A 129,899-nucleotide genomic window follows, 5' to 3' on the forward strand; every position below is an offset into this window, starting at 1 on the left:
CTCTCTCTCTCTCTCACATGCTGAATTCTAAAGAGGCTGACTATCGACCGGCCCGAGGTCTCAATTCTTCTTTCTCTCTGTCTCTCTCTCTCTTCCCCCATCTCGCTTATCTTATCTCTGCCTGTGCCCGTTGTATCTCTTTTGCTCTTCCTCTATGTTCCTATTGTATCCTCTCTCGCGCGCTTTTATTTCTTGCTCATTTTTTTTTTGTGATGAATAGGCGTGATGCAGAATGCGTGTGAGAGACGAGAGAGAGAGCGCGGGTGACACAGATAAAGAAAGAGAGCATTCCCCACTCGTACGTCTTTCATCCTAATCCATGGTCTCTGTCCAAGACAGGGCCCCCTTTTCACGCGTCTACCCTAAAGCCTCTTATATGTGACCCCTCTGTCTCTCCCCCAGGGCTCTCTCCCACGGCCAGGAAAAAAAAATACACTCATATTCATCACAATGTCACACACACACACACACGTTTTTTATAGCTCATTATGACGATGAACAAACTAAAAGGCCGAATTAACCACTTTCAACTTGCCGTCCTGTATATAATATGTCATTATACAGTAGGCGGAAAATCTTCAAAAATAGCCGATCTACAATGCGTCGTGTTGCGACCTTGCAACTCGGCTGTTTTGGGGGAAAGTTTTGAGAGCATGAGTGGTTAATGCAACCTGGCAAAGACTGAAAAATCTAAGAACATAGTTCAAAATGTGCATGCAGTGTGGTTGGTTGTGCACATGGCTGAATGATTGCCTCTCTGTGCGCGTGCGTGCGTGCGTGCGTGCGTGTGTGTGTGTGTGCGCATAAATGTGTGGGGTACGTATGTGTGCGCGCATGCGGAATAAATAGAATATTCACAATTATCAAGCAACTGTCGCAATGCATTTGCCCCACATTGCCACATTGCAGAATATGTGCGAGTTGAGGCTTTGCAGGACCGACACGGACCCTCGCTATAGGACGACTCGTGTTTAGCCCCGGAGGTGAAGGCAAATTTACCGCAAGGCTGACTAACACAGCTGCTGGGAGAGCATGTCTCTTGTTAAGAGAACTGACCCCAATAAAGACGGACGGTTGGCAGTCAGTTACGTAAGATCATCTGACTGTGCGGATGATCCCGAGGCAGTGTGGACACGTGTGTGTGTGTGTATGTGTGTGTGCGCGTCTGTGTGCGCGTGCGTGTGCGCGCTTGTATTAATATACTTGTGAGGGCCAAATGTCCCTAAGAGTATAGTACAATGTGAGAAATAGACATAGTGAGGACAATGTTCCTCGTCCTTTACAAGAGAAACGTTTTTTGTAATGGTTAAATTAGATTTTTAAGTGTTAACAATTAATTAGCTAGAGATTCAGGTTGAGGTTTATAGGCATTTAGAGGTTAGGGTTGGAGTTATGCCAGATTCATACCTATAGTTGCGCTCCGGTGTGGCACATTGAAAATAGCAGTCGTACACGCTTGTGAGCTTGTAGATCTGCCATTTTCAGTGTTCGTGCAACTAAGTATAACTCAGGCTTTAGGGTTATAGTGCAGTGGTTCTCAAACGTTTTCGTGTCAAGGACCCCCAAAACGATATGTATTTTGGCCGAGAGAGGACCCCCAACTGAAAATGTTTTGTGGCAGCAGGGACCCCCAGAAGCAAAGACTTGTGTTAAAAATGTTCGCTTTATTATAAAATAATTCAAAGATTTGCTAAATGTTCCACGATTTTTCAAAAATAGCCAAAGTATAACATTTTACATGTTTTGCTGAGGACCCCCTGGTACCCCACCAAGGACCCCACTTTGAGAACCAATGTTATAGAGGGTTAAAAATGCCCCCCCGCCCCCCCCAAAAAAAAGAGGCAAATTAAATGGAATTCATAACATTTCTGTTCAAATATGTTGTTGTCCTCATAAGTATAGCAACACAAGCCTTTCTCTGTGTGTGTGTGTGTGTGTGTGTGTGTGTGTGTGTGTGTGTGTGTGTGTGTGTGTGTGTGTGTGTGTGTGTGTGTGTGTGCGTGCGCATATATGGGGTATATATGGGGACGGCGGGGGGGGGGGGGGTGGCATGTGTGGGTATGCAGGCGAGTGGAGTGTGCATGAGTGCATGTATGTTCATGCATGCACGCTGTGCATCCCTTCTGCACATTGTGTGGCTCTCTTCTTCCAATTATGGCTGCACGACATGCTGCTACAGTGTTTTAGAAGGTCCCGCTATGAAGCCATAGTGTTGTGGTTCCACTATAACATGTGCTATGTAGCTAAAACCAAGCAAGGGCATTTGCTTTGAATAGGAGAGGCATAATGGTCGAAACAACATTATTCTTATTATAGTCAGATTTATAGAGAGAGAAAACCACACTTCCTATAGAATTACTGTAATCCCCCCTCAGAAGTGATCCTTAATAATAAACATAATCGTCTCTGTCGGGCGGAACCTTCATATGTCCGAAAAACTGTTTTGAAATCCAAAAAATAAGCAAAAGTAGCAGAACAAGCTCAAAACGTAGATCGGCTATTTTCGGCTAATGTTCCCCTCAGAATAGGGTTCAATTGGTTCATGTAAAAAAGGAAAAGAAAAAAGGTTCCTATGACAAAAAGATTTGGCGGCCCCCCCCTGTAGTAACGCGTTTCGAGCTCGCGGGTCTGCTCTCATTTGATGCTTTTGTGTGACGCTGTAGTATGATCAAGTACGAAAAAACACAAAAAAAGGTAAAATATGGAGATAAGAGGTTTCTGCCCCGACAGCAACGATATCAAACTGAACCCAAACCCAGCAGCATGCACCAGAAAACAGGGAGACACCAGACTCCGTGTCTGCACTGTGTCGAGGACTTTAATGTTGGCCTGCACCCTGCCTTATGTGACCCCACCCCTGGTAAGTACAGGGCTCGAGGTTTCCTCCACGGTTAAAAATACACTGCGTCGCAGTCGGGCAGAAACCTCTCATCTCCATATTTAAACTTTTTATGTTTTTCTTCGTAATTTAATGCCCTAAGGCCTGCTTGCTCATACTGCAGTCTCACACAAAAGTATCATATCTACAAGCTCAAAACGCATTGCGTTTTGAGCTTGTAGATCTGTTATTTTTTATACTTTTGAATTTGAATCCTGAACAGTTAACTATTTTGGATATATGAGGTTTCCACCCGACAGAGACGATATGGCTGCTCAACAAATTTGTGCTCAGCCTTTAAGCTTTAAGCTTGAAGAGGTTTTTATATGTTGAAGCTTTTATCCAAATCATGTCCTATATCGTAACGGTGTGGTACAAATCTTATAGCGTATAGCTGGGGAAATGATCTAATATACTGGTGATTTGTTTCAGTCTGTTTTTCAGCAAGGTGAGTGAGAACAACTGCTGCATTAACACAGATCAGATGTATAGACTAGCAATACTGATGCTTTCCAGGGAAAAGGCAACTGAAAGCTACAGTAGCCTATAAACAAAACGTACAAAGTTTCAAACTGTTTGGTACAGTTCCCTGTATACTCCTGTATAGCAGTGATACTCAAAGTGCAGGGGTCCTCCTTGAGAGGGTTCCAGGCGGTCCCCAGCAAAATTACTTAATACACTGTAGTAGTGTCAAAATCAGTTTAACCACTTCAACTGTATAATACACATACTATTTGAAAATAGCTGATCTTACAAGCTATTTTCAAAACAATCTAGAAAACATTTGGAAACATCTGGAATGGGGGTCTCTGGCATTCAGATGGGGGGGCCGTGACCAAATACATATTAACTTGACATGACAAATTTGAGAACCACTGCGGTACAGTCCCTGCATAACCCCTGTATAGTCCCTCTCTCACTTTTCTTTCTCACTTCCTCTACCATTTGTCCCTCATGGCTTCCCATACTCTCGAGCGCCTCATGTCAGTGGTTACGTCATCAGCCAGTTCCTCTCCACAGTTGCCTGCAGGCATTATGTACATGGGCTCGTACCCAGACATGCATGTGTGGCTATCCTACCTTCTCTACAATGTATGACGAGGCTTAACCGCACCCAATGACCTACAGGCTGGCACATTCCAACATGCAAGCCAGCCTTGCTACGTGAGGATGAAGGCTGTGTATTGGCTGCTAAATGTGACCCAGTCACTGAGAGAGAAACTTCCTTGTTTGAGTTGGAAGGAGAATTTTTAGCTGTCATGGTATGCTATGCCTGACATTTGCTCGATTATTACATGGTTCATGCCGGTGAGTACGTAGTTGTGTGCTTGTTTTTACAATAAATTGGTTTACAAGTTTACATTTCATGTGTTATTACTATGTTTACTAACATATTATACATGGATGCTAACATGTCACGTAATGCCAGTCCTACATTGCAGTACATGCAGCTATGCACCGATAGCAATAAAACGATGTAAATTACAGTCTCACTGGTCACGATGCAACATGATTTGTGACTTAACCCTTAAGCCCTATTTTATACTTTGGCTATTCAAAAATAGCCGATCTACAAGCTCACAACGCGAAGTGGTTCATTGTTTTGTTTCTGTATCAATTTTCAGTGTGCCTTCTGTTGAAGAAGCAAGGCTGGCATAATGAATGACGTTACAAATCCCTGGAGATGAAAGTTATGAACAGATGTTGGAAACCACAATCTGATTAGCCTGGGTGAAGATCCACGTACACTACGTGTATATTCTGATCCGAATCAAGTTGTATCCTGAAACAATGGAGGCTCCGAAGATGGAAAAACAAGGCACTGGACTGTCAGATATCCTTAAGATTCTGAGCGAGGTGCCAAAGGAACGTCTACTAAGCCTGACGTTCCAGTTGGGTAAGAGCCCTGAAGAAGATTTAGTGCATACTTTGTGTCTCATGCTGCTTCGGAGAGACACACAGGTCCAGGAGCAACTCCAGATGCTAAAGGATAGCAGCCTTGCTAACTACCTGGCTGACAAGTGGCACGCAAGCGGTGGCAAGCTGGACGCCTTCCAAGTTCAATGTGCTGCTCACTGTCCGGAGGAGTCTACAGGTCACGGGGCGGTGGAGCTGGCCAGGGTTTTCAAAGTGCTGTGCAATTTGGGTTTGTGTGATCAATCGTTGAGAGACCTGGCCTATAAGAAAGCCATTTCCGCAAACTGCCAGAAAACAAGTGATCGCCAGCACTTGGAATACGGCTGTTTAGATCAGCTAAGAGAAGAGGCTAAGTTAGTCTGTGGACCCCAAGTTGCAGAGTGGATGTGGAACGACGTCCTTAGGTTTTACGATGAACTCCCAGGGGTTTTGGACAAAGACAAGATTGCATCTTTGAAACTGTCTTCTGTGGATCCATCAGATCTGCCTAGCCCTTTACATGACAGCTATTCCATCGACTCCTATCCTACCCACCTAGAGATTAGTCTTCCCTCAACTGCCAGGTTTGACAGAACTACTTCAGCAACACTGAGCGACCCCCAGCCATCTAACGCCACACACCTTGTTGAAAAAGACGGCCCGGAAACTATGCCGGCTGGGCGTACTGCTTGCTCCACGGAGACTTCCTTGTGTGAATCACATCAAACGGCTCTGGTTAAAGGAGAGAGAGATGTAAACATGGACACTCACGGCTCAGCCACTTTATCAGCAAAAGGTAATAAACTACAGGGTGATATGGCGCAAAATCAGAATCCACAGACCACAGCGCCAACCTTTGAACCCAAGCCAGCACCTGCTGCAGCAAACAAATTTACACCAGAGATCAAAGTTCCAGTGCAGGCATGCGGAGGGGAGCGAAGTACAGAAGAGGAGGAGGAGGAGGAGGAGGAAGAGGAGGAGGATGTGTTTTATTCGTTTGTTATCCTGCACGCGATAGAGGACATCGATATGGCTGAGAGTATGAGAGAAAGACTGGAGTCCTTGGGTGTCAGCGCCGGGGCGACTTTCACCGCAGACTTTGAGGTCCCCGGCAGGGGGACTCTGAAGTGCATCGAGGACGCCATCAACAACTCGGCCTTCACCCTCCTGCTTCTCACGCGCAACTTCAACACCCGCCTGCTGGAGGTGAAGACGGAGACGGCCCTCATCAACTCCATCAATAAGACACACAAGTACAACACCGTCATCCCGCTGCTGCCCCGTGACAACTGCATGCCCCGGGAGAGCCGGCCCATGGTCCTGCAGACCTTCATAGCCTTAGAGGAGAAATACTTTGAGAGAAAGGTCAAAAAATGTCTGTCGTCCGCAAACGTCAACAAGCAGAGGAGGCTGTGGGATGAAGAGCAGAGAGTCAGGCAGCAGGTGAGGCGACAGGAGAGACTGAGGCGCTCTAACGAGCAGCAGAGGCTGTACAACCAGGAGCTCAGGAACGCAAAGTTACTGGAGCAAGAAAAAGTGAGGCTTCACATGGAACAGCTTTACATAGAGCGTTACCCACAGCAGCACTACCCCCACACGGGACCCCAGTTTACAAACGTTCCCAGTGGCTTCATGCCACAGCAGATTGGTGAAGATGGCAGGCTGTGGTCAGGCGGCAACATCCACATAGAGCACGCCAAGTACATCATGATCGGCAATGACTCTCAAATGACGGTGGATTTGGGCGGGGCTACTTGCAGAGAGGATTTGACTGATGATGACTGATGACAAGCTGTAACGTGATGCTGATTCTTATGTAGAGAAGATGTTTTGTGAACACTAAACCAGGGGTCTTCAACGTTTTCAGGCCAAGGACCCCCTAGCTGAGATAGAGATGAAGCAGGGACCCCCTCTATATTGTATAAAATTGTGTTTCAGATAAACTTTTGCTGCTCTTTTTTCCCTCCACACCTATAACTCTTTGCCAAAAATAGCCGATCTACAAGCTCACACTGCGAGGCGTTGTGAGCTTGTAGATCTGCTATTTTTGGCTAAAGTTCTCCTCAGAAAAGGGATGCTAGGGTTCAAGTGGTTAATGTAGGGAAAAAATCCTATCACACAAAGATTTGGCGGACCCCCTGTAGTAACTCTCAGGACCCCCTAGGGGTCCCGGACCCCCTGTTGAAGACCCCTGCACTAAACTCATAGCACATATCTGTGCAGTGGTGGAAAGTAACCCAGTACACTGTAGTAAAGCACAATTGTGAGGTACAGTTTCACGACGCAACGCACTGTGATCTCGTAGATGTGCTACTTTTTAAGATTTAAAAAACAAACAAAAAAACTTGCAAAATAGGTCATTCATAAATGAGTACTTTGACTTTGGTAGCCTACAGGCCAATACTTTTTTACTTTTACTCAAGTGTAATTTTGATCACAGGACTTTTACTTGTAACAGAGTATTTCTACTTTGTGGTAGCCTACTGCTACTTTAACTTAAGTAAAACATCTGAGTACTTCTTCCACCTCTGCATCTGTAACAGTCAATAAGGAACATAGGAAACTTCTCATAAAACATTTTCAGGTTATCACAGGAAAAACAATCATAGATCATTTTAATTAAACAATGGTGTATACAAAAAACTATTAAATAGTCATTAGTGTTGTCGTTGTTATAGTTATTATTATATACAAATACAGCTGTGTTCTTAAATGTACTTTTTGTTCATCAGCTGGCTTAAAGAAATGACCTTGCAATTATCCAACCCCAGCAAATGCAGGTACACACTACACACATATCATACACACACGCACACGCACACTAACCCTAACCCTAACCCTAAGAGAAAAGGACCTGATAAAAAAAAAAGCCAATTGATTCACAGCAGGCTGGGGATATTTCTACTGTGTAGTCCAACTGTTGTCATTCATGTCTCTAAGAGGTTTTACAGTTATATATTTAGCTCAAGAGTGCCATCTACTGGCTTACAACAATACATATATTTTCTGACCTAATTGGTTGTGTGTACCAGCTCCAGGCACTAGGAGGCAGTGTTGATACATGCATCCTATACCGAGTATGGTAAACTGTGGGTAAACTGCTGTGTCATCCATCCAGGTACCCTCACTAGAGATATTGTCAGTAGTCTAAAGTAACTAAATACATTTACTCAAGTACTGTACTTAAGTACAAGTTTTAGGTATTTTTACTTTACTGGAGTATTTCCAATTTTCTGTACTTTTACTACTTCCACTACATCTCAAAGGCAAATATTGTACTTTTACTCCACTACAATTATTTGAAAACTAGTTATTAGTAGCGACGCATTGTGAGCTTGTAGATCTGCTATTTTCTGTTAGTTTAAATAACAAAAGGGTAGACGTAATAAGCTTAGGCATCAGTCAAATACTTATTTTTTCCAGGAATAAAAATCTGTGAACGACTGGAAAAGAATTAACTAATAAACTAAACTAAACTATAGAGAGTGTACGTCCATGTTGGACCCTACATTGAGAAACAGTTATTTAAGTTATAGGGCAGATTTTTATGATGAAATAAATTATCTGACATGTCATTTGACATCATCAGACTTTCTGGAGCAATAGTATCAACAAACCTTCCCCAGTGGAGTGGAGTTGTCCATTCAGTCTCTGTGTGTGTGTGTGTGTGTGTGTGTGTGTGTGTGTGTGTGTGTGTGTGTGTGTGTGTGTGTGTGTGTGTGTGTGTGTGTGTGTGTGTGTGTGTGTGTGTGTGTGTGTGTGTGTGTGTGTGTGTGTGTGTGTGCGTGTGTGTGTGTGTGTGCACGCGCGCGCGTGCGCGTACGTGTGTGGAGGCATTATGGTTTTTCTTTGCCATGTTGGACATTTCAAGGCGTTTTCAAGTATATTTTGATGCCAATTCTTTTGTACTTTTACTCAAGTAAAACTTTGAGTACAGGCCTTTTACTTGTCACAGAGTAGTATATTTCTACATTGTGGTTTTACTTGAAAAAAATGATATGAGTACTTCTTCCACCATTAAGTGTAAGCTTTGTGAAGTTTTGTTTTGAGAAGCATCCGCGCGCATGATTTGATGGATTATGACTGCTCACAACACGTCGTGTTGCTTGTGAGCTTGTTGATTGCAGAGAGACAGTGGATCCCAGGGAAATCAAGAATCTAGCATCATTCTAAACAATATACCATCGAAATAACAATATGTGCATTGAAACTATAGGATACCAGGTAAACAAAGAACCTAGCATCTGTTGAAATAACATGCTAATTCCAATTGGGCCTGGCTGAACTCTAGTACTCACTGATGTAAGATGGTAGTTTCAATAAACATGGGTCCTGGGACAGTGGCCCATAGTTTAGCACATACCTGTTCTGTTGTCCTACGGCAGGATATGCCAGGCATGCCTCTGAGCTCTCTGACACAATAAGACCATCTGAAAATGATAAAGAGAAAACCATAAACATGACCAACTGTACAGCTCCCACAGTCAAATCTACACACAAGAAGGCCAGCGAGCGTATACTGTATCTTCATACATTCATACGACAGGATATTACTCCCCAAGTCTTGTTGCACAAGAATTTCACCAAGACTCTGGGAAATCATGAAATATAGCCGTCAAATGAGTTCCAGCAGTAACCACCTGGAAACCATTGTTTCTGACGGTTCCAGACGACTGAGAGATTTCTGGGATATGGATCAATATGCTGAGGTGGCCCTGTGTTGTTTCAGGCGGGGACGTGTATTTCTTTCCCATTTAGACCTGAGGCCGATTCTACAAATGTCTTCTAAATCCTAACATTTTTCTGAAAAACATATGTTTCTATGTCAGTGGTTCTCAAACCTTTTCATGTCAAGGACCCCCAAAATAAGGACCCCGATATCAACATATTCTGTTCCAGGGACCCCCAGAAGCAAAGATTTGAGTTAAAATGTATATTCAAAGATTAGCCAATATGGGAATAGCATATCTACAAGAGCTTGTATATCTGCTATTTTTGAATAGCCAAAATATAATGGTTAAAGTGGTTAAAATCTAAAATGACACAGATGCTTTCCTGGTTCTAATGGGTTAACCATGTCATTTTAACCATGATCTGGTACCACCCAAATTTAGAACAAACATGGGAAAATTATCATTCCACTGCTCTGCCACCAAAATGTGAAATGCTCTGACACCATCATTAAAAAATGTGTAACACTTGTTTCTTTCAAAATTGGAGGTAAATGTCCCATCCCTGTTTGTATTTTGTTGATGACATGTATTATTGTGTTAATATTTTATGCTATATTGATGAATTGAAAACATACTGTAGGACCACAATGGAAACAAGTCCCCAGGGCGTTTTTGTGTTATCCTTTTAGTTTACATGTCTGACTAATGAAGTATTCAATCAATCAACCAATCTTACCCTCCTGAGATACTGAGATATGAAGCTGTGATAGACACAGAAAAACATGTCCCCATGCAGAACACAGAATATATTTTAGAATTTGTTTGTGGTTAAGTGGCTCAATGGTCAAGTGGATAATTGAGCCATCAGATATGACCACTACCAACTGACACACAAAGCATTATAACGCTTTAAATGGAAAATCACAGAGTCATACATGTTTGTATGTGATTTAGATCTACAGCTGCTCAAAAGTGAATGTCTACATTATAATCTCAAGAATATGATTTAGCCTAAACTCCGATGAGAGAGTTAGGTTAAGAGTAGGCTTTCATAGGATTTGTTTTGAGAAGCGTCCATGCATATGATTTGATGGCTTATGACTGAGAGATAATTAATGGTAACCGGAACGCTCGCCCCAAAACACAGTCGACCCCACTTTTTTTGTGGACTGCTCGCCCCCAGGAGTTCCTGTATTCTTGTAGTTGTTTTACTGAGGTTAAGGTTAGGAATAACTTAAGGGTTAGGCATAGTTTTATTGTGGTTAAGTTTAGGAATAGAGTTAAGTTTAGACGTAGTTTTACTGAGGTTACGATTAGGAATAAGGTTAGGTTTAGGCATAGTTTTACTGAGATTACGATTAGGAATAAGGTTAGGTTTAGGCATAGTTTTACTGAGGTTACGATTAGGAATAAGGTTAGGTTTAGGCATACTGTAGTTTTACTGAGGTTACGATTAGGAATAAGGTTAGGTTTAGGCATAGTTTTACCGAGGTTACTGATTAGGAACAAGGTTAGGTTTAGGCATAGTTTCACTGGAGTTACAGATTGTAGATCTGCTACTTTCGACACAGTTTTTAAGATTTTGAAAAAAAATCACCTATAATAACATGCTCAGAAGTGGCACTTTTATCAAGTTGCACTTCATGGTCCATCTGACACACTTCCGTAATGAGCGGCCTAAATTAGACCCATTAGGCCTCGTGGATCATCATGGTTGATAGAAGCTCCTTCTGGATCCATTAGGATTCTGCCATGTCATCACTTTCAATCCACCATGTCCCTGAGATGACAGGTGGACTGGACACGCACACCCACACCCCCACACACACACACACACACACACACACACACACACACACACACACACACACACACACACACACACACACACACACACACACACACACACACGATATAGAAAGTATCAATACTGCAATGTAGAGTAAAAGTCTGGTAATCAAAATTGACTTGAGTAAAAGTACAAACGTATTGTCATCAAAATATACTTAAAATGCCAACAGTAATATATATATATATATATATATATATATATTACTGTTGGCATTTTAAGTAATATATATATATATATATATATATATATATAGGTAAAAGCCTCATTGAATGGGAACCAATCTCAGAACGGATCATCACAGCCAGGTTCACATCAAAAGGACGGAATATCACATTCATCCAGTGCTACGCTCCCACCAACACTGCTGTCTATGAGGATAAGGATACTTTTTACCAACAACTCCAGGCTGTTTTCCAGAAGGCTCCCAAAAGAGACATTAAGATAGTAATGGGAGATCTGAATGCCAAAATTGGGAAGGAAAACAGGGACTGGAGAGGAACAATGGGGGAAGAAGGACTGGGGCAGATGAACGAGAACGGGCTTCTCTTCGCCAGCTTCTGTGCCCTCAACGAGCTTGTGATTGGAGGCAGTCTCTTCCCACACAAACAAACCCATAAAGCTACATGGATATCCCCTGACCATCACACTGAAAATCAGATTGACCACTTTGCAATAGACAGGAAATGGAGGAGAGTTCTCATGGATGTAAGAGTAAAGAGGGGTGCTGATATTGACTCCGACCACCATCTTCTTGTGGGAGAACTCAAAATGAAACTGGCAGTGAAGAAGAAAGAAGGAAACAGGGTCCTGAGAAGGTTTGAGACAAGGAAACTGAAGGATAATAAAACATGTCAAGAATGGGGAATCCACCTTCGCAACCGGTTCCAAGCCCTAGCAGAAGGAGAAAACATAAACAACAAATGGGAAAGATGCAAGATGGCTATCATTGACACTTGTAAATCCGTCCTGGGCTACAGAGACCCCAGAAGGAAAGACTGGATCACAGATGCAACTTGGAAGGAGATCGAAGCTAGACGTGACATCAAAGCCAAACTCAATCGAGAGACAGACAACAACACCAAGAAACACCTCCGACAAGACTACCAAGAAAAGAACATGATGGTCCGTAAAAGCTGCAAGAGGGACAAGAAAGCACAAATGGAAGAGCTGGCCAATGAAGCTGAGGTAGCAGCTAGAGACAGGAACGCTAAAGAACTGTACAGAATAACCCGTCAGCTGTCTGGGAAAAAACGGACCACGAGCCGGCCTATCAGGGACAAGCAGGGAAACCTTCTCACCAAAGAGTCCCAGCAACTCGAGCGCTGGAAGGAACACTTTGAAGAGGTCCTTAATAGACTCCCCCCAGACACCCCACCAGTCATTGAGGAAGCAGGACAAGACCTAAACATTAACTGTGGTAGGATAACTAAGGAGGAAATAAGGAAAGCCAGCAAAAAACTGAAGCTGGGCAGGGCACCAGGGAAGGATAACATCCCACCAGATGTACTGAAAGCAGACACCAACGCTACCACAGAGATCCTCCATGGGCTTCTCAATGACATCTGGGAAAAAGAGGAGATTCCCAATGACTGGAAAGAGGGGTTAATCGTCACAGTTCCAAAGAAAGGGAATCTCAGTGAATGCAAAAACTGGAGGGGCATCACGCTCCTCTCAGTCCCCAGCAAAATCCTCTGCCGTATCCTCCTAGACAGAATACAAGATCCACTGGACAAGATTTTCAGGAGAGAACAAGCAGGTTTTCGTAAAAATAACTCCTGTACAGACCATATCGCATCACTCAGAATAATTGTCGAACAGTGCATTGAATGGCAGTCTTCGTTATTCATTAACTTTGTCGACTTCGAAAAGGCTTTCGACAGTCTGGACAGAAACACCCTGTGGAAGCTGCTTCGACACTATGGTATACCAATAAAACTGGTCAACATCATCAAATGCATGTATGATGGATTCACAGGTCAAGTCATCTCAAATGGTAAGCTCTCTGACACCCTCCTCATAAAAACAGGAGTACGCCAAGGTTGCCTACTGTCACCCCTCCTCTTCCTAATCGCCATCGACTGGATCATGAAAATGTCAGTGGATGGTCAAAGGACAGGACTACAGTGGAACCCGTTTGAACATCTGGAAGACCTCGATTTTGCAGATGACTTGGCTCTGATCTCAGGAACACATGCACACATCCAACGCAAGACCACCAGATTACATGAACACAGCAAACAGTTAGGACTCAGGATTAATGTTGGGAAGACCAAGGTCATGAGGCTCAATACCAAATCCCTTCAACCGATCACTCTCGAGGAGAAACCCCTGGAAGATGTGGTCGAGTTTGTCTACCTGGGAAGCAACATCAGCACAGATGGAGGAGCTGATAAAGATGTCGAGCTGCGCATCAACAAAGCAAGACACGCTTTCAGAACACTCCGACCTGTATGGCTCTCTTCCCAGCTCTCCAGAAACACAAAAATCAGAATCTTCAATTCAAATGTAAAGTCTGTCCTTCTCTATGGCTGTGAAACCTGGAAAACCACCAAATCAATCACTGATAAACTGCAAGTGTTTATTAACAACTGTCTCAGATACATACTGAGGATTTGGTGGCCCAACAAGATCTCAAATGTAGAACTGTGGAGATGCATGAAACAGGAGCAAATCAACACACAAATCAAATTTAGAAAGTGGGGATGGATCGGCCATACACTTAGAAAGGATCCGAATAATATAGCAAGACAAGCTCTGGACTACAATCCTCAAGGCAAGAGGAAGCCAGGGAGACCAAAATCCAACTGGAGGCGGTCCACACTTGGTGAACTGACCAAGACGGGGACTTCCTGGCAAGAAGTAAAGAACATTGCGCAGAGGAGAGTGAGGTGGAGATCCATGGTGGACGCCCTATGCTCCCAAGGGGGCCAAGAGGATTAAGTCAAAGTAAGTCATATATATATATATATATATATATATATATATATATATATATATATATATATATATATTACTTGTTCACGTATTAGCCTGCTATGTTACTTACTGTAGATTGTAGATAGAGCTGTTTGCTAGACCACACGTGACATGCTAAATGTGTTATTTAGATATTAGATGTTGCTGATGCTTTACCTATCCTCGTTAGCACTGCAATCGTTTTTTTTTTCCTCAAAAGTGTACTTAAGTCCTACAGTAGGCTACTTGAGTAAATGCACTTAGTTACTTTCCACCACTGTGTGTGACTCCACCGAATGACTTCTATAAGGAGTGAGAAGGAGGATGAAGCAGCATGGAATGGATCATCATCGTGAAAATGCCTCATTTGCACCTTCGTACGACGGTGTCGGGCGCACCGACAAAATAGCCGATCTGCAAGCTCACAAGGTGTTGTTAGCTTGCAGATCGGCTATTTTGTAAGCGCGCGATGGATGGATGGATAGATGCGTTACTTATGTCCGTGGTGGAAGTAGCCTTGGATCACAGTCACAGACGGTCATCTGTCATGACCATCTTGGATGATCTTCAAAATTGTGTTTGCACTTTCTCCCTTTTTGGTCCGTACATCTACATACACGTTCATAATTCAAATATAACGTGCTTAACCCATGGCCACGGATGTTGAAATTATGTACGGGCACTCAAAAGTACCCGTATAGTCCGTATTGTTCAATAAAAAGCATTTAATCCAATTGGTGGCTATTTTCTCATTGAGTTATAAATAATGTATCAGAGTGCAATACGCCTCCCAACCGATAGGGTCTTGCAGTCAAAAGCATATGGAGAAAATGGCCACCAATCGGATAAAAATGCGTTTTATTGGACAATACGGAAGATACGGGTACTTTTGAGGGCCCGAACAGTATTATAACATACGTGGCCATGGGATAAGCACTTTATATTTGAAATCCGAACGAGTATGTAGATGTACGGGCCAAAAAAGCCAAAAGTGCAAACACTATGTTGAAAATAATCTATGACCGTCATGTACATCAGGGCTATGGTGGAAGAGTCTGGGTGGAGCGCACATGCGCACTGCGCGCGCTCTCGTCTCCGACGTTCCACAGTGCGGCAGGAAAGGAAAGGCGCAGAGGAGCCGCTCTGCCGAGGCTGAGAGAGCATTTAGAAAGACATACAAAATAAGGAAAATCATGGACATAAGAGAACCGTTTCTGCCCGTTTTGTGAAGCCGTGTTGTTTTGGATGGATTGAAACGTCCCGCCTGTCTCCTCTTGCCAACGGCCTGGTAATAACAGCATCCTATATATATATATATGTGATCCGCTATGCTGGACAACCTGGAGATATCATAATAACGCCTGGGAAGAAAATCTCTACGATTCCTGCAACAAACGCTAAACTTCATTACAGCCGCAGACAGGGTTTAATATCGGGATATATGGACGTGATGACACTGAGGATATTATAGGCCTATTATTTCACATGTAACGGTCTCTGCGTGCGTTCGTTGCTCTTTTCCAGCATTCAAAGTTTTTTCCCCCTTTTTTTTTAGGAAAAGGAAATTTGGTGCATCGAATTCCTCTGGACAGGATGTCATCGGTGGGATTCCAGCAGACTGACTGACTGACTGACTTGAGCAGAGCAGCAGCAGCAGCAGTTCAACGGGTATAGAGAGGTATTGCCTCGAACATGCAGGGTGATGCGGCGGTGGTCGACGGCGTGATGAGACGGACCTTCATAGTGCCCACGATCACTGGGTTCGATCACTATGACTTCACCCGGGCCAAGACGTCATGTAGCCTGACATGGCTGGTGGCCAAGGCGTTCGGATCGGGTAGGTCCATGGCGCCGCTTGTTTTCATTTTTTTAAACATTCCATGCACATGTGTCACTTTTTTTCAAGATGTTGAAAGTACTAGCAGATCTACAAGCTCACAATGTGTCCCATCGCGTTAGATCTGCTATTTTCAGATATGCTGTAGGCTACTCTTCCATCCATATCAGTCTACTCACTGAGCAGAGGATTATTTTATTTTTGTATTATATTTTGTATTGATTTATTTTAACCTTTACATATAGGCTATATAACCTTAAATGTATTTTTTTTAAATTGGGGATTTTGTAAACAACCAGATTTGATCAATAAGCTACAGACATCCATTAGCCCTGTGGTTCTCAAACTTTGAGATTTCAAGGACCCACTCCCCCAAGGAACCCTGAGACTAATCCCTGGTCCCCACTTTTGAGAACCACTGCATTAGCATATGCTGTAGTGTGTGTGTGTGTGTGTGTGTGTGTGTGTGTGTGTGTGTGTGTGTGTGTGTGTGTGTGTGTGTGTGTGTGTGTGTGTGTGTGTGTCACAGACAAACGTATTGGTTAAACCTGTTGCTGGCTAATTGTCTCTAACTTGATATGGTCAGGCTACTACTATGCTACTACTATATTCACTTAAGGCGCCATGCAGGCCCTGCCTATTATATAATAAGCCCATAGTAAACAACATCTTCCATTCAGTCACAAAGACTCCCTCTCTACTGCAAGCCTTTAGTGTGGCACAGCTGAGATCATGTCTGCTAATTCAGTGATTCTAAAACATTTTCATATCAAAGGACCGCCAAGTTGAAGCATTTTGTGCCAAAGACCCCCCTACGAGAAGATGTGTCAACACGTGTCAACATGTTTGAATATCCCACAAAAAATGAAATAAGTGCCTACATCTTTAAACTGTTCCTCGATTTTCTGGTGATCCCCCTGGAACCCCCTCATGGTCCCCTGGGGGTCTCCGGACCCCACTTTGAGAACCAGTGTTCCAATTAGCATAATGACAGCTGATGCTAGTAGTGGTACATCTGTGCACTGTAGTTGTGGTTATTCCACTCTAATTACCACGTCCACCTGTAAGGCCGGGGCTTACAGCTGTGACTCTGCCTGTGTTGTTGTTGTTGTTGATGTGGATGTTGTATGTGACGGACACAGTGGTCATCTTGATCACCACAGCTATAGAGTAGAGGTAGAGGTATGTCATCTGACTAACTATGTGCGTGTGCGTGTGCGTGTGCGTGTGCGTGTGCGTGTGCGCATGTGTGTCCTGGCTTCAGGGTGGTGTGGAAACATGGCCTCATGTAGATGGACTGATTCCATCCAGTCAGTCTACTCACGGAGCAGAGCTTTACTCTTCCATCCAGTCAGTCTACTCTACTTTGAGTAGACTGAGCTTTACTCAGGGGACTTAAAATGCCATCTATTAATGAATGCTTTTAACAGGCACTCCCCCCAAGGACAGCTCTCTGTCTGAGTACACAGAGAGGGAGAGAGAGGGAGAGAGAGAGAGAGACACAGAGACAGACAGACAGACAGACAGACAGACAGACAGAGAGGGGGGTGTGGTGTGGTGTGTGGACAGAGACATATAAAGAAAGCAGAATTACATTACTCGAGCTCTTAAATCGAGAGAAAAAGAGAGAAAGAGACACACAGTGAGAGAGACAGACAGAGCCTGGTGGGTCGCACAGAGCAGGTCACATCTATAGATAAGCGACAAGCTCAGCGTTCCATTCCTCCCTGAGCAATCACACACTGGGAAGTGTGTGTGTGTGAGGGTGTGATTCGTTAGGGTACACCATGTGCTACTGTATGCTAGTCTGGCTGATTAGTCCATGCAGTCTCACTCCTATCCATGCTGCTGGCTGGGTGATGAAATACAGTAAGAGTCATATTAGTGTCTGTGTGTCAGTATACTGCAGCAGATCTCCTCTCAACAACACTTAAAACCCTATAGTATATTCATTCAACCTTTATTTAAGATTCTCGGAAAGAACATTGAGGAAGACCATCATTTACAAAGATGCCGACATATAAATAACATAAGAACAACAAGAAAAACGATAATGTTGACAAAAAAACAGTTCAAACAGTTGCATGTTGACAGCAATCAGTTAAAACAAAGTATTTCGTTGACCGGGTCCCCCAGGGATCTGTACTTGGCCACCCCATTTTTTCCCCTCTACAGTCTACACACCAAATATCTTTGCCAAACGTGTAGGTCTGCTATTTGCACATAATGTTTGCGTATTAGGGCATGCCAAGAATAGAGATGCTAGGGTTCAGGTGGTAAGCCCTATTTTATATTTCATTGTACGCCAGTGTCACGCGGTGAAAATGGCCAATGTACAAGCTCACAACGTGCCGTGATGAGACGCATTGTGAGCTTGTAGATTGGTTATTTTCTGTATTTCTGAAAGTGGTTAAGAGTCTTTAAGTGTACAAAGCAACAGTCTACCTCCACATTACTTACTGTATGCACCTCGGCACACCTGGGGCTGTGGGTACCACCACCACTGCCTCATTTTTTCCTTCCCCTCCCTGGCGACACAGACACACATCCAGCTTCCAACACCACTGAGAGAACTGTGGCCCAATTCATAACCAGTCCACAGTTACCACTTGGCCTAGTTTGGATGTATCTGGTGATGCCCAGACTGACTCAATGCTGCAATCCAGAACTTATTGCAATGAATAAAATGCTATTTTAACCAGTCTGTATGGAAGAGTATAACTTATTTAGTGGTTGGAGGTGGACTCCCTACTCACATTTACACCCTGATGACGGGCAGGACACCTACTGGTTTACAAGTAGTAGTGCCTGAAGCTCATAAGCGCAATATCTCTCCTTGGTAAGCAGGTATTTCATCTTGGAATAGCGCTAGAGGTTTGGTCTCCCACACGGGGGAGCCGGGTTCAAATCTCGTGTAGGGATGAAGCGTCCGTAAGTATGAAACTTAGAGACGAGTCGACTGCACCTTTAAGGGTGTGAGACAATGGATGCTAGAATGCGCAGCCTATATGCAGTATCTCTCTCACACACACACACACACACACACACACACACACACACACACACACACACACACACACACACACAGCATATGTGTATACCCATACATGTGTGCGTTAAACCACAGCTGTATTCTTTTCATAAATATTTACTCTGTGTGTGTGTGTGTGTGTGTGTGTGTGTGTGTGTGTGTGTGTGTGTGTGTGTGTGTGTGTGTGTGTGTGTGTGTGTGTGTGTGTGTGTGTGTGTGTGTGTGTGTGTGTGTGTGTGTGGGTGTGTGTGTGCACACACATCACAGTGATTCAGAGACGTGACAGTAGGGGTGTCAATTACATCACAACACAGAGGCTGTCTTGGGCTTTGTAGTCCCAGGGGGGGACACAGTGTAGGCCCAACAATAAACTCCTATTAACTAGGGGCCATTATCACTAACCTAATAGCCCTGATGTAATTAAATGTGACCAGGATCAGCATTGATTTTTAATTACGTTAATGGATACATCAGAGGCAGTGCGTGCTGACCACCACGGCTTCATCTGCAGCCACTCCACTAACCACAGCACAGGGACATCCCCAGTGTTCTTTTAACTCTGGGAGTTACCATGTGTGGTTATAAAAGTTCAATACACTGACTGAGAGAGGATCCATTTGAGATGGTCAACCTTCCAAGTTCAACCATGCCATTGCTATTTTGGGCATGTCATTATAGGTGAAACATTAACAAAAATAAATGAATTAACATGATTTTTTAATATAATGTTTTTTAAAGTGACAATTAGCCGAACTAGATCCTTAACCCATTAAAACCGGCAAAGCATCTGTCATTTTAGATCTTTGCGTTGGCGATTTTTGCGTTAGTGTGAGAACTACTGATAGAAGGCATTTGTAGAATCAGGTCTTAATGGGTTAAAAGTGAAATTGCACCATGGCCAAGGGGGCAGCTGTCACACATAATCACTTACTGCACCAGAGTGGCTGTACTGCAGCTGCATGTAGAGCTGGATTCAGCCTAATTCACTTGGGTCATGCCACCAATGTCACAGTCACTGACTTACTGTCAATGATGACAGGTAGTTAGTGTTCAGTGCATTGCATTTGGCCTGGCTTACAGTTACATGCATCACAATCCTTCAACTCACCACCAAAGGAGGTTTGGTGGGCCCAAAAAGGAGTTTTAATCAAGCTCTGAGATCATTGGTATCTTAATCTATACCAATTTTATACTTTGTTGTACATCCGTGTCAGTCAACAAATAAAACAGATTCTAAAGGAGTAGTTCACCCAAAAAATGACTTATTTTCAATCAATTGCACACCCCATGAAACCTTGAATCCATCGATTTATTTTTGTTTTTGTGGCATTCCTAAGCCAATAATTTGATTCCCGTCTCCTACCGGCTAATGTATCCGGTAGGAGACACAAAGTAGATTGTTTGTGTCTCCTACCGGATACACACGCGGTAATCGAATTATTGGCTTAGGAATGCCACAAAAACAAAAATAAATCCATGAATTCAAGGCTTCATGGGGTGTGCAATTGATAGAAAATAAGTCATTTTTTGGGTGAACTCCTTTAAACTGGAAAATGTGATACAGTATATGCTCACTCACTCTGTATTTGGTACTGCTGTAATCTATAGTTAAATCTGCCAAATATACACAGTTTTAAAACATTATATAGCATAGTCAAGTAACAATTAGTGAGAGATGAATCAGTATACAGTCTTGTCAGAGAGGTGGTTGACTGGTTGGGTGTCCACCCAGTTTTAGCCCCTATAATTTAGACAGTCACCAGATGTATCGGCGGAGATCTCCGATCATCTGCGGCTACGCAAGACTGATGTGTCTCAGTGGAAGAGTAGGGACTAGACCAGCTCCAACCACTGCAGATGTACTAGTTATATTGTATTAACAAACATACAGATTGGTTTAAATAACGTTGTACGATTGTACTGTAGCTGTCACATGTGTATTGTGGTGAAAAATGTTCTCAATACAAAATATTCATATCTTTCTAAGAAAGAGTCAGAGCAATAAGCTAACAGAAGTAATGCTGACTGCTAGGTTTTCCAGTGTGTTGCTGAGTTGTGTCCCAGAGGTCTCCAGGGGAGCAGTCCTCCCCATGTCTGGACTTCCTGTGGCAGCCAGCTCCTTCCTGTCCATTTCCTCTTTGATGGCTGACACAAAGGAGAGGCTTTTTTTTCCTTGACGATGCAGCTTTTATTTTCACGTAACCTACGGCAGTCTGCTGCCCGCCGTACACAGTGTGTTTTTCTGCTTCTGTATAGCTCCGCTACTCTGTCATTAACCTTTGACCACATGAACCCTAGCGTCCCTGTTCTGGGGCAAACGTTTGGCAAGAATAGCAGATCTAGATCTACAAGTTAAGCCGGTCAACAGGGGTGTTTGAGTGGTTAAACAAGTTAGTCGTCAGATGTGAGCACAAACGTTCAAGTGCAAATGCCCAATATAGGTCACGGAGACAAAAGATGTTATTGCATCTTAGAAGAATTGCTCTCCAAAGAAACTTTCTTCAAAGTACTGTAGATCATGCTTTTGTATTCCGCCTCTCTGAAAAGTGCCTCCCTCGAGCAGCAACATTTTCAAAATGAATTGAAATAACCTTTTTGTGTCATCAAAGCCTGGCTTCTGCTGCTGCTACCAGTCAGGCATAATGGACATTCTAACAACAGATGGGTGACTTTACTTGTTTGAACAGTTGTTGCTTGTTGTGACTGGATGCTGGCGTACGGGGAACTGGCTGTTAAGTAGTTGTTGAAGTGGTAAAACGCCTGGCCGTTTCCTTCCATCGTCCCTTTTCATCTCTCTGGGTGGGGGCTGGGGGGGCTAAACTAATGTATGCTAAACGCTGTGGACACAGACCGAGATAAGGCTCAGGCTGCCCTCCCATCGTGGCCATGCCAAACCGCCTCGAGGTTTAGTTTGCGGTCCTAATGTTTCTTTGTGACATGGATTGGTTGTTGTTTAGGGTGATGTAAAAGTATTGTAAGTTTCAATTCAAATTGTGTTAAAACAAAAAGTTTTAGTTTGTTAAAAAGTTAAGGCTTTATATTCCGGTAGAAGTCCTAGCTAATATAGTGTGTTTGTTCAGTAACAGGAGTCTCCCCATCTCGTAAACAGAAACAGAGTAGCCCAGAAAGAAATTGGTATCCTCCTGACCTGAAAGGGTATTTTCTGTTAACTAAAGAGCGACAGGGAGACCCCTGTTAGTGAACAAACACTCTCTATACTATAGCAATGAATATAGAGTTATGTAACACTTATTTCAGCAAATAAACATCACTTAACAGCGCTTTTAGCTATCCTATAGTATTGCTGTGTTGTTGGCTGTAAGGGAAGGAAGCTGTATCTTTAAGAAACCTTTCAGTCCCCAGCCCCCCCTCCCGTCCCGTCTTCCCAAGTGTGATTCACAGGCAAGGAGAGAGGAAATGACCCCACACACAAGGAATACAAACTCACCACCGAAACGCATAACCTTACAAATTTGTGTGTCACCCCTCCCTCACACACACACACGCGCGTGCGTGCACGCACATTCACACACATAGGAGCGTCTGACTCATCATGTGATGGCACATGTGGGATGCATAAAGCCTCAATGCAGTGTATGTTACAGTTACGCTTCCAGAACTGAGACCCGGGACGATTACTATAACCCGCCAAACACACAGTCTATAAACAACTATCTATAATTCTATAATTAACTTTGTGAGTAATTATAGATAAGGAGAGGAAGTTAAGAAACAAATAAACATTTTTTTTTTTACAGAAATACAAATACCGGTAACTATTTTATTACGATTTATTATTGAAAGTCCCCCTAAAGTATGCATGGTAGAATTCTTAACTCCGAAGAGTGTACAAATGGAACCAAATTGACCCGTACGGGTCCATTTGGTTCCATTTGTACACTTTACACAGTTCTACTAACACTTGAGGATTCTACTGTGTTGGACTGTGAGTGAGCCGTCCCTTCGGTGGAATGATTGTAAGTACCGATAGTGGTCGCCGGCCACTAGTTCCCTTGAGACGCACATGTCCTGCATTGGAGTGTGTGTGTGTGTGTGTGTGTGAGTCCAGCTATTTCCTACAAATCAGATTTGCTGTGTGAGGTAACCCGATTAGAGCGGACAACACAGCGCGCTTCGGTCAAACACACTCACAGTGGTGGGAAGTAACTATAAGTACATTTACTGTACTGTACTTTAATCGAGTATTTACCATTTATATATATATATTTTTTTTAAATCAATATTTTTACTTCTACTCCACTACATCTCAGAGACAAATATTGTACTTTTACTCCACTACAAACTATTTGAAAAGTTACTTTAGTTACTAGTTACTTTGTAGATTTTGATTATTATTATTACAAAACATACATTAACCACTTCAGCCCTATTTAAACTTTGGCTTTAAATAGCCTTTGAACTTTGAATATAGCAGATCTACAAGCTTACAACACATCTCGATGCAACGACAACGTGTTGTGTGCTTGTAGATCTGCTATTTTCCAAAGATTTGTTTGATAAATTGTAGACATATAACCTGGAAAACAGGACATTCTGCATAATGAGTACTTTTTTGGTACTTTAAGTATATTTTGATGCCAATACTTTTGTGATTTTACTCAGGTACATTTTGATTACCATACTTTTACTTGTAACAGAGTGTTTCTACATTGCAGTATTCATACTTTTGCTTAAGTACATATTTTTTTCTTTTTCGACCACTACACACACACACACACACACACACACACACACACACAAATTCCTCCTGATTCGCGCTTCTGTGCGGACAAACATTCACACCAGCAGAATCATCATACTTAGGGCAAGACGTGCTCATGCTCGTGACCACGCAAGCTTGTGAAGACCCCTCACAGACCGCTGACCCCGTTTCCTACTACGACGTAAGACGTCACCGGCCGCAGATTGCTCTAATGGTCTGCTCCTCTGGCCTTGCTAACCTAATTTCTGTTCCACAAGACCACCGTAAGACTGGTGTGTAATTAATTGCCGCCGCAGTGACTGCTGTTCGTCACTGTTGTGTTCACAGTCTTGACCAGATGCAATAAGCGAGGGTGCTGCGGTCTCTCGTCCCCGGGTTTAATTGTCTACTTTCTAGACCACAAATTTGCCTCAAAAGTTTGAAGACAGAGCGAACTCAGCCGTTTTTAGGCTTTTACCGTTTCCTCTCAAGATACAGTCTACAGACTTAAAGGCAAAGTATGTAACTTTGCCCTGTGTTTACATAACAAAATACTATATTAACATAACTAAATACAAATTGCCCATGCATTTCCCTCTATACCAGCAGTCATCAGCCACTGATGTGCAGTGGTAGTGATTCATACTTAGTCGTACGAAGGTGTCACTTACCAAAAATAACCATTCCACAAGTTCACAACTCATAGCGATGCAACTTGTTGTGAGCTCGTAGATCAGCTATTTTCGGTGCGTGACGTCATCGTCGTAGGCCGGTGTGTGTAAACTAAGCATTGTCTTTGTGTCATCATCACTCATCACTGAAAATGGAGCAAGAGTGTCATTTTTTGATTTTTGCATTGGCTATTCAAAAACAGCAGATATACAAGCGTACACCGAGCGTCACTTCGTGCAGCGCTGCAAGCTTGTAGCCGAGCTCTCTACTCTCCTAACGCTGCTGCATCATTGTGCCTTATTGCCTATGTCCTAAGCCAATCAGAATGCTTGTTACGTTCCAAAATGACTTAGGCAGAACGTGATTTAATGTCAACCTTTTGACTTGACTTTGGCAGAAATCATTTTTAATGTAACAAGCATTCTTCTGATAGGCTGACAACATCGGCAATAAGGCAGGAATATGAGTTAGGCAATTATGCTGCGAGGCTAACGATTTGTATTATCGGCCTCAGGTCTTAATGGGTTAAGACTAGTTTTGGTGTGTATGGTGCAGTAAGCTAATAGCCAGTCAGTGTGTGTTGTATAGTTACCCTGTCATTAGTCTCACGTAGCCAGACAACTATTCCACAATCTCCGAATGCTACATAGAGTCTGGAACTACACTTCGTCGTAGGAAGGTGTCACTTACCAAAAATAGCCATTCTGCAAGTTCACAACACATAGCGATGCAACTTGTTGTGAGCTTGTAGATCAGCTATTTTCGGTGCGTGACATCGTCGTGGGCCTGTAAGTAAACTTGTTGCCTTTTCAGTAAGAGGCAATTACTTCAAAGCTTACGATCCATTTTACGTCTCTCCCGACGGAGACGTTTATTTGCAACGCTGTCCGAACTACAGTAATGATGGCTAATGTCCAATCCGGTGCGTCCTGTGCTTCAAATAACTTTATTGACATTGTCAACCAAGTAGGTGTCCTACCTGACACCAAGGTGTAAATGTCTCAATAGAAGAGTAGGGAGACCACCTCCAACCCACTGTAGATGTGTTAGTTATATTATATTGACACTCTCCACCTCAGTGATTCTCAACCCATTCTGGATCAGGGCATTTCGGCTGCCGTATTAAGAGGTCAGATGGGTGGGCCGTGTGCTTTTTCAGAGTATATTTGAATGATCAATCAATCGATTGTGTTCTGGCTTGGATCAATATACTTAAAGTTCATGTTTAAAGGGATAGTTCACCCCCAAAATTACCTTTTTTCTATCGATTAGTCACCCCATGGAGACTTGAATTCATGGATATTTTTTAGTTTTTGTCGCATTCCTAAGCCAATCTTTTGATGACCGGCAGCGGTTCCGGTAGGAGACACAAAGAGTCTCCTTTGTGTCTCCTACCGGAACCGCTGCCTACCGGTCCACTGGTCATCAAATTATTGGCTTAGGAATGCGACAAAAACAAAACAAAATCCATCAGTTCAAGTCTCCATGGGGTGACTAATCGATAGAAAAGAAAGTGTGAACTATCCCTTTAAGGTTTTAAAGAAAACATACCGTGATTTTTTTTTCTTTTTACATAAATGTTTAAATCTGTTTTGCCAATTATTTGAGTGCCCCCTGGCCGGCACCACAGGTTGAGAACCACTGCGCTACCACACAGATTGGTTAAAGTAACATTTCATTCAGTGTCTGAACTGCTGAATGATCCAAATGAGCAGACAGCTAACCCTCTCTCCCCCCCCCATGCAGACGCTGTCCCGGAGGAGCTGGTGGAGCCGTTCTACAGGGACCAGTACAACCAGGAGCACCTGAAGCCCCCCGTGGCGTGCCTGCTGCAGTCCGCCGAGCTCTACTGCCGGGCGGGCAGCCTGATCCTCCGCAGCGACGCCGTCAAGCCCCTGCTGGGCCACAACGCCGTCATCCAGGCCCTGGCCCAGAAGGGCCTCTACGTCACCGACCAGGACAGACTGGTCACCGAGAGGGACCTGACCAACACACCCATACACATGGTGAGTTAGAGATGTGACCAACACACCCATACACATGGTGAGTTAGAGATGTGACCCAACACACCCATACACATGGTGAGTTAGAGATGTGACCAACACACCCATACACATGGTGAGTGGATTGTTTATCATCCGTTTCGGCAACATAACATGCGCATCGTTGCTGGATGCTATCCAACTGAGGTTATCTGCTGTAGTGTACAATGGATGTATTAACCACCAGCATCCCTATTCTGGGGGGGAACAGTTCCCCAAAATAGCAGATCTACAGTCTGAGACCAGTCTGAGACCAGCACCGGATCCAGAAATCTGGCATCGGTTGGGCTCTAGCAAAAACAACAAAAAAAAACTGTTTGTGGTTATGCCGAAATACGCGACGTCTTGAGTTACTTCATAAGACAGGTCACAAATGACTATGTAACACTGCAACCTTGCAGCTTCCATCAACAACACAAGCCAAGATTCACAGTGATTCATTCAGTGGCCCACGGTCACAGGAGGAGAAATTGCACTGGGACAGAACTGAATAGAAACACATTTGTGTCTCTCTCTATAAATGTGCTGCACGGACTAGCGTAACATAGTCGTCACATTACATAACATTACATGATTCCAGATCGTTGGAAACCCATAATAGTCCTGTGCCAATTAGATCATTATATTGAACAAGCCAGATGCCCGGGGGATCATTTGTTCATCACAACTTTATTTAGTCACAAAGATTATGAGAAAATAGCATTTGATCTGCGCAGCATCTGTGGTGGCTGTGTTTGACATGCTGAATTCCTTCCTCAGGGAGAAGGACAGTTCAGGCTGCAGTGGCACTGGTCAGCTACTGCCGAATCAATGCATTCTCACTCCCAAGAAAGGCAAACGGGTAACTTCTTGGGACGGACAATATGTAAGTGATACAGGACGGACGTCCCAAGAAGTCAAACGTTGAACTGGAAGGGGGGGGCAAATACGGCACATGTTGACTAGGGGGGACATGAGTTACGATTCTGTCCCTTTCAGGACATTAACTCTAACGGCAATGAGTCGGCTGAATCTGACTTTGCAACGCTCGGCACAGCAACTGACGCTCGGTACAGCAACTGACGCTCGGTACAGCAACTGACGCTTGGTACAGCAACTGACGCTCGGTGGTGCCTCTCATGGCTAACGTCCGCTTTAGACAGCGCGCCTCCGTCATTTTAAATGTTTTCTGGCGGAGCAGTCACCCTTGTCTTGGGTTTGAGAAGGGTGCTTCCGCATTCCTGGAGTGCGGAAGTGCCTGGAGCGGCACCGTTCGACTGGAAGCGTAAACCCCTTCCAGTCAAACGTTTGGTCGCATTTGTCCCAAGAAGTCACAATACGCATTTTGGGGAGTAACAGTATGTTGGTCTAATCAGCCCTATAGGACTCATAACAGGCTCAAGGGCTGATATGAGTTATTACCCTTTTGGTCCTTTTCTGATCACTACCCTTGCAGAGCAAATAGAGGCTGGGTAATGTAATGACATGCTGTGTGGTGTATTTTAAGCGGTGACGCCGGTGAGGTTTTCTTTAAGTCAATGTGTGCTCAGTGATGCTGAGAGAGAGAGAGAGACAGACAGACAGACGGACAGAGAGAGAGGGAGAGCATGCGTGCCTAACCCTATGTGTGTTCCGTTGATAGATGGTCCTCCAAGGCCTGGCCCGGAGGGAGCAAAACATCTTCTAATGACAGGTTTCCTATAGCAACCACTTACTCACTGACACAGCTCCGCCGCTGTGTAGCAGCCAGACAGGACAGAGCAAACATGTCCGTCTCAGCTCAACACAACAATGACGTGCTGTACTGTACTGTGGGAACTAATTATACAGTCACTGTACACATCTAGGTTACTAGTGTAACCATACTGTATGGGAAAAAAAAAACATACTGTATGGTTCTCACTATGGGAACACACAGTGTACATAACAAGGTCGGCCATCTTTGACTTGACAGTCAAATCTTCAGTGTTAATTTAAAGGGGATGTAAGTGATACTGCATGTTGTTTTTAGGTTGAAAGCTCTATATTTCACTATAGAGGCTATGCTTGTGACATCATCGTACCCGGAAGTTACGCAGGAACGCCTACTGAGTGGCAAAAACTACTTCCTGGCCTTCACAGCCCATACATCCAAACAGAAAAGTCCTATCTGATTGTATCAAACGACGTTAAACTCACCAGCATGGCAGCGGTACGGAAAGCTTGAATTATCCTCTTTCTATCTGCAAAGTTTGTGTTTCTCAAAAATCCACCATAGACATGTTATGAGCTACTTTCTGTCACTGAAATTCAGAGTTTGGAATGTCAGAGTTTGGAAGCACTCGTTTTCAATAACGCAACGTCGTGCTGCCTCCTGCATTATGTGCAATTTAGAAACAGGTGGTACGCAAGATCGTTGAGTGCTATACTCTCTATTCTAATTGTTGCTATAGAGTGATTGTTCACTAATCTGGGTCACCCCGTCTCTCCAGCTCATTAGTAAACAGAAAATTCATGTTCAGACCCGGGACACCAATTTTATCCAATCACAACCGCACACAAATCATTTATCAACTTCAATTTGATATTGTTCCAGCTCCAGTTGTGTCTGCTCTGCAGACACTTCCATTTATTCTGTAGTGTATCCTGTATAAGTTCACTCTCATGATTGGATAAAATTGGTATCCTGACGTGAATATTCTGTTTACTAAAGAGCTGGAGAGACAGGGAGACCCCTGTTACTGAACAAACACTCTAGCATTGATTATGAATCAGATAGAGCTATTTAGCAAGACATATATATCACTTACACCCCCTTCAACTCAGATATTATATTTGTACACTCTCACTCTCAACAGGAGAAATGAACACTGAGTTTTACTGTGTAGAGACAATCAATAGATCAGAACAGAATGTACAATGGTTCAAACTAAGGAGGTGTACCGTGGAAAAGAGTTGTTGTAGTACTGAGATGATGACAAAGGCATGAGTCTCATTCTGACTGGGATACATCATGATTCTGAACCGTAAAACAATTTATTTAGTACATAGCGTACAATTCTATAGGCTGTGTTGCGTTTTGATTGATAGTTATACGGATGGACTGTAGAGATCAGCTATAGTGATGGAGAACCATACGTACACACAGTAAAATCCGGAGTGTTCATTGAACTGTGAGAGTGGGGGAAATGGACCGGCAAGGGTCTCAGAGATCAGTCAACACTCCAGCTTTAACAGTGTACTACAGCACAGGCACACACATGGCTGCAGACAGACCGGGCTCTTCTGCTGACGGTGTCTGCATTGCAGTGGACTCTCTCTCTCTCTGTCTCGCTCTCTCTCCCTCTCTCTCTCCGTTTTTCTCTCTCTCTCTCTCTCTCTTACTCTCTTGCACGACCCCCCAAACCTCTCCTTGGGTCTTTGCGTGTGTCTCACATCCATCCATTCATTATCCTGTTTGTCTGTCTGTCTGTCTGTCTGTCTGTCTCACCATCTGTCTCACTGGCGTTTTTCTCTAACTTTTGAATATTTCATTGAATTCAACCATCTGGTCTTCCCCCTCTCTCTCTCTCTCCTCCTGCTCTTTCTGGCTTTCTCACTCACATCTTTTCTCTTTCTCTCTCAATCTCTGTCTCTTTCTCTCCTTCTCATCTTACTCTCACAATAAATATACTCATCTTTCTCCTCCCTCTTCCTCCCTCCATCTATCAAAATGTCCCTCGTGCTTGTAAGCAGTTGTGTCTTCGTCCTTCCTGTGTTGTTCTCACTTTTTTTTGCTGCACCCTCATGCATGCATACACACACACACACATGCAGAGGATAACCCAAAGTCACTAGCACAGTATGTCAAGGACACGTTCTTGTGTGTGTGCGTGCATACCTGCAACCGTGCATGCATGCGCGCATGCGTGTGTGTGTGTGCGTTTGTGCGTGTGTGTACGTGCGTGTGTGATCGATTATGCTGTAGGAGTTAATCAGGTGGAAGTGATGGATGGTGTTCTGATGTACTCAATTATCCTATGTCCTGTCACATGTACGTGTGTGCACGTGTGACGTCTTTAACAATGGTGTTTACAGTAAGTAGTTAAAAGCCTATGATCATAGCAGAGCTCAGTGACCTTGATGTTTACAGTAAGATACAAAGTGTGTGTGTGTGTGTGTGTGTGTGTGTGTGTGTGTGTGTGTGTGTGTGTGTGTGTGTGTGTGTGTGTGTGTGTATATATGTGTGTGTGTGTGTGTGTGTGTGTGTGTGTGTGTGTGTGTGTGTGTGTGTGTGTGTGTGTGTGTGTGTGTGTGTGTGTGTGTGTGTGTGTGTGTGTGTGTGTGTGTGTGTGTGTGTGTGTGTGTGTGCATAACATCTCTGTGTCTCTACATCTGTTCTCTTATCTCAGTAATTCACCAACGTTTTCATCATAAGGACCCCCATTTTGATATGCTTTTATCTCTAGGACACCAATCTAACCACATGAGCCCTATAGCGTCCCTATTCTGAGGCTAACATTCAGCACAAAGAGCAAGCTCACAATGCATCACAAATGCAAAGACATTTAGTGTAGAGGGAAAATAAGAATGCATGTGTATGAAGTATAGACCATTGAGGAACTCCGGTCAACTAATTAGGTTTTATGTGGTCATGATTTGGTTCTGTCTGTAAAGAACTGTCATGAGAATAACCATTCTTATATGTTTCACTTGCTTGTACATGTAATAATGGTAAAGTTTGACTAGGGGACTCACTCAATGTCCCCTGGGGGTCCCCGCCACAGAACCCACGCTGAGAACCACTATACTATAAGACCATTTATTTTATCTCTCTCTCTGTGTCTTTCTGTCTCTGTGTGACCAGTCTTGCCTCTCTTCCCATCTCTCCCACACACACATTGATATCCCCCTTGATGGTGTGTGTGTGTGTGTGTGTGTGTGTGTGTGTGTGTGTGTGTGTGTGTGTGTGTGTGTGTGTGTGTGTGTGTGTGTGTGTGTGTGTGTGTGTGTGTGTGTGTGTGTGTGTGTGTGTGCGATGTGTGCACACACACACATACGTACTGTACGTGCGTGCTAACTCAGCAGTATACTCTCAGTCAAGCTGAAGTTGTATTTTCGTTTTAGGTTACGGCACGTCTGAGAAGAAAAGTGATGAGCTCACCAAGTTTTCCACACTTTCCCCCCCAGTTCCACACTCTGGCAACCGGGGGGATAACGGTGCCAGAGTGGAGGATGAGGATGGAGGTGGTGGGGGGTGGGGGAGTGGCAGGCTGTCAGAGGATGAATGAAGAGGGGGAGGGATGAAGGTTTGGGGCGGGTTGGGGGGCCCGCATGCGTCTTTTGCCCGGGGCCTGGCAGAAAGGGGGGAGGCGAGTAGAGCAGGGGTCTTCAACGTTGTTCAGGCCAAGGACCCCTTAGCCGAGAGAGAGATGAAGCAGGAACCCCCCACATATTGTAAAAAATTGTGTTGCAGATTAAACTTTTTCATATATTTCATAGATAGCTTCATAGACGTGTTTGACAGCATTATCATTGTGTAGTGTTGTGTGTATTTTCAGACAGTTAACCACTGAAACCCTCAATACTTAGAAAACTTGGTCTGCTTTACTCTACACCAAACCTCTGTCGGAAATTGCTGATCTAAGCTCACAACACCTCGCAGCGCGAGGCGTTGTGAGCTTGCACATCTGCTATTTTCGGCTAACGTTCCCCTCAGAATAGGGATGCTAGGGTTCAAGTGATTAATGCAAAAAGAAAAAGAAAAAAAGCGTCATACAAAGATTTGGCGGGCCCCCTGTAGTTACTGTGAGGAACCCCTAGGGGTCCCGGACCCCCTGTTGAAGTCCCCTGGAGTAGAGAGTAGAGCGCTGCGCCGGATTTATACTGGCTTGTGCTGCATGTGTGCACATTGGAAAATAGGCGGTTCTACAGGCTCACTGCGTGTTGTGATCCAATGGGTTGAGAGCCTGTCGATGGCCACTAAGTATGAATCAGGCTTCAACGTCTCTGGGAAGTCTCTGGGAAGAGTGGAAAAGAGGGATCAATGGGCTGACACGTGGAGGCACGCCAAGGAAAGGAGGGACACACGCGGGGAACAGAGAGAGAGAGAGAGAGAGAGAGAGAGAAAGAGAGCGGAGGAGTGGAACAGTGTCAGGGAGGGAGAGAAAGAGAGAGAGGGAAAGTCTGTCCGCAAGCCCATGGAATTATGGGGAAGTACAGCAGGGCGAGGTACTGTGTACTGTACCATGAGAGCTCTGGTCAATGATGACAGGAGGAGAGGTGGAGGACGTGTGTGTGTGTGTGTGTGTGTGTGTGTGTGTGTGTGTGTGTGTGTGTGTGTGTGTGTGTGTGTGTGTGTGTGTGTGTGTGTGTGTCAGGGAAGAAGGGGAAAAGTATCACTGTTGAGCTGAGAGGAGAAGAGGAGAGAATAAGAAAGGTGGGGGGTGGGGGGGGGTCTGAGGAGAAGAGAGGAGGAGGAGCGGAGGGGAGAGCAGGACGTGATGTGCTGCTCCACTGCAGCACTGTAGAGGGTGGGGTCTCACAGCGAGTCAGAGCACGTCTGGCGCGCAAATGAGACGTGCACGCATGCACCCGCGTGAACACACACACACACACACACACACTCCCCTTCCAATTCCTATAGTTGATAGACCTTCAGCAGTGTGTGAGAGAGCCATGCGTTTCCCAATAAGAATGTTCTTTGTCCCTATGACCACCTCTCTCTCTTTCTTACTGTCTCTCTCTCTCACTCTCTCTCTCTCTCTCATGACTCACATTGCCCTCTGAGTGTTTAAACACTGAGAGCATTGGGGATGACAATGTCAGAGAGGAGAGGAGAGAAAGAGGAGAGGAGGGAACAGGGCAGGAGAGGAGAGGAGAGGGCTGGAGGAGTAATTAAATGTATCTGCAGAGGGGCGTGTGCAGTACTTGTGCCTAAAAGCTTCCTGCGGAATGACGTGTAGGGAGGTGGGGATCGTGCATGTGCGTGTGTGTGTGTGTGTGTGCGCGCATGTGTTAAAGGTTATGTGCAATTGAAGCCTCACAATAGTGAAGGTATTGTCCTGCAGACCCACCCCAGGTCTTGTTTAAAGAGTGTGTGTGTCAGTCAGTGCTGAACAGCAGGCACTTGTGATTTTATTGTGAAGAAACAGCCTTTACTTTCATTATCTGTTTGCTCAGCTGTAGTGTGCGCATGCCTTGCTTGGTGTGGGTGTCTTTGATCAAGGGCACACGCACGCACACACACACACGCGCGCGCGCTCACGTGCACACAGATGCACACATGGAGCCGAATACACTGTCCACCAAACCGTGTACTTCTTCACTGTTGTGTTGATCATGCACGCACACACACACACACACACACACACACACACACACAGAAATAAATCTGCACAGATTTGCGCTGTCAGATAAATCGCACTATAGTCACTATAGTGTGGCGCCGTGTTAAGTGGTCAGATGGGTGGGCCGCGTGCATTTTCAGATTATTTTAGTGATCGAGCAATCGACTGTGTTCCGGCTTGGATCAATGGAACTAAAATAGTTTAAGTTCCTATTTATTTATCTATATCACAATGAAAACAACATTTTCAAGGTTTTTATGGAAAAATACCATGACATTTACTACATTATTTTCTTTTATTTGAATGTTATTTTGAATGTTATATTATTATCACTATAATATAGTGAACACTCTACTATAGTATAGTGAACACTGTACTATAGTGAACACTGGCAGTCCTGATTACAGCAGGCTGTCGTTCTGACTTTATGACCAACGTGTGCCTTGGGTCTGGTCTCCACCACCTTATAAGGTGTGTCTGTCATGGGAGGGCACACACACACACACACACACACGCACACACACACTTTGTTAGGGGATAATAGACGCCACATGGCTTTTAAATCCATGCTTTAGTGTCAACAGTAGTGTTTTATGTAAGATCAGTCTGTGGATATGTAAGCACAGTCTAATAGTCCTCCATCTTTCTCTTATCTCTCCATCTACAACCTCCTCTCTCTCCTCTGCCCTTTCTCACTCTGTCGTTCCCCTGGGTTTCTGTCCTTCATCGCAGTGGTTCAGGGACCCCTAGGGGTCCTTGGGGGGGGTTCCAGTCGGTCCCCAGTTAAATGGCTTAAAATAGCAAAAACGCAATTTTAACACAAATATTATGGTGGTACCTGGTACAAAATCTATTCAAATGGGGGGGTGTAGCCAAGTACATCAATTTGGGGATCCGTGACATGAAAATATTTGAGAACCACTGCTTTGTTGTTCAACTTCTTTCTCTCGGGCACACGCCTACACAGTGTCTACTGTATACGCCTACATCCACGTGTGTGTGCGTGTCACACACACATGCACACCACACCACACACACGCACACACACACACACTCTGAATAGACCCTGTGATTCCTTGTCCCTATAGCAACAGTGTGATGCGGTAGCAACAATACAAAACTGTTTAATTCAGTTGGATTTGGTTTTACTCTGACACATCATGGTCACGCATCCCAGAACATCCTAAATGTCTACCAGTGTGGTAGACATGGACAAAAAGTCACTTGTTCATGTTCCTCAATCTAAAGTTCAAAAACACCACATTCTTGGATAGACACATGCATGTCACGTACAAACAAACGCACGCACGCACGCACGCACGCACACACGCACGCTCAAAACACACAGAGAATAAAATACAAATGCAAACCTCTAAACCACATTACATGTCTTTGGGGATTACATTAAATTAAAATCTAAATCTCAGCAAGCAGCTCAGTTGGTTTATACATTTTCTGGATGGCCAGCACTGTTCTAAGTGTCTTGGCCTGTCAGTAAGACAGACAGACAGACAGACAGACAGACAGACAGTCAATCAATCAATCAATCAATCAACCAACCAGTCAGACAGACAGACAGCCAGACCCAGTAAGTCAGTCAGTCAGACTCAGGAGCAGCTCTCGGCCAGACAAGCCGCATCTCATCCAGATGAGAATGCATATAATATCAGACATCTGCCAATATCCTGAAGAGACAGAAATGAAAACAGTGCAGGCATTGTAGGCTGTAGGAGTGTTTTGCCTCTGCAGGCCATGGCTGGACCTCTTCTGTACCTGTTTGGACTGGCACTACAACAACATGTGGCACTGACGTTGTACGCACACGCACAGACAACTCGGAGTCCTGTAGTCGGTTCTTCAGTTTATTAAGGAAACACACAGTCATACTGGCTGGTATTCCAAGGCCCCGGGGTCATGAATAGAGAGGCCTGTGCATGGCAGTAGACTAGAGGCTCTGGCTGAACCTGGAGCTCAGGTGGGCTGGGTGTCGCTGTTTGTTTGTTTGTGTCTGTTGGCTGCGGTGACTTTTTCTTTCAACCTTATCCTTGGGACCATGGAGAGCTTGACGTGAATGTTTGTTAAGGGAGACCTGGCTCACAGACAAGAGACCGAGGTATACGGACAGGGTGACTGCATCAGGTTTGAGCATGTTGTGCTTGTCAACACAATTTAAGACCTTTTAATACCGGTTAGAATGAAATACTGTATACGACAGATTCCGCCGGTGGAATAAACACTGAATGGACAGTGAGACAATACACGCCTGTGTGACCAGGTGGCTTTCAAACCAGGGGATTAGGGGATTTGGCGCATCAAGAAAAAAGGTTTTTAGAGGCATCTGAGACTGAATTCAAAACGTAAACACCAAACTGAGTTGGTACAGAGGATGTCAAAGGTTCGACCCTCAGCTCGCCCCAATCTGGACAATCTAACCACAAGCCACTGAGCTAGCAGAAGCTTCCCTGAGCAAGACGTTTAACAGGAACCCCCTCCCCCCCCGCCCCTTGCGCTCAGCAAAAGCCATCTGAGCAGCCATCAGCTGGGTGAGGCTGTAAAAGCAATTTACCCTCTCCTGGGGCCAATTCTCCCCTTTCCCCCTATTTATATGACCTTTTAAGGCCTGGGAAAAGCACCCTGACAGTGGTATGATACATACACAAACACACAAACATGCACGTTTCGAGTGGACCTGCAGGAAAGGGAGTTCCGTTGGCGTGACCGGCCTGGAATGGGGTTAGAAAGGCCAGGAGAATGTCATGCATTGTGTAGGTGTTTGAGGCCTGGTCGAACCCACCTCCACACATGACCGTGTTAGAACAACACATGTGTGCTGCACGCAAAGTGTACTGTTAATTTATCCATTCCTAACCTCTAAGAGTTACTGTGAATTATACATACAGGTAGCTCTGACCAAGCAATCTGATTGGTTGAAATGCTCAAGCGCTCAAAGTTTTTTTTTCTCTATGTGTTCAGTTTGGGAAAGGTTGTCTAGCTGAGCATAGTTGACAAAATATCATATGATTTTAGTTGACTAAATCTACATTTGATTTAGTCGACTAAAATGTATTTTGGCGGGCCTTGATGGCATCGTAATGGCTTATTTTACACTTGGTTGCATGCTGAAAATAGCTGATCTACAAGCTCACTGCGACGTGTTGTGAGCTTGTAGATCTGCTATTTTCAGAGCGCAACATAAAATGACTTAGTTCTACTGAATCTCTTCTCCACTAATCCCTCCCTAACATTTTAGTCTTTTTTATTTGTGGATGAAATTGTCACTATATTTAGTATTAGTGTTAGACATCGCAGCTATTTTTTTATTTAGTTTTCGTCAGTGAAAAAAGGTAGTCGACGAACATTTTTTGTCGTAGTTTTAGTCAACAAAATCAACACTGTAGCTGAGACATCTAAATGGGACTGGAGTGGCTGAGTAAACAGGGACACGTCTCTGTCTGTCAGACCTCATGTATTTCGGAGATAAAACCAATGCCAATAATCAAGATAAAGCACACCCTCTCGTGTAATATTGCTCAATTAATAGCTTCCAGAATCCTTCCCTAATCTCCCTGTTGTTGTCCACTCTGTTGTTGTGTGTGTGTGTGTGCGCGTGCAGAGCTCTCACCTGGCGCTGATAGACACTCTGATGATGGCGTACACGGTGGAGATGGTGAGCGTGGAGAGGGTGATGGCCTGCATCAACAGGTACTCCTGCGCCGAGCCCTCTCACGGTGACGGACACATCCCTGAGCTGCCCTACGACACGGAGGATGCCGTCACTACCTGGATCAACAAGGTAATAATAATAATAATAATAATAATGATAATGATAATGATAATAATAACAATGAAACTTACAGTAGAGTTCTGCATAGTTGAGCTGCATGGTTCATCGCCTTTTATTTTGGGTGTCAAATGCAAAAAAAGTCATTTATTTAACCTTAAATACCGGGCCTAAAGTAGACAATAGTGAGCATAAACAACAATGACGTGTGAAGAAATGGTATGGTAGGCATCAGTAGGGGGTGAATGTACAGATGAAAATAATGGCATGGACCCAGACATATGACGGCTTCAGCAACAGTTTCCTCAGCTTTATATAGGGTTCCCCTAATCACCCCCAGGTGAGGCCCAGTGGCTGACGACCTGCCCCACTCTGCCAATCACTTCCCCTGCTGGGAAAGAGCCCCGCCCCAAACAGGCAGAGTGGGGAGGCCGTCACACTAGCTATGTTTTGGTGTACAGAGTGACACAGAGCTTACAGTCAGTCGGCTCAACTGATAATATTACAATTTGTAGGGCACTTTTCATACATAGAATAAAATAATAATAATAATAATAATGATGATTATTATCATTATGTGAATATAAAGTGCCTTACAATATTGAATATATACAACATAAAACTGTATAAACATTCACAAAGCACTCACTTTACAGCAGCTTACATGCTCAATATATTTGAGGAACAGGCTGTGGACTCCCCCACCGTGGGACTATAGGGTTCGAATTCTCTGCAGTGCCCCCGACTTGGCCGCAGTTGTCTAGCAGTGACAGGGGACTTGAATACACAGGAATCAGGAATTGGCGTAACAACTAAACACAGACACACTATTGTATATGGGCAGTTGGACTAACTAGAAAGATACATTACTTATTATTTTAACCCTATATGCCTGACTTAATTTTTGTATTTTATTATTATTGTGTGTTTACTATTTAATCCTAATCCTATTCCTTTTATGCCCATGATTCTATGCATATGTTGTGCTTTTGCCTGGTGTTACTTTGCTACCGATATGTTCATTTCTATATCTGTCTCTGTTAATTGTGAAGTATTTTAATTTTGTCCTGCCTGTGAAGCACTTTGAACTGCAACCCTGTATGAAAGGTGCTATACAAATACAGTTTATTATATTATTATTATTACCAGATCAATACATTCTATCCACACACGCTCAGAAACATTATTATGAATCTGAGAACAGAGGAGAGGATGAGTACTGTACACATAACTCCAATAATCTAATAGTGGTGGGTCTTTCACCCTGTCAGGTGAAAGATTTTCTTTATTTGCCCCGGACTGACAAAAGATATGAGATCAAATCCTCCATCTGCCCTCCGACAGTTGGGTCAGAGCAATATAGCTGTGTGGGGCATGTAATCATATCACAGAGCTTATACTGGAAAGAGAGGCACCAAGTCAACCTCTATATCTGATCTCATCTGGTCCGTTGGAACAGGATTTAGAGGTTTAACACACGTCAGGCTTCCTTCACAACAGCAGTAGCTGCCAATACTCCCCGAGTCCCCAGAATGGCATTCCTACAGAGTAAAACCAGTGTGTTAACTGAATGAAAGCTAATGAAAGTTAATTTAACTCACCCACACACACACAAATTCCCATTAAACTGCAGCCTGCTACACCTCTCTTCTTTTAAACGATTTAAACGATTTAAGAGTGGCAGTGGAAAGACTTTGCCCCGGCTGTTTGCCACTGCCTTATTCTTATCTTCTATTATTTTAACTCCTTAGTAGCTATTTTAAATTTCAAATTTAAATGTCCCTTTATAATGTGTTTCTTTTGCACTTTGTCATAGCGCTCTTAGGGGCCATTGCCGAGGCGTTCCTTCCCGGAAGGCATTCACTCGCCTAAAAAACGCTTCCAAGCACCCAAGTTGAATATATTTAAGCTCTCAGCAAGCAGATAAAAACACCACACGAGAACAAGAGAGCGCAGAATTACCGCTCCACAAACGTGGCGCTCCCATTGTAAACAATTCAAACATACGTTGTTTTGAATTATCTAGGGGACGTGTGGCCCCTTAATGTTTTATGTAAAGCACTTTGAATTGCCTTGTTGTTGAAATGTTCTCTGCAGATAAACTTGTCTTGCTTTACTGTAAGAGAGACACATTTAGTAACTTGGGGTTATTGACCTGGCAGGCAGTGGGACTTTTGTAATGGCAGCTTTCAAACAATGATATCGACCCCGATATATAAGATATCTGATATCCGATCTTGAAGTGAAAACTAAGTCTCCGCTTTTGTGTTCTTCTTTAATTCTTAGTTTTAGCGTCACGGTCAGGAGTGTCCCCCCCCCCCCCCCCCAGAAACAAAACATGATGCATGTTTGGTTCCCAGCTGAGGCTGTTGACATTCCTCTGTGCAGAAGCACGTGTGCTTCCTGTTCCCTGCTGCAGGCCAAGGCCAGCCGGATACACACACACACACACACACACACACAAACACACACACACACACACACACACACACACACACACACACACACACACACACACACACACACACACACACACACACACACACACGGATAAACATGCACATGCAATTTTGATATAAACAACATCCAAATAAAAGTGCATACACATGCTAAATTGAAAACAAAATGGCATGGGAGGCACTCTCTCTGTCAGTCTGTCTGTCTCTCGCGCGCGCACGCACGCACGCACGCACGCACGGGTTGGAACGGCTGCCCCTCTGTACAGCTCCCAGGCATTGCGTGCCACGGCCATGCTTGGCTGCGCTGTGAGTGTTGCGCAGTCAAACCCCTGAGTGTTGATTTAACTCTGTGAGAGTGTACAAATGGACCCGAAAGGGTCCATTTGCACACTCTCACAGAGTTAAATCAGCACTCAGGCCTGTGCAGTGTGTGTGCATCGTCTGACCAGGCTGTTACATCACCGTTCGCACAGAGCTTTTTGAAGCTGAGGGAGCACTTGTAAAATAGAAAAGCCTTTTCAAGGAAATAAAAAAACATATCCAGTGAGGCGAGGTCGCTTTCATTCGCTTTTTAAAGCTTTTCTTTATGTCGTACTGTAGCAGAAAGCTGTATCGGGTTACACTGCTGTGTTAGTTAGCGTCAGAAGACATGGCACCACTTTGCTAATAAATCCTGGCGATGTGACGCTGCAATCCTTTCATGGTCTTTTAATCCATGTTCCTAAAACTATTAAGCCTTGTTTCAGTCAGCCACTCTCATCGAGATAAAACATTAAAAAAACATTTATTGCAATGATATTGCATTGAATTTGGCTCTGAGTGTGCATGGCTCTGCTCCCCTGATACTACAGAATAATCTGTGCAAGCATGACACACTCTGGGATCGCGAATCCCCCTGAAGCAGAGCCTAAATATACACATAAGACATGAACACATTTTGAACCCTTCACACGGGAGAACTCAAAAGATACACACGGACATTAAAGGGATAGTTCACCCCCAAAATGACTTATTTTCAATCGATTATTCACCCCATGGAGCCTTGAGTTCATGGAGATTTTTTAGTTTTTGTTGCATTCCTAAGACAATGATTTGATGACCAGTGGAGTCTCCGGTAGGAGACTCAATAGAGACTCTTAGAGTCTCTTACCGGAGTCTCCGCTGGTCATCAAATTATTGGCTTAGGAATGCGACAAAAGAATCTCCATGAATTCAAGGCTTCATGGGGTGTATAATTGATAGAAAATAAGTAATTATTTGAGTGAACTATTCCTTTAAAGGAGCTACACCATGAATTTAAAAAATAATAATAATATTTGATATCATATTGTTTATGTCCCTCAAATGTTTTTCAAAAGGTTTGAGCCTAAATCAAGCCTCAGATATACTCATTCCAACTAACTTCTCTCTGGCTTATAAAGCACTTTCACCTGCAATACCACATTGTCCTGTTTGGCACGGGGCGCTATTGAGCCAGTTTGTATGCATGTTATGTCCTGGTTCTGTGTGGAAAAGGTAAAAAAAAAAAATAAGAAAACATAAAAAAAAAAAAAAAAAATGAAAAAAAATATATATATTTTTTTTTTGGATTTTTTTTTTTTGTTAGAACTGAAAAACGGGAGGAATTGTTCCCAGACGTGACGTAGGGTGGGGGAACAAATCTGACGGACTGTTTTCAGACCAATTTACATAAAAACCACAGATAGCCTATGAAAGCCTGCATGCTCGAAGTCGGGTATTTGTTGGAACAGAAGAGAGGTGGGTGAGACCAAAAACACACAAAAATGAAGAAAAAGTTAAAATTCATGGTGTAGACCCTTTAAACATGATGACAATCCACACGAATCTGCACAATTAACATGCTGATAGTGAAGACCTGCAGTAAACACTAGTACAGGAGGAGGCTTGAATAGATCGTGGCCGTGTGTGATTGGAGGGTGTACGAGTGTGGAACCGACTTGACTTGCGTGCCTGTCTGAACTACCATATACTACTCCATACACTTTGTCATGACGGATAGCAGATATAGCCAATCAACAAGCTCAAAATGCATCGTAGAATGGCTATTTTCGCTATTCTACTATAAAATGAACAGAACTCTTGTAGTCACACACAGTCATGGTTCCATAGCCCAGATGGACGGCAATGCCGTGGGTTTATGCGATCTGTATAGTAACGGGTGCGCTCCCATAGCCTGGACGGACGGTGGGTAGAAATACGGGAATGGAATATTTTCTTTTTTTTGCATGACATGCCCCAAACAGGGACGCCAGGTTCAAAGTGGTGAAATTCTTAGAACTAAAACATCTCTCTGTCTCCTTCAATCTCTACCTCTCTCTCTCTCTCCACTGTCCGAGCGGGCGAGCGAGGCACAATCTCTCCATTCATTCATTCCTTCACCTCCTGTCCATCAAAGGCTTGTGTGAAACATGACCCCAAGTAAACACCTCCCCTCCCCCTCCCCCATGTCTCTCTGCAGGTGAACGAGCACCTCAGGAACATTCTTGTTGAAGAACAAAGGCTCCGAGAGGCTTCCTGTCCAGAGTCACACAAGGTGAGAGATGTTGTCCACACGGCCTGCGCGCACACACACACACACACACACACACACACACACACACACACACACACACACACACTCACACTGCAAAACCATGCTTGTTAACCAGTTGAACCCTAGCGTCTCTATTCTGGAGCCAACATTTGGTGAAAAAGAACAAAACTACAAGTTGACAACGCATCGCAACGCGTGTCTGTCTGTGTGTCTGTGTGTCTGTCTGTGTGTGTGTGTGTGTGTGTGTGTGTGTGTGTGTGTGTGTGTGTGTGTGTGTGTGTGTGTGTGTGTGTGTGTGTGTGTGTGTGTGTGTGTGTGTGTGTGTGTCTGTGTGTGTGTGTGTGTGTGTGTGTGTGTGTGTGTGTGTGTGTGTGTGTGTCTGTGTGTCTGTGCGTCTGTGTGTGTCTGTGCGTCTGTGTGTGTCTGTGTGTGTCTGTGTGTCTGTATGGCTGGAGCTAATCTTGCAAACCGCTGGACCGACCATATTCTCCATATTCTGACTTTTGATCCTGACTGTTTTTTGTAAATTAATGCCCTACGCGAAGCTTGTAGATCTGCTACTTTAGAATTTGAGTCCTGAAAAGTAACAGTTTTGGACATACAAGCTTTCCACCCCGACAGAGACGATATGTAACTTTTATTTCATAATGGATGTCAATGGGGCTTTGATCTAGCTGAAACTTTGACCAAATTTGGAGTCATGCATTATAGATATGAAGACGACTGACATAGATGACAAGCCATTCCCGAGATCCACTTGATTCGATTTTTAATTAACACTCACGGCTCTCCAGTCACACACACACACACACACACACACACACACACACACACACACGCATCCCCTGCAAAGAACATCCAGATGAGCTGTGACTCATACAGTAACAGCACAGAGAAATGCTGGCGAGAATGAGAGAGAGAGAGAGCGAGCACACGAGAGAGAGAGACAGAGAGATCGATGAGAGAGAGAGAGAGAGAGAGCGAGAGAGAGAGAGAGAGAGCGAGAGAGAGAGAGAGAGAGAGAGAGAGAGAGAGAGAGAGAGAGAGATTGGCAGACAAGAGAGGAAAGATAGAATCACAGCAAGTGAACGCGTGACAAAGCAATAATTAGAAGAGGAGAGAGAAAAGGAGGGAGGGGGGCAGAGTGGATAAATGACATCTGGAGGGAGAGAGAGAGAGAGAGAGAGAGAGAGAGAGAGAGAGAGAGAGAGAGAGAGAGAGAGAGAGAGAGAGAGAGGGACAGAGAGGGACAGAGAGAGAGAGAGAGAGAGAGAAATAATGAGAGTGTGGCAGACAGAGAGGGGGGGGTGTTTTCATTCTGCAGACACAGTGGTTATATAAGGCCTGTGAGACAGAGCGTGACACGCTGTGACATTCTGCTGTGGCCTGTCGTCCTCTCTGTCTCGCTGGCACATAGAGCTACAGGCCCCTTATCAGGTCACGACCCCTGATTAGGGTCACGACCCCTGATTAGGGTCACGACCCCTGTTTAGGGTCACGTTAGTCTCGCATGGCCAGACCGTTGCCTCCCACAATTTTCAAATGTTTCCGGTCATACAGTCTGGGACTCGGAAGCTCTGATCATGATTAAAATATACTGTAAAGCGGATATGAAGCCTCCTCCCCACTTCTGTTTTGTCTTTACAGTCGCGCAATTGCATCCTAATATAAATCAAAATCATCTAAGTATATATAGCTTGCTGCTTAGTAGAAATGGAAATTAAAAAATAAAACGTAAAGATATTTTTAAATATATTTTTGTGAACAGAAGAGCCAGCTTCCTCTCTCAGATTTCAGGAGGTGTAGTTCCAGACTCTATATAGCATTCGGAGATTGTGGAATAGTTGTCTGGCTAGGTGAGACTATAGGGTCACGTTATGATAAAAGGTTTAATCACTCAGCCCCTATTTTGAATGCGTTAAAAAAGTAACAGATCTAAAAATACACAATACGCTGCATCAGGATGCATTGTGATCTGCTACTTTCAAATACCTGAAATAACATAGAATGTCATCTCATTCAATGTCTGTATATTGAATATCTATATACAGTGAATGCTTCTGTGAAAATCCAGTAAGCAAAGGTTTAAAAATGTTTTTGAATGCTGTACGTGCGTGTACGTGTGCGCAGGGACGTGCACAGATAGACTAGGTGATGCTAGAGCACCTGCCCTTTGCCCTCTTGACCAGAAGTGCCCTTTTGAAGAAAGAAAAAAAAACGTTTTTTTTTCCAGTTTACAGCAGGGGTCTTCAACAGGGGGTCCGGGACCCCTAGGGGGTCCTCAGAGTTACTACAGGGGGTCCGCCAAATCTTTATGTGATATGATTTTTCTTTTTACCATAACCACTCGAAACCTACAGTAGCATCCCTTTTCTGAGGAGAACTTTAGTCAAGGACCCCCAAATAGCAGATCTATAAGCCCACAACGCCTCGCGCTGCGAGGCGTTGTGGGCTTGTAGATCGGCTATTTTTGGCAAAGAGGTATAGGTGTAGAGGGAAAAAAGAGCAGACCAAGTAAACAAAAAAAAGTATAGTTTACTTGAGCACCTGCCCCTCAAAATGTCTGTGCACGCCACTGTGTGTGCGTGTGAGCGTGCGTCGCATAAAGTATCAAAGCAAATGTTTTGCCGGGCAGTGTGCCGGTATAAGTAAACTTCCTGTAATTCAGTGGCAAGTCAAAAGAGGTACACATTGATTCAAATTGGATCAACTGTGTGTGTAAACACCAGTTAACGGACAGGCCAGAGGCTGGATAAGAACATTTACCAGCACACAGCAGTGTGTAAACCTGTTTTTTTTTTCTAATCATCACACATACAGTAGCTGACTGGCCAGGGGGGGGGGGGGGGGGGCTTTTTCAGATGGGGGTCCACGGCCAAATAGCCTACATATCAATTTGGGGGTCCTTGACATGACAAAGTTTGAGAACCACTGGTGTAAACCTTGTCATTGATCATCAGCAGCTACTGACACCCTGACACTGCAACACGCTGTCATAAACCACCTGTTTACACCTGGAGGTTGTACAATGTCTGTTTACTGTATCTGGTGACAAGGGGAGTACTTATGTTTCACAATAGAGGCATCATTACTTTGCTTTTCACAGGGATTGTCAAAAGCAAAGTGTCAGAAATTGTCAGAAATTGTCAGAAATTGGGAAAATTAAGTTCTACAAGCTTGTAGTCAGGTCAAGGGCTTGAAATAGGGCTTAAGAGGTTAATTCACAAAACATTTTTGTAAGTTTCGGCACAGTACTGAAATACATGTACTTAGTTACTGTCCACAATTGGTCTTTAAACATACAACGCATTTTTGTCACAGTTTCTGACCCACTTCTGATAATGTTGGTCTATAATGACATGCCCAAAAATAGGGACGCCAAGTTGAAACTGGTTAAATGCGGTCTTCATGAATAGAGAGAGACTTTCTTGGTAAGTTGGCTGCATGTATGTGTGTGTGTGTGTGCTTGGGAAAGTTCACTTAAAATATGAACTAGTTCAAAGTTCAGTTCACAAATTTTAAAATGAACTAGTTCAAAGTTCAGTTCATAATTCAAAATTTTGAACTAAAGTTCATGGTTCAAAAAATGAACTAGTTCAGTTCTTTTTCGTTCTTTTTTTTCAATATATATTAGTGCTGTCAGGCGATTAAAATTTTTAATCGCGATTAATCGCATGATTTGTGTAGCATGATTTGTGTAGTTAATCGCGCAATTAATCGCTTATTAATCGCATATTTTTATTGTCTCAAACTTGAATGATTAACTGAAAAGCAGTGCATTGTATTGTATTGTATATGGAGCAGGGTGCATCCGAATCTATTATTTATTATTATTACTATACTTTTATTTTTTATCCAATACATTATAAAACCAATGTTATTTATTTAATTTTCTTATACATTATATCCTCTCTGGTGTACATACACAAAGCACCCTATATTTATTATTTCCAGTGGTGTAAAGTAACTAAGTACATTTATTCAAGTACTGTACTTAAGTACAATTTTGAGGTACTTTTACTTTACTAGAGTATTAGCAGTTTTCAGTACTTACTTACTTCTACTCTACATCTCAGAGGCAAATATTGTACTTATTTTTAATTATTTGAAAACTGAAGTTACTAGTTACTATGTAGATTTTGCAAATACATGAATCACTTCAGCCCTATTTAAGTTTTGGCTATTGGAAAATAGCCGATCTACAAGCTCACAACCTATACCTCTATGCTCACAACAGGTCACGGTGCGACACAGTGAGCTTGTAGATCTGCTATTTTCTAAAGATTTTCATTCATCTTGGTGGGAGGCCTACTTTTCTTGGACGCTTTTTTTCTCTCTGCCAAAAATAGCAGATCTACAAGCTCACAATGCGTCGTGCTGCAACACGTTGTGAGCTTGTAGATTGGCTATTTTTGGCTTATGTTCCCCCCATCTGGGGTTCATGTGGTTAATACTAATGTAATGCATAATAATGTAATGGTGTTTTAATTTTTCATTCATCTTGGCGGGGGGCTGGGGGCTTGTCAAAGTGAGTGTATGACACTGTTAACATCAAAAGCCAGGTGCAGAAGTCCACTTTTAATGCCAAAATAAAGTCGGGTCGGACGTCCAGACTACAATACGTTCATTCAGAGGTTCGGGGGCCGGGGCTACCGTCCTAAAGTCGGCTGTTAGGCTACGGTGCACGACGCATCAGCCACGGTCCGGACATGTTGTTGTAACATCCCAAACTCATTTCGCCGTTCCGCGGTGTTTACTTTATTAATTCAGCCCAGCTTCAAGTTAATTTTGTCGGCAGTGAAGCCAAGGAAACAACACCGATACTTTGGAAGAGACACAAGTCAACTTCCAAATGCTTGTGGCCGGGAAATGAGCTTCGCAGAGCGGATAAAGTGTCAGCTCTTCGCCCTGGCCGAGTGGCCGTAACTGTCTGTGCTGTTCACTAGCTGTCGCTGCAATGAGACTGTTCACTCGGAGTCGGTCTCCGCGCTGCGCACATGAATGTGAGACGCCGCCTTGCTTTTCTCTTTTTTTGGCTGATGGTGCGTTCAAGACGCCTCGGAAACACAGAATAGGATGAAATACAACATGACAAACCGATGTAACCATGGAATTTTGGGACACTCTTGAACGAAGTTTGAACGAAGAGAGAACGCCGTTCACAAACGCCAGAATGAACGCGTTCACAATAACGTTCATCTAGCGGATATACAGTACGTTCAGTTCACGTTCGCCCAAAATACGAACGAGTTCATGAACGATCGTTCATTGAACGCGTTCAGGCACAACACTGTGTGCGTGTGCGTGTGCGTGTGCGTGCGTGCGTGCGTGTGTGTGTTTGTATTACTATACTAACGAGGACCAAGTATTGTAGAATTTGAAGAAATATACATTGTGTGGACCGTTTTCCTGGTCCTCACAAGACAAATGGTTGTTTTATAGTTAAAAAAAAACATTTTTTAGAGATACGTTTACAATTAGAAAAACATTCAGGTCAGGATTAGACATTTAGGTATCTTAGAGGTTAGGTTTAGGGATTGGAATTAGAGTTCAACATGATTTATACTTAGTTGCGCGCCAGTGTCGTGCACCGAAAAACAGCCGATCTATAAGCCCACAACGCGTCGCGCTGCGACGCGTTGTGGGCTTATAGATCTGCTGTTTTTTCGGCTTTAGGCTTACGGTTAAAAATGGCAAAATATATATACATTTTAAATGGCATTCATAAAATGGCTGTCCTAAAGTGTTGATGTCCTCACAAGTATAGTAATACAAACCTGTGTGTGTGTGTGTGTGTGTGTGTGTGTGTGTGTGTGTGTGTGTGTGTGTGTGTGTGTGTGTGTGTGTGTGTGTGTGTGTGTGTGTGTGTGTGTGTGTGTGTTCTGGTATAATCGGAGAGAGATCGCTGGTACTGTATCTCTCTGTATGCTGTTAATACACGAAGGTCCTGTGACCTGACTGTCTCCCTCCCTCCCTCTCTCTCTCTCTCTCTCTCAGACACACACACACACACACACACACACACACACACACACACACACACACACGCACACATAAGCACGCACAAACACACACACAGAGCTTTGTTCAGAAGCAAACTAAGGATTTCCAACAGGGAAAGAAGAGCAGAATCAAAGTGTGTGAATGTACTAGACACTGTCTCACTGTGCGCTGTCCATTAGCCGCTCTGTGCTCTTGTCACAGCACTGTATTATCAGCCTCTACTGGAGTCTATTCACTGAATGAGAGATACTGTAAGAAGATCATTCTCCTCATGCTGGCACACACGCGCGCGCACGCACGCACGCACGCACGCACGCACACACACACACACACACACACACACACACACACACACACACACACACACACACACACACACACACACACGGCAGGGGGTCCCAGCACAGGGGTTTCAGCAGGGGGTCCCCAGCAAAATGATTGATACTAGGAACCAAGTGGACCCTTATGGGCCTGTAACTCCGACAGTGTACAAAATGTATTTGGTTATATTTGTACGCTGTCTGAGTTTAGCACTGAGGATTTTGCAGTGTAGATTGCAGAGATATTAAAAATCACACCCAGTGTGAAGTGAGCGGTGTGGTCATCACAGTGATGGAAGCTCACTTAAAAAAACTATTTTTTTAAAAGTGCATAGTCCTATTTATAGGTTATTTATTTCCTCATGTGTCTCACTAGCCAATCACAGTGCTGAATAAAGTCACCCAATTGAGTCCGCCAATCACAGTACAGCTAGGGGTGTACTAATGTAGAGGGGTGTACTATTATGGGCCAATCACAGTGCAGCGAAGGGTGTACTAATGAGGTGTCCCAACCCCACTTATAGGGGCGGCTATACCGCCCAAAAACAACAACAGCAATAGTTTGACTGGGGGTCCGTGGCCTAATGCACATAAAAATGGGGGTCCTTGAAACTAAATCATTTGAGAATCACTGCTCTACACCAGCGTTTCTCAACCTTTTCATGCTGTGTGTGAACCCCCCCCAAATGATCATAATTGAACTGGGGACCCCCCTACATAATCATATTCAGCTGGCAGGTACGTGGCTTCTAGTGACTCCATGTGTATCAGATGAGACGTGCTGTGCTTGTCTACACCCTCCTCAGACCAACAGTAGGGGTCAGCAGTGACAGGGACCATACACACATCGAGGGATTGGGATAACGACCAAATTGGGAGAAGAGAATGAAAAAGATCATAAATAATTGATTTACCTTTTTTTTTAATTGTATCTCTTGACAGGGACTGTACACACAGGGGGGAATCTTCAATCGGCATAATGACAATATATTGGAGAGAGAAAAAAATCAAATTGATTAAAAAAAATCATCATGAGTGGATGTTAAGTACACAAATATTAACAAGCAAAACAGCAGCAACATTTCATCCCTGCACAGGAGTAATGATGGTTACACCTTATTGGTCTCTATCAAACCTCTCTAGTTGGTCAATGCTTGTGATGCAAATCCCACCTGAGTTCTCTGCTGCACCATTAGATTTGATAAAGACTTTACAGCTGATAGTCCAAGTGGACTGGATTTTACCTTCCTTTTTGAGAGCCCTTGCTTTTCTAGCAATGTCTGCATTTTTTTTGTGAACCAAAACCATTGTATCCGTATGTGGGTTGGCTATTCAAAAATAGCAGATCTACAAGCTTACAGCGTGTCACTCCGTGCCGTGCTGCGAGCTTGTACATCTGCTATTTAGAAAAAAATCAAAAAGGTTTGAGAAGCAGCGCTCCAGAGAATAGAGATGGTTCCCCTATAGCAGCAATGTGACTCCTCCCCCCCCCCGCTGTGGCCCTAATGACTGTCCTACGCTGTCCTCCTGCACCTCCTCACACGCCTCCTAGCCAGTGGTGTAAGTAACTAAGTACATTTACTCAAGTACTGTACTGTACAGTACTGTACAATTTTGAGGTATTTTGTACTTTACCGGAGTATTTCCAATACTTTTACTTCTACTCCACTACATCTCAGAGGCAAACATTCTACTTTTACTCCACTAGAATTATTTGAAAACTTTAGCTACTAGTTATTTGTAGATTTGGATTGTTATTACACATTACACACTCCACCCTTATATACATTTTGGCCATTTGAAAATAGCAGATCTACAAGCTCACAATGTGTCGTGATGCGACGCATTGTGAGCTTGTAGATCTGCTATTTTCAAAAGATTTTTATACATTTGGAAACATGTGAAATGGGACATTCTGCATAATGAGTACTTTTACTTTTGTACTTTAAGTATACTTTGAAACCAATACTTTTGTACTTTTACTCAAGTAAATGTTGATTACCGTACTTTTACTTGTAACAGAGTATTTCTACATTGCAGTATTGATACTTTTACTTGAGTAAAACATTTTAGTACTTTTTCCACCACTGCTCCTAACATCGTCCACTGATCCAAATGGCACTGGAGGTTGTTACCTGTAATTCCATCCATTGTGAACAGCCCTCATTCACCAACAACCCAGGACCACTTTAGCCCCCCCCCTCTCCCTCCTCCCAAACCAAGACATGATTGTGACCATCCTCTCTCTCTCTCTCTCTCTCCCCCAATTATGCTGCCACGTGTCTGATCAAACAACCGCATCCACACACACACACACACACACACACACACACACACACACACACACACACACACACACACACACACACACACACACACACACACACACACACACGCACACCTATCACCACATCTATCTACTAATCCAGTGATTATCATTAGGTCACAGACCCCCATTTCATACCATTTTCATCTTCATCTTCAATCCTCAGTGTTTATTTAACTCTGAGAGTCTAACAAATGGAACCAAGAGATGAGGTTCTATGGGACCTCATCTCTGAGCTGTATAGCGGACGCAGAGGTTCATAATGGGGCTACGGTATGTCAGACAGAGAGGTGTGATTTCAACTGCTTCAGTCCGCTCTAAAACGACCACCTGTCACCCATCATCATTCCTGTGTGTTTATGGGTGAACGGGGGAGTGCTATACGGTGGATTGATTGATTGATATCTTTATTGATCATGACATAAAACATATCTCACATGTAACATACATCTGACCCACCATAATCAGAAGGATAAAGCTTACAGCTTGTTTCAATTGCGGGTCCTTAGTATGAGGTGTGTATACATCAAATACAGATTTACAATATACCACCTACAACAGGGGTCTTCAACAGGGGGTCCTCAGAGTTACTACAGGGGGTCTGCCAAATCTTTGTGTGATGTGATTATTTTTTTTACCTTAAGCACTTGAACCCTAGCATCCCTTTTCTGAGGAGAACTTTAGCCAAAAAATAGCAGATCTACAAGCTCGAGCTTGTAGATCGGCTATTTTTTGGCAAAGAGGTGTTTGGTGTAGAGAGAAAAAAGAGCAGACCAAGTAAACAAAAAAAAGTTAAATCTTAAACACAATTTTTATACAATGTAGAGGGGGTCCCTGCTTCATCTCTCTCTCAGCTAGGGGGTCCTTGGCCTGAAAACGTTGAAGACCCCTGATCTACAATATCGATACAAAAGTCCTAAAAAAAATTACATCTTCAAAAAACACTATTTTTTCACATATCTCAGGAACCACAATTCAGGTCTACTACCTACTCAGTTCCCTAGAAACAGCTTCTAGTATGTGGTGGTGGTGTTGTACTGCATTATTTAACAGACGGCAGACGGAAACATATAAAGCTGTAGGTTAAAATGGATGTTATCCTAACCCGGCTCATTATTAAGCTCTAAATCACATGCGCTACCTGTTGCGGCACCTTATGGCGCGTCCATACACCGCCTCGGTGCGGATGAATTGTCGTGTCATCTTTATTTATATAGCACATTTAAAAAGCAATAGCATTTGGACCGCAAAGGGCTTTCCGATCCAGGGTGACGAAAACCACAATAAATCATAATCCACGAAGGCAAGGCTAAAGTTTAACCCAGAACGCATCTGTGTCGCTTTTTTGATTTTAGCTAAAAAGCATTATTTTACACTTTTGGCTATTCAAAAATAGCAGATATACAAGCTCATAGCGCGGCACCGAGTGCCGCGCTATGAGCTTGTAGATCTGCTATTTTTGAAAAAATCGTGAAAATTTGTGCAAATCTTTGAGTATTATATATTCTTTTTAACTAAAATCTTTGCTTTTGGGGGTCCCTGGAACAAATTATTTTGAGATAGGGGTCGGCGGCCAAATACATATCATTTTGGGGGTCCTTGACATGAAAAGGTTTGAGTACCACTGATATAGAAACATATGTTTTTCAGAAAACTGTTGGGATTTAGAAGATGTTTGTGGAATAGGCTTCAGGTCTTAATGGGTTAAAGAGACATAAATCAAGTCAAGAAAAACGGAATAAAAATAAACGACAGATTAGAACTTGATGCTGTCAGGCACCTCTAAACCTCTTATCTCCATATTCAAACTGTTTGTGTTTTTTGAGTGGTGCCAACCACTCCTATATCTGACTTTGTCTGTTTGTCCGTTCGTATGTATGTCCAATAAACAAACATTGATGACAACATCAATACGGGGCTCATCAAAGGCACCACTCTTTTCACACAGGGTGTGATTTTTTGTCAATAAACGCCCTACTTGATCACACTACAGCGTCAAACCAAAGCATAAAAAGTAGCAGATGTGCAAGCTTGAAACGCAGCGCAACGAGCTTGTAGATCTGCTAAATCTGGAAATCTGCCGTTTCCTGAAAAGTAACAGTTTTGTACTTATGAGGTTTCCACCCGACAGAGACGATATACAAGTATACACTGTCTCAGTGAAGGATGCATTTTTCTGTTTAATCATTTCTTCGCATGCCTGAAATTCCTCAATTTAACATGAATCTGCTGTGTTCTGTGTGTGTGTGTGTGTGTGTGTGTGTGTGTGTGTGTGTGTGTGTGTGTGTGTGTGTGTGTGTGTGTGTGTGTGTGTGTGTGTGTGTGTGGGCCTGTAAGTGCATGTTTATACGAATATGTGTCTCTCCTCTCTGATGATGACACAGATGGGTGTGTGTGTGTGTGTGTGTGTGTGTGTGTGTGTGTGTGTGTGTGTGTGTGTGTGTGTGTGTGTGTGTGTGTGTGTGTGTGTGTGTGTGTGTGTGTGTGTGTGTGTGTGTCTGACAGTGATGATGTTTTTGTGCTGTTTCCATGGCTACACACAGGCTCGCTACAGGAGAGAGCAGGCTCCCTCGCTCCCCCTGGTGGACAACCTGCTGAAGGACAACACGGACGGCTGTGCCCTGGCAGCTCTGCTGCACTTCTACTGCCCACAGTCTGTCAGACTGGAAGGTACGCTACACCACTCCATCACTATCACTATCACAATACAGTCTGTCAGACTGGAAGGTACGAAACGCCACTCCATCACTATCACTATCACAGTACAGTCTGTCAGACTGGAAGGTACACTACACCACTCCATCACCATCACTATCACAGTACAGTCTGTCAGACTGGAAGGTACGAAACGCCACTCCATCACCATCACTATCACAGTACAGTCTGTCAGACTGGAAGGTACGCTACACCAGTGGTTCTCAAACTTTTTCATGTCAAGGACCCCCAAATTGACACTTATTAGCTCGCGGACCCCCATTTCAAAAAATATGCCAGGGACCCCCATAAGAGAAGATTTTTTTTACGGCTCTAGCAGTGATTCTCAACCATTTTAATTTCAAGGACCCCCAGTTTGACATGCATTAGGGCTACAGACCCCCATTTAATGGCATTTCTATCACTTGGACCGCAATTTATATTGTAAAATCTATGTCAATTTAACTCAGAGTTACAGACCATAAGGGTCCATTTGGTGCCAAATCTATCATTTAGCTGGGGATCCCCTGGAACTCCCACAAGGACCCCTGGGGGTCCCCGGACCCCACTTTGAGAACCAATGCGCTACACCACTCCATCATCATCACCATCACAGTACAGTCTGAGCGGTTCACCCGGTCCGTGTGGGTCCATTCTTACACTAAAACACTGAGAATTTTACTGTTTGCTGTGTGCTGTAGAGCAGAGCACTGGTTCTCAAACTTTTCAGGCTGTGACCCCCCCCAAAATAATCATATTTGAACTGGGGACCCCCTCACCTGATAAGCACTCGGAATGAGGCATTACATTTAGTTTGACTCGGTTCCACAAATAAATATTGTGCAAATAGCATATCTACAAGCTCAGATTGGCTATTTTTTGCCTCTTTCTTATATTATTCGACAATTTGGCCAATGTTGAACCAGTTTTTATAGTATAGTTTCTTTTTTAGCTATTAAAACGGTCTTAAAAGTCCTTAATTTGTCATGTTAATATAGCAAGCAATATATCATTAATATAGCAACACAATCATAACGACTTTAATTCATAACCATTTATATGTTGGCTATTGAAAAATAACAGATCTACAAGCTCGAAGCTTGTACAGTACATGTGCTATTATTATTTTTATCATTTTTGAAAAATCTTGAAAGTGTTGTGAAAAATGTTGAATCATTTTATTTCTTTTAACACAAATCTTCTCTTCTGGGGGGGTCCCTGGCACAGAACATTTTTCAGATGGGGGTCCCTGGGCAAATATAAATCAATTTGGGGGTCCTTGACATGAAACGGTTTTAAAACCACTGCAGTAGAGCCTACAGTATATGTTTTCAAGCCAGTCCTTCATGGAGCTCATCCGTCATGTCTGCCCCTCGCTTTGCCAGTTCTTCTGGTTAATTTATGATCCGCTGTAGGACGGTGCCGTGCCCAAAATAGGCGATCTACAAGCCTTGTAGATGCTCTCTGCTCTTCTGAAAGCACGCTTGTGCTTTTATAGGTGAAGTATGTGAAAGGCTTTTTGGCCTTTGATGAAGGCCTTTATGAAGAGGACATGATGCACGCAAGGCAGCAGACAGCCAGTCTGGAGTGGCATCACAATTTAACGCTATACTGTTGTTTTGTGCTGCTTCCTTTACAAACTGCACACAGTGGTGGAAAAAGTACTCAAATGTTTTACTTACTTTACTAAGTAAAACAAGTATCAATACTGCAATGCAGAAGTACTTTGTTACAAGTAAAAGTCCGGAATTCAAAATGTATGTACTTGAGTAAAAGTACACGGGCGGCCATAGCTGAATGGCCCTGGTTGCCCCAGGTTCGATTCCAGGCCAGGTCAGCATATGTGTCGATGAAATGAAATTTGTCCCTGAGCAAGACTCTTAACCCCTAATTGCTCACAGGTTCTCATTGGAAACAAGACCCCAAGGACTTTCATGAACGACCTGTTAAAAGGAATTATCCTTATCCTTACAAAAGTATTGGTATCAAAATATACTTAAAGTACGAAAAAGTAGAATGTACTCATTACGCAAAATGTCCCATTTCACAAGTTTTCAAATGTATAAATTGAAAATAGCAGATCTACATGCTCACAATGTGTCGCGACGCATTGTGAGCATGTAGATTGGATATTTGTAAATGGCCAACTAAAGTTAACTAAAGTTTTCAAATAAGTAAAAGTACTGAAAATTGTCTCTATACACATATAACACAGATTGTTGATTGTCTCTATACACCTTGTACCCTATGTACCTTCTTGATCCAGCAACGTTATATACCCGCGATGCTGTGTCTCAGTCCATATATACAATGTAAACTGAAGGGTGATTTAAATGGCGCAGGGTAACAATGTCCTCTATTCTTTCACTCTACTGCTACAGCTATCTCTGTTGTCCTCTTGGACAGTGTGCTTCCTGACAAAGAACCCATTTGTGATTATGTTTACTGCTTTTTTATCCATTTTCTACCCAGAGGTTTTTAAGCAGCTGGAAAAAAGCTTAAAGTAAAATAAACAACTATACGCCACATCCTGGTGTGGATGGGCTGACTGTTAATGTTCTGCACTTAAACTTAAAGAGCATTATTCAGCTTATTTATTTACATCATGTTGATGATTTAAACAGATGATAATGTACAGGATGGTTCACAAAAAAATAAACTCAAATAATAAACTCAAACTATAAACTCATCACATCAGAGAGACAAACATGGAGAAGGAAGAGAAAGAGGGAGAGAGAGAGAGAGAGAGAGGAAAGACAGCAAGGGGAAAGACAGCGAGGGGTGAGATAGTGACCAATTGAGAGAGAGAGAAAGAGAGAGAGAGAGAGAGAAAAGAGTGGGAGAGAGAGAGAGAGAAACAAAGGCTTGTTTCCTTAGACTGCACTCAGCCCTCTGTTCTAAAAATGCCCTGGGCCGGGCCGTGATTGGTCACGAGGTCTGTGTGTGTGTGTGTGTGTGTGTGTGTGTGTGTGTGTGTGTGTGTGTGTGTGTGTGTGTGTGTGTGTGTGTGTGTGTGTGTGTGTGTGTGTGTGTGTGTGTGTGTGTGTGTGTGTGTGTGTGTGTGTGTGTGTGTGTGTGTGTGTGTGTGTGTGTGTGTGTGTGTGTGTGCGCGCGTGTGCGCGCGTGTGCGTGACAGAGTGGACCGCTACAGTGCTAACGTTAGCCCGCCCGCCCGCCCGTCTGGCTGGCTGCATGGCTGTTATTTCAAACGTAAACATTTCAAAACTCTCATCCTCAGCGCTTCTCAGAAAAGGACAGAGACACCCGACACACATCAGCGCAGCCTACCTTAGTTCAGTAGGAGTTCACACACATGTGCGAGCCAGCTGTTGGAAGATGCTTCCACATAGTTTTCCGGGCAGAACGCCGTCTTGCCCTGAAATTAGAAGTGTGGAGGGGTACTGTAAAGTATGACATCATGGTCCAGTGCCTCTAGTTTGGCGTTGTTGTCCTGCAGCGCGTGGGCAGATGACATTAACATGACCTCATGCTTGGAAGAGACTTTGGAAAAAAAAAACAGTTCAGTGTCATACACCAGAACTAGCACACAACAGTGCAGTTTTCCTCGGCTATTATTTTAGAAAAGTATTATTTTCAGCACAGTCATTCAAACTGACTAGATCAGGGGTTGTCAAGCTTTTTTGTACCATTTTTTGGCTATCATATATTCATAGTGCCATTTCAAAGCATATTTAAACTAGAAAAAGTGCTCCTCGGAGCACAGGTCTCCGCCAGGTCAGGTAGGTGTTGACGGACGGACGGACGGACGGACGGACGGACGGGGTACAAAACATAGTCTCGGCCATGCCTGCAGCCTGGCGGAGACAAAAATAAAGCATACATTGGTAGCCTTGAATATGAATATTTATTCAAAAGAAAATACATTTACAACTGTGATTCCTGCTGATTTTGTATCTTAAGAGAGATAAAAGCTACGGAAACGTGTTTCTGGGCTGGTAACAGGAAGCATACAGTGTATAGCCCAGATATATGTTGCCACTGCCAGAACAAAGAATAAATAATAAAAAGAAAAACAAAGAAAATGCATTCACACACGCTATGCTTTTCAAAAACAAATCAAACAGACTTAATGGGAAGGATACTCTTTTCTATGTTCAGTTGTCAATGTGACTCCATCCTCATCTTCCCAAGACCCCACACCCGGGGTCCCAACCGACAGTTTGAGAACCTGTGGACTACTAGACTAGATCAGTGGTTCTCAAAGTGGATTCTAGGGACTCTCTGGGTTGCTTTAGGGAGGTCTAAAATTGACCCTTACAAGTCTGTAAGGGGAGACCTTGAAATTTGAAGGTTTGAGAACCACTGTACTAGATAGACTACCCAGTAAAGGAAGGAGGCAGCCAGCCTCATGTGGGATAATTTCAGGCCAATCAGTCCTTCAGCTGGCTCCTATTTGTTCTACTTGACCTAAACTATGTGCTATCTGTCTTTATCTCCCCCTGTGCCTTCCTGTCTGGGTCCCCTCCCCACCGCGTGTGTGTGTGCGTGTGCGTGTGCGTGTGCGTGTGTGTGTGTGTGTGCGCGCGAGAGATTCTCTCTCTCTCTCTCTTTCTCTTTCCTTCTCTCTCTCTCTCTCTGTCTTTCTCTCTCTCTCTCTCTCCCTCCTTCCTTCTCTCTCTCTCTGTCTCTCTCTCTTTGTTTCTCTGCCTCCCCCTCTCTCTATGTCTGTGCGCGCGCTGCATTGCGCGCGTGTGTGTGTGTGTGTGTGCGTGCGCGTTCAGATATCTGCTTGAAGGAGACCATGTCTCTGGCAGACAGTCTGTACAACCTGCAGCTGCTGCAGGAGTTCTGCAGGGACAGTCTGAACCACTGCTGCCACTTCAGCCTGGAGGACCTGCTCTACGCGCACGCCTCCGTCAAGGTAGGACAGAAGAAGACACACGCTCCATATATACTGTATACCACTGGGTCTCAAAGTGGGGTCCTTGGGGGGGTTCCAGGGGTTCCCCAGCAAAATGTTTTAATTTTTACCTTTTATACTTTGGCTATTCAAAAATAGCAGATCTACAAGCTCATAGCGCGGCAGCTTGTAGATCTGCTATTTTTGAAAAATCGTGAAAATGTGTGCAAATCTTTGAATATGTCAATTTTTTTAAGCGAACATTTGTAACTCAAATCTTTGCTTCTGGGGGTCCCTGGAACTACATATTTTGAGATGGGGGTCCGTGGCCAAATACATATCATTTTGGGGGTCCTTGACATGGCAAAGTTTGAGAAACACTGCTGTGTATACACACGCCTCCGTAAAGGTAGGAGAGAAGAAGAGACGCGCTCTATGCCACTGTTTCCCAAACAGTGGGTCGGGACCCATTTGTGGGTCTCGGAACGATTTTAGTGGGTCGCGAATAAATATCCGTCTTTTTGCTTATTTTTTATTATTATTATTTCAAAAGATTTTAGAAATAATTTTTGTAATGTAAAACAAATTAAAACATTTTCAATTAATTTCATTAATACAATAAAAAAAATTGAATATATAAATAATCATCTTTAAAAAATTCTACAATTCCACAAATTCCACAACAACTTTTAAGAAGTATTGAAAAAAGCAGATCTACAAGCTCACAACGCGTTGCGGAGCTAAAAAGGTTTGGGAACCACTTCTCTATACTGCATAAACACGCTTCCGTCAAAGGTAGGAGAGAAGAAGAAGAGGCATTTGTTTGTTTGAGAAATTATTTGGTGTAAAAGCTTATGCATTGTGGTACAATCACAGATCTTCAAGCTAACAAAGCGACTTGTTGTTAGTTTGTTTGAAGATCTGTTGCTGTTGGCAATCAACGCCACCGTGCATGGAGGGTACTGTTTTTAGTAGTATTATTCAGAAGCAAAAGTAAAAAAAACAAAAACAATGTGTGCGTGTGCGTGTGCGTCTGTACCCTCCGGGCCGAGTCTCTTCAGTCACCCATGGGAGCACAGAGGGTGCTCAGAGGAGCTTCACACTGCACCCCCCCATCCCCGTCCCCTCCTGGCTCCCTTGTTCTCCTCTCTCAGACCTCTCTGCTGTGTTTATCACACAGAGACATCATCTAGGATCATCCTCGCAGATAGCAGCAGAAGAACCTGCTGAATCACAGTTTTACCGTTGCTCCAAGCGGGAGGATTAGTTAGTTTATAGTTCCCAAGGTTTTAAACCGGCGTGAGCTTGTAGATCGGCATTTTTTTTTGACATGCGATGCCTTCTTATGACGTAAGTATAATTCGGGGCTTAAATTGGGAGGTTTTGAATGTGATTCAGTCAGTTTATCTATAGGGCCACTGTGTCTTCTGGCTGGGCCCAGGAGGAATAGCTGGACCCCTCCTACAGTCAGTGTGGGTAAACAGCATGCCAGGGCACAGAGCGTGGGCAGAGAGAGGCATTAGGATTCTAGTCACAGTCCGGCCTGACATCCAACTGAAGAAGGGGGCTTTCCATTCCTTTAAAAACAACACAAAACGCTCAGTTTTGAAACTCTCACACTCTTCTTGTCGTCTTCGATCTTTTCTCTCAATTCGCTCTTCCCCCTCCCATCTTCCTCTTTTCCGTGCCTTTTCTTTCACACTTTTTGTCTGTGTGTGTCTTGTCTGTGTGTGTGTGTGTGTGTGTGTGTGTGTGTGTGTGTGTGTGTGTGTGTGTGTGTGTGTGTGTGTGTGTGTGTGTGTGTGTGTGTGTGTGTGTGTGTGTGTGTGTGTGTGTGTGTGTGTGTGTATGGAGCGGACAGTGCTTACAAGTAGGCAAAAGGGAAAGGGAGGAGAATGACAAAACCGGCCCTGAAGAGCGGCCAAAGATCCCTGGCGCGGTTCCCGTCCGGCCATTGCCTAACCTCCCACTGAATCCCATCCGCACTGTGTGTGCGTGCGTGTGTGCGGGCGTTTGCATGCATGCGAGCGCGCGCACGCGCATGCGTGCGTGTGTGAAAGAGATGGACACAGAGAAAGAGAGAGGCCTTTCATTTAATATATTGCATGAAAAGAATTACTGTCACCCATTCCTGCAGTATATTATTTTTCGTTTTCCAAAATTATAGACCAAACAAACCATGAAGCTGTTCAGGCGACTTTTAGGCCTAGCTATTAGGCTATCTATTTGGCTAACTGTCAGATAACTGTTGGATAACCTTTAGGCTATCTATTAGGCTGTTAACTGTTGGATAACTCTTGGGGTATAACTAACTGTTAGTTGTGGTTTTGTGGTGTTCATTATATCGCAGTTTAAAGGGGGAAAGGCCCCATCGGTCTGTGTTTCTCTACAGATGAAATGATGCGTGGAAGTTTCCAGAAGCATCATTAATGTGTTTCTCGTGGTTCTGGGTCAGTCAGTCTCAGAGCTTGTTGCATCCATGTGTGCAGGAGCTGTATATTTAAACTCCAGTCCAGATGGTATATTTGGCAGTTTGATTACGGGTTAGACATTAAAGAACAAACAGCCTCCCTTAAATGCACACCACACACACACACGCACACACGCACGCACGCACGCACGCACGCACCCACGCACGCACGCACGCGCGCACGCACGCACGCACGCACACGCACGCACACACACACACACACACACACACACACACACACACACACACACACACACACACACACATGCATGCTGCACATACATGTGCGCACATTCATCCAGTTCCTTGGCAACAGTTGCCAGGCTGTGACCTTGATCCTTTGATCTATTTGAAAAGCTGCATATTGTTTCAATTGGCCACCCTGTTGCATCTCAGCAGTGACATCTGGTGGAGAGGAGCTGCTCCTACAACTACACAGTACAATTCTCAAATAGGGTTAAATTGAACGAAAGCTCTGGATTTTGACAGCAAAATTTGATTTAGTTTTAGTAATAGTCTTTTGAATAAAATTCAATGTAGTCATATTTTAGTCATCTGAACTTTTTTACTTTTAGTCTAGTTTTAGTCGGCTAAATATTAAACGATTTTAGTCAACTAAATCTACAGTTGATTTAGTCGACTAAAATGTGTTTTGACGGGCCTTGATGGCGTCATTATGTCTGATTTACACAGCTGTGTGCGACACGTTGTGAACTTGTAGATCGGATCTTTTTGGAGCACACGCAACCAAGCATAAAATGACTTGTCTTCGTTCTACTGGATCTCTTCTCCACTAGTCTCTCCCTAATATTTTAGTCTAGTTTTTATTTGTTGACGAAATTTTCTGTGTATTTAGTCATAGTTTTAGTCATCATAGCTTAGTTTATTTTTAGATTTTATTTAGTTTTCATCAGTGAAAAAAGGTAGTTGACGACCATTTTTTGTCATAGTTTTAGTCGACAAAATTAACACTGGTGTGTGTGTGTGTTGCAGAGCAACTACCTGGTGTTTATGGCCGAGCTCTTCTGGTGGTTTGAAGTGGTGAAGCCCTCCTTCGTCCAGCCCAGAGTCTTCGACCCTGAAGGTACAGTTACAGTCATCATTACATATACAAATATTAATGATAATAATGTACTATAATTATTCATATTGCTATACAGTCAAGATCATGTAAGAGTTAAATGTAAAAGTCTAATGTTAACGGCGTCGCAAACTGAAAATAGCCAATCTATAAGCTCACAACGCGCCTCATCCGCAACGCGTTATGAGCGCATAGATCGGCTATTTCCGGTCTGCAATGCCGTCGTACAACAAAGTATAAACCAAGCTTAAAGGGATAGCTCACCCCCAAAATGAAATTTTTGCTATCGATTAGTCACCCCATGGAGACTTGAATTCATGGATATTGTTTTGTCTTTGTCGCATTCCTAAGCCAATAATTTGATGACCGGCAGCGGTTCCGGTAGGAGACACAAAGAGTCTCCTTTGTTTCTCCTACCGGAACCGCTGCCTACCGGTCCGCTGGTAATCAAATTATTGGCTTAGGAATGCGACAAAAAATAAAAAATACCCCATGGAGACCAAATATTAGTCTCCATGGGGTGACTAATCGATAGAAAAATAGTATCCCTTTAAGTAATAATAATATGGCTCTCAGAATCTCCGAAAATGTCTGAAGGACATTTTCGGAGTCCTTCAGACATTGTTGGTCACAGACAGTGTTGGTCTCTCTCTGTTACTGTAGCATCGTGGGAGCCTGTCCCGTCCTGCAGAAACATGGCCCCTGTGTCCAGCCCTGTCAAACAGAGCTATGCAGACAGACCTGACAGCTTGGAACACATACCTGCTGCAGGTAATAACAACGCTTATCACCTATATATGTATTAATCATGGTATTTCATATAAACGGTTATTTTGTTGTCTTATTACTTTCAACCTGTAGGCCAACATGCTGTACCGTACTGCACTGTATCGCAAACATCTCCTAGATAATTGATTCTCAAAGTGGGGTCCGGGGACCCCCAGGGGTACTTGAGGGGGTTCCAGGGGGTCCCCAGCTAAATGATGGATAGGAACCAAATGGACCCTTATGGGTCTGTAACTCTGAGTGTACAAATGGAACCAAATTAGGGTCCATTTGGTTCCATTTGTACACTCTCAGAGTTAAATTAACATTGATTTTACAATATGAATCGGGGTCCCAGAGATAGAGATGCCATTAAATGGGGGTCCGTAGCCCTAATTCATGTCAAACTGGGGGTCCTTGATATTAAAATGGTTGAGAATCACTGCTAGAGAAGTAAAAAATCTTCTCTTATGGGGTTCCCTGACTTATCTTTTTAAATGGGGGTCCGCGGGCTAATAAGTGTCAATTTGGGGGTCCTTGACATGAAAAAGTTTGAGAACCACTGTCCTAGATGTTCAGTCAGTCTGGTTGTATGTTTCAGTTTGTGTTGCGGCTTACAGCACCATCTGGTGGACATATTTTCTAGACAGCCACACACACACATACATAAATATGTATGTACATAGACAGCTTCAGGGAGCTTCATTACAATAATTCTGCACTTGCTTCATGCAGCTAATAACACTTGAGTGTACATGAGTGTTTAATCTCTGGGTCGGCTCAGAAAACAATGGCAGGGGAACTGAAATTAAAGGGTTCTTCTCCTGTTTCTAAGCAATTACACATCAAGAGTCCTTGACTAACGTACTCAACTTCCATTGTTTCGAGTGTTACTGTGTGTGTGTGTGTGTGTGTGTAAATATGAATAGGAAAGACTCACATTAATGCGTCTGTGTCTCTCGTCCCAGGCATCATAAAGAGGTCCACCTCCATGTCCTATGTGGATGGCTGTGTGGGAACCTGGCCCAAAGAGAAACGGTTAGTATCTCCCTGGCCATGAATAAAGTCATATTACAGTTTATGAGATGTATCTTAACCCATTAAAACCGGGAACGCGTCTGTGTAACCACTTCAACCATTATTTTATACTTTGGCTACTCAGAAATAGCAGATATACAAGCTCATAGCGTGGCACCGAGTGCCGCACTATGAGCTTGTAGATCTCCTATTTTCGTGAAACTTTGTGCAAATCTTTGAATATATACTGTATATGTTTTAAGCAAACATTTTTAACTCAAATCTTTACTTCTGGGAGTCCCTGGAACAAAATATTTTCAGATGGGGGTCAGCGGCCAAATACATATCATTTTGGGGGTCCTTGACCTGAAAAGGTTTGAGAACCACTGTTATAGCAACATAGGCTTTTCAGAAAACTGTTAGGATAGACATTTTGTAGAATCGGAACTTCAGGCCTTAATGGCTTAAATATATTCATGACAATGTATTTCCAGGGCGTTCCAATATACTTTAAAACAGTCTTTTTGTTTTGGCCAATCTTTCGATATCGGAGCGGCTGTAGCTGAACGGGTAGAGACACATGCTAGGTTTGTCTACCTGGTTCGCGGTTTTCCACCCCCATTCTGAATCCCCATAGACGTATTTAATATTGCGTCAAATAAGAACTGTGTTCCAAAAATAAACAAATGACCCTGGCGGTTTTACTCTTATGGATATGAAGCATCAACTGAGGGTGAGAAAACGATAATGTTACTTCCGCCGAATTAGTTAAATTTTCGCCAGAAACAGACTGTATCAAATATAAGTGACTGACTATCATAAACGATACAGAACCTCCTCCCTGACAATATCGCCGAGACAGTTTGTTTATTTTTGGACCACAATTCTTATATGAGACGATTCTACGATTCAATGTCAGGACTTCTGTACTCTATTATACTTAATTAACTGCGGTCCATCAGGACTCTATACTTGATTCCCCTCTACACCAAATGTCTTTGTTGGAAAAACAGTAGCAATGCAACATGTTGCGAGCTTGTAAATTGTACTATTTTCCGCGAATGTTTGCCCCAGAATAGCGACGCTTTCAAGGGCTTAATCTGACCCATCTGAGCAGCCGTCGCCTGGGTGAAGCAGTAAAAGTAATTTCCCCTCCCCCTTTGTTTCAGTTTTGAAGTATATTTCTCTCTCCTGGATCCCTCTCACACACAGCTCCTCAACTCGGGGAATCTCCTTTGAGATTCCCCTGGACGGGGACCCCGGCTCACCCGCATCCCCGCGCGGCGGAGGCATGACCCGCTCCGCCAGCACCGAGGGCCTGGGCTTCAAGATCCACCACGCGCCCCCCCGAGGGGCCATGCGGCGCCACGTCTCCATGGTGCCCGTCAGCATGAACGGACAAAGCGGCGGCAAACACATACCCGAGGAGGACGAGGACTTCACCTCCCATAAGCCCGTGGGGCGGAACAACACCTTCTCAATCAAGAACCAGCGCAGGTGCGGTGGGAGTGGCTTTTTTTGGCAATTTATCATTCATCATCATCATAACCTTTATTTCAGCTCGGAGTACAGTTGAGGGGCAGGCCCTCATTTTCAATGTAGCCGAGATACAGAACACATTAATTCAACAGGAATAGACATTCACATACAGCAATAAATACATGAATCAGAATACAGAAAGAACTGAAAAACGAAAATAGTCAAAGAACTACAACAGATATATCATAATCAATTAATTAAATAAAGCAGTTACAATCCTGAACAAAAATGTTGGAAATCCTTTCCCTAAAACTACCTAAAGATGGAAGTGATTTGATTTTCAAGGACCTCTGGAGCTCATTCCAGGCAGATGGAGCACTGACAGAAAATGCTGTCTTGCCTAACTCCGTCTGTGCAAAAGGAACCTTGAGCGTCAGGAGATCACTCATTCCATGTGAAGGAAGACATAGTGTGTGCGTGTGTGTGTGTGTGTGTGTGAGACATTGTGAGAGGACCATTTTCCTGGTCGTCACAGGAGAAAAAGGTTGTTTTATGGTTACACAATATTTTTTAAGATAGGTTTACATTTAGATTCACATTGGGTTTATGAAATGATTGCTATATTAACTGCTGGGGACCCCCTGGAACCCACCCGAGGACCCCTAGGGGTCCCCGTACCCCACTTTGAGAACCACTGTCTATCTGTTTTATACCGTATCACCCTATATCATTCTCGGATTTCGATTCACAACATTAAATATTAATTTCCTTTATTTTAATGTTTACAAGCCTGCAGATATGTCTAGGAATAAGGGAAGCAACAAGCTGTCGGTATTGTCAGTCTAACACTGCTATTAATTGTTCAGTGGCCAAAATTAACAGAAATGACAACATTACAAAAACAGGAAAAGGTGAGCAGACCGGAGATGTTGACCAGAGGGGAATTGCCTCCACAGAAGCAGATGGTGTGTGTTGACCGCTCCTAATTGACGGAGAAACACACTGCACCATATAACAACATACAGAGAAGACACAGGGGAAGAAAAGGGGGAAGACAATCAATAAAAGGCAGCAGCCTTTTATTGATTTATACATTTTTAACCCATTTAGACCGGGGAAAGAATCTGTGTAATTTTTTTGATTTCTTTGGCTATTCAAAAATAGCAGATATACAAGCTCATTGCACTACGAGTTTGTAGATCTGCTATTTTTGAAAAATCGTTAAAAGTTGTGCAAATCTTTGAATATATATATATATTTATTTTAAAGCAAACGTTTGTAACTCAAATCTTTGCTTCTGGGGATTCTACAAATGTCTTCCTAAAATCCTAAAAGTTTTCTGAAAAACGTATGTTGCTGTAAATCAGTGCAGCTCAAACTTATTCATGTCAAGGACCACCCAAAATTATATGTATTTGGCCGCGGACCCCCTGTAAGCAAACCCCGGCTGATCAAGTTTGATTTCTCAACTGATGGTATTGAAAGTTTATTCCAAAAACACCGTAAGAACAGTACAGGTGGGAAAACAACAGAAAACAAAACATACATTACAATATAGCTGCTACAAACATATCCAATAAAACCATACTGTAACAAATGCAAATAATACACAACATCAAATTGACAAAGAGCCTGAGAGATGCAAAACCTCGGCATAAATTATTTTTAACACAAAATGACAATCTCCTTTAGAGTGCAAATATGAGAAATAGCAAAAAAGATTAAATCTTAATCACAATAAAATGTATTATCATTTTAAACCATCAATAAAGAAAATGTTACTGTACTGTTACTTGTATTATGTATTTCCTTTAGTAAACATGAAATGTACGTTTTACTCCATGAATTATGCAATGCAATTGTGGATCTAAATCCACGGTAATTATTGAATTATTTATTCACGCCACTGAGGCCTCCCAAAGGGTCCAAGAACAGAACGTCAGAACGACACTCACAGTCAGTCACTAATAGCTGTAGTTATTGCGCATTGAACACACAATGTATCAATACACCTCCCGACCGCCAAATCGCTGTTGCGCAGTTCAAACTCATTTTAAACAAAAGAAGAAGCAGTGCGCAATACACCTCCCGACCGCCAAATCGCTGTTGCGCAGTTCAAACTCATTTAAAACAAAAGAAGAACAGTGAAGATTCCGACACAAGCTGGATTAAAAGACTTCTTTATTGAAAGATATACCTCTACGGGGATCACTACTACCCCGCAGAGGTCGTTAACATTTGGGGCTTTGCGGTAAGCACCTTTTATTTTCAATTTGTACATGTTTGGAGTGTCTACGGGGTAAAGTGCAGAAAGTGCATCTCTCCATGGGACAAGCACCCTACAACTCTCGTAGATTGAAGACGTCAGAAATGAATCGTAAATACGTCTACGAGGGTTGTAAACTACAGCTAAGTCACTAATAACTTGGTGAAAATATGCAAAGAAGAATACAACGTAATATAAAATGTAAACAACACAATGCAGCATGTAACAAACATACCTTATGCCCTCCTCAGCCAGGTGCTTAAAACGAAATAAACGTTTCGGTAAGAACGCTTAAGTTCTTTGTTATTGTTTTCATTCATTCATTGACGTGCCTTTTGCAAAGACGCGCGCTCTCAAACAGTACTACTTCACACTTCCTTCCTGTTTAGGGCGTTTTCAAAATAAAAGCTTTACAAAGACACTAATAAAAACGAACTCAAAAATAATTCTTCTTTCAAGCAAACAAAGTAAAGTGTCAGTAAAGGCAAGAATAATAAAACATTATAAGACCAATATGAACAGTTAGAGGACCCAAAATAAGTGCATAATATTAAACTTAGGCAAATGTCCACAGCAAAGTAAGTTTGATGTCCATAGGCTTGTGTTGTTTTAGTGACAATAGCGCCGTCTTATGGCCAGGATGTGCATCTGGTGGGCTTTTCTTATGGAAAATAATACTTAATTCTGGTAACAATTTCTTATGCAAGACAGTACTTAAATTGTTAGTTACACCCCCATCTCAAAATATTTAGTTCCAGGGAGGGACCCCCACGAAGCAAATATTTGAGTCAAAAATGTTCCCTTTAAAAAGATATGTGTATTCAAATACCTGCACAAATGTTCATGATTTTTTTTTAATAGCCCAAATAAATCTTAAAATGATACAGATGCATTCCCGATCTTAATGGACTAAAAAGAACTTAAGAGTTCACAACAGTTCATTCATCCACACATCTCTCCTCCAGGTACCCCAACGGAGTCCTCCCAGACACCAACCACCACCCCAGCGGCGCCGACCACGCCAACCGCAGCGGCCACGTCAGCCCGTCGACCCCCCCGAGCATCGAGGAGGCCCTGAAGATCATCCACGACACGGAGCGGCCTCACGCCAGCCTGGGCCTGGGGGGCGACGACAGCTGCTTCTTCCTCCATCACGGAGCAGAACCCCCAACGACAGACGACCACCACCACGACCCCCCGGGGGGCCGGGGCGCCCCGGGCGGGGGAGACGACGACGACGACGACCCGGGTTCGGCCGCGGCTAAGGCCGGACGGCTGGACGACCACGACCCCAACTCGGCCTCCACGGAGGAGGTGGACACGGGCATCCACGTGAGGACCGAGGACATCCAGAGCCTGGATGAGGACTCGTCGTCTCTGAGAGACTATTCCGACATAGACCCCGACTGTGAGGCCATGACCAGGTCCTGTCCCATACCGGACAGGGCGGAGGAGACGACGGAGCGACCCGGGAGGGGAGACGCCAACCCCGGAAGGGAGAGGGGAGAGGAGGGTGAGAGTATGGGCCTTTCAATATTATTGCATATTTGCATAATTATTCATAATTATTACAGTGCCTGATTGCAGTTATTTTGAGCTAATCGCAATTATTTTTGCATAATCATTAGAATGGTTTCCATTCCGCTGTATAAGACCAGTATAGAATTATGAAGGATTTGGCATGTTTGGCACATTTTGATTATTGGTAATTTCTTTGTATATTTAAAGGTATGGTAAGTGATATTCTTTGGCTAAACAAAAGGTTTCTGTTAAAAAGGTTAAAGCACAATATTCTGATAGTAATCATTGCTATAGAGTGTTTGTTTAGTAACATGGGTCTTCCTGTCTCTCTAGCTTTTTAATAAACAGAAAATACATTTTCAAGTAGGTGCCAACATTTCAGCCAATCAGGAGAGAGTACACATTTATCAGCTTCATTTTTATAGTGTTCCGGTTCCAATTTTGTCTGCTCATTTATTTATTTGTGTCATCACATCCAATTCCACTTGGTTAATCTGTATCCTGACTGAGTTCTCTGTCCTGATGCATCCTGAAAATGCATTTTCTGTTTATTAAAGAGCTGGAGAGAAATCTGTTCTCTGACTCCTGTTACTGAACAAACACTCTATAGCAATGAGTACTATCTGAATATAGAGCTTATTTAACACTTATTTTAACCAAAGAAAATCACTTACCCTACCTTTAAGTTATTTGTATTGTGTATCTGCCCTCTGCAATCTTTGATTACAAAGCCTAAAAGGTGATCAGAAAATTGTAATTGTCATTTATATGTTCCATTGTTCAATGCCAAAAACACAATTAAATCATTAATCATTAAATCGCAATTATTCGTATGACAATCATAAACTAAAATGTCCCGACGGTGCCAGCTCTAGGCGAGAGGAGCAGCCCCTGCCCCGGGTCGGTGCCCATGCTGCCCAGATCGCAGTCGGCCAGCCCCGCCTCGTCCTCGGGGGGCTCCGGGGCGGCGAGCGCCCTGGTGCGGATGACCAGCTTCGCCGAGCAGAAGTTCCGGAAGCTGGAGGGGCGGAGCAGCGGCGGAACCACGCCGGAGAGCTCTGAACTCAACGTGCCGTACACACACCACAACAGAGCCATGTCACCCGAGGTTGGTAACCCACTCATGCATGTCCCAATTAATCCATTAAGACCGGGGAACGCATCGGTGTCATTTTTAGATTTCTTTGGCTATTCAAAAATAGCAGATCTACATGCTCATAACGCGGCACCGAGTGCCACGCTATGAACTTGTAGATTTGCTATTTATCTATTTTTATCGTGAAAATGTATGGGAATCTTTTTTCAGGCGAACATTTTTAACTCATGTTACAATTTCTGGGGGTCCCTGGAACAAAATATTTTGGGATGGGGGTCCACGGCCAAATAAATGTCCGATATCCAGGTATTAAAATATCCATGCTAGATGTACTCAACAAACTTGCTCCAAGGACAGAGCAAGTTATACAGCTGTGATTAATTCCATCAGATTACTGAGCGGGGGGGGGGGAATCCTCATGTGTTTGGCAGTAAAATGAGTATGAAGGTGTCTATCGATAAGGAACTTTTGGTGGATAAGTGATAGGAATAAAGTTCTGATGTCGGATGGATTCATTTGGAGCATGTAGCTGCCTTCATACGTAACCTTGTTTCAAAAAGTACTACACAAAATCAATCATGGACCCTTATGGGTATGTAACTCTAAGAGTGTACAAATGGAACCAAATGGACCGGGTCATTTGGTTACGCTCTCAGAGTTAAATTAACACAGATTGATACTACAGTGTAGATTGGGGTCCCAAAATCTCTTATGGGGGTCCCTGGCATATCTTTTCAAATGGGGGTCCGAGGGCTAATATGTGTCTATTTAGGGGGTCCTTGGCATGAAAAAAACGACAGTCATAGACGACTGACGTCACAGGTTGGTCACATGATGTCTGAGAGCCTCACCGTTCTCACTGAGATGCACGTGATGCCATTTTGCCCTTTTATAATGTCACCCCGACCCCCTCCCTCTAGGTCTCTGGTCCTCCACTGCCAATCACATCTCCTTCTCCAGCCACGCCCTCCCCCAGAGACCCCTCCCACCTGCTGGCCTCTGAGATGGTCCACCTGAAGATGAAGCTGGAGGAGAAACGCAGGGCCATCGAAGCCCAGAAGAAGAAGGCAAGTATGGGGAGGGATGGAGGGATGAGTAGATGGATGGAAGGATCATAGGAGTGAAACAGTTAATTGAACTAATCAATTTAATTAATAATAAATAAATATCTTAATAAATTATTGGTTAAAAAATATTTAAATAAAAATACAAATACAAACTCACACGTCGTTGTACAACTAATAATGTAGCCATAATTTTAATCAGACTAATCATTTAGTTGATTATAAAAAATCTATTCGAAGTTTTGATATACATTTAAAAAAAGAAATGCACCCCAAAAAACTTGATTAATTGAATTAGAGGTAATTCAATTAATCGCTAATTATTATTCCAAAAAACGTCCCCCGAAAAAACATGCACCTAGATGAATGGATGGGATATATTATTATTACAGCTGAAGACATGAATGCCATCTCTTTACCTCCCAGGTGGAAGCAGCCTTCACTCGTCACCGGCAGAAGATGGGGAGAACGGCTTTCCTCAACGTGGTGAGGAGGAAAGGTGTGACCCCTCCCGTCAGCCCCAACCAGCAGGGGGCAGCAGAAGAGCCCTCCTCCCCGCACGCCCTCACCCCCTCCATGGATGGCGGTGAGGGCAGCCTGGCCCGGGCAGAGAGGTGCAAACCAGATGGTGCAGCTCCCAAATCCCCCTGTGAGGACGGTGGAGGTGGGTGACTTACAAGAATAGAACTGAACTGAATAGACGTTTGTATTGTATTGTATAAGTGCTCTATCCTCCAGCGCAGTGTTTCTCAAATAGAGGTGCTTGTACGCAGGGTTACTACAGGTACCATAGGCGATTTTGCATCTGCCTGCAGGGGGGGGGGGCAAAGGAAGTATATGAACATATATGTTTTTATATATGCAGCATATATGTATGTAATATATGTGGCATATTTGAAATTGGCCGCCTGCATATGTCTATACATATACTGTATGTACATAATATATCCATGTATGTGGCATATCATTGGACATATATAAGCTATATATGAAACATATATTTCATATATATCCACATATATGAACCTGAATATGGCATATATGCAGCATATATTCTGTATATACTTGCCATATATTGGCAATATTTATCCTCCTTATAATTCAACAAAGCTCTGTGGTGGTGAGCCCAAAATCTCTTCTGCCCGGTTCTCCACAGTGGCTGGAGCAATTGATCTGAATTTGCACACAGCCATTCACCATTACCATGTGCACGGAACAGCGAAGCCCATTTTTCGCGTTCCCCAAATGTCAGCTGTTTATTTGCGTTCTTGTGTTCGCTGGCTCCCGGGTTGCCAAATCATGTGTGCATATCCCCCCACGGGTATGGTCTACTCTAGTATATATCATTTAAAACAAATAATGATATAATAGAAATAAAATAAATTGGTTGAAATTGATTAATTGACCGACTGATCAACTGATGTGGGTTGGTTGCAGGTATGACTCCAGGGGAGGTGGACCTCACAGAGTACACGCGCTCCATCGAGAGGTTGAACACGTCTCTGGGCTTCCTGCAGACAGAGATGCAGAGACTGGCCTCACAGCAGGAGAAGATCATGGCCATGAGGGTCGACCAGCACCAGCAGCAGTCCTGGGTCATCCCTCCTCCTGCTCCCTCACCACACAGGTACTATTCTTTAAGCTACAGTGATATGGTGGTCCCCAGAAAAAAATAGTTTATGTAGCATCACAACTTAATCCATATTTTATACTTTGGCTGTTTTAGAAAAATCGTGAAAAATCTTGAATTTTTTATCACACATCTTCTCTTCTGGGCTTCTTGTTTTATATGTAACACACATCTTGTGCATCTGATACATCTTCTCTTCTGGGAGTGCCTGGCACAAAATCATTTCAGATGGGGGTCCGTGGCCAAATACATATCATTTATGACAAACAACTAAACAATTAACCCATTAAGACGCGGACCCCCATCTCAAAATGTTTTGTTCCAGGGACCCCCCCAGAAGCGAAGATTTGAGTCAAAAATATTGGCTTTAAAAATATATATATATTCAAAGATTTGCGAAGGATTTTTCTAAAATAGCAGATCTACAAGCTCATAGCGCTGCACTCGGTGCCGTGCTATGAGCTTGTACATCTGCTATTTTTGAATACCCCAAAGATGGATTAAAGCAGGTCACTTTTATACAGTTGAATTCATCATCCCGGTGCTTCTTACGGAACGTCCTTCGTCTCCCCCTACAGGCAGCTCAGGGAGCTGCGCAGCAGCAGTGTGGCGGGTCGGGGCTCCGTGGGCTCGCTGTCTCCCATCCTCTCGTCCTCCGGCTCGCCCCGCGCCCCCCACCGCTCGCCCGGCGGCATCAAGCGGCGGCCGGCCTCCTTCCACGCCAGGACCCCCCGGACCCCGCGGCCCAACGACCTGAAGGTCACGCCCTTCAGCCGCATGCTCAACACCCCTTGCTCGGTGGACAGCCTGCCCAGGCTGAGGCGCTGCTCCCCCAGCCAGAACCAGACCAGCTCCTTCGCCTACCTGGGCCACGACGAGTACCCCGGGTAGGCCTGTGGTTACATAATCTTACATAATCGCCCGATCGCATTTATTTTTGAGCAAATCACAATAGGCTCTATGCACAGCAGCCATATTGGACAGAAATTGGGCCCCTTCCTTGCTTCCTTCACAGGTGTTACCAATGACACTAATGAAGGCTCTGTTCCATTTTAGTGTAGCACAGTGGTTCTCAAACTTTTTTAATTTCAAGGACCCCCATAACTCTGAGAGTGCACAAATGGAACCAAATGGACCCGGGAGGGTCCATTTGGTTCCATTTGTACACTCTCAGAGTTACACCCTCTCAAGGAACCATGAGGGTCCCTGGACCACACTTTGAGACCCACTAGTATTTCTAGTGAGCCAACATGCACAATATCAGCACCCTGACTCTGTTTGACTAGAATGGAACAGAGCCTTCATTAGTATCATTGGTAACACCTGTGAAGGAAGTAAGAAGAGGCCCAATTTTTCTCCAAAATGGCTGCTGTGCATAGAGCCAATTATTTTGCATAATCGTTTGAAACACTTTCATTTATCTGTATAAAAACAGCTGGATGAAATTACAGTAATGTTATATTTAATCGCAATAATTGTATGACAATACAACGCGTCTGTGTAACCACTTTAACCATAATCTTATACTTTGGCTATTAAAAAATAGCAGATCTACAAGCTTATAGTGCCGCGTTATGAGCTTGTACTGTAGATCTGCATTTAAAAAAAAAATCATGACAATTTGTGCAAATCTTTGAATATATATATATTTTAAAGCGAACATTTGTAACTCAAATCGTTGCTTCTGGAGGATTCTACAAACGTCTTCTAAATCCTAATAGTTTTTTGATATTTCTTTTGCTTTAATCAGTGGTTCTCAAACATTTTCATGTCAAGGGCCCCCACAATGATATGTATTTGGCCCGCGGACCCCCATCTCAAAATATGTTGTTCCAGGGACCCCCAGAAGCAAAGATTTGAGTTAAGAATGTTCGCTTTAAAAGATATACTGTATATATTCAAAGATGTGCACACATTTTCACGATTTTTCAAAAATAGCAGATCTACAAGCTTGTATACAAGTATTCAAGCTTGTATATCTGCTATTTTTGAATAGCCAAAGTATAAAATAATGGTCACAGAGATGCGTTCCCGGTAAATTCATCAACTAAACTTTCACGATGTCGTCCCTATAGGCCCGGGCCGAGCCAGAGCCAGAACCAACAGGCCAAGGACGGCCAAGGAAAGGAGAAGGACGAGACAGCAGCGGTGGCAGCGGCGGGGAGGAAGAGTTCAGGCTCTCCCCCGGTCGGTGACAAAGAACCAACCACAGGCGAGGGGGAGGAGTCAACGGAGGAGAGGAGGAGAAGAGATGCGGAGCCGTTGAAGAGGTCATCGTCAGAGGTACTACGTCAGCCCGGGGGGTCTGACGGCCAGGGGGGCCGTGGTGGTGGGGGTGGCGGTCGGGCGAAGCAGACGGCGGACGGCGCCCGTGGTGAAGACCACCACCAGGGCAAGAAGGACCTGCTGGTGGAGGTGCCGCTGTCTGCGGCAGGAGACGGAGAAACCGGCGCCGAGGACCAGAAGATGTGCTGTGGGTTCTTCTTCAAGGTACGTTTAGAGCTACAGAATAGGACTATCAGGGGCTCTCTGGCTACAGCTTATAATGGCAACCTCCTTGGTTAGGCCTGTCACAATTATTACTTAATTGTCTAATCGCAATTATTTGAGATAATCTCAATTATTTTTGCATAATCGTCATAATCGTCTCCATGTTGAAAAATGTTAACACATTTTTTAATATTAAAGAAAGCAGAAATAGCTGATCTACAAGCTTGTGACGCGTTGTAAGCTTGTAGATCAGCTATTTCCGCTATTTTACATTACTTTTACATACTATTTTACTAAATTATTTAATATGTCAATAATTTCTTTGCATATTTAAGTTATTTGTCATATCTGCCCTGTGCAATTTATGATCACAAAGCCTAAAAGGCAAACAGAAATTGTATTTGTATTCATATGTCGCAATGTTCAATGCTAAACACGCAATTAAATCGTTAATCGCTATTATTTTAATTTTTGACAATTAATCGTCAACTTAAATTCGTAATCGCGACAGCTCTATCCTTGGTTTAGGTCCGGTCTCAACATCACCTCTGTTACTGGTCATTCCTCCTGTCTGCCCTCCTGTATGGATATTTCATAACGTGTATAAAACAAGGCAACGTAGATGTGTGCATGGCTGTGTTTCAGCCCAAGGTGGCTTTGAACACATCTGCGGATAGCGTGACATACTGTACGCACATACAGTACATACAGTACAGACATACAGTACAGCAGGACACACATACAGTGTCATCAGGGTCAACTAAACAAGATCAGTATATTTGAATAAAAATACTTTTTTTACTCTAAGTTTGGACTTAAATGTCAAACGTACTGCATGCAAGACTTTACCGCAATAAATCATTGTCAAATACATGCCTAACTTGCAGCTTTTGTACTGTATCAGTCCCCTGTGGGTTACTGTACTTGCTATATAGCCATATTTAATTATTTCCCCTCTATACAGCCTTTGATCCATACTAGTCTCCAGTCTGCCAGATGGTGTTTTTATGCTGTTAACTCAGGCTGAGAGATCCCAAATTGGACCAAATTAACACACAAAAGCAGATCAGTGGAGCAACTGCAAATTCGATAACAATTTAACAAAAATACATTAAGTGCTCATTAATAATGCAGTCGATTTAGCTGCATGGTGGATCTGTATTCTGTAGCTAATAGGGTTGCAGGCTTGCAGCAACAGAAGGCTGATCTTACTGTGCATGCTTGCTTGGCACACATGATGACGTGCAGAACTGCGTCTACTGAACCATGAGCTGATCATACAGTACAGTAGATAGCATCAGTGTGTGTATCCATGCAGGCCAAAAGGATGAGATGACCTATTCTTGGGCAGAATGTTACTGAGCTCAGCATCACTTTTCATTATTAAGTGAATTGCTTCATTCAGTAATGGGTATGACAGAGCTGTGTTGGTGCAATGTATCTACTGTAGTGTTATACTGGTGTGTACCCGATTTACAAGCTCACAACGTGTCGCTATGCGATGCATTGTGAGCTTGTAGATCTGCTAGCGACACGTTGTGAGCTTGAGGATCTGCTAGCGACACGTGGTGAGCTTGAGGATCTGCAATTTGCAGTGTGCGACATGGCGAGCGACCAAGTCTAATCAGGCATTAGAGTGCCACTCTAAACCTACATGTGAACTGAATATGTTCTGCATTCCTAAAACAGTGCCGTAAAATGAGGATTTTCTGTTGAAATGGGTCACACATATAATCCTGCTACAGTATATGTAGGCTTTACCATGTTTTCCCTCAGCCTAATTTGGGAGTATTAGGGAGTAAAAATGATATCGATATGTCAGCTGATATTCTCAAACATTTGTGACAAAGTATGTAATCGAGGCAGGATATTTTACAGTTTAACAATAAACTGTATTGTCCAAAATCACCCTCAGTGCACTGAAACAGTAAACTTAATTGAGAATTGTATCATTAATTATGAATGAAAAACAACACAAATACCAAGTATCTTTTGTTGCAACATGTTCTGTAAAAACAAGTTTTCTTATCACATATTGGACAATATATACAGATACAAATATCTGTCATAGCCAATGTGATAAGATCGTCCGACTGATTTATCGACCGGGCTCTAGAATCTTGGGAGTAGGCCTATACAATACGTACCTATTTTGTCCCAGGGAATGTAGATAGTAGCCCTAATACAGCGATAAAACAACCTTATGAAATATCTGACCTGTGTGGATGTGTTTGTTCTCCTCCATCCAGGACGACGGGAAGGGAGAGGAGGAACTGGCGGCTAAGAGGGCCGCTCTGCTGGAGAAGAGGCTGAGGAGAGAGAAGGAGAACCAGGAGAGGAAGCAGCAGCAGGAGGCTGACCAGGAGCAGAAGAAGGAGGCAGCACGGTCAGTCAGCCTATAGCTGTCTGTTGTTCCTTCGGCCGTCTGTCTGTCTGTCTGTCTGTCTGTCTGTCTGTCTGTCTGTCTGTCTGTCTGTCTGTCTGTCTTTGTCTGGCGGCTAACTTGTACCTCGTTGCACGACCCTTTCAACAAGTGTCGCTCGACAAAAATGACACATTTTCAACTGTATTTTTTATGTTGAAACATATGAAACACATGAAACATAAATATTGTTTTTGGAGCAAAAGCAAATAAATGAGCCTTTCCATTTTCCTGTTTCTTACACCCTTGTTAGATTTGGTAGAGTATTACACAACAAAACAACTTGCAGCTTACTGCTTCTTTTATTTACTCTTATTTTTGTATTACTTGTATTCAGACATGCAAACTTGTAGCTTTTCAGCTACAATAGCCGTTTTGAATCCAAATAGGGCAATTGTGTGACACCTGACCCGAAAAAAACAACAACATGTTGTCACCTTTTTCACCTCGGGGCTGTTTGCATGCCTGAGTATTTTGCAGAGGTCTTATTTAGATAGACCTATACTGTTCGCTTGAGCACAATGTCAAGTACTGTATGTTATTTAGATAGATCATTGTTTACCTGGTGTCCTAGTTTCTTTATAGCACTTAATTATTCTCTTTGCACTCTACAAATATGAGACCATTTACACTGTCGTGTTGACTAGAGTTCATGCCATTTACTCTGATCTCCCACTTGTCACTCTGGATAAGAGCATCTGCTAAATGTGTTCTTGAGATAATAAATTGTAATGTAGATAGTAATCTTGGCTTTCCCTTGTAGGTTGAAAGCAGAGGAAGAGCAGCAGAAGAAGGACGACGAGAAGGCGAGGAGAGACTACATCAAGAACGAGTATCTGAGGAGGAAGCAACTCAAGCTGATGGAGGACATGGATGATGTCATCAAACCCCGACCCGGGAGCCTCAAGAAGAAGCCACGCCCCAAATCCATCCACAGGGACGTCATGGAGTCTCCCAAGCCCCCTGTGCGAGCGACAGGTAAAACACACGCGCGCACGCACGCACGCAGGCACGCACACACACACACACACACACAGAGACGCACGCACGCGCACACACACATGCACATCATGGCTGTGAGACAGTTACACATTGATGTCTTCCTTGTATGTTTTGGTGCAGGGGTGCGTCCCCGAGGGTTCTCTGTCTCCAGTGTGTCCTTGGCTTCCCTCAACCTGGGCGACAATGACAGCATCCATCCAGACAACAGGAGGACTCCCAGGTAAGGCCTGGGATGACTTTCACACTGACTGAATTCTAAAGCTTGTGTACATAATACTCTACGTGCAACGAAAATGATTGATCTACAGTCACAATGTAACGCATTGTTAGCTTGAAGATCAGTCCTTTTCGGCAAGTGACACCATCTTACTACAGAGTATATTACTCTTAAATGTCCTCCTTCCACCTCGCCTTTGGCCAGTGGATCACGGATACAAGTAGCATCTAATAATAAAAGCAGTGAACACATTTATGCCATATTTTGGTTTTAACCCAAGGAATACATTGACTCAGTCAGGCCAGGGAACGAGCTGAAATATATAGTAATGATAGATAGCATACGGTTTCTTAATACCCAGAGAAATTAAAAGGGTTTTTACAGTATATGCTAGATTTCTTTTAGCAGCAAGAGAAAACGAGGGCCAGACTATTTACTGTATTATGCCTGCAAGAAATGTGCACACAGCACAGCCCCAGACTTCTTCTCACTAAACGTGTTTACTTAAACTTCTTACTCTGTGTATAAAATGCTCTGTGAAGCTTAACTCTTACGTTCAGGGACATCACATTTTGATTGCCATCTCCTAGGCTAGCAGTCTAATGATGCTGCTCTGATCAGGTGGTTGCCCTGTTCCTGTGATATCGAATTCGTGAAAGTTACCGTGAAGAATAATTAACACACTCCTCTATGATTATATTCCATCACTTGATTGTTTCTTTGTTTGTTATTGCCGCCTCCTAAAATACTTTCCCACTCAACAGCTGGTGATGGGATGTAAAGTGTGTCCCCACTGAACAGCACGTGGTACAGTAAGACATTGAGGCTAAAAGGATAACATTAAAAAAAGTCCTAGGGACTTGTTTCCATTGTGGTCCTATGTATTCAATTCATAAACATAGCATACAAAATTAACACAATAATGCATATCATCAACAAATACAAACACTACAAAAGAGATGGGAAAATGACTTTTATCTCCCGTTGTGTAACAAGTGTTACACATCTTTTAATGGATGGTCTCTCAGGGCATTCCACATTCTGGTGGCAGAGCAGTAGAATGAGAACTGTCCCATGTTTGTTCTTAAATACCATTCCCAGTGATATTTGCTTAACCCTGTCATGTCTTCTACCTTGAGCCATCCCAAACTAGCAAAGTGTGTTGGAATTTGGTGGGTCATGGCCATGGGCTTAAGGCCGAGAAGTAGTGGTGTTTTTTTTATGATTAATGAGATTGTACAACTTGTTTTGTAATGATCACTTTCTATCCCATGCCAGGCTCTTATACTACTATGCATCGCTCCTGTTTGACTCCTGTCTCTCTCACTTTCTCCCTGTGTCTGGCTCTTTTCCTCCATTCTGCATGCGACCCACAGAGGCAGTAAAATAGCTTCTGGTCATATCTCGTTTTTCCTAAGCCCTCCCAAAGAGCGAAAGGGAAGGTTAGTACAGTAAGGACGAAAAACGTAGAACACAACGGATAAGTAAAGGTCTCATTACGTTTATATATACTGTAAATACAGTATATATAGTATACTCTCATGCAAAAGAACTTTGATTCATGTACCGATCTATTTTTTTTGAGCCAGACCAATATGGGATTAAAATAAAAACACACATTGTGATGGTTGAATCACAGCTATGTGCTGACAAAAGTCCTTTGACAGATTACATAAACAACTTGAACCCATAGCATCTCTATTCTAGGAAACATTCACCAAAAATAGAAGATCTGCAAGATCTTTACAAACCTGACTCGTTGTGAGCTTGTAGATTGGCATTTTTTGCAATTGATTTGGTGTAGAGGGAAAAAAAGAGTGGACCAAGTACAGAGCCAACTCAGGTTAAGTTTACCAAGTATTGAGGGTTTAAGTGGTTAATAATGAATTCCGTCTAGTTGTGGCTTCTGCATTAAAGTTCTACCTGGCTTTGTTCTTTATGCTTTCTGCCCCAGCTCTGCCAAGAGCTGGTATCTTCTGTATTATACAGTTCATACAGTAATCTGTACGTCTCTGTCGGGTGGAAACCTCATATGTCTAAAACTGTTACTTTTCAGGATTCGAATTCAAAAATAGCAAAAGTAGCAGATCTTTAAGCTCAAAACTAGCTTCGAGCTTGCAGATCAAAGAAGTACTGCTTAATTCCAAAAAGGTGTGGACTGCAGACTTGCAAAGAAAATAATTTCAAGGCACTCCGTCTTTGGTGAAAAAATATAGGATTTATTTTGAGCAAGGCAACAAATCATGACCAACGCATATCGACCTAGGTATGACAGATCCTGATGAAGACCTTCTAGGTCGATACGCGTTGGTCGTTGTAAAGGACTGGCCCAATAAGTCAGGTGTAAATTGCAACCAAAGTGCTTTTATTCATCCAAAGTGTACAGGTTAAGGGCATCAGCAGCAGAAGGTGGCATGGTGGTCGGCAGCTCCACCATGTCCTTGTCCTAAAACTAAAACTGAGTGTGTTTGTTTCTGGCAGCCTTTTATACTCAGCTGAGCCAATCAGTGTGAGTCAATCAGTGTGGGTTCAACCATGTTGCAGGTTACTCCAAACATGCAACACATCTAAACCACACATTCCATTAAAACATCTGAATCAATAACCCTGGCAAAAACATATAACTTAAGCACCGTATGGCAAAACAAACATTATCACATTATTAGCAGCTTCCAATATACACCACAAAACCCCCCTCTCACTTCTACTGTGGTCCAGTCCACCCATGTATGGTGCTCGGGCACACTGGGGACTCTTTTGCCCGAACACCCTGGAACAGACAGACATAAGCAGTATTAAAATCACAATCCAACATCCCATATATATTGCCAAATTATATTGCACTAAAACATATTGCACATTCCTCTTATGATCCAATATCCTTGTGCAAATATACTGTGCAAAAGAGTAAAGTGCAAATTAGTGTCAATTATAAGTAACTTCGTTACAGTCATAATTTGTTGCCTTGCTCAAAATAATTCCTATATTCTTTTGTTCATATGGAGATAAGAGGTTTCTGCCCGACATCGACGCTATACTCTCAGACTGCTCTGTGCTAGGTTCTCTGCGCTATAGCTACTCTATGCTATACTCTGCTTAGTTGCTTAGTTGCTTTTCGTTTGCCTCTAGACTAGTAGCTATACGACTACAGCTTGCGTCTCTCCATAGGCATAATGATGACAGTTCTGGGGAATTTGCTTTGCTTGGCTGACCATTGCGTCCATGCTTGTCGCTGCTCAGTCACAGAGATGTGCGTGACGTGATCCGAGAGGACATGCGCGGGGGTTGAGAGAATTGTGCCACTGGGTCTGACCCTTTTTTTCTTCTTTTTTTTGTGTCTGTGTATGTGTGCATGTTTGTCCTGTAAACTGTCTGTGTGTGTGTGTGTGTGTGCGTGCCTTCATGTCCTGCATGCTCCGGGGGCCTCTATTCCTATACTGTATGTGTCTCTCGTGTTTATTGTTGTTCTTTGTGCGTGTCGTTTGTTCTTTTTTGTGGGGTTGTGTGTGTGTGTGTGTGTGTGTGTGTGTGTGTGTGTGTGTGTGTGTGTGTGTGTGTGTGTGTGTGTGTGTGTGTGTGTGTGTGTGTGTGTGTGTGTGTGTGTGTGTGTGTGTGTGCGCACAGGCCAGATTCTGCAGAGGGCTTCTCCTCATGCCCGTCGGCTGGCAGTCGGAACGGAGAGAAGGACTGGGAGAACGAGTCCACCACCTCATCCACCCCCTCCAACACAGAGTACACAGGTAACTGAGGACCCACTGCTTAAAACCTTTAAGTGTCAAGGACACTAACAAGTGTCCTTGATGCTTTCCCGGTTTTAACTCGTTCAGTGCTAGAAAAAAACAGTCTATATATAGCCCACAGTGCCAGCGATTCCACAGTGCCAGCGGTTTTCACTCACCTTTGAAAAAAAGACGTAGGGGGGTCCCGTATACTCGGAGAAACAAAATTGAGCGGCCGCGATCGTCCATTCCATAGATATGGGCAGTTGAATGAGGGGTGGTTTTCCCCAAAAACAACACTTCACGGAAGTGGACGTGGTGTTCCTATTGTGATCACGTGGTTTTGCTGCTTTTGTGCCTCTGAAGGACTCAGATGGTGATCGCGGGTTGAACAACATATCGCCATCTGTTGGAAAAACACTGAAAATACGTAAAACATGTCTTTGGCACTCTGGGCCTTTGAGAAAAAACACGTCATTGGAGTTAATGGGTTAAGGACAGTGGATTTAAAATATGGCACAATTATGTTTTTTGTTATGATGCAACACAAAGTTCTCCAGGTCAGAGATTCTTTGACGTTACGATATTTCAGTGTCACAAAAGGATTCAGCCTGTCTTGTCACTGTGTCTGACTGCAAACCCATTGTTGGTTCTTCATTCTTCAGGGCCAAAACTATACAAGGAGCCGAGTGCAAAGTCTAACAAGCACATCATCCAGAATGCTTTAGCCCACTGCTGCCTGGCTGGCAAGGTCAATGAAGGGCAGAAGAACAAGATACTTGATGTAAGTTGTGCGTGTGCGTGTGCGTGTGTGGATGTGTTTAGACAGCTCTCCCCTCATGATCAAATAATTGATTACACAATACGACCAATACTTTGTTAGTTGTTTAGTCATTTATTATGCTTTTCTTCCATGCTGAATGTCTTGTAACCTTGAGATATAATCCTTTAATTCTGCCAGTCTATGATTTTGAATAGCCAGTAGTGTTGTGTATCCATTATGAAACATATTAGAAAGTTCAATTCTCAACCTCACCAACCTGAAAAGACTGCCTTCCAGATGATTGTATGTAGCAAACACTATTTTACACATTTGTCAATTCATTAAATGATTAAATCCCCATAACTGTTAGTTCAGTGGTTCTCAAAGTGGGTTATAGGGACTCTCTGGGTTCTTTTTAGGGGTTCTAAATTTACCCTTCAGAGTCTGTAACTCTGACAGCATACAATTGGAACCAAATGGACCCTAACGGGTCCATTTGGTTCCATCTGTATGCTGTCAGAGTTAAGGGGAGTTCTTGAAATGTAAAGGTTTGAGAACCACTGTGTTAGTTGACTAAGAAGTTCTTTAGACAGCCCTAGCGTGCGTGCGTGCGTGTGTGTGTTTATGTCAATGCATGTGTAAAATAAGAGGAATAAGTTGAATAATGATCAGCTGATTTACCAAACGACACCCAAACCCCCCCCCCCCGCCCTTCACTCTATTATTCTTTACCGCAGGAAATGGAGAAGTCGGAGGCCAACAACTTCCTGGTGTTGTTCCGTGACGCCGGGTGCCAGTTCCGGTCGGTGTACGCGTACTGCCCCGAGACGGAGGAGATCACCAAGCTGGCGGGCATCGGGCCCAAGAGCATCACGCTGAAGATGATCGAGGGCCTCTACAAGTACAACTCGGACAGGAAACAGTTCAGCATCATCCCGGCCAAGACCATGTCGGCCAGCGTGGACGCCATCACCATCGCCAGCCACCTATGGCAGACCAAGAAGCAGGGAACGCCCAAGAAACTGCAGCCAAAGTAGTGTCACGTTCAAGGCTTTTATAGGGACGGACATGACCATCCCGCCCTCATCTTGGAACTGACACGGAGGAATTTGTGGATATTGATTTTTCTTTTTTTCCTCTTTTTTTTTAATTAAAGGGACACCTGACCCTGCTGACAAAATGTACAACTGGAATGTAGAACATTAATAACAATGACAACTAAAAGGGCCTTGAGGGGACATTGCTGCTATGATTACAGGACTGTGTGACAGTGAAGACCCTGGGCGATTTAAATGGAGCACGTGTGTACTGTGTACGTGCGTGAGGGTGTTTGTGTGTGTGTGTGTGTTTGTCAGCTCGTGTCCATCTTCTTGTGTGCCAAAAAAAATCAAAAAAAGATAAATGAATGAAAGCAGAGACGGGCTAATAATGCCTTACCTAGATGGACCACTGAAGCACTGAATGTCACTCCTCTTAAGAGATTGGTTTCGCTAAGTTGATCATGTGTGGCCTTATGCGTTGTTTCTGTTTCATATCGAAGCGAAGTGCGTGTTTGAAAGCCTGTTGAGAAGTCTGCCGCGTGATGATGCAGGAGATAAATAGGTTGTCCCTAACATTTCTGGGACAGCAGTAATAGCTGAGGGCAGAGAGTGGTAGCGGTCACCGGTTCGGCCCCTGGCCCTTTGTATGTGTCCAAGTGTCTCTGAGAGCAAGACACTTTTAACCCTTAACTGCCCCCCCTCTCCCCTACCTTGTGCTCAACATGACCATCTGTGAATCAGCCATCAGCTGGGTGAAGAAGAAGAAGAAATGACAGGGCCTGATCAGCAGGCGTTAATTTTGACGGCAACATTTTATTCAGCTTTAGTCATATTTTAGTCATCCGAAATGTTTCAGTTTTAGTCTAGTTTTAGTCGAGTAAATATCATAAGGTTTTAGTCAACAGTACAGTTGATTTTGTTGACAAAAAAAAACATTTTTGGCGGGCCTTAATGGCGTCGTAATGCCTGATTTTACACTTGGTTGCATGCTGAAAATAGCCGATCTACAGGCTCACAACGCGTCGCAGGGCGACACGCTGTGAGCTTGTAGATCTGCTATTTTCAGAGCGCAACACCCGAGCGCAACCAAACGCAAAATGACTTGTCTTTTAGTTCTACTTGATCTCTTCTCCAGTAGTCCCTCCATAACATTGTAGTCGATACACGTCAATATATTTAGTCTTAGTTTTAGACATCATAGCGTAGTTTTTTATTTCGTTTTGATTTGGTTTTCGTCATTGAAAAAAGGTAGTCGACGAAAAATGTTCGTCATAGTTTTAAGTCGACGAAATTAACACTGCTGATCAGGAGTCAATTTGAGGCGGTCAATTTCTTGATGACAGCTTGATTGGTGTACAGGCATGCGTCTCCCCAACCTTCCCCTTTGAGTCACTAATTGGAGCAGTATGATCTTTGTGTATAATGTGTGTGAATAGTGAAGTGCCAAGAGAGTGAGGACAATACCTCAGATATGGATCGCCATCTCAGTAAGTGTTACGATGATGATGATCATCACTCATCTACCTTCCTGAAGAACACCTGCAACTGACTTTTTTTTGTATTTATTTTCATTTTTTGATATAATTGCTTTGGAGGTCTTTAAAAAAAAAAGAAAATGCTTGAAAGACATTTTAAGGAAAGACACATGATATACTTTATGTCTTTAAGTTAATTTAGTTTGTATATAATTACTATTCCGTTCAAAATGAACGAGTCAGCTTTTAGTAGCCGTTTTTGTTTTGTTTATATGAATCTATTCTACATACTGTACGTTTATTGTAATAATGGGGGCCTTTTTAATCGTAATTACAGATGCAAAACGTGCGATCGCTCAACGGTGTCATTGATGGGTCTGTTGTCAGCTGTAGATATAGGAGATAAACTCATGCCATGCCATCAGTCTGTGCAGTCTTAAGAATAGTCACTGTTGACGTAACACGTTTGGTAATTACATGTTTATTAACACAATGGTTCTCGATGTGGGGTCCGGGGACCCCCATGTGTCCTGAAGAGGGTTCCAGGGGGGTCCCAAGCTAAATGATTTTGATAATTAAGAAGAACCAAATATAGACTCTTATTGGTCTGTAACTCTGAGAGGATATACAGTACAAATGGACCCTCTCAGATTCAAATGAACGCTGGGGGGTTTACGGTGTAGATTGGGTTCCCATGCAGAGATAAAATGTTTTTTTTTTATCACATGGGGGTCTTGGCCTAATGCATATCAAGCTGGGGGTCCATGAAATTAAAAAGGTTGTGAACCAGTGTATTAACATGTCACTTTACTGTGGATATTGTCTTAAATGATAGATTCCGGTTACCCTTAAAGTAGCCCACAATTGTAAATAGAAGGTCTGAACTAACCTATGATAGCACTTCATACCCCCCTAACCAGTGGTGGAAAAAGTACTCGCATTTTTTTACTTGTTAAAGGTATCAATACTGCAATGCAGAAACACTCTGTTACAAGTAAAAGTCCGGAAATACAAATTTACTTGAGTAAAAGTACAAAAGTATTGGCATCAAACTATACTTAAAGTACCAAAAGTAAGTAGTACTTGTTATGCAGAAAATCCTGTTTCACAAGTTAGAAGATCTACAAGCTCACAACGCGTCGCATGGCCACCCGTTGTGAGCTTGTAGATCGGCTATTTTCAAATAGCCAAAGTATAAATAGGGCTGAAGTGGTAAATATATGTTTTGTAATAATAATCCAAATCTATAAAGCAACTAGTAACTAAAGTTGTCAAATAATTGTAGTCGAGTGAAAGTGCAATATTTGCCTCTGAGATGTAGTGGAGTAGAAGTAAAAGTATCGAAACATTGAAATACTCCAGTAAAGTAAAAAAATTCTCAAATTCAAACTCAAATTTGTACTTAAGCACAGTACTTGAGTACACGTACTTAGTTACTTTCCACCACTGCCCCCCAACCCACTGTAGCTTTGACTGAACAGCGTACATGAAGATACGCAGCCATGTTTCCAGGGCTGTCATGATGAGTTTATATACTTTTAATCATTTTATGATTTATTTTTTTATAACCCCGAAAATGAAATCATAGTTTTACTTTTCAGTGTTTTCACACTGTACAGATATATTTTGTCATATGAAAGTATTTTTCATATTTCATATTTGGAGGGTTGTGTCCAAGCAGCGAAAAGGAGACGTGTTGAGAGCAACGTTGTAGCCAGTATTATAGGATGGAGTTGTCCAATGCAGCATAGTCTATTACGAGAAGTCTGACTTTTTTTTATTCTGAATTTTGTCTTCTTTCAATTCACTAAAATGCTCAGTTGTTCATGTACTGTATTTATGTTATGTTTTTTTTATTGCTTTGATCTCTATTAAAATGCCAACTATCAACAGTAATTTGGTGTCTGTCATGATTCTCCTATACTGTAGGTTAATGGTAATGAGGGCTGTTTTATATCCTAAGTATCATGGAGACAAAGAAGTTCATGGAAATAATAATGTAGAACGTTCTATATTGAAAGATGCGGAAATTATGTTTTGTATAGTCATATTACAAACATATTACATAATTACATACAATGATACGGTATGAACAGCACTAAATGCAAGACATGAGTGTGTCCTAATATATACATATTTATTGTATTTGAATTACTAAACCTTTACTGCTATTCCCATATCCCAGGAAAATGAACGATTGATTGATTGATTGATAGATTGATTGAGTGATTAAGTGATTAGGCCAGTGGAGGAAGAAGCACTCAGATATCTACTTACAGTAAGTAAAACTAGAATAGAAATACCCACATATTCATTTTCAAGTAAAAGTTCTGCATTCAAAATGTGTCAAAATATAGTTGAAGCACCAAAAGTAAATGCGAACTATTTCAGAATAATAAATCATACTTTCTCGATGCATTCATTTAATGTTGCATCTTATTTTAACTACTTTATCAGGTGGCTTAACTAATTTTAATCTTTTAATTCAAAATAATACAACCTCATCAATTTGTTGATTATATTTTATATTGTTAATCTCAATATAGGCAACAAAGTAACTATATGAAATGACTGTAGTTGGAGTAAATAGTACATTTGCCTTTAAGTATAGTGGAAATACTCAAGTATAGTACCACAAAATTGTACTTCAGGCAAATAATTGAGTAAATATCGGCCTACATATAGTGTACACTTCCCACCATTGATGTAATGGATGTTTTATGTATTTATTTATTAGTACAAGTGAGTACAGTAGCCCAGTTGCTCTCAACATTTTCAGGCAGCAACCCCACACAATAATTATTATTATCATTATTATTATTATAATTTTTGACAGTCAGCTGGGAGCTGGGTGGTGGGTTAGGGTAGCACAGTGCAGTGGAAGGCAGAACAAGGAGGAGACAGCACAGGACACACAGTCAGTCAGTCACGCACACACACACACGCACGCACACACACACACACACATACACACAGACTGGGGGAGGCAAGGCACTGAAGGCAGACTCACACAGTCAGGCTGTCTAGTACAACAAGGAGGAACATTGTAGCCTAATAGTGACAGCGTGTGTCGCTTTACACACAACAACAACCACCACTCCTGGAGCTCATCCACAGCCCATGTGTTTATAAGAACAGGTGAGTCAGTGTTCTGTTCATCACATCATTGTAATAAATGTATGTGCGCACAGTGCGTGGGAACGGAGAGCAGAGAGTCCTCTTCTCTTCTCTTCTCTCTGCACCCCGCCCGTCCGTCCGTCCACCACCACTATACAGCTATACTAGCGGCTCTACAGAGAGATGCGTGATCTTCTCTCTCTCTCTCTCTCTCTCTCTCGGCCTGTCTGTCTGTCTGTCTGTACAAACAAACAACCTGTCAAATTGGCTGGCTTTGCCTGATCTCTAGCCTAACCGCGTTGGATTTATAGTTAATCTAGCCGCCAGATTCGCTATCTATCTGTCTATGCAAAGCTAACAAGTAGCTACAGTATAAGCTCCTTATGCTTGTGTCACAGTGCGACTCGGACCCCTAGTAGTGTCATCGCTAGCTATAGCCTAGTAGCCAGGCTGCAGTGTTTCTATCTATGTGTGTGTCTGTGTGATAGATATAGGTTCATATTGATCAGTTGATCGGTTTAAGAAGGTGTTGTTATCTAACTCCCCCATCCATCCATACTGCTAGATCAGCAGCACACAAACAGCAGCAGCAGCAACAGCAGGAGAAGGAGGAGATCATGATTCATGAGGGTCGCTGTTTTCTGTAAACAAACCTTAGGAACCACAGTTGTTGTAACGTTAGTGCACTGTTTAACTAATTTAACTCTGTTACAATGTGATACACTAGTTGGTTACAGTTATTAACTAGTTGTAGCCTGCCTCTCTCTGGCTGAGAGCTGCATCGTGGTATCTTAGGTTTGACAGCTAGGCTGTGTCATCTCATCTGTCTCTGCATTAATTAAAACACACAACATTGCTGTAATCACTGCTTAGCATGTGATTGGATTATCTCCAAAACTGGAGTGCTGACCCCTGCACTGTGCTCTGGTGATGATGAACATTCCAGTGTGTCTGTGTGTGTGACTCTGTGTGTGTGTGTGTGTGTGTGTGTGTGTGTGTGTGTGTGTGTGTGAGTGTGACACTGACTCTGTTGATGATTCATTTACAGTACTGTGCATACCTAACTGTATAGTAAGAGTGGAAGCACGCAAAATAAGTTACATTGACAGTCCTCACAGGTTCATTCAGGACTGAAAGTGCTTGTGCGGATCATCTGTGGATTTGTGGATTACTACAGCGGATTAGCTGAAAGTTAAAGGCTGGTATTACAGAGAATGCCCTTTCCTTTGAATTGTGTCTTTAAGGAAACAATGTAGAGATTAAAGATGAAAAGAAATCAACTTAAAATTAAGGAATTTTAATTGCAATGTGTGTTATTACTTCATATTTTTTGTTATTATCATAATTATGGATCTAAGGATAATGGCATATAAGCATTTAAACCTGAAATTCATGTACAACACAAAGGGTAATAGGAACGCTCACCCCAAAACACACTCGTCCCCATTTCCTTTGCGGACCGCTCGCCCCCAGAGGTTCCTGTGTTCTTGTATTTGATTACGTTCAGGAATAGTTAGGGTTAGGCATAGTTTTACTGAGGTTACAATTAGGAATAAGGTTAGGTTTAGGCATAGTTTTACTGAGGTTACGTTTAGGAATAGTTACAGTAGGTTTATGCATAGTTTTACTGAGGTTACGATTAGGAAAAAGGTTAGTGTTAGGCATAGTTTTACTGAGGTTACGATTAGGAATAAGGTTAGGGTTAGGCATAGTTTCACTAAGGTTACGTTTAGGAATACCTGGTGCCGACCGTTCCGAGGTCGCCGGATTTGACCTGAGGCGAGCGTGTTTTGGGGGCGAGTGTTCTTGTATTCACACAAAGTACCACTGGGGTTTCTCCTCAACAGCAGCCAGGAGTTGACTAAACTTCTTGTGACTCTGTGTAGTTATAATTCACACAGCGTTGTACTTGTCCTGCTGTTCCCGAGGGATTGCTTTCAGTTTGTTTTGTGTTGCCCCCCCCCCCCTCCCTCCCTCTGGCAGCCCGTGGTCGCCATGACAGCGGAAGAAACCATCAACGTGAAGGAGGTGGAGATCATCAAGGTGGTGCTGGACTTCCTGAACTCCAGGAAGTTGCACATCAGCATGCTGGCCCTGGAGAAGGAGAGCGGCGTCATCAATGGACTCTACTCCGACGACATGCTCTTCCTCAGGTTGGCAGGACTGTCGCCATGACGACATTTAAGTTGGCGATTAATTGTCATTTTAATCATCAAACTGTAAGAATAGTGGAAATAGCTGATCCACAAGCTTACAACCTGGCTTACAACCTGGTTATCCAAAGTGACTTACAATAAGTGCATTCAACATAGGTGGGGAACGAAACTACTAATCACCAGAAGCATTAAGTACATTCTCTTCTAAAACAAGCAACCAAGAGTATACCTAGCGCTAAAGTAAAAGTGCAATATATCAGCTACCTACAGTACTTTCATAAACAGATGAGACAAATTGGAAAATCAAATGAGCATGAGCTAAAAAGAAATAAGTGTATCGAATAAACAAGATTGACCTATCCTCAGGTACATGAAACCAATGTATGTAAAGAGTTGATTTAATCCTGATTGTAGGGATACACCGATTATATGGACAATTTATCTGCCATTATTTGACTTTTTTGATGACATTGGTATCTGCAATTATTCAGCCGGTATGTCACTATTTTTAACCACTTTCAACCTGGCATCCCTGTAGGTGAACATTTTTTAAAGTTTTCAAATATTTACAAAAAATTGCAGTTCTACAAGCTCACAACATGCTGTGTTGTGACGCATTGTGAACTTGTAGATCAGCTTTTTTTTGGGGAAGATTTTGGTTAAATAAATGTGTTTATTTTTCTTTGTTATCAAAAAGTTATTTGTGTTTATTTAGATTATTTAGCTTTTTTTTGTTTATAGTTAAATGTCCTCAAATAGAAACTTTAATAAAATTTACTTTTTTCAAGTTGATTAGAACATTTTGCACAGTTTGACAAAAATATCAGTCAAGACATTGGTAATCGGTGGTCTAGGACAGTGGTTCTCAACCTTTTCAGGCCACGACCCCCCAAAATAATCATATTTGAACTGGGACCCCCCCCCCCCCCCCACCCTGATAAGCACTTGTATGAGTTTAGGCATTACATTTAGTTTGACTCTGCTCCACAGATAAATATTGTGAAACTAGCTGATCTACAAGATCACAACGCATTTTATTTGAGAGGTATTAAAAAGGTTCATTCAATTCTCACTATAGAAATGTGCAGATACCCTGTAATACACTTACAGAGTATGTTAGGGTTTTTTTTTTACTGTTGAGTGAGAAAACAATGTTGCACATTAAGCAAATCATCTGGGGACCCCTCAAAAATCATGTGGGGACGGCCCTGGGAGTCCCGACCCACATGTTGAGAACCACTGCTGGTCTAGGACTCTCCAAAATTGGGATCAGTATTGGACCCAACAATCTGGCATTGGTGGGGCTCAACATGAAACCAATACAATAACAGCAGCAGCCCAGCCGCCGCAACATACACAGTAAAATCCAGAGTGTTGATTTAATTCTGGCAGCGTAAAAAAAGACCCTTTCAGAGTGAAATTAACACTGCAGATTTGTACTGTCTAGATTACAAAGCTTCAGTTTTTACTATGATACGGGCAGCATCAGGCAAACATCCTGTGTATTTCACGTACTCTGTGACATCCGACAGATTGCTGCTGATAGTGTTACACGGAACCGCCACATTAGATCTGAGTGCTCCCTTGAATGTCAGCCAACAGTGTGTCTTTCTGGACAGACCTCTGTGGAATTCCTCTGGAATGAAGAATGCATTTATCCGACCACGGCTTCTGTTTCACGTCCGTTCTGTTCACAGGGCCTTTTTTTCTGGGCTTAATCACTTAAAACAGTGATTTTCTACCTTTTGTTTTATTTCAAGGACCCACAGTCCTTGATATGCATGAGGTCACAGACTGCCATTTGATGACGTTTTTTATGGGACCCAAATCGCCACTTTAAAATCCGCAGTGTTCATTTAAGCAAGGGTCCATTTGTACACAGACCCGTAAGGGTCCATTTGGACCTCTGGTGGTCCCCGGACCTCACGTTGAGAACACTAGTGACTTGAAATAATGACCACAGCAAATATTGGGCTGATAAAGGCTCAGGCATTAGCTTGTTCCTTTTGGTGTTATTTTTGCTTTGGTTTCGGGTCAGTTGCAAGAATTTCGGTCCATCTGTATCAATTAGTAGATAAAGGATGCAGGGATTCCAATGTGTTAATGACGTCATGTTCATGTTTCAGACAACTGGTGCTGGACGGCCAGTGGGATGAGGTCTTGCAGTTCATTCAGCCGCTAGAGTGCATGGACAAGTTTGACGGAAAAAGGCGAGTGAATCACTTTAATTTATTTATAAAAAGAAATACCGAAAATAGCTAATCTTGTATATGGACTATTTTTGCTATTCGTCATACGACCAACCATGGCTTTAAAGGGATAGTTCACCCAAATAATTACTTTTTTCTATCGAGTTCCGCATTCCTAAGCCAATAATTTGATGACCAGCGGACCGGTAGGCCGCGGTTCCGGTAGGAGACTCTTTTTGTCTCCTACCGGAACCACTGCCAGTCATCCAATTATTGGCTTAGGAATGCGGGGAAAAAAAATATCCATGAATTCAAGTGTCCATGGGGTGGAGAATAGAACAAAGGTCATTTTGGGGGTGAACTATCCTTATTAAGTTGTTGAGGTGAGACTTGATGAGGTGGACACAGATATAACTTATACTGTACATAAACAAGGCAACGACACAAATGCTACCACCGTTATAATAGATTGTAATAAATAGACCATAATAATTGACGAGTCCACTCTGTCATAGTCATGTGCAGCGCTGTGCTGGTTCATAACTGCAGCTTTGTCCTTGCCGTGGTGTTCAGGTTCCGATACATTGTCCTCAAGCAGAAGTTTCTGGAAGCTCTGTTCGTGAACAACGCCATGTCTGCAGAGGACGAGCCTCAGCATGTGAGTCCATGTCTCTCCTTTATGACACACATCTCTTTCAGAAACACACACACACACACACACACACACACACACACACACACACACACACACACAGACATAAACCCAGTGTTCAGAAGCTATTGTTAATCATTCAATAGCTCCTGTTCCTAAGAATGCCCGCAGGGCACCGCCCTTCTCTGTACACATATACAGAACCTACTATATGCACATACTACTGGTGATTTGTATACCTGTCCCTATATTTATGTTTATTTATATCGAACTACACATCTATATGCCTACATATTGATCTGTTATACTGTTGAGTTTATTAGCACAATAGGAAAAAAAGAACAGCACATTTATCACAAATAAGAAGCATAGATACAGTGCAAGAAAAAGGCTTATTCGGAATCCTTTCCTTAATGAAAGGGTTCAATGAATTACAGGCATTAAATGCTCAGTAAGCACAGAACAAAACGTTAGAGTTGGCAAAAAGCACAAGCAGCACAGAAAGAACATAAACACAGACCTAAATATAGAAAGCAAATTAAATGAATACAAATCGCATGTCATCTATACTTAAACAAATATGCTACAGTGTCAATGAGATAAAAAAAAAAATTGTTTCCTGAAGATTGGCATTTTAGTTGTGATAAATTGCACATGATTTATTATGCCTGGTCAGTCCAAGTGCAGATGGCCAGTTCAGTCTTTAGGTGTTTATATGCCATTTTACTGGTGATAGAATACACACAATGCCTATGCCTCTATTTGTACCTACTAATGACTTATGCATTATGCACATCTCTGACTACCTGAAGTGACAATAAAGAAACCATCCAACCAACCAACCATCAACCAACCAACCATTGTATTCCAAATGGAACTGCTGCTCTATGACAGTGGTTTTCAAAGTAGGGTCTGCACCCTGATACAGGTACAGTGTGTGCAGGCTGGTTACTGCTATGCTAATTGTTGTGTGTCGTTTCAGTTGGAGTTCACCATGCAGGAGGCGGTGAAGTGTCTCCATGCCCTGGAGGAGTTCTGTCCCACTAAAGATGACTACAGCAAGCTGTGTCTGCTCCTCACCCTGCCCCGGCTCACCAACCACGCAGAGTTTAAGGCAAGCACTACATCCACCGCCATAGATTGAAACTATCTGTATTAACATTAACGGGCCAAGCAGCGAGCTGAATTTGTCTTTTATAAAGAAAATAATAAAGTCTGCACGTGGCTAATTTGCTCCCACTGTTTTTGGCATGGATCAACGTTTCACAAGATCCAGATGTGATCAAAATGTTGATCCAGTGGTTGGGAGCAAATTATCAGTGTGCAGACTTTATTAATTGTTACTAACCAGTCACCACACCCTTGCTATGATTCCCAAGGATTCTCAGCTTTTCCTGTCTTATCTTCACTATCCTAAAATTGATAAACAAATTCCCTAAACAAAATAAAATAATTTACTCAAAGAAACAAGCAAATCACAAGAATGTGGAATTGTGAGTGATTTATTTTGATGTGTCCAGGACTGGAACCCGAGCACGGCCAGGGTGCAGTGTTTCGAGGAGGCGTGCACCATGGTGGCAGAGTTCATCCCGGCCGACAGGAAGCTGAGTGAGGCCGGGTTCAAGGCCAGCGGGAACCGCCTCTTCCAGCTGCTGCTGAAAGGCGTGCTGTACGAGTGCTGCGTGGAGTTCTGCCAGGTGGGACCACTTAGAGACAGACACTCATTACAGGAAACCAACCGCAAAAGGCATTTGCTGAAAGAATATCTGCCTCTGCACTACCAAGCCATGAACTAAACAAAATGGGTTGGTGTCAGACATACACTGGGGCAACAAACGCACTCTGAAATCCTCCTATCCCCCTGAAATCAACCCTAGTGACTTAAAAGAATGACCACAGCAAATATTAGGCTGATAAAGGTTCAGGCAATAGCTTGATCCTTTTGATGTTATTTGCTTTGGTTTCGGTTCCGTTGAATTTTGGTCCATCTGGACAATTTGTAGATAAAGGATGCAGGGATTGTGTTAATGACTGAAATCAGTATCATGGTCAGTATCATGGTCAGTATCATGTCAGTATCATGGTCAGTATCATGGTCAGTATCATGGTCAGTATCATGGGCAGTATCATGTAGTACCAGCATGTCCATTTTGTGGTGAATGAGTGACTCCGGATTGCAACAGATAGGCAAAAGCGAATCGATTTAATTGATTATAAAACATAATCGATTTGAATAAAATACTTGATTCTGAAGGGAAAAATAGAAAAGCAAATGTTGTTTTTATTAGTTATCGATAGAATAATCCCTAAAAAAATCATCAATAGTAACGTCTCATTGCATGATCTATTGACTGACGTGCAGAGCAAGGCGACGGGGGAGGAGATCACAGAGAGCGAGGTGCTCATGGGCGTGGACATGCTGTGTGGGAACGGCTGCGACGACCTGGACCTGTCCCTGCTCTCCTGGATGCAGAACCTCAACCACAGTGTCTTCCAGTGCGCCTTCGAGCAGAAGCAGCTCAACATCCACGTGGACCGCCTCGTCAAGCCCGCCAAGGCGGGCTACGGCGACCTGCTCACCCCGCTCATCAGCAAGCTGTCCCCCTACCCGCCGTCCCCGCTGCGGCGCCCGCAGTCCGCCGACACCTACATGTCGCGCTCCCTCAACCCGGCGCTGGACGGCCTGTCCTACGGGCTGTCGTCGGGCCAGGAGAAGAGGGCGACCATGGGCGGGGATGCCGCCGCCACGGGCAAAGGGGTCTCCCCCATGTCGCACTCCTTCGCCAACTTCCAGTACCCCGGCGTCGGGGGCCAGAGCCTGAGCAGGAGTCTGATGATGGAGAGCTCCGACTGCCACAGCATCTTCGAGGAATCGCCCGAGACGTAAGGGAGATGTGATCATAGTGTTGATTTTGACAGCAAATTTTGATTCAGTTTTAGTCATAGTCTTTTTGAATCAAATTCCATTTCGTTTTAGTCATATTTTAGTCATCTGAAATGTTTTACTGTTAGTTTAGTTTTAGTTGACTAAATATCATAAGATTATAGTCGACTAAATTTACAGTTGATTTAGTTGACTAAAATGTATTTTGGCGGTGCCTTGATGGCGTCGTAATGGCTGATTTTACACTTGGTTGCATGCTGAAAATATCCGATCTACAAGATCACGACACATCGTGCTTGTAGATCTGCTATTTTCAGAGCGCAACACCTGAGCGCAACCAAGCATTAAAATGACTTGTCTTTTATTTCTACTGGATCTCTTCTCCACTAATCCCTCCCTAACATTTTAGTCTAGTTTTTATTTGTTGACGAAATTGTCAATATATTTAGTCATAGTTTTAGTCATCGTAGCTTAGTTTTTATTTAGTGTTTATTTAGTTTTTATTTTGTTTTCGTCAGTGAAAAAAGGTAGTCGACGAACATCGTTCGTCATAGTTTTAGTCGACGAAATCAACACTGATATAGTGAGTGTTCAACGCATCGCGACGCACAGCATTTCTGACGGGGCTTAGCTCAGAGGTGTCATTTCAGAAAGAACTATGACATGTGGTGATTACATGCAGTACAAACAAATAGTAACTTTAAACCAAGCACCACCAAGATATCCTGAGGCTATACACCTAGATGTAGATCATTCCATGTGGAATGCGCATACAGCACTGAACAACTTAGGTTACCGTAGGCATAGAATAATAACTCAGACACCTCTGAACGTTCATGAATTGTATTAACCAGAGCAAGGAGCAAATCTACAGTACATATATGCGTCATAAATCACATGTTGACATGAATGGATGGTCGTGGATTTAGGTGCACTTCTAATCAATGCCCGTTATAGCACCAGTGTTGCATTGCTGAATTGGAACGTGGTTGCACTCTATTTTAATGCCGTGACGCGCACGTCGCTTAACACCTACACTACAGGTCACACAATGGACAATTTATATGCATTGCATCTAGGCTCATTCCTATGTTAATTCACCTGGTGTGAGTCGGGAGCCTTTGTAAACTTTGTTGAGGGGGGGGGGTCCGCGGCCAAATGTATATCAATTTAGGGGTCCTTGGCATGAAAAAATTGGAAAACCACTGCTGTATAGCACTGATCTAAAATCTGATGAATCTGTCAAAACGTTCAGAGATGGAGAAAACATGCGTAAACTAACTGAATTCCAGGTTACGTGAGAACGGTATGGAGTGGCAAATGACGCCCCCGGCTTAGCTCACAAACAGAACTACAATGAAAGCAGATCCTGTGTGTAACACAGTGTGTCATCTCGGCCAGCTGCCGAGTGACAGAGTAGGTGATTACCTGTCATCTTAGACATGATAATAATCACAACAGAACACTAATCTGTTGCTGTGGGTGCTTTGCTTTGTGCTTGTAGCTCCAGAACGGACACGCCTGTGGACAAAATGCTGGGGTCAGGCCCAGGCGGAACCCCCAACCCGGGCGGAACCCCCAGCTCAGGTGGAACCCCCAACGCGCGGCCCGCCTCCGCCCCTGGAGAGGATGCGCCGTCACCTGGCTCCGCTGAGAGGAACGAGGTACTGTAACATCAAACACGTCCTGGCCACTGGTTGTTATCTTAACCCAAAAAGACCGGGAACGCATCTGTGTAATTTTAAGAAAAAAACGTATGTTGCTATAATATCAGTGGTTCTCAAACTTTGTCAAGGACCCCCAAAATGATATGTATTTGGCCGCGGACCCCCATGTCAAAATATGTTGTTCCAGGGACCCCCAGAAGCAAAGATTTGAGTTAAAAATGTTCGCTTTAAAAAATATGTATTCAAAGATGTGCACACATTTTCCACGATTTTTCCAAAAATATAGCAGATCTACAAGCTCTCTACAAATAGCAGATCTACAAGCCCATAGCGCGGCACCGAGTGCCGCGCTATGGGCTTGTAGATCTGCTATTTTTGAATAGCCAAAGAAATCTAAAATGACACCGATGTGTTCCCGATCTTAATGGATTAAAAGCTACAATCCAGGACTTATTTGAATGAATAAAACGTTATTTAAACCAATCTGTATGATAGAGTATGTTAATACAGCATAACTAGTAGTACATCTGCCGTGGTTTGAGCCAGGCGTTCTCCCTGCTCTTCTATTGGGAAAAGTTAGACCCTGGTGTCGGCTGGGACAGCTACTGGTTGACAAGTAGTCCTGCCTGAAGCTCATTGTCCCAATATTTGACCCTGGCAAAAAGGGGCAGATAGATGTTTGGTTTCCCCACACGCGGGTTTGAATCCTGTGTGTTACAGTAGTAATTACCTCTCACTCCGTCAGGGGAGGACATAAGATTTGCAGACTGCAGCTTTAATTAACCTAACAATTATGTGAAACCTTTCTTGGGGCTTTTCCCAAACCGTGTATAGCATTGGTTCTCAAAGTGGGGTCCGGGGACCCCCAGGGGTCCTTAAGGGAGTTCCAGGGGGTCCCCAGCTAAATGATAGATTAGGCACCAAATGGACCCTTATGGGTCTGTAACTCTGAGAGTGTACAAATGGAACCAAATGGACCCTAACGGGTCCATTTGGTTCCATTTGTACACTCTCAGAGTTAAATTGACATAGATTTTACAATATAAATTGGGGTCCAAGTGATAGAAATGCCATTAAATGGGGGTCCGTAGCCCTAATGCATGTCAAACTGGGGGTCCTTGAAATTAAAATGGTTGAGAATCACTGCTAGAGCCGTAAAAAAAATCTTCTCTTATGGGGGTCCCTGGCATATCTTTTGAAATGGGGGTCCGCGGGCTAATAAGTGTCAATTTGGGGGTCCTTGACATGAAAAAGTTTGAGAACCACTGGTGTATAGGATCTCCATCCGAGAGATGGAAGTAAAGGCATGGATGAATAGAGTTCTACCCATTGTCACTGAAAACGTGTTATCTTTGTTGTCAACATTGTGGATCGGCTGTTGTTGCCTTTTGCCCTCCAGTCTAAATATAGAGCAGTCCTGGGAGATGACTCTATCTCTATAGGACGTCTCTGATGTCACTGAGTCATCATGCTGTCACACCTCCCTGTCACACGCACAATCTGAGCCTACTTCCCTACAGCAAAAATATCATATACATATATATAAATATCAGGTTTTCTTCCTTTCTTTCTTTTCCCCAGACCCAGGGGGTCGGGCCTACATGAGGCTTTGTACCTGTTTTCTCCATACATGGGCATGCCCCCTTTGCCCTTAGGCCCCAGCCATAAAAGTCTGTCCCCCTTCTGTCCATACATGGACATGTTTTGTACCTGTTTTTTCCATACATGGGCATGCCCCCTTTGCCCTTAGGCCCCAGCCATAAAAGTCTGTCCATACATGGGCATACACGGGCTGACACGTCATGTGAAGGCTTATAAAAGTCTGTCCCCCTTTCGTCCATACATGGGCATAGACACAGGCTGACACGTCATGTGAAGTCCGGCTTAGCCATGACGTAGTGATCTTATAAAGTACTTATTCTGGGTCTGGCAGAACCAGGTCTCCTGGTTCCCTTGTTTTTTTTACCTTACCAAAAAAATTTATTAAAAAATGTCCCAGAAAATTCCAAGAAATGTCAGAATAGTGAAAATAGCAGATCTATAAGCTCACAACGTGTTGCATCACAACGCATTGTGAGCTTTGTAGATATGCTATTTTCCGGCTCCCGGGGACAGACACCATTATGTTTCTCTTGAGGTGAAAGGTTGGAGAACCGGTGACCTAGAACCTAACATGGCTTTCTGGTTAGTTAGTGGTTTAGTTAGCTGGTTTTCTGTGATGAACATTGAAGATAGCAACCTTTAAAGAAGCTCTTTGTCTCTGCGTGACATCTTCATATCTCTGTTTGCCTGTAAACCTTCCCTCCTACCATAGCGTCGTGTTTTACCGCGGTCTTACCGCTAATCTAGGCAGTGGCTGCGTTTGTGCAGTCAGTCGCTGTGTGTGTGTGTGTGTGTGTGTGTGTGTGTGTGTGTGTGTGTGTGTGTGTGTGTGTGTCTGTGTGAGAATTTACTGCTTTTGCCCCACCCCATCCCATCACCGTGGCGACGGATAAAGCAGCCGGCAGACTGAGACACTGGGCCTCTGGGATTTCACCTCCTTCACACTCTCCCTCGCTTCTATTTCTCCCTCTCTGCGACACACACACACACACACACACACACACACACACACACACACACACACACACACACACACACACACACACACACACACACACACACACACACACACACACACACACACACACACACACACACACACACACACACACACACACACACACACACACACACAGAGAGAGAGAGAGAGTATAAGGCTCATCAGATAGCAGGTCCAGGAAACAGGGATCACAGGAGGGAAGTGATCTGTCATCGCCTCTCGCTCCTCTAATACCTGAACTGACAGCAGCACGCTGCACTACAAGGCTCCCTTTGAATACTGCCTGGATCTCATTCAAGCATTAGTGAATTTGGGCTTTGTGTGTGTGTGTGTGTGTGTGTGTGTGTGTGTGTGTGTGTGTGTGTGTGTGTGGGTGTGCGTGAACGTGTGTGTGTGTGTGTGTGTGTGTGTGTGCCTGCATGTGTGTGATGATACTGCTACTGTATGCATCTCGCATTGTAAGACTAGACTACCCATATAAGTTATATCGGTCAGTGGTTCTCAAACATTTTCATGTCAAGGACCCCCAAAATGATATGTACAGTAGTTGGCCTCAGACCCCCATCCGAAATGATTTTGTGCCATTTTGTGTCATTTGTCAGGACTGGGAGCTGATGGTAGGATGTTGGTCCATTTCTCAGGGGTCTGTAGCGCATAGAGAAGTATAGAATTTGAGTACTTTTCCCACCACTGTGCATGTGTTTGACGTAGACATGTGTGTGTGTGTGTGTGTGACGTGTGTGTTCCATGCAGCTACGTGACTCCACAGAGAAGTTTGAGGAGTACTACCGCCAGAGGCTGCGGGTGCAGCAGCATCTGGAGCAGAAGCAGCAGCAGAGACAGATGTACCAACAGATGCTGCTGGAGGGAGGGGTCCACCAAGAAGACCAAGAGGTGCAGAACAGCGACATGCGCGACAGCCTCACCCAGAAGTTCCTCAACAGGTACGCACACACACACGTGCGAGCATGCAAACGCCATGCGCGCATGTATGTAAGCAGCCACTCACGCACACAGTCGAGTGGCTAATTACAGTGTGGCTTCTAGTAAATGGGTCTTCAACAGGGGGTCCGGGATCCCTAGGGGGTCCTCAGAGTTACTACAGGGGGGCCACCGAGTCTTTGTGTGATAGGACGGCAAAGATGTTTGGTGTAGGGGGAAAAAAGAGCAGACAAAGTACACGTTTTCTAAGTATTGAGGGTTTAAGTGGTTAACTGTCTGAAAATACATATCAACATGAATCCAACACGACGATACACATTGACAGTGCTGTTAAACAAGTAGCTATCCATGAAATCTATGAAAAAAAGTTTAATCTGCAACACAATTTTATACAATATTTAGTGGGGGGGTCCCTGCCTCATCTCTCTCACCTAAGGGGTCCTTGGACAGAAAAATGTTGAAGACCCCTGTTTTAGTATCTTAATGACTTAAGCCCTACATACTTCGTACGATGGTATCATCGTACGATGAATAGCGAAAATAGACGATGTACAAGCTCACAACACGATACGTTGTGAGATTGGAGGTTTTGTTTTTGCAATTTTTTCGCTACACACACATGGATGCACGCACGCACACACACACACACACACACACACACACACACACACACACACACACACACACACACACACACACACACACACATGCACTAATGTTGCAGCAGGAGATCAGCAGGGAGTAGTGCTATGCAGTTCTGTGTTGTGGGAGGATGTGATTGTCTGACAGGGGAGGCAGTTATGAGTGTTTGATCAAAGACATGATGATTGATTGATTGATGTTATTATTATTCACAACAATGCATATACATTAACATATATGTGTATACAGCATCTGACAAAACTTAAAAAGCTTATTTCCAGTGCAGCCTTTTTGAGTGTTTGATGAAGGCATGGGGTGGAGACCTGTCAAATCTGTTGAACGTAATCTGTATTCCAGAGACTAGACCGTATACAGAACGTCTTGTCCACCCATGTAGCGTGTGTACAGTATAAGAACGCAGTACAGTGCTACAGAATGATGTCATCCCTGTAGCACTGGGTTTTTAGGGCACACCCAGTAGTCTCGCATTTGGTAAATTGTGCATTTCTATAGAGCAGGGTTCTTCAACAGGGGGTCCGTGACCCCTTGGGGGTCCTTAGAGCTACTATAGGGGTCCGCCAAATCTTGTGTGATATGATATTTTTTACATTAAAGGTAGGGTAAGTGATTTCTTTCTGGGTTTTTTTGTTTTGTTAAAAAGGTTAAAGTACTATATTCTGATAGTAATCATTGAGAGTTTGTTCGGTCGCAGGTGTCTCTCCAGCTCTTTAGTAAACATAATATACCGTAGTACATTTTCAGGTAGGTGACACATTTTAAGCCAATCAGGAGAGAGCACTGAAAATGCATTTTCTGTTTAATAAAGAGCTGGAGAGACATGGGAGACTCCTTTTACTGAACAAACACTCTATAGCAATGAGTACTATCAGAATATAGAGCTATTTAACACTTATTTTAACCAAAGTAAATCACCCTACCTTTAACCACTTGAACCCTAGCAACCCTTTTCTGACGAGAACTTTAGCCAAAAATAGCTCTTTAGCTCACAAAAATAGCTCACAACACCTGGCGCAGGCAATGAGGTGTAGGTGTAGAGGGAAAAAAGAGCAGACCAATTAAAAAAAATGAAGTTTAATCAGCAACACAATATAGAGTGGGTCCCTGCTTCATCTCTCTCTCAGCTAGGTGGTCCTTGCTATAGAGGCTTTATTCAAACCGCTTTAACATTCACAACACTGACGGTCGTTGTAACCATGCAAGGCACCAGCCTGCTCATCGGGAGCAGTTAGGGGTTCAGTGTCTTGCTCAAGGACACTTCGACATGAAGCCAGGAATTTTCAGATTCCAAGGTGGCCGCTCTACCTGCTGAGCCACTGCCGCCCCCATTGCATTGTCACTTTGAGTTGGTTCTGCAAATTGTTTCCACACAGTTGTTTTATTGTCACCGGTCTCTGTTGAGTGAAGCATTTAGAGACTGACTTGTGAATCTGCCAACCCCAGAAGTTACTCCTGCCATGGTTTGGTTTCCCACTGCAGATTTCCAATGGAATCTGCTTTGGGTTTTTTGGATAAATTAAGAAAACAAGTTCCGTAGCAAACAAAGGCTGATGTTGTTCAAGAAGATCAACACCCTTTTTACGATCTTTTTAACCACACACACAATTACAGTACATACAAAAAGTATGTAATGGTTTCGGTCTAATTTATGTTGAACAAAACAATGATCAAATGATCAAAACGCGTCGCTTCGCGCCACGTTTCGAGCTTGCAGATCTGCTACTTTTGATGCTTTTGTGTGACGGCCATGATTCCAGGTATCAGGCTTTTCCCAAAGCGAGCCCTTATGCGCCTCAATGTTCTGTACCAGCGGGCGGGGCTCTATTGTACCGTGTCATACAAGGACAAGACTGGGACTTGTAGTAAGCAAGTCTGCATCCATAGTCGAGCGAGCACAAACACACACACACACACGCACACGCACACACACACACACACACACACACACACACACACACACACACACACACACACACACACACACACACACAGTGGAGTGGCTAATTACAGTGTGCTTTCTAGTATGTAAGTACAATAGAGGTGCAGCTGTCAGATGAGGAGCAGCAGGTCCACAGTGATGGGTCCCATGAGGCTCCACCCCCCACGCCTTACCCCCCCACCTGTCTTTCATCACACACTGCACCATCTGGGCTGGTTACCTACAGCCCTAGACTACACCACCAGTGCTTCTCAAAGGGGGAGCACTAATACCCTTAGGGCATTGGTTCTCTCCCAGGGGTCCTTGAGGGGGTTCCAGGGGGGTCCTCAGCTAAAGGATGGATAGTCAGGAACCAAATGGACCTTTATGGGTCCGTAACTGGTTCCATTTGTACACTCTCAGAGTTGAATTAACATTGATTTTACTAAATAAATTGGGTTCCCAGAGATAGAAATGCCATTTAATGGGGGGTCCGTAGCCTAATGCATGTCAAACTGGGGGTCCTTGAAATTAAAATGGTTGAGAATCACTGCTAGAGCCGTAAATCATCTTCTCTTATGGGGGTCCCTGTGGCATATCTTTTCAAAAGGGGGTCCGCGTCAGTTTGGGGGTCCTTGACATGAAAAAGTTTGAGAACCAGTGCCTTAGGGCAGTGGTTCTCAAAGTGGGGTCCTTGACATGTTGTTTTGCGACTTCTTTTTTGCTATTTTTGCTATTTTTGAATAGCTCTCTTTATGGTGGGGGACCCCCTGGAACCCCCTCAAGGACCCCTGGGTGTCCCCCGGACCTCACTTTGAGAACCACTGGGCTACAACAACACACGTTGTTGACCCGGCAGTGACGCCTCCGAAAACCAGCCACCGCCCCTCCCCCTTACATAGATACAACGTTACCATAGCAACTCACACACACACACACACACCCTCTCAAACACACAGAAACTGCACCGGCGGCAACAAGCACTACATTATTTTCCGGGTTTCAAAAAAGTGAATAAAAAATGTGTGCCCTGCCCCCCCCCCCCCCATCACTCTATCTACAGGACAAAGGCCCTTTGAATGATCCCCCCCTCCCATACCCCTCTGCATTATGCACAAGACTATTGCACAATGACATCATTACTGCTCAGTGCTTTTGTTCCCTGTCCCCGTTGCCGTTTTAACTAGATGCAGACAATACGGCACATGATTGTTTTGGTTTAGTCTGAAGCAGCCTGGCAATAAACAGGATGAAAGGGGAAGTATATTCTGGTCCCCAGGAGGGGAGGGAGGGGACATTGCTTTCACTGCTTCACCCAGCTGATGGCTGCACAGTTGGCTTTTAATTAGGGCCGATAAATAATTGATTGTCAGGGTGCGACTCAGGAGATGTAGGACCCAAGCGTAAGAACAGACAAGTCAGAGGCAGAGCATGTCAAATGCTCAAGCATTTATTCTCTGTACTCAGGAAGGCAAGTGGAATAAACACGTGGAGTATACTGGGAAAATAACTGAACAGAACACCATAACAGCATTTAAGGACTGGCAAGAAACAGAAGGCACTGAGGGTTTATATACACACAGGGATAACCACACACAGGTGAACACAACTGACAATCAACACAGGCCAGGCTAGAGAACTACTGTACAGGTGGAGATCACTCTCAATCACAGGGAAGTTAGACAACACAGGCAACAACTATAAGGACGGCAGGAAACACTAGAACATTACTACAAAATAAAATTACACAACAGACAGGTTAGGAGATGATTTTGAGGGAAAAGTGTATAACTTAATTTTTCTCCAAATATAGCGAACATAGCAGATCTATCAGATAGATGGGCTATTTTTTGCTACAATTAAGTAAGTGGTTAAGCAAGCATTAAAAAACAGCCTAAAGCACGCAGTGGTCCTCAAAGTAGACAGGGACCCCCAGGGGCCCTTGGGGGGGGGTTCCTTCCAGGGGGTCCCGAGCAAAAGCAGATAATACAGAATCACAATCATTTTAGTCACTTTATCCATTCATATGTTAGCTATTCAAAAATAGCAGACATACAAGCTGTATGCCTTGTATTTTTGAAGATTTTTTGTGTGTGTGTGTGTGTGTGTTCCTCAGGTCCATCCAGAAGCTTGAGGAGCTGAACGTAGGGATGGAGAACCTCGGGGAGGAGGTCCAGGCTCTGACCCAGCAGTGCAACGGCAACGAGAACGGGAACGGGAACGCCAACGACGCGCCGGCCTCGGAGAACAACAACGAGCAGCCAGCCACGCAGGGGGAAGGGGTGCTCAGCAGCAGCACCCCACAGCGCACGGCGGGGGGCCGGGCGGTGGTCCCTCCGCCCAGCGAGTCCCCTGTCCTCTCCCAGAGGTGGGTGTGATGGCCCTGTGTGGCTTTGTTCACTCACCTTAACCCATTAAACACATCTGTGTAACGACTTAAACCATTATTTTATACTTTGGCTATTAAAAAATAGCAGATCTACAAGCAAAATGACATTTTAAAAGTTGCATAGTGAGGCTTTAACCAAAGGTTATTTTTGATATAATCTTTCACTGGCATATATTTCACAATAACCATTCCATATAAATGTGTTTTTGAACAATATTTTTTAGTGGTGTCTGCCCCTGACACTCATGCCAAAATGACACAGGCACCGGACATGTACCAGAAATGTATTTATTTATGTATTTTAAAGTTAATACATGCCATTTCTGAAAAAGTTGTTGTTGCTTTCAGATATAAGTAACCCCAGTGCTAGGGCCCTGCAGCATATGTTTGGACTGGTACTTCTGAGGTTTAGTTTCAAACTGAATTTCTGGCTAATCACAGTTCTAACAGACATGAGGTGTCGCCAAAAAGACTACTAAAATGAATGTTTCACAGTATGACTTCAAGCTCGAATGTGTGATTTGTTTTTATATCCGCTGATTAATGTGTGTGTGTGTGTGTGTGTGTGTGTGTGTGTGTGTGTGTGTGTGTGTGTGTGTGTGTGTGTGTGTGTGTGTGTGTGTGTGTGTGTCAACAGTGGGCAAAAACCAAAAGGAGGTAAACCAGACGATTCCCCAGGCTCCTTAAGCCGAAGTAAAGAGGTAGGAACCCAGGAATATGTGTTCATGTAACTCTTGAGAGTGTAAGAATGGACCCATGTGGTGAAGAGGGGGCTGTCTATCATCTCAGTGTTGTCAGCTGTCACATGGACGCAGCGTCCTTCTTGGCTTTTGTGCAGTGACCTGTTTGTGAAGCTATAGCACATCTATCATGCTATGAATACATCCTAGATTAGGCGTTCCCAGACTGGCTGCGACACTACCAAATTGTGAAATGGCTTAAAAAAAGGAAGAAAGGAAAAACAAAGAGCAGCAGATCTACAAGCTCATAACAAACCAGATTGAAAGTGGTTAAATTGGCACAATAACCTTATGAAATGTGTTTGAATTGAAATGAAATTCAGTCTACAGACAGCCTTGCCCAAGTATAGAGCTGCCCAAATACTGTATGTTAGATCCATCACGTAGATCCATTAGCACGTTACGCAACATTACAACATGTCATCATGTCTGTTATGGCCTGTTTGGCCTGTTTGACCAGGAGGCCACAATAACCTACCTGACCTGGCGGAGACCTGCGCTCCGAGGAGCGCTTTTTCTAGTTGTATTTCTAGTTTGGTTCCCAAAGCCTTCTGTTTCTTAGTGTTTAGTGTTTCTTATTCTGATTCTGACAATGTTTAGCCTTGGCCATTGACTGCTTAATAAATCTTCACGGAACTGTTTCTCTTTCTGCTGTCCCTTGCATTTGGGTCCTGCAGCCCCCGTTGAGAACTGTGACAGGAAGTCAGGGGGACTCAGATCCATTAGAAATGCACAAAATGTAGAGATATTGATAACATCATCATTGTGACGTCATAGTCATGGCAGAAATAAATGATAAAAGATTGGTGCACGCATGCGCCTTTATTATCATTACTGCATGGCTCGGGGAAAGCTTGCTTCGCCTACACCACAATGCCTTGTCAAGACTGACGTCGTCGGCCTTGCCCTTGCCAACCCAAAGGACTTCAATTCCCATCATGCCTCTCTCTCTCACGGGGTGGGGCCACAAGGGGATGATTGGGGAGCTCCTCCTCCGCGCCGAGATGGCGGCTCCTTTGACGCTGTTGTTGATTCTGTCCGCTACGATCCGCGCCGTTCTGTTTGGGTCCGGTTTAGCGTCTTTGATCGCAGAGAGAGTGGAGGTGGTTTCTCCTCTGAACGCCTGGAAGAGAGTGGTGGAAGGTCTGGCCCTGCTCGACCTGGGACTATCCCCCTACTCTGGAGATGTGGTCCACGAGAGCCCTCTCATCATCTGCCTCTTCCACTTTGTCATGGATTATGCAGAGATCACGTTTATGATGGCCGATGGGATCACTGCTGTGGCTCTCTACCTGGCAGCAAAGGACTACAACCAACAAGCACTCCGAAAGCAGAAATATGCTCTGGAGGCAGAACGCTACACTGTAGACTCCCTGGAGCTCGTCAGAAGCCCCGGTGAAACGTATTACATCCCGCTAAAAGTAGCCATGGTTTACCTGTTGAACCCGTTCACCATCCTGTCCTGCGTGGCCAAGTCGACCTGTGGCCTAAACAACGCTGTCACCGCGCTCTACATCCTCGCCACCGTTAAAGGAAGTGCCTTGCTGAGCGCCGTATTCCTGGCCCTCGCCACGTATCAGTCCATCTACCCGGTGACGCTGTTTGCCCCTGCGTTGCTGTACTTCCTCCAGCGTCGGTGCATCCCAGTAGACGTTCACAGGTCCAGTTTCTGGTTCTTCCTACTGCAGTATTCCTTCATGTACCTGGGCAGCCTGCTGGTCCTGGTAGGCCTGTCCTTCTCCCTGCTGGCGTCCTGGGACTTCCTTCCGTCCGTCTACGGATTCATTCTGTCTGCTCCGGACCTGACTCCGAACATCGGTCTGTTCTGGTACATGTTCTCGGAGATGTTCGAAGCCTTCCGTCTCTTCTTCCTGTGTGCGTTCCAGATCAACGCGTTCCTCTACACCGTGCCTCTGTCCATCAAACTGCAGGAGCATCCGGTGTTTCTGATGTTCATGCTGATCGCGCTGGTGTCCATCTTTAAGTCCTACCCTACGGTAGGAGACGTCGCTCTCTACCTGGCCCTCCTTCCCATGTGGAGTCACCTGTTCCCGTTGCTGAGGAACGTCTTCCCGGTGTCCTGTGTGCTGCTTGCCTGCTCCGCCCTGTTCCCTGTTTTCTGGCACCTCTGGATCTACGCGGGCAGCGCCAACTCGAACTACTACTACGTCCTCACTCTGCTGTTTAACATGGCACAGATCGCGCTGGTGGAAGATTATTTCCACGCGTACCTGAGGAGAGAGTATCGCCTGACGCACGGGCGGATTGTTCCTCACACTCCACAGACAGACATTGTTGAGCAACGCGACAATCCTCCTACTATTACCTAGTTTGACGGAACACATGTTATTTTTAAGTCCTGTTCCTTCTTTCTTGCAACCCCACCCTGGAGGGATTTTGGAGCCCCACCTTTCTTGCAACCTCATCCTGGAGGACTTTTATTTTGGACTGGAATATTTAAATATTTTGAACTGGAAGTCCCTCTGAAATCAGTTTACCTGGTGTCTTGGCGGGTCATAGACCACCAATTACAGAGTTTTGACCGATAATTTGTTAAAATCAATCAATCAATTGATTTTAACAAATCATTGAAGTTTCTGTTTGAGAACATTTAACTATAAGCTAACAAATAAATACAAATAAATCATTGAAGTTTCTGTTTGAGAACATTTAACTATAAGCTAACAAATAAACAAGAAGTTATTTTCTTTTTCTTTTTGTGTAAACAAAAGGAGATCTACAAACCTCTCCTTGTTTACTTTTATTTAAACAACCTGTGTCTTCAGGTTGAGTTAGCACTAGGGAGTTACCACATGTAAATGGAGCTCTTGAAGTAATGAATACAAATATATTATTAAACTTTAGGTGTAACAAAAAATATGCTCTGGAGCAGCACGGACAGTTTAAGCCTTTTATTGTTTAAGTGACTGGCGCTTCGGACTTCGGACTTGCACCAGTAACAATAAAAAAGGTCCTGTGGTCTTTGATGGCCAGATGTGAGTTCTTGGGGGCTAGAAGAGCTACTGTAAATAATAATAAAGAAAACGCCGGGTTATTGTGTAAAAAAAGACATATTTAGCCACCGGACAGAATGCTCCCAGAATGCTGAACTTTTATTTTCTCATTTATTACATAACTTAAAGGAAGACTTCAACCATTTTCAAACTATTTTCATGTAATTGGTCCTTACGAATTAATGCTCATGATAATGTGGTACAATTTTTGCCTACTCGCTCTGTGTCTCAGAGGAGGGTTGTGGACAGATCAGAAACCCTTCTACCAGCGACATCATCGATAGGAAATCTAAGCTAATAGAAACGGCAGGCTTTCTATTCCTGGAAAGTTAGCAAACAGTAATGGAAGCCATTGTTCTCTCGTTAATAAAAAATGAAATGCACATTTTTAAATCTTGTTTGAAAAAAAAACGATGTAAAAAAAAAATCCATTTTATCATGAGCATTAATGGGGACCAATTATATGAAGATAATGGGTGAAGTCGTTGTTTAACAAAAAACGAAATAAGAATTTGACTTTTTGGAGAAAATAAAAGCTAAGCTAACGTTACTAATGCAGCAACATGAGGGAGGAGGCCGGGTCAGTCAACAGACCCACTCCACCTAGGACTTCTCACTCAATGGTGATGGCTCCACTGTCACACCCTCCACCCATACCGCTAAAACCGCCTCCTTCCACCTCAAGAACATTGCCCGTCTCCGGCCCTCTCTGTCAATTTCTGCAGCTGAAACACTCATCATCCATGCATTGTTTCATCACATCCAATATGTTCAGAACTCAGCTTCTCGCCGGTACCCGCACCAGAGACCATAATACACCAGGTCCTCTACGACCTACACTGGCTTCCTGTCAAACAAAAAAATCCACTTCAGAATACTGCTCACCACCTACAAGGCACTTAACAACCTGGCTCCCCCTACCTCTCTGACGTCCTTCACCCTCATGTCCTCTGCCACTCCCTCAGGTCTGGTGACGCCAACCACCTGGCGGTGCCTGACGGTCCAGGCGCCGTCCACTGGCACCGAACCTGTGGCTTTTTTTGTTGCTGCCCCGTCCCTGTGGAACGCACTCCCCAACCATCCTCCCATTCTTCAAAACTGCTCTCAAAAACCATCTCTTCAATATTGCTATCCCTAGCTAACCGCTTACCTCCTTGTTCTTTTTTGTTCTACCGTTTTGAAAGATTCACATAATTTATTTTGTGTTTTTTTCCTAATAAACTTAATTATCTTTTTGTTTTCTCCCTACCCATGTAAAGCGACTTTGAGTACTTAGACAAGTGCAATATAAGTCGGAGATAATATTATTATAATCAGCTGAGTGAAGCTAGAAACTGAATCGCCCACACAGGATTAACCTGGTCTGCCGTTCCTTCCCTTCCCTAATACATATCAAACTTTGATATGAAAAAGGTTGACTCACTGCACGTTCAGTAGCAGTTCTTGGAGCCCAGTGTAGGGGTCATGTTTTGGGTTCAGTGGGCCATTCAGAGCTGTCCACAATCAGCGATTGTGATCTTCTTCGCGGTCGTCCCGCCCTCGGATCCGTAGCTCTCCACCTTCTTCAAAACGTCGAGCCCCTCCACCACCTGCCCGAACACCACGTGCTTCCCATCCAGCCAGGCGGTCTTCTCGGTACAGATGAAGAACTGTGACCCGTTGGTGTTGGGCCCGGCGTTGGCCATGGACAGGACGCCGGGGCCGGTGTGACTCAGAGTGAAGTTCTCGTCGGCGAACTTGGTTCCGTAGATGGACTTGCCGCCGGTCCCGTTGTGTTGGGTGAAGTCTCCGCCCTGGCACATGAACTTGGGGATGACCCGGTGGAAGGAGGAGCCCTTGTAGCCGTAGTTCTTCTCCCCGGTGCACAGCACACGGAAGTTCTCGGCCGTCTTGGGCACCACGTCGGCGCGCAGCTCCATGACAATGCGGCCCACGGGGGCGCTGCCGGCGCTGATGTCAAAGAAGACTCTTGGTTTGGACATGTTGGGATGTGAGGATTATCTTCAGCTGAGACGGTTATATTTTATTACTGAATACGTCAACTTCTGCTTAAAGCATTCTTGTGTCTTTCCGTGCCTTTTATAGGATCTTGCCATGTTGATGACGTGATGACATGATGACGTGATGACGTCAGTCATCTCCACATGCATCTCCATATTCTAACCTTTTGTGTTTTTTCGTAAATGAATGTCCTACTTGATCATACTACACAGTGTTACACAAAAGCATCAAAAGTATCTGATCCACTAGCTCGAAACGCGGTGTGAAGCGACGCGTTTTGAGCTTGTGGATCTGATACTTTTGCTATTTTTCAATTTCAATCCCGAAACAAACTATTTTTGTTGCAGTCCGAAAATAGTTTTTAGAATCAGCCTCAGATCGAAATGGGTATCCCAGATTTGACCACCAGGCGACGGCAGCCACTGTTCTACTGCGGTTCTGGGGGCTTGTTTGGGACGTGCATATAAGGCACGGGGGGAGACATGCACAGACTGCAAGACCCTTTTTAGCGGCGCTAGCCGATATTAGCCCTCTATACCTGGCTTTTGCGTCAACGTTCTGATTGGTCAGACACGTCAACAAAGTGATTGGTCAAGCTTCACGTGACACGTGGCTATAAACACATTATAAACACTTATTGATGACAAAATGTATCAAAGGCGCCGCTACCTTCACACAGGTGTGATTTTTTACAAGCATGTTCCTCCGCACGTGTTACACCCTCCCAGTGAAACTCCTCACCTGCCCTGAAGTCATGTGTATCAGAGGACACACGCACGCACGTACGCGCACACACACATACACACACACACACACACACACACACACACACACACACACACACACACACACACGTATTGCAATGGCAACCTTTCCCAATATCTTGTTATCGACAACGTACTGACAGTCGCTGGCATAATGATAGCATCAAGGTCGATGTGTTTACAAGGAAGATCAAATCAAGCTAGAGCGCGCTGCTAATCACGTTCGATCCCATGTGCTTTGTGTCTGTATCTCAGGATGACAAGCCCAAAGACCTCTTTGTGCCCGTGAACACGCTGGAGGACACTCAGGCCATCCGAGCCGTAGCCTTCCACCCGTCAGGAGCGCTGTACGCCGTGGGCTCCAACACCAAGACCCTACGCGTGTGTGCTTACCCAGAGACGCTGGACACGAGGTAAACACCCTGAGCAACAGGTCCCTGTTCTGCTACAGCAGTGGTTCTCAGACAGTGGTCCTTGAGGGGGTTCCAGTGTGGTACCCAGCTAAATGATGGGAGAGTTGGTAACCAAATGGACCCTCATAGACCTTTAACTCTTGAGAGCGTAAAGGGTCCATTTGGTTTCATTTTACGCTCTCAAGAGTTCAATTATTGTTAAACATCTGCATTACTTAATTAAATAATTGTTATTTTGATCAACGTTTGCATGTTGTCTCTCCTATGGTACCAACATCAATACAGCATGGAATTGTGGACAACGTACGTCTTATACAACGACAACAAAATATTCTAAGTTTTGAGTCTGAGAGTCTAAATCTCGTCAAACGGTGGTCCGTGGCTCAAATGCCTAATAAATAATGGAACTTGATATGAAAAAGATTGAAAACCACTGTGCTACAGCTACACGGTCTCATCCCAACTACAGATTAGTACGCCAGCTTGATTGATTGATTGATGTACTTTATTTAGTAAGACATGAGAACAACAGTACATGGAAGTACAAATTCACAAGGTCTACTAAACTGGAAGACTCATAAAAGCACTGAGCTTGTTTCAAATGAGTTCCCCACGCACACAAATCATGGTGATCACACTCACACTCACTTTGTACTTTGTAAATCGCTCTGGATAAGAGTGTCTGCTAAATCAGGGGTTGTAAACTGGGACCCCCTCCCCAGTTTGGTGGGGAGGGTCCATTTGGTTCCATTTGTACACGGTCATAGTTACGGAACTGTAAGGGTCTGTTTGACTCCTAACTATCAGTCATTTAGCGGGAACCCCCTCATTCAGGCATTTAGCACACTGTGCTAAATGCCTGAATTGTAAAGGGATTGTATTGTATGTACTAGCTCATCATGGCTCTTTGATGGGTGTGCTAATTGGAGAAATTAGAAAACAACTGAAAACAACAAGAAATAAATAAAACCAACCAACAACAACAAGAACTGATTCTCTCCGTTTCTTGTCCTCCATTTTCTTCCTGTCTTCAGTGGGTCAAGTCCTCCCAAGCAGCCGGCGGTCCGTTTCAAGAGGAACAAACATCACAAGGGCTCCATCTACTGTGTGGCCTGGAGCCACTGTGGACAGCTGCTGGCCACCGGCTCCAATGACAAATACGTCAAAGTGCTGCCTTTCAGTGCTGAGACCTGCAACGCCACAGGTACGCTTCCTAACACACCTCCCAGCTTCTAACAGGATGTGGAGTGTGATTCAGCAAGGAGCAATAACAGTTACAGTCCAAATGCAAACTGTAAGCCCTTTAAAGTGGGTATATATTATTTTTAATACAATTAATAGTGGGTGTGTTAGATGTAGGTGTGTCCAGAGCCATGGGTGAAACAATGTGCAAGCATAGACAGTAGTCGACAGTATTGTCAATGCATAGTGTAACACCTAAATCTAACACACCGAGGCCTGTCACAATTATTACATGATCGTCTAATCGCAATTATTTGAGATGATCGCAAATATTTTTGCATAATCGTCATAGTCGTTTTCATGTTGAAAAATGTTCATACATTTTCAAATACTTCATAAAAGCTGAAATAGCTTGTAAATCAGCTATTTTTTTTTTTTAAAGTATATTTAAATTTGTCATATCTGCCTTGTGCAATATTTGATTAGAAAGCATAAAAGGCAAATTTGTATTCATATGTTCCAATGTTCAATTCCAAAAACACAATTAAATCGTTTATCACAATTATTTGGGTGACAATTGATCTTGACTTAAACTTAAATGTGTAACGTGACAGCCCTAAACACACCCATTATTAACTTTATTAGCCGCAGCGGTGTTGCTTACATCATCATGTGGCCTGCTATGTTTTTACCCTGCTGTAATAAAAAAAAACGACACAATCAGTCTATGGTTTCATTCCCTATAAGTGGTTAAAGGTCTACTTTGGCTACTCGTTCTATGTGAGAAAATCAGGCTGATCACCTTTCTCTGCTTCTTGCTTCCCTTGTTCTCCTCCTCCTCCCAAAGGCCCGGATTTAGAGTTCAGCATGCACGATGGCACCATCAGGGACCTGGCCTTCATGGAAGGTCCAGAGAGCGGAGGAGCCATCCTGATCAGCGCCGGAGCAGGAGACTGCAACATCTACACCACTGACTGTCAGAGAGGACAGGGTCTGCACGCCCTCAGTGGACACACAGGTGAACTGCACGTTGTTGTGTCCAAACAGTTAAAAGACCAGACTCATTTATTTGACTTAAAAAACTCACAATTCAATGTTTCATTTTGTTTAGAGGTGGACAGTGGTGGAAAAAGTACTATTTTTTAAAAACTTTTTTTACTTGCAATATAGAAATACCCTGCAACAAGTCCGGAATTCAAAATGTGCTTTAGTAAAAGTACAAAAGTATTGGCATCAAAATGTACTTCAAGTACCAAAAGTAAAAGTACTCATAATGCAGAATGTCCCATTTCAAGTTTTCAAATGTATAAACATCTTTTGAAAATAGCAGATCTACAAGCTTTTCAAATGGCCGAAAAAGTAAAAGTAAAAGTATTGGAAATTGAAAATACTCAAGTAAAGTACAAAACACCTCAAAGTTGTACTTAAGTACAGTACTTGAGTAAATGTACTCAGTAACTTTACACCATGTGTGCGTTGCTGCTCCCCAGGTCACATCCTGTCTCTGTTTACATGGGGAGGCTGGATGATCGCCTCTGGCTCCCAGGACAAGACGGTGCGTTTCTGGGACCTCAGGGTGCCCAGCTGTGTGCGAGTGGTGGGCACTGCCTTCCATGGTTCAGGTAACATTCATTAGTTTTAATTTAACTGTGTTACTGTCCTTGATTTACTGCTAATAATAATAATAATAATATAACTATAATATAATATGACATAACTAGAGACTCCATCATCGTTTGTGTAGCACTTTTCAAAGTGTTTTACACAATGAAACAAAGTGAAAACTAGAACCCAGGACTTAATTTTAATGAATAAAACATTACTGTATGGTAGGGTATGTTAACCCTTTAAGACCTGGAACGCATCTGTGTCACTTTAGATTTTTTTGGCTATTTTTGAAAGATCTTGAAAAAAAAAAGTTTTTTCCAAAAACTGTTAGGATTTAGATTTGTTTTAAGAATCGCCTCAGGTCTTACAATATAACTAGCATACAAATAACGTTGGTTGGGTGGAGGTGGTCTTTCTACTCTACCATTGAGACATTTTTAGACCCTGGTGTCGTCTAGATGCCATACCATCTTTAATTATTGTAGTTGGGACGTCAGCCTTGCAAATGATCTCTTTCCGTCATAAGAGGGAGATATTGAACATTGAATTTACAGTAGAACTGAAGGTAGAGAATACTAACTAAACCAAATATTTGAACTAGAAAAGTGCTCTCCTCGGAGTGCAGGTCTCTGCCGTGCCCAGGGCCTGCAAACTTTGGAAGGCAGTTCTAGCCAATTGGAATGGAATACCAAAATATCTGACTTATATGTCTTGATCGTCATGTCAGAGATAATGTGTACGGATTTGTGTGAGTTTTGGACAACATTTGTTGGAGTTGTAGCAGAAAGTGTGTTTTGAAGAAAACGCAGAATGGTGGTCTGGCATAAATGGCCTGGGCCTATATGGCAGGGGTTCTCAAAGTGGGGTCCGGGGACCCCCAGGGGTCCTTGGGGGGGTTATAATAGACAATAATTTGAACCACTTTATCCATGCTTTATACGTTGGCTATTCAAAAATAGCAGATATACAAGCTCACAGCGTGTCACTTCAAACACTTCAAAATATGAGCTTTTAGATCTGCTATTTAGAAAAATCTTGAAAATGTGTGCAAATCTTTGAATATATATATATTTTTAAGCAAACATTTTTAACTCAAATCTTTGCTTCTCTGGATTCTACAAAAATCTCTTCTAAATCCTAACAGTTTTCAGAAAAAACGTATGTTGCTATATATATATCTGTGGTTCTCAAACGTTTTCATGTCAAGGACCTCCCAAAATTATATGTATTTGGCCGCGGACCACCCTCTCAAAATATTTTGTTCCAGGGACCCCCCAGAAGCAAAGATTTACAAATGTTTGCTTTAAAAAGATTATGTTCAAAGTTCAGCCCAAACTTTCTCTCTAAAAAAAGATCTACAAGCTCATAGAGCGGCACTCGGTGCCGCCATGAGCGCTATGAGCTTCTATATCTGCTATTTTGTAATAGCCAAAGTATAAAATAATGGTTATAGCTAAAAATCTAAAATGACACAGATGCGTTCCCGGGTTAAATGGGTTAATCCAGGAATGTTGACTGTTCAGTCTGTCCTTGTCCTCTCTCCACAGGCAGTCCAGTGGCCTCGGTGGCGGTGGACCCTAGCGGCCGTCTCCTAGCAACAGGCCAGGAGGACAGTGGGTGCATGCTGTATGACATCAGAGGGGGACGCATGGTCCAGATGTACCGGCCCCACAGCAGTGACGTGCGCTCCGTAAGGTTCTCCCCCGGAGCCCACTACCTGCTCACTGGTTCCTACGACACAAAGGTCATGGTCACCAACCTTCAAGGTGAGGACAGGCCTGTTTCCCAACAAAGCCCAAATATCGTTTTTTGTTATTATAAACTAAAGGGACAGTTCTGGTTTTTACATTTTGGTTTTTAACCTTAAGGAGTAGTTCATCCAAAAAAACTTCAAAGGAGACTCTTTGAGTCCGCCGGTCATCAAATTATTGGCTTAGGAATGCAACAAAAATAAAAAATCTCCATGAATCCAAGGGGTGTGTAATTGATAGAAAATAAGTCCTTTTTGGGTGAACTACTCCTTTAAGAACTATAAACCACTTAAAGAACTATACACTTTTTCAAATTTGACAAATAGCACCAATCTACAAGCTGATGCGACATAATAGTGAGCTTGTAGATTGAAAAGTTTGAGAAAGTTTGCCCGAAATAGCGACAACAGGGATAATGTGGTTAAAGGATTTGGTGTCAATGTCAACAGTTAATGTTTTTTTTTACACATAATAATTATCTATCAATGTATGTATAATGTATGATAATAATAATATATCTCTGCTGCCTGTCGGGCAGAAACCAGCTAACTCCAAAATGTACATTTTTCAGGAAACGACAAAAACAAAACAAAAAGTGGAGTTAGGAGGTTTTGTTCATCGTTGCTAAGAACAGCTGAATGGACCTCCAAGCTCACAATGAGGTTGGAGGTCAAAAGGGGGTGGAGCCTGGAGTCAGCAAAACCAGCTAAATCCACCCCCCTTAGGTGGAGTTAGCTGGTTTAGCAGAAAGTTTCAGGATCCAATGGAGTTAGCTGGTTTCGTCAGAAGCGCTTTTTAATATCTTTCATTGGGTCAATATTTTTTTTTACCAACACACAGACGTAAAGGGTGTTCAACAGCACTGATTTATGGAAAAAAAATGCAAAAGCATGAAAATGGAGTCAGCTGGTTTCTGGCCGACAGCAACGGTCTATAATATAATTCATTTGTAACTTGCGTGTGATTTTTGTGTGTTTCTATGTGCAGGTGATCTGACCAAGCCGCTGCCCCAGACCGTGGTGGGAGAGCACGGGGACAAGGTCATCCAGTGTCGATGGCACACGCATGACCTGTCCTTCCTGTCGTCCTCTGCTGACCGCACCGTCACGCTCTGGACGCACAAACCTAACTAACGCACACACACACACACACACACACACACACACACACACACACACACGCACTGACACACACACACACACACACACACACACACACACACACACACACACACACACACACACACACACACACACTCATAATTAGGGCTGTCACAATTACAAATTTAAGTTGGCGATTAATTGTCACTCAAATAATTGCGATTAATGTTTTAATTGTGTGGCATTGAACATTGGAACATATGAAGCCTTCTAAGGCTTCGTATTCAAAAATTGCACTTGAAAGACAAATAACTATAATATACAACATTATTTACATATTTAATCAGTTTTATACACGTAAAAATAGCAGAAATAGCTGATCTGCTTTTTTAAATATTTGAGAATGTGTGAAAATGGAAACGATTATGTCAAATAAATGCGATTAGACGATTATGTAATAATTGTGACAGGCCTACTCATACTCACACAACCTGCCATAAACACCCTGAATCACACACACATCACTACATCGAAGCATCACACACACACACCGTCTGCACCGAAACACAACCTGCTAAACACTCACTTGCGCGCGCACTCACACACCTACACACACACACACACACACACACACACACACACACACACACACACACACACACACACACACACACACACACACACGCATCAGTGGCACCTTCGTTCCCATCTGTAGGATAACTAATGGATATAACCCTGTGATAATTCAACAACTCTTGTGGGTTTACTGTACGTTGGCTTGCTGATGATTCATTCTTTGGATTTGTTTCTTGCTGGTTGTTCTTTTCTTTTCTTTTACTGTTATTTTTTATTCCCACCCACCGCTGTCACAGTTCCTTCATTTGGAATGATTGTAGGAGTTGATTGCGGATCGATGCTTTACTGCAGTACAACGATGGTGCCTTTTCCTTTTCCTTGACTCGTTTCCAACTACACATCTTTTAACTACACAGCAAAGTCAATGGACCCTTACAGGTCCATTTTCCAATTTTATATTAACGCTCAGTTAAAGTGTCACTTTGGGATTTGACACTGGTGGAAAGATGCTAATGTCTCCGGTAGGAGAATCAAAGTTGACACTTTTGAGTCTCCGCCGGTCATCAAATTGGCTTAAGAATGTGACAAAAACTAAATAATTGCCATGAATTCAAGTCTCCATGGGGTGAGTAATCGATAGGAAAAAAAGTAATTTTTGGGGTTAACTTTCCCTTTGAATACAGGGGCGTCCGGGTGGCGCAGGGGGTAAAGTTCCTGCCCACCACCGTGGGCAGGAACGTTCCTCCTCAATGCAGAATCTGTTCTTGAGAGATTACTAAACTGTAGGCCTTACCAGGGACAGGACTGTATTCGGGAGGACAATGGGGAATTGGTATAACGACAAACTGGGAGAAAAAGGGAAAGACATTTTAAAAAAGAAAGGAAAATGCGATTTTTAAAATAATTTTATTATTTCATTTCTTCAGAAGAATAAGGCTACATTCCTCGTTGTTTTGCACAGCGTTTTTGGTACAGCCGGTGTTCTGCTGCTACTGTTTGGAGAAAGTGTTAAGATGAGTTTTTTGGGGCGTAAAGTGCAGGTGTACATTTTATTTCAGGGGCAGTTATACGGAGATATCAGGAAGTTGCATCTGTGGAAGTCATAATATAGCCTAGCTAGCTATATGTCATTACAACCACCCCGTGGGATGTACTAATGTCGAACGTTTGCATTGATATAGCTTTTCAGTTTTGTAAATAGGAAACAGAAACGGTGTACATTTTGCTCGTCATTTTGTTTTAAACGTAACAATCAGTGTTCAGTGCTCTGGGGCTGGTGCAGTGTCTTGCAATGGCTTGCTTGCAATTGAAGAATCCGTTTTTAATTTGTAATTATCAAGATCAAAGGGAATTAGGATCCCAGTGTATCCTAATATATTTTCTATCACTGATGAACAAAAGCTCTGGTATGCCTGTTACTGATGATACTATATCAACACAGTACACTAGGTGGCAGTGTTCCCCCCCATAAGGTTATTATTGAATGCACAATGACATCTTAAAAGCACGTTTTGATATAACGATGAAGCCGTATTTGGAGCATATGCATTACTTTGTTGTATTTTACTTTCGCACTTTGTTTTGACACTTGTTATACTAATTTGCTAACCAGGAAGCTAACTTTTAAGTTTTTTAAGCTTTGTTCTTTTACATGCTCATGTACAGTAGATTGTTTTAACCAAAAAGGCCAAACTAATATGTATTTATTTATCCGTTGTGTTTATATGTATGTACAGTTAGGTTGTTTTTGAAATGGTAGTGGCGCCTGTAATGTAGCTTTTCTAATTCTTGTTTTTAAAAGGTGATTAACCACTTGAGCCCTATAGTGTCACTATTCTGGCTATGTCATAATAGCCGAACATTTGGCGAAAATAGCAGATCTACAAGCGTCGTGATGCATTTTGAGCTTGTAGATCAGCTATTTTCAGTGAAGAGATTTTTTTTTAGAGGGAAAAAAGGAAGGGGACCAAGTATGGACCCCTGGGGGACCCCGATCAATGAAGTATATAGGGTTTGAGTGGTTAAGTACAGTGATGGTAGCTTATTGACGTGTGATCGCTGCTAAGCTAACTAAAATAAAAGGGTCTGACACTTCAGACTGAGACTGACGTCGTACTCTGTGGTTCTTTTGATACAAAGGAAAGCACGCAAGTCTACCGTACCATGTACACTTAAACCTTCTAGTACAGTGGTTTTCAACCCCCTTTTTACGTGAAGCCTGATTGAAAGAACTCTTCCCAGCTAAACTTTTACTAATTAATTAGTATATTAGCTTTATCAGCTAATTAAAGCAGACACACAGGGTTATTGTAATTTAAAGGTGTCCCTGAGCAAGACACCCCAGTGAGCCATAGTCGAATATTAGACGTCCGTTTTTTTTTTAGACCTAAATTAGCTGGTCTAGAATCGGTATATAATGTAGACCGAATTTAGCCGACTGAATTTAAAGCATTATTCCATAAATATCGATTAAAAAAACAACTGTAAGTTGCATAACTGATCTCCAATTATTGGACAAAAACAATTTGAATAGCCATTGATCATTATACAGTATAGTTTAAATTTAGCCAATATTTAGACGTTTAAATCAAATATCAAAACCATATATAAACGTCTACATTTAGACCAGTTTTAAACCATGACATTTATTTTATTTTTTAGACATGTTTTTGAAAAGGGGTTTTATTAGGACGTTAACAGTATGTTTAGAAGTGATAATATCTCACTATTATCGCTTAAATAATGGCAGTTTGCATTAATGGTGATAGGCCAGTAATGCAAATAGTCCTTTAAAATATATTTCTATAACGGCAGTTCGCACTATTTGCGGTCGAGGACAGCCTAAATCAAAATAAACTCGACGTGACTGCACACTCAACACAGTCCACACTGCATACAATTAATTTTAAAAACGCTGATTTGTGTATCAATGGTGATTGTGCAGAATTAACAGCCAACCTGTGAATATAAGCACAATGTCAGTCTGTGTGAGACAGTCTGTGAATAAAAGATGCATTCCATTTTATTTTATTTTAGGCAGCTATCTCCTCTGTGCCTTAATTGTCTGAAATTGCACCCTTCTACCATAATGGTATTCATTTAATTATTCTACCATATGAATCTGTCAATCATATTTATTAATGTAATTCACATTTTCACCCTTTATTCTCAGTAAAATATTGTATATGTCAAAAATATGTAGGTATTTTTTTTTACTTTACTGGAGTATTTGCAATTTTCAGTACTTTTACTTCTACTCCATTACATCTCAGAGGCAAATATCATAATTTTACCCCATCACAATTATTTGAAAACTTTATTGTAGTTAGGCCTACTTTGTAGATTTTGATTATTATCACTAAAGATACATTAACCACTTCAGCCCTATAAACATTTCCGCTATTTGAAAATAGCAGATCTACAAGCTCACAATGCGTTGCCACTTGACGCATTGTGAGCTTGTAGATCTGCTCAGTGTCCACTCTTCGTGACGTCACCGCCCACGCCCATCGCAGGCGGCTTTGCGGGTGAGATCAAAGGGAGAGCGCGAGCAGTGTTCAGCCCCGCCTCACCTACACACACACACACACACACACACACACACAGAGCGGCAAATACGAACGAGCGTTTGTGACGCAGCTCTGTTTAAATGTTTCGAAGTAAAAAAGAGTGTTAAAAAGTTAACTAAACCACTCATAATGTAACATTATTCCACATGGACGTCGAGTAGAGTTACCAGGGAGGTGGAACAAGCTGTTAAAACGCTAAAACAAGACAATTATCTCCAAGCAGGTGAGTTTTTTTTTGATGGAATTGCGAGTAATTTCACAATTGCAACTAGTAGGATGTGTGAAGTGAATATATAATATGTGTTTTATTGAGCTGTGTTTTATTAGGCAAAACAATGTAAAACATCAGAATTACATTTATAATACTTTGTCTAAAAGGCCTTGTTTCCATTGAGGTCCTTGGTATTCATTTCATGACAGGCCTAGTCAGTGCTGGAAAGTAACAGAGTACATGTACTCAAGTACTGTAGGCTACTTTGAGTACAATTTTGAGATATATATATATATATATATTTTACTTTATTCGAGTATTTCCAATTTGCAGTACGTTTACTTCTACTCCACTACATCCCAGAAATAAATATTGTACTTTTACTCCACTACAATTGTTTGAAAACTTTAGTTACTAGTTACTTTGTAGATTTTGATTATTATTACAAAACCTACAGTAACCACTTAAGCCCTATATATATATTTCGGCCATTTGAAAATAGCAGATCTACAAGCTCACAATGCGTCGCGGTGCGAGGCATTGTGAGCTTGTAGATCTGCAGTAGATCTGCAGTAGCAGCCCGCTTTGCGGTGAGAGATCAAAGGGACAGCAGGTGTTTGCCGCCTCGCTCGCTCGCGCGCTCTCTCAAAGCAGCAAACACGACGTTTAATTGTTTGGCAGTAAAAAGACAGTTTAAAAGTGAACTTTAACAACTCCTAAAGTAACATTAGTGCACATGGACATGGTTATGGGTAAAGATATCAGTGTTTATTAGGCTGGTGAAGAGCAGGCTGTTTAAAACACAAGTGAATGAATTCTCCATCCAGACAAACAGGTGAGCAGTGATTCTCAACCATTTTAATCTCAAGGACCCCCAGTTTGACATGCATTAGGCTACGGACCCCCATTTAATGGCATTTCTATCTCTGGGACCCCACTACTGTAACTCTATGTTAATGTAACTCTGAGAGTGTACAAATGGAACCAAATGGACCCATAAGGGTCCATTTGGTTCCATTTTTACCTCTCAGAGTTACAGACCCATAAGAGTCCATTTGGTTACATTACATCTGCTATTTTTGAATAGCCAAAGTATCCTTGGGGGGGGTTCCAGGGGGTCCCCAGCAAAATGTGTTATCACAATCATTTTATTTGCAACCACTTTAACCTTTTATACTTTGGCTATTTTAGAAAAATCGTGAGTATTTGTGCAAATCTTTGAATATAATATTTTTTAAAGCAAACATTTGTAACTCAATTCTTTGCTTCTGGGGGTCCCTGGAACAAAATATTTTGAGATGGGGGTCCGCGGCCAAATACATATCATTTTGGGGGTCCTTGACATGAAAAAGTTTGAGAACCACTGCTGTAGAGGAGGAGGAGGGATGTTCATATTTGTATCATGTTTTGTCTTTTTATAATGTGTGAATGAACTGGGCCTGTGTGTGACATATAGTGGGATTTGTTTGGAAATTCCTTTATGATTAAGAGTCATTGTGTAGATAACATAATAGTTGAGTTAACCCATTCAATCCGGGAATGCATCTGTGTCATTTTAAGATTTCTTTGGCTATTCAAAAACATACAAGCTCATAGCGCGGCACCGAGTGCCGCGCTATGAGCTTGTAGATCTGCTATTTTTTGAAAAAGATATTGTGAAAATTTGTCAAATCTTTGAATATGTATATTTTTTAAAAGCGAAAAGTCAAATCTTTCCTTCTGGGGGGTCCCTGGAACAACACATTTTGAGATGGGGGGTCCGCTGGTTCCTATTTGTCTCTCAAGCAAGGTGGTTAAGACCATTGAAGGCTGGCTGAGCTCGTTCATTTGGAGCAAGAGACGGCCCAGGTTAAAATTATCAAAATTACAAGTTCTGTCTGGCCCTGAGGGTGGACTAGATCTTATAAAGTGATATCAGGCAGCTGCACAATAGGCTCTATGCACAGCAGCCGTATTGGGAATGAATTGGGACCTTTCCTTACTTCCTTCACAGGTGTTGCCAATAATACTAATTAAGGCTCTGTTCCATTTAGTGTGGCACAGTGATTGTCTTATTTTCAAGGACCCCCATAACTCTGAGAGTGTACAAATGGAACCAAATGGACCCTTACGGGTCCATTTGGTTACATTTTTACACTCTCAGAGTTACACACAAGGGGCCATTTGGGAACCAAAATGGAGTGTTTCTAGTGAGCCAACATGCACAATATCAGCACCCTGACCAGAATGGAACAGAGCCTTCATTAGTATCATTGGTAACACCTGTGAAGGAAGTACGGAAGGGGCCCAATTTATTCCCAATATGGCTGCTGTGCATAGAGCCTATTGCGGTTTGACTGATTGACATCACCAGCTGGTTTGGAAGTGACAGATCAATTGTGTTGCAATGTTTCCTCTGTGTGCATAATGACATTTTTGCTGTTGACCCTGTGAGGAAGTTAAATGATGTGTGGGTCACGTGTCTCTCCTCTGCAGAGCTGGTAGGGTAATCCTGTTGATTGGGAAAGGGCTGTAGAGCGTTGGTTCTCAGAGTGGTGTCCGGGGACCCCCAGGGGTCCTTGGGGGGGTTCCAGGGGGTCCCCAGCAAAATGTGTTAATATAGAATCACAATCATTTTATTTGTAACCACTTTAACCTTTTATACTTTGGCTATTTTAGAAAAATCGTGAATATTTGTGCAAATCTTTGAATATAATATTTTTTAAAGCAAAAATTTGTAACTCAAAGCTTTGCTTCTGGGGGTCCCTGGAACAAAATATTTTGAGATGGGGGTCCGCGGCCAAATACATATCATTTTGGGGGTCCTTGACATGAAAAAGTTTGAGAACCACTGCTGTAGAGGAGGAGGAGGGATGTTCATATTTGTATCATGTTTTGTCTTTTTATAATGTGTGAATGAACTGGGCCTGTGTGTGACATATAGTGGGATCTGTTTGGAAATTCCTTTATGATTAAGAGTCATTGTGTAGATAACATAATAGTTGAGTTAACCCATTCAATCCGGGAACACATCTGTGTCATTTTGAGATTTCTTTGGCTATTCAAAAACAGCAGATCTACAAGCTCATAGCGCGGCACCGAGTGCCGCGGTTAAGATTATCAAAATTACAAGTTCTGTCTGGCCCTGAGGGTGGACTAGATCTTATAAAGTGGTATCAGGCAGCTGCACAGCTGCCTGATACCACATTTGGTTGCGCAGCTGCGTAACCAAATGGACCCTTACGGGTCCATTTGGTTACATTTTTACACTCTCAGAGTTACACACAAGGGGCCATTTGGGAACCAAAATGGAACCAAAATGGAGTGTTTCTAGTGAGCCAACATGCACAATATCAGCACCCTGACCAGAATGGAACAGTATATTTGAACTCAACCCAAATAATCATATGAACTGGGGACCCCCCCAACATAATCATATTTGAACTTAGTTTTTTAGTTTGACTCGGTTCCACAGATAAATATGACAATAGCCCATCTACAAGCTCACAACGCCTCGCACTGCGAGGCCTTGTGAGCTTGTAGATCGGCTATTTACAAAATGTTTTCCTTTCTTAGGTAATATTTGACAATCTGGCCAATGTATCACAATCTTTTCATAGTATATTTGGTTACTTTGGACGCAGTGATTATTAGTTTATTTTTAGCTGTCATTTTAGAGGAATTAAAAAGGTCTTAAAAGTCCTTAAATTGTTACTTTATAAATGTGCAAATACCCTGTTTACACTTACGGTGCGTTTTAACAGCGGGCAACTCTCGGGCGATGCCGGGCAACATCGGCCAAAAGATAATGAAAGTCTATGAGAGCCGGCGATCGGGCGAAGTGGGCGGGGGGGCGATGAAAGATGGATTTTCTTTATCTTTTTGGACGATGTCGCCCAGTATCGCCCGCTGTTAAAACGCACCATTATACTGTATGTTGGTTTGTTTACTGTTGAGTGAGAACATAATGTTGCACATTAAGCTGGCCATCTGGGGTAACCAGACCCCCCAAAATAATTTGGGGGGTTCCCCCCTGGGAGTCCTGACCCCCAGTTTGGGAACCATTGTTCTACTACTCAATGCTGAATCTATGCATTATCATTGTGTTTTGTAATAAAATGGAATCATTTACAGTAATACAAATGTTTAAGACAATTTAAAAAAATTGTCTTATGATGAATCTGAATGCCCTCTAAATGCACAATAGCTTAAATGTGCTAAAAAAAAATAAAGTTTGACTTGATACACTAGGCTGTGTACAGTATGTTGTGACAGGATACAATATACATATATCTGGCTCTCGGTCACTTGAATTAATTGTTTTTTTCTTTCTGTTTTTCTTTCTTTCTTTCTTTCTTTCTTTCTTTCTCAGAGTGGAAACACAGACTGCGCTGAGATTGTTCTTGTGCCCTAAATGCCCAGAAGACTGAGGTTCTCACAGAGATGGTGGGAGACGCGCTGGAAGGCTCAACCCGAGGATGCCCTTAGAGATCTCTCTCTATCCATGGATCCGTCTGCCTGGGGGGGGATTCCTCCGTGCGGTTGACCCTGGTCTTTGGTGGACCTCCACTGTGGCTCGATTGCTGAGCGATCAGATTTCTGGTCGCCGTACGGTGGTCTCCACTGGTGGTCTCCGCCAAAGACATCGGCCCGGCGGGGGTTTCCTCTGAAGACACCTCATAGTAGGACCTCATTTTAGGAACTAATGTTTCCATTTCCTTTGCTGGATGCTGCAGTTGCTTCATGCTGCAGTCTGTTGGATGGTGCTTGTGGCGTATGCATGTTGGATGCTGATTGAGTCGTATGTGTGCTGATGTGGTTAAAGATGTTGCTCTGCTGCTTTTTTTTTTCAGGTTGTGGAATCGACAATTGTATATGTATTTATTGTTTTCAGGTTGAATCTAGAAGGTAGTTTTTTTCAGGGTGTAGTACGACTATGTTGGTAGTGTAACCCTAACCCTAACACGTTTCTTTCAGGTTGTAGTATGACTATGTTGGTAGTGTAACCCTAACCCTAACACGTTTCTTTCAGGTTGTAGTATGACTATGTTGGTAGTGTAACCCTAACCCTAACACGTTTCTTTCAGGTTGTAGTATGACTATGTTGGTAGTGTAACCCTAACCCTAACACGTTTCTTTCAGGTTGGAGTATGACTATGTTGGTAGTGTTGTGGCTGTTATTGTGTGTGTGTGTGTGTGTGTATGTGAGAGAGAGAGAATTTGCATTCAATATATTTTTAGACATAAGCCTCTGTAAATCCAGGCCTGGACCTGGTCATTTCGTTCCGTTCACATTATTATTATTATTTTATGAACAATCTAATGAGCATTTTTCTTTCTTTCTTGACCCAGATTGGACCAGGTGCTGAAGACGATGAGAGATTATCGCCTCGACATACTAGGCCAGGGGCATTCAACTAGATTAGACAGGGGCCCAAAATTGTTAAATGAATTGAGGTCGGGGGCCACAGGCCTA

At 43.1% G+C, this 129,899-nt stretch overlaps 5 protein-coding genes across 6 annotated transcripts; 4 read left to right on the forward strand and 1 right to left on the reverse strand.

Moving 5' to 3' along the window:
• The first annotated feature begins 3,932 nt into the window (after nucleotides 1-3,932).
• ticam1 (TIR domain containing adaptor molecule 1) lies at nucleotides 3,933-7,534 on the forward strand. The gene is made up of 2 exons (XM_084056624.1): nucleotides 3,933-4,186; nucleotides 4,504-7,534. The coding sequence occupies exon 2, from the start codon at nucleotides 4,670-4,672 to the stop codon at nucleotides 6,557-6,559; it is 1,890 nt and encodes a 629-aa protein (XP_083912750.1). The 5' UTR covers nucleotides 3,933-4,186; nucleotides 4,504-4,669; the 3' UTR covers nucleotides 6,560-7,534.
• A 7,836-nt stretch (nucleotides 7,535-15,370) lies between these two features.
• On the forward strand, nucleotides 15,371-88,223 carry camsap2b (calmodulin regulated spectrin-associated protein family, member 2b). Of its 2 annotated transcripts, XM_084057499.1 has the most exons (24): nucleotides 15,371-15,542; nucleotides 15,810-16,091; nucleotides 26,243-26,502; nucleotides 37,438-37,617; nucleotides 42,544-42,618; nucleotides 53,811-53,937; nucleotides 58,704-58,843; nucleotides 62,286-62,376; nucleotides 63,037-63,144; nucleotides 64,107-64,176; nucleotides 65,368-65,652; nucleotides 68,866-69,413; nucleotides 70,291-70,529; nucleotides 71,438-71,584; nucleotides 72,008-72,245; nucleotides 73,019-73,208; nucleotides 73,790-74,098; nucleotides 75,287-75,701; nucleotides 77,951-78,087; nucleotides 78,887-79,101; nucleotides 79,246-79,345; nucleotides 82,967-83,082; nucleotides 83,727-83,845; nucleotides 84,562-88,223. In XM_084057499.1, the coding sequence occupies exons 2-24, from the start codon at nucleotides 15,947-15,949 to the stop codon at nucleotides 84,859-84,861; spliced, it is 4,554 nt and encodes a 1,517-aa protein (XP_083913625.1). In that variant the 5' UTR covers nucleotides 15,371-15,542; nucleotides 15,810-15,946; the 3' UTR covers nucleotides 84,862-88,223. The 2 variants fall into 2 exon arrangements, with proteins under 2 accessions (XP_083913625.1, XP_083913626.1); XM_084057500.1 differs by lacking the exons at nucleotides 15,371-15,542; nucleotides 15,810-16,091; nucleotides 26,243-26,502 and adding an exon at nucleotides 26,610-26,614.
• A 1,108-nt stretch (nucleotides 88,224-89,331) lies between these two features.
• On the forward strand, nucleotides 89,332-121,344 carry wdr47a (WD repeat domain 47a). Its single transcript, XM_084058653.1, has 17 exons — nucleotides 89,332-89,477; nucleotides 91,440-91,609; nucleotides 93,739-93,822; nucleotides 94,375-94,459; nucleotides 95,436-95,567; nucleotides 95,974-96,150; nucleotides 96,816-97,336; nucleotides 98,842-99,001; nucleotides 102,360-102,550; nucleotides 107,243-107,494; nucleotides 108,153-108,216; nucleotides 114,290-114,447; nucleotides 115,482-115,651; nucleotides 116,477-116,647; nucleotides 117,120-117,251; nucleotides 118,785-119,003; nucleotides 119,976-121,344. The coding sequence occupies exons 2-17, from the start codon at nucleotides 91,452-91,454 to the stop codon at nucleotides 120,119-120,121; spliced, it is 2,820 nt and encodes a 939-aa protein (XP_083914779.1). The 5' UTR covers nucleotides 89,332-89,477; nucleotides 91,440-91,451; the 3' UTR covers nucleotides 120,122-121,344.
• LOC311045971 (phosphatidylinositol glycan anchor biosynthesis class U protein-like) lies at nucleotides 109,260-110,585 on the forward strand (the record flags this gene model as incomplete). The annotated part of the gene is made up of 1 exon (XM_084058042.1): nucleotides 109,260-110,585. One exon carries the CDS (start codon nucleotides 109,260-109,262, stop codon nucleotides 110,583-110,585), a length of 1,326 nt encoding a protein of 441 aa, XP_083914168.1.
• On the reverse strand, nucleotides 112,757-113,251 carry LOC311046387 (peptidyl-prolyl cis-trans isomerase-like; the record flags this gene model as incomplete). Its single annotated transcript, XM_084058654.1, has 1 exon — nucleotides 112,757-113,251. One exon carries the CDS (start codon nucleotides 113,249-113,251, stop codon nucleotides 112,757-112,759), a length of 495 nt encoding a protein of 164 aa, XP_083914780.1.
• Nucleotides 121,345-129,899: the final 8,555 nt, after the last annotated feature.

The sequence above is a fragment of the Gymnoscopelus microlampas genome (assembly GCF_963454915.1).
Source record: "Gymnoscopelus microlampas genome assembly, chromosome: 5".
Taxonomy (NCBI): Eukaryota; Metazoa; Chordata; class Actinopteri; order Myctophiformes; family Myctophidae; genus Gymnoscopelus; species Gymnoscopelus microlampas.

Bases quoted from the DNA above. Each gene is read 5' to 3' on its own strand.
- ticam1 (XM_084056624.1), top strand. From the start codon at position 4,670: ATGGAGGCTCCGAAGATGGAAAAACAAGGCACTGGACTGTCAGATATC.
- camsap2b (XM_084057499.1), top strand. From the start codon at position 15,947: ATGCAGGGTGATGCGGCGGTGGTCGACGGCGTGATGAGACGGACCTTC. The intron at 42,619-53,810 runs GTGAGAGATGTT...GGCTACACACAG, and splicing joins CCTGTCCAGAGTCACACAAG to GCTCGCTACAGGAGAGAGCA. The intron at 83,083-83,726 runs GTAACTGAGGAC...TTCATTCTTCAG, and splicing joins CTCCAACACAGAGTACACAG to GGCCAAAACTATACAAGGAG.
- wdr47a (XM_084058653.1), top strand. From the start codon at position 91,452: ATGACAGCGGAAGAAACCATCAACGTGAAGGAGGTGGAGATCATCAAG. The intron at 107,495-108,152 runs GTGGGTGTGATG...GTGTGTCAACAG, and splicing joins TCCCCTGTCCTCTCCCAGAG to TGGGCAAAAACCAAAAGGAG. The intron at 115,652-116,476 runs GTACGCTTCCTA...CTCCTCCCAAAG, and splicing joins TGAGACCTGCAACGCCACAG to GCCCGGATTTAGAGTTCAGC.